Below are 144,179 nucleotides of genomic sequence, written 5' to 3'. Positions count from 1 at the left end.
CAGTTGGGAATGAGACAGCTCGTTCTCACTCCCAGCCTGGCAAATACTGAGGCTTTGTCACGATCCTCGGCATGTGATACTGACAGAAAGCCCCCTGTAGCTTATGTAGATGCACAGGGCTTTCCATAAATGGTAATGTAAACCCATCAGTATAAATATTAACCCATAAGAACCCAGACCCGGTTATCCTTAAAGGAAAAGTATGCGGAGTATCCCACAGACCAAGTTGACCACATATAACACATTTATGATGTTTTTTCATAAATACTACCCCTAAATGTCAAAGATAAGAGATGTGACATATACGCTATAATTGGCATTTATGGTATTTCTTATTTTAAAATTAAAAAAACTAGACACCTTTTCTGCTTACAGAAACACCAATTTGCCTTTTTCTTTGCATCTCCAAAACATTTCTCAAAATTATTTTTCAGATGTCTTTAAGTAACAAAAAATAAATCAATAATAAATAAAAACAACATTTGCCTTTGTGTTTGCATCTCCATAACACATATCAAAATTGTGACTTTAATTTGTTCAGGAAATATGGTCAGAACAAGTTAAATGCAATACAGGACACCATATTAACAGATTATCACATTTTGGATGCTAAATTTAGACCCGTTTAAAAATTCTAGAGGTAATTACAGATCCTTCTCTGTTCACTAATACTATCTCTACATATCCTGTACATTTGGTGGAAAGACTCCTGTAAGTTTATTAGAGCCCCACATGTTTGTTTATTTCCCTGTACTGAAGCATGTATGTGAGCAGATCTGAGCAGAGTTTTGCGTCTTGGAATTGTAGACGGACACACTAGGATTTCAGATTTTTGCGTTTTTTAAACCCCCAAAACGTCGTCACCGTCTACAGAAACGCAACGGTGGAGCATTTTTAAGATTTCAACTCTGGATGGTGTTTCTTTTTTTTCTTTTTCTTTTTTTTATTTTTAAGCCCCAAAACCGCTGTTGCCGTCTAAATGAAAGACATGTGATAAAATATTTAGTTGTTTTCACCCTAGTGCGTTGTTGTGTAAACAGGCCCTTATTTTTCTTGTTGCTGTTTTGGTTATTGCAGAGTAAAATATTTTAGATATACCCTGTGGTTTTCTTTTTCTTATCATTTTACTAATTTGTAATCTTATTTGGATTATTTATTTCTCTGTGTCACTTTGTTTAGAGCTCTGACATGTATAATGTTGATATTTCTCCCACTAGATATTGGTGCTTGAATGTTTGTTGTAAAAGAAAAAAGTCAATTAAGTTTTGATCATTCACCCGTTCACACATGTTCATTCACTGGTGGCCCAGGTTACCCTACAACATGGGTCTCAAACTCGCGGCCCGCGGGCCAATTGCAGCCCTCGTGATGATATTTTGTGGCCCTCACCTTGATATGAAAGTTTAATGTGACTTTTATATGAATGGCACTTTACCGTGTTGTGTGTGGAAGGTCCCTTTAATTATGTTTTTTGGTAATTTTGTGTCTTTTTTTAATTATTTTGTGTCTTTTTTAATTATTTTGTGTCTTTTTTAATTATCATTTTGTGTATTTTTGGTCATTTTGTGTCTATTTTGGGTCATTTTGTGTCTTTTTTAAATAATTATGTGTCTTTTTTTGGTCATTTTGTGTCTTTTTTAAGTAACTTAGTTACATTTTGTGTCTTTTTTGGGGTAATTTTCTGTGTCTATTTTGGGCCATTTTGTGTCTTTTTAAGTAACTTAATTTTTTTTAGTCATTTTGTGTCTTTTTTTGGTCATCTTGTGTCTATTTTGGGCCATTTTGTGTCTTTTTTAAATAATTATGTGTCTTTTTTTGGTCATTTTGTGTCTTTTTTTTTGGTCATTTTGATACTGCCTCCAGCGGCTCCCAGCTAATTTGAGTTTGAGACCCCTGCCCTACAAGGTGCCACCTGCCACCATCAGTAACTAACATTCACGCAATAGCTTGAATGTTAGTTATAGTTCAGTATCTTTCCCAAGAATACTTCAACATTGCATTCGTCAGGGATCGAACCGATGACCTTGTGATCAGCGGGTGACCGCTCTGCCATCTGAGCCCCGGTCGCTGCAGGAACCAGTGTGGGTCAAATCAAAGGATATTGTGGTAATCTTGTGTCTTGAAACTGTGAAACTGCAATGACAGAGTTCAAGGGGGGTCCTGACAATGTCACAAGAACTGCCACCACATTGGCCCAGGTCCCCACTGAGACAGGCACCTGTTTGTGTTGTTTCTGGAAGGAAGCTGGAAACAGTGAAAGAGTAAAACATGATGCAGAGAAGCAACAGAGGTCACTCTCACAATCTCTGCATCTGCATACTGATACTGTTGTGGATTAATTTATCATTGACGTACAATTGCCTGAATTAACCCTCTGGAGTCCATCTATTTATAGAAAATACACATGTTTTATTTACAGTAATAACTTTATTTATATATGATATGTAGACAAGCTGAGAAAGCCAGTTGAAAGTGCAATCATAGGAGCTTTCACAGTGTGCCGTTTATGTTTATGACCATTTTTACAATGTGAATTTTCTTTCTACAATGAAAACTATTACTTTTTTAAATTCACATGCAAATAGACTATTTTGTAGTTTTATTTTATTTTATTTTTTATTTTTTTGCAGTTTTTGTGGTAAATTAATGGTAAAAAAAAAAAAAGAAGGTACATTTCCATACACTGTAAAAAAAGATAAACAATAGCTACTCAATAAAATTGAGGCAACAGATTGTACACAATATTATTAACTAAATCTAACTACGTTACAAGTTGAGTTAATAACTTAACAGGAAATGCCTGTCAATTAAAAATGGACTAATTCTATTGTGTTGGATTCATTCAAAATTGTCTTGATTAAGAATTACATACACATAAAGATTATATTTAATGTGATCAAAACAAGTAGATTCTATCTCAAACATTTTTATGTTAAAGTTACTTAAACAACTGCCTCAAAATCACGGACGCATTTATATTTAATGCATTTTATCAAATATATTAAGTAAAATGAAATGACTACAGAATAATTTTTTACAGTGTAGACACCTGTGTCTTTTGTTTGTATTTTGGGTTCCTGGCAGCTTTATACTTTGTTAATTAAAATAAAATGAAAAATCTGACTGATAGCCAAGTTTGTGTGGAGAAAAAGGAGCCATGCATGTGATGTAAGGACAGACTGAAAGATGCTGAACAGAGACAGAAAAGAATGCATAGGAAGTTGACAAATTTGAACCAAAGTCTCCTTGACTTTTGAGGTTTAAATCTGAACTGCTTCTGTAGAGAGTAACTGTGGTAATATAGACAGACACTATCTTTGGTTTGTAAAAAGCTGTGTAGTGCTTTTACTACAGTACGTGGCTTTTGAAGAGCAGGTAAGGAGCAAAGTTTATCCTGCTTCCTGCTAGATAGAATAATCAAATATCATGTTGGTTTTTTTTTCCCCACTCTGCAGATTTGGAGAAGGTCATCCATGCTTATATCTCTGCTTCTTTAAACACTCACCGCTCCTGTCTCAGTCAGAAGTACCAAGAGCTAGATTCAATCAACTGCACTGCAAAAACTGAAATCTAAGTACGATTAAATATCTTAGATCAGGGGGATATATGCTTAAAGGAACACTCAACCGTTTTTTCATATTAAAACATGTTATTCGGTCAAGTAAGACGAGTTGATACAGACCTCTTGCGTCTCAATGCGTGCACTCAATCGCCCTGGCGCGCGGCGCCACTTGGCTAGCACTTAGCTTAGCCCAGTTCATTCATTAGGATCAAAACAGATGGACAGTTAGAAGTGACCAAACTCCTCCACGTTTTCCCTATTTAAATACAGCTACACGAGTAGTTAAACGACCAAGTATGGCGACACAAAATAAAACGTGGCGCTTTTCTAAGCGGATAAAAAGGAGAACTATAATGTATGGCGGAATAGCACTTGGGAGCACTTCGACTCGGCGCAGTAATATCATCACTCCTGAGGGGAGAAGATTTTTCAGGAGTGATGATATTACTGCGCCGAGTCGAAGTGCTCCCAAGTGCTATTCCGCCATACATTATAGTTCTCCTTTTTATCCGCTTAGAAAAGCGCCACGTTTTATTTTGTGTCGCCATACTTGGTCGTTTAACTACTCGTGTAGCTGTATTTAAATAGGGAAAACGTGGAGGAGTTTGGTCGCTTCTAACTGTCCATCTGTTTGGATCCTAATGAATGAACTGGGCTAAGCTAAGTGCTAGCCAAGTGGCGCCGCGCGCCAGGGCGATTGAGTGCACGCATTGAGACGCAAGAGGTCTGTATCAACTCGTCTTACTTGACCGAATAACATGTTTTAATATGAAAAAACGGTGGAGTGTTCCTTTAAGCATCTTTTTTGTTTGACTGTTTTACTTTTTTTAAGTGGTTTGGTCCTTAATTATCTAAATAATAAAAATATTACGGCGTGTTACTGAGATTTTGCATGTTTTTTGTGATACATTTTTTATTGGTTTTTCCATTTAGTTTAAAACAAACAAACAGACAAGCAGGTGTGGCAAGCATCAATTGGGCAATAATAGCAACAGCAACAAAGAAGATAAAATGGTAGTGTAGCATAACAAACAAACAAACAAAAAATAACAATGGCAATACTACAAACAAAACAAATCAACAATATTAAATGTTGAAAAATAAGAAAAAGGAAAAAAAGAAGAAAAAAAAAACTAATAATAATGAAAAAAAAATTTCCGTGGTAGTCGTCATCACTTTTGTGGTGTAAATGTCCTTAAACCACTATCTGATTTTTGTTTAATTAAAAAAAAAAAAAAAAAATCTTACAATTGTATACATGTTTTCCTTTTTCCACATCTTTATGCATGTTTCTCGCTGAAGAAAAATGCACTAAATTCCACTTTTTCCAACACTGTATTCCTGCATCATATCAGACGTTTCAGTCGCCTGATCAAACCGTCCAGAAAATGCAAATAAATGCTGGAAAACATTTTTAGTTTAAAACCAATCCGCTGAAGGAGACAGTGCAGCGGGACAGGTTGGAGGCACTTCTTTTGAAAGTGGCATAAAATGTGGTTTCATAACAATATGCTGAGGGAGATGGTAGCTGCAGTACCTGGCAGCTCTCACAGCTTTCTCCATAATCACACAACGCTCCCTGTTCCAGGTGGCGTTTCTGGCAACCCACCGTGCATTCCTGGAGGTGCCAGAACAAACTGACGTTAAACACAAAGTTAATCTTCATATTCTGTGCTAAGAATGCCCTTTTTTACCACACGAAACACATTGCAACTGTGAGCACACAGCATAAACAGAAGCAGAAAGGTTGGCTAACGTTCCAATGGAACAGCCACCGATTGGTTTTTACCATAGACTGGATATAGATAATGGACGTAGTCACCATGATGTCACCCATTGGTTTGTGGCCTGCCTGTTGGAAGCATTGAGTTCAGTGTTACACTCGTCGCCATCTTGTGTCGCCATCTTGTTTCCGATACAGGGAGCAGACCATATTTGGACTGTGGAGGAGCGAGAGGGATCTGACCACACTTAGCCGCTGCTAATTCATGTTAGCATTAACTGGAGCATTAACCCTTTGATGCACAACATATAAACACCTTCTAATGCACTTTTTTATTACAACAGATCATTATATCCATTTATCCTTTCATACTTTATGAAGAAAAATAGTTTTTGTATTATTATATCAAGTTTACACACATGGGTCAAAAATGACCTTGTGCATTAGAAGCGTAGTGACACAAAAAGTGATACACGAAATTAACAATTTGAGTATATGTGTAACTATGTTTGTCTTCTTTTTAAGGTTTAACTTTAAAAGAGTTGTTAGAACCACCAGATTACATTGGAAAATCACATTTTTTAACATTTGAGACTTATTAGAGCCACCAAATAATAATTTCCGTTAGAAAAAACACCAATTTAACAAAATACGATTGATAATATTTGTGTCTTCTTTGTCAGGTTTTAAATTGGTGACAACATATAAACACCTTCTAATGCACAACATGGGTCAAAAATGACCTTGTGCCTTAGAAGTGTATTGATAAAAAAAAAAAGGGTTTTCATTTTAAAAAAATAAGAAATGAAAACATAAAATTAGGATGTATGATGATCAAAAACAAGTTATTTGAGCAAAACCTGCAATACTTAATGATGAAATTATTTTATTGCAGAAATATAGAATATAAAATCTAAGTCGGGTCACTTTAGACCCATGTTGTGCATCAAAAGGTTAACTGGGATGTTAGTTTTGGCTAGCTAAAAACAAAAACAAAATGTACGTTACTTACCTCAGAAAAATGAATAGCGACTCCTTGGAGTGTCTGTTAGTCCAACCAAACGCTGAACAAGACATTTTTAATGAACAAAACGTTCAAATAAACTGTCATTAAGTGAAAATACAGTGAAAGGGTCAAAGTTATGAGACCAAACCGCTAAACGTCCTTTTTTCTATCTATATAACGTTATATATAACTTTATTGACACGTTGCCGTGGATACGCATTGCTCTGCTTCTCTCCCGATGACGGCTCGCCTTGTTAGTGACCTGTCAATCAAAGGTAGCCACGCCCCAAATCAAACGATTCCTTATCTTCTATTTTCTTCTAAATTGGGCCATTATTAGAACTATTAACATCAAATTGTCTTGAAGATGATTTTTTACTAGTGATTGAGACCATAGTGTTGTCCTAAGAAAAATTTCTGAGGTAATAAATCAAGTGAGAAGTTTTCGCATTTTGCATTGAAAGTAATGGACGAAAATGTGTTTGCAGCCAAACTTAGCACCCCCTGCTGGAATTTTCGGTAGAGTGCAGCTTAAGGCACTTCCTGGTTTGCCTCCCTGCTCAGACCCGGAGGTTGCCGCCTGGTTTTTACCTGCACTTAACTGAGCCACAGCTCGACATCATCCTGCCTTGCATCACTGAAGGAAGCTTTCATCAGGCTTCTTCAGGAAGTCATTTGTAGCCTTAAAAATGCACATTCTCAAACAGATAGCGGTAATCAGGATACATTATAAATGCTGAATGATGGGAGATTGTGTGAAATGGTAACAACCAGTCGGGTTCTAAAAAGCAGCACAGATGATATTAATGGTAAGAGAAATTCTGCTTGAATCTGTAATTCTAGTAAGATGTGATGAAGTGCATCGAAAGAAGCACCGGAGCTACAAAATAGCTTTTTTTCTCTTCTAAAATTTAATGTAGCATTAAGCTTTTCAACAGAAAAAGGCAAAGCCTGCATGTAAAAGCTTAACAGTCCCCCTCCTCCCCTCTCCATCGTTGATGCATATCTTTATGGAAACACAGGAAATATCTCTCAAATCTCCTGCTATAAGATGTGTGAATAGAATAACTCGGGTGAAAACATTACAGGGATGTGAACATAAATAGCCCATTTCCAGAACCATTTAGGTTCAGCTTGATGTGCCGTAGTAAAAGTTGCATCCAGCTCCGTAAACCGTGATCATCAAGAGCCTTATAGGCTTATATATTCAATGGCTCGAACACAAATAACATTTTTCCATGTGGCACAGGAAAAAAAAATGTTTTAGCTAGCCAGGGTGGTTAGAATCAGTGTTGGGAGGGTTACTTTTTAAAACATATTACACTCAAATTGTACATTATAATGTGATGTATTCCATGAGATTACTCAAACAAAATAAAATATTCTAAAACTGTAACAGTAGGGGATACAGTTACTCATACTTTGGTTTATCTCTGTTTACATCCGACCACATTAGGCACACACAGAGTATGCATGCTATTCTTCACTGGCTTAAAGTCGAAGACAGGCTAGCTGCTGCACTTTATCTCACTACATGGAGCCTTTTACAATCCAAAATTTCCTTAACCCATTAAAGCCTGGAAAGCGGATATGTCGTTTTGTAGTATTTGTAGTTTTTTTTCCACCTATTTTCAGTCTCTTGGCCAATGAAATGCATCAGAATACATGTGGGAGTGTTGCAATGCAAGATGAGACATTTCCAGAACTTTGAAATCATCACCAAAAAAAGACAGAAAATGACCAAAAAGGACACAAAATTACCAAAAAAAGACACAAATTATTTTAAAAAGACACAAATTATTTTAAAAAGACACAAAATTACCCCAAAAAGACACAATATTAGAAAAAGACACAGAATTACCAAAAAAAAGACACAGAATTACCAAAAAAAAAGACACAAAATTATCAAAAAAGACAGAGAATTACCAAAAAAAGACATACAATTACAAAAAAACTTCAGGTTTTAGGGGGTTATTTTAAAATCGCCCAAAGGTTTTGCAGGCATTTTTTCCAGGCGTTTTAGGCCTAAATGGGTTAAACGCACTGTGAAATACAGAGCCATGAAGTTATGGAACCATCTAAATACAGAAATTAAAAACATCACAAGGAAAGACGTGTTCAAAAAGGAAATAAAGAAGTACTTGGGTGAAGCTTACTTGAAACATTAGAGGGAAGCATGTATTATTGGAATGTGACACTTTTGTAGGGATGTTTGCAATTAAATAATTACTGTATGATGTACGTATGACACTGTATGACATTGTATGATGTAAATACTCCTGACTTGATAACTTTTTTTTTACTTTTTGGTAATCAGTCAAACTATGATGCAGTATGCCATGATTGGAATGAATATACTTGTCATTTTATGTAAATGTATATTTAAAATTTTATTTATGTATGTTTTAAATTTGGACCCCACTAAAAGTAGCTCTACCTTAGGGTCGCGCTAATGGGGATCCTTCTAAATAAACAAATTAGGCCTAAATTAGGCCCTCTGCATTTTTTTTACACCACTTTTATATTTAAATTATTTATTCATTGATGTTCATACTACTACATCCAACAACTTATTTAACCTATTTAACATGGTAAAATGTATTCTCTCCATTGTGCAATATCTGTAAAAATGCAAAGTATTTTCAGGAAAACAAACACAAAAATATATATATTTATAATAAATGCCAAATAGCAGAAATGTATGTATGTAATGTGTATACAATGTATGTATATGTCTTATTTTTTACATGATTTATTCTGTCTTCTATGTCCATGTGCCTGTATCTTGAGCCGCTGGGAAAAATAAAGTCTTATCTTTTCTTATATTCTGTATTTTTTAAATATGTAATCCAGTTACTTGTATTCCATTACTTGGTTATAATTAAATTCCATGATCTCAGGGGAAAAAAACACTGAAAAAGCCAAGCCTAATGATAGAGAAAATATATTACATTAAAATCACTTCCACATTTTTCTGAAAGCTGTGAAATATGTTGTAAAAACCCTTATATGGTGTCCATATGTCCAGGCGGTAATTAACACTCATGAATATCACCAATTATTCCATCAGGCTAAGCAGACTGTGAAAAATGTGTCGTTGCAGGAATAGAAACAGCCGAGTATAATCACTACAGACATGTTCAGCTACCATTAATCAGATTTAAAATTATACAAATACATATAAATACATTTATATAAAGGATGAACAATGGAATAAATTAAGTGTGATATGAAAGATGTTGCTCATAATACATCCACAGAAGAATATGACTTTATTTTGTTTATGTGTCATTAAGCACAGGTGCGTTAAGCGTCGGGTGATGTGTCAGACAGCTGCTTTCTGTTTACCCAGAGCATGAAAAGTAATTAATGCAGCTTTAAACTAACAAAGAGCTTTAATGATTTCTGACGGCATGACATAAGAGCGTTAAATGCATCTCTAGTAGATATCACATAGAATTTGTTTATCATTAATTTGCTCAAGCAAACCTACTTCTAAACAATTACAACAATCTGGATGTTGTCACACTATTTAATGGGCAAGTAGAGGCCTCTTCTAGGTTGTTATCAGCCATTTCATGTATTTATGTATAGTGTATGTTCAATGTATGTTTGAATGCTGCTACTGGATTTTTTTTATTTCCCTCAGGATAAATAAAGCGTCTGTCTATTTGTCTATCCGTCTGTAGTAAGTGCTGGTGTAAATGTCCTTCTGACCACGATCTCATGATTGTTTCATAGACATGTACAATATTCTGTGTTTGATTATTGCACATGTTCCTGGTGAGGGGGGGCAGGGGTGGAGAGTATGTGCCTCTGAAGCTTTAATTAACATCTCCTGCTCTGCTGACTGCAGCTAGGAGAGACTGCTGTGGGAGGACTTGGCCGCTTGTGAGTGCTTTAGGATGGCGCCTGCTACTTGTAAAGAAGAGTAGGAACGAGTCTCCAAAAGTCTCCAATAACACCAGAAAAAGTCCCTAGATTTGTTGCTAGTCGCTTTTTTGAAAAAGACTCAATAGAGAGGTCTGAATAGTTGCTTAACCCTTTTAAGCCGGGAAAGCATTACCGCATTTCTACCATTAAAACCGGGGGCGCTGTTGCGTTGTTCTACCATTAAAGCCGGGAAATCGGATACGTCGTTTTGTAGTTTTTGTAGTTTTTTCCACCTATTTTCGGTCTCTTGGCCAATGAAATGCATCAGAATACATGTGGGAGTGTCGCAATGCAACATGGGACTTTTCCAGAACTGAAATCATGGCATAAGACGACTATAGCGGAGGGAGCTCAGATATAACAGCTATAAAAAAACTCTCAAATACTTTTTAAATTTCATTTCTATCTGCTACAGAGGCTGGAAATCTATTATTTAGTAGGAAGCATTGACACTTCTTTTGAATTTCCAGAAAAACTTCAGGTTTTAGGGGATTATTTTAAAATCGCCCAGAGGTTTTACAGGCATTTTTTCCAGCCGTTTTAGGCCTAAAATGGGTTAATATAATGACAAAGTCGCTAAATTGGCAACACTGCTTGCCGTGTTGGTCTGGTGGAACTCTGTTGGTTAGCCGATACAAAAAGTAGCTGTATGGGAACAGAGGCCGAGGGGAACTAACTAGTGGGCGGAGCCAAAACACTCAGGTGCTCTTCAAAAAGTACTCAAGAAGTACTCAGTGGAAACACGGCTATAGTTACGTTGGTTATATAAAGATGTGACCCACTGAAGTTAATTAACAGTTTGACAGAGTTAAGTTAGTTTGAGTCATCCATCCATTCCATCCACCAATTTAGATTAAAAATGTTTTCCTGAAGAACAAATGTAATATGGGAAAAAGTATGACTCCTTCAAAATGCAATTAACAATGGAGATTAGTCTACCATTATCATGTTAATGTCATTTTTAGAAGATCAAGCTGGTTTAAGTTGCTTCACCCAGAGATAATTTCCTGGAAATTAAAAAATAAAAGAAATGTGTTAATTAGTCGTAACTGTATGCTGTTTTTAGGTTCCAAAACGCAGCCGTGGGGGGCATCTCACTTAATTACAGTCTAGCACTTACTTTAAAGTGTTGATTGACTCACAGAAAGTGGCTTAAAGACAATGCTCTACTCGTTACAGATTCAGATTTCATTTGTCATATCTGAATATATCTGTAACCCATCACAGTGGTGCTGACACACAGTGATATTTCACCCTACTGTATGGAAACAGCAAGTCTCTTCCCTGAGTGGAGGCTCATCCCTCTTTAATGTGTTCTATTCCAAGAAGGGTTCGTTTTTGTCAGTCATTTTGTGTCTTCTTTTCGTAATTTTGTGTCTTTTTTAAGTCATGTTGTCTTTTTGCATCTTTTTTTAGTCATTTTGTGTCTTTTTTTAGTCATTTTGTGTCTTTTTTTGGTCATTTTGTGTCTTCTTTTAAGTCATTTTGTGTCTTTTTTTGGTCATTTTGTGTCTCTAAGCCACTTTCTGTGAGTCAATCAACACTTGAAAGTAAGTGCTAAAGACAATACTCTACTCTTTACAGATTCAGATTTCATTTGTCATATCTGAATATAACTGTAACCCATCCCAGTTGTGCTGACATACAGTGATATTTCACCCTACCGTATGGAAACAGCAAATCTCTTCCCTGAGTGGAGGCTCATCCCTCTTTAATGTGTTCTATTCCAAGAAGGGCTCGTGGGGTGAATGCCTCTCGGATGACCTTCCCTAGCTGATGAATTCCTCCACCAAAACACCCCATGTTATTGCGACAGCATTCGGAGCAGTCATATTGAAAAGTCATGTTCTGTCAGGTGCAAGTTAAGCTATCATCCATTTGGTTTTTTACAAAAACGACCTCTCTGTCTTCAGTTTAATGGGAATCTGGACCAATAATATGATGCTTTCTCTGTCTGAAGTATAGTGGATTGTTGATTCCTTCCTGTTCAGTACGAGCGGTATTTAAGGGGCAACAATCCTTTACACTGTGCATCATATGCAGCAGGGCAAACCGAAAGAATAACTTCCACCCAAGCTTTACATAAAGCATATGGGATGTAGCAAACACATAATAGACTTCTTACAGTGGATCAAGGATGCAGGCTTACTCAGATGCCTATGAAATGGAATTTTCCAGAGCCTGGCACCCTGATAGACACACTGTTGGAAGCTTTTACAGGTAAATATATATATGTGCTGCAGTAAGGCATTCATGAGGAAAGCTCAGCCAATCTGATATAGCATGCATGCACTGATGTGGCACATGCATCAACATGGTGGGGTTTTATCAGTGTATCGAGGCGGTAGATAGAGCTTGGCGGAGTGTAATGGAACTCCCACTGTACCCCTCATCCCAGGGGTTGAGATGTGTCTGATACTATTGATAATGACATTCTGCTCTCGAGCCAATTAATCAGCAGCTGGAACAGAAAATAGATGTACTTCGCTGAAACACGGGAGGAGGAGAGGAGTTGCTTATGTTGCACAATGCACTCATAGGTTCAATATAGAACTGGCAGCGCAGATGAGGAGGAGACGAGTGGAGGCTGTATAGTTCATCTGTGATATTGTTGGAAAGTTGCAACCGAGACTGGAGAAAGTAAAAGAGAAGCAAAGTGCTCATGCAGTCAGGAGGTGTTATCTGTCTGGATTTAATGGTTTATATTTTCATTGATTAGAGATGCAGTGATTATGAAATTCAGGGCTGATACCAAATTTTGTTGTGATTTGAATGTTTAACTCTATGGATTATTGGGCTATTTTGTCCATTTTTTAATCGTGTCTTTTTGTGTCTCTTTTAGCCATTTTGTGTCTTTTTTTGGTCATTTTGTGTCTGTTGTTGTGTCTTTTTTAGATATTTTGTGTCTTCTGTGTTGTTTTTGGTAATTCTGTCTTCTCATTTTTTTGTCTCTTTTTAGTCATTTTGTGTCTTTTTTTGGTAATTTTGTGTCTTCTTTTAGTCTTTGTGTCTTTTTGTGTCTTCTTTTAGTCATGTTGTGTCTTTTCTTAGTCATGTTCTGTCTTTTTTTGGTCATTTTGTGTCTTTTTTAATCCTTTAGTCCAACATAAAATGTGATTTTGAATCTTTTTTTTTAACTTTCAAAACACTATCATGCTCAATAAAACATTTTAAATGTAGCAAATATAACATATAAGAGGGTTACATACAGTTCTATCATTTTATACTAAATATATTTGAGCTTGTCTCCAGTTTTACTTGGTATATCATCATCAAACTGAAACTGGCCTCATGGAGTTTACAGCCAGAACTTTAGAGGTATTGCTGGCTACAGTTGAGCTTTTTTTTTGCTCAAAATAAGTATATTTGGATTTATTTCAAGCTATCACTGTTTTTTCCAGTGCCAAGCTATTTTTTTTTCTTATTTAAAGAATTCTTACAAAGAAAAGTTTACTTACTGCACTGGCAGATAATTTTGCTTGTTTCAAGCATGTCTTTGCTTAATTCTAGTTATTTATTTCTTAATTTTTGTCAGGTTTTTTTTTTTTGCAGTGTACCACAATATACAATTACATTAACCCTTTGATGCACAACATGGGTCAAAAATTACCCTCATTCATCCCCATGTTATTTAATGCTTTCTGTGTGTTTCTGTGCTCATTTTGCCTCTCATACTTTATGGAGGAATATTTTTTTTGTATTGTTACATAACTACTTGGCTAAGTAGTTAGCTTAGCAAGCTACTTAGCCAAGAAGTTACCTAAATAGTTAGCTTAACAAGCTACTTAGCTTAAAAAAAATGGATATGGGTCATTTTTGACTCATGTTGTGCATTAAAAGAGTAGTGACACAAAAAGGGATTTTATTAAAAAATGAATAAAGGAAAACATAAAATGAGGATGTATGATGATCAAAAACAAACTAATTGAGGAAAACCTGGAATACCTAATGATGAAAATAATTTATTGCAAAGATATAGAACATAAAAACTCTGTCGGGTCACTTTAGACCCACGTTGTGCATCAAAGGGTTAAACAAACAAAAACAGTGAATCATCACATTTAAGAACCTTGGAACAGCTTTTTTTTTGTGTTTGGCACTTAAAGTATGCATTAATTATCATTGACCAATTATTCCAGCACTAATACAGCATATGTGCTGTAAATATTCATGGGCCGACCCTAAAGATTTAATCAAAAATAACTTTGAAGTTGCTAAATCACCATTTCAAACACTAAAACAAAGGTGGGTGGTAAAGGCTGTATGCTAACTGGCAGAATCCATGAATCCCTTTAAACAGTAGACGAACATCAATCAATCCTTATTGATGGAGTCTGAACTGTAAAGCTACGGCAGGGCGAACGTCTCGCTAGAACGCCGTCTAAGGCATCATGAAACATAAAGGAAGTAAATTTAAAATAAAAACAAAATTGGCTTCTTTCACAGCAGCATGCCTGTAGCAGCTGTGGCTGCAGCTGTTTCTTTAGTTGCCACATGTGGAGATCCTTGTTGTCTTGTAAACCAGTATTTAGACAGCACCGCTGATACAAAGTTTCCTGTAACCAGTTAGTCATTTCTTTAACCCCCTGGAGTCCATCTATTTATTGACAATACACATGTTTTATTTACAGTAATAACTTTATTTATATATGATATGTAGACAAGCTGAGAAAGCCAGTTGGAAGTTCAATCATAGGAGTTTCAAAGTGTGCTATTTATGTTTCTAGACCATTTTTAAATTGTGCATTTTCCTTCTACAATGAAAACTATTACTATTTTTAATTTACATGCAAATAGACTGTTTTGCATTTTTATTGTTTATTATTTTTCTGCTGTTTTTGTGTGTATAAATGGCAACAAAAAAAAAGTACATTTCCATAGACACCTTTGTCTTTTGTTTGTATTTTGGGTTCCTGGCAGCTTTATACTTTGTTAATTAAACCTCTGGAGTCAACGAAAGCGCCAACACATTTCTCCTTCATGACGTCACAACATTAAAAACAAGGCAACATCGAGTCCTGTCGTCACCTTCCCTCTAAAGTTCTGGCTTGAAACTTGAAAAAAGTTGCAAATTTACTAGATTAAAGTGGCAAATCTACAAGAAAAAAAGTCACAGATTTGCCACTTTAAATCTCTTAAATCTGTGACTTTTTTTCTTGTAGATTTGCCACTTTAATCTAGTAAATTTTTTTCATTCTAGTGGAAAAGTTGCAGATTTACAAGAAAAAAGTGGGAAAAAAAACAACTTTTTTCTCCCAGATTCACCACTTTAACCCTTAATAGGACACTCACTGAAATACTTGCAAATTCCAAATTTCAACCCTAGAGAATATTGGAGGATATTACATACAGCCAGAATGTGTAAAAAAAAAAACATACGGAAATAATATTTTGAGAAAAAAAGTTTACGAGATTAAAATGGCAAATCTACACTGTAAAACCCAATGCTGCTTGTTTGTCATTATAACTCATTTTTCCTTTTCAATACAACAAAGATTTGTGCAAAAAGTCATTTTAACTTGAAATACTGAGTCAAATAGCAAGATTAATTTGAGTTAACTCCATTGTCTTCGTTGTCTTGACATCAAATTCTTTCGCAGAATGGACACTCAAATATTTTAGTTGAAACAACAAGTTGGTTTTACGGTGTACGAGAAAAAAATGTGTAGATTTATGAGATTTATGAGGAGAAAAATGTTGCTTTTTTCCCACTTATTTCTCGTAAATCTGCAACTTTTTTCGTGCAGATTTGCCACTTTAAATCTCTTAAATCTGCAACTTTTTTTCTTGTAGATTTGCCACTTTAATTTAGCAAATTTGCAACTTTTTTCTCGAAATATTACCTGAAGTTACCAAATATAGTTCTTTGCCTGATAAAGGGTAAACAAAGACAGAAATAAATGCATAGACAGTTTACAAATTTGAACCAAAACCTCCTGGACTTCAGAGGTTTAATGTCATCTAATTTCTTTAAACGTCTTTCATGTGCAGGATCTTTATTTATATCCTAACTTGTAACTTTATAAGTATAATACCTCTTATTGTAGCCTGAAGCACAACTCTAATGGGCATTAAGTGCTATGTGACCTCCTTTATTGACCTCTTTGATAAACAGCAGGATTTACCGTATCAATACAGCTTATCTCCTCCTACACAATTCTCTGACACGGCATCTCCTGACCCACCACATCCTTCCCAGTCAGCCTCTAATCGACTTCCACGACAAACACTTTTTTTTTCACACTAGAACAAGTAGAAATAAAGGCAGTACTACGTTATATTAAAAGGCTTAAGAACAAGGCTTTAAAATCCTTGTAAATGAAATGAGCAGTTAAAATGTGTCCGTGTGTGTGGGAGTGCGGTGACAAGTGGCGGAGTTGAAAGTGCCTTGAAATCCCACCGGGCTCCAGACTTTGTTCCTGTTTTTGAAAGCCAGAAATCTCAGCACCTGGTAATCGTTGAGTCATTGCTATTGATCAACAACCCCATTTACGGCGTCCCCTTCAACATATATTAGGAACATTTGGTGCAATGGGGCAGTAAAAACCCTACTTATTGCCACTTAAAGGAGTTTCCACTTGTCTGAAAAGGGACTTTTACTGGTGACAAAGCTTGCAAATTAAATAACCTCACTAGGATTATGTTCTCTAGAAAATGAACATCTAAAATGCAGGCTCAGTCTTAGTGGACTCCTCCGCTGTTCCTTATGTGAACTGCATGAATATTAAGTTTCTTGTCCTCAGAAGTGTGCGGCAAAATGTTGTGATTTTTTTACAAGAAAAAAAGTCACAGATTTAAGAGATTTAAAGTGGCAAATCTGTGCGAAAAAAGTCGCAGATTTACGAGAAAAAAGTAGGAAAAAGAAACTTTTTTCTCCCAGATTCACCACTTTAACCCCTAATAGGGCACTCATTGAAATACTTGCAAATTCCAAATTCAACCCTAGAGAATATTGGAGGATATTACATACTGCCAGAATGTGTAAAAAAAACATACGAAAATAATATTTTGAGAAAAAAGTTTACGAGATTAAAGCGGCAAATCTACGAGAAAAAAATGCGTATTATGAGATTTAAAGTGCTGAATCTGGGAGAAAAAAGTTGCTTTTTCTCACTTATTTCTCGTAAATCTGCGACTTTTTTCGTGCAGATTTGCCACTTTAAATCTCTTAAATCTGCAACTTTTTTTCTTGTAGATTTGCCACTTCTAGGATTCACTAGGATTATGTTCTCTAGAAAATGAACATCTAAAATGCAGGCTCAGTCTTAGTGGACTCCTCCGCTGTTCCTTATGTGAACTGCATGAATATTAAGTTTCTTGTCCCCAGAAGTGTGCAGCAAAATGTTGTGATTTCGGCCTGTCAACACCCTCTGCACGGTATTATTAGAGACGCCTTTTTTTTCCCTCTGAACTCTGAGGTCAAGTTAAAGGAATGGGGGATGATGATGGCTGTGATATTTTCAGTCTATTCTTAATATTTTCACTATTTAGCTGTCAGCCATTGTCAGTAACGTTTATGATGAAAAGGGAACATGACAGCTGTTCTTTTTGTTTTGGCCCCTGATGAACTACCCTGTCATGCATATTGTTTGAGCAGGACTCAAGACTTTTAACATCATGTCTGTCATGTATCAAGGCTTGAGCATTTTGTAAGACATGTCTCTCAATGCCTGCTTCACTTGCATAAAGAAAATCCACTGATCTAGCCATGTTTTTCAGCAAAATCCCTTCAATATGAGTCAGGCTTATATTCCCTTAGCTGTCTGTGTGTAATAGCTCAGGCTCAAATAGGGGTAATATATGCATGTCTCTGAAACAATCAGTCTTGTTTATCCAGAGCCCTTGAACCTCCAGGATCAGAAAGTTTCCGCAATGAATTCTGATTTGCTAAATCCCTGTCCAATTTATTGCCTCAACTCTGCACAAACATCAAAACAAACTCTCTCCCTTTTTGTGCCACCAGCTGTTAGATCTGGGCGAGAATAACAGAAAGAAAGGGTGGGATGATAGAGAAATGGAGGATTCACGATTTGTTTATTAATGTCTCTTTTCCTCCTCACCCCGTCTCCGCCTCCCTCTCTTTCTCATTTCGTCTTTTTCCTAAAAAATCTTTGCATCTGCACTGGAGTGTCTGCTAACTGAGAGGGAACAGTAAAATTTTGATAGAGACCTTGCAGGGTGCCTTAGCAGGTGGATTCATTTGAAAGTTTCCTTGGCGGTGTCTCCTGCCACACTCGGGAGTTATATTTGGTGTTCGAGAAATTCTGTTTTTACCGGATGTGTATGAAGTTGTTATAAGGAGACGGAGCAGCGCGGGTTGAGAGCACGGATGCATAATTTGCATCTCAGGTGCTTGAAGTACACTCGCTTGGCTGGAGTCGCAGCTTTGCCCAGAGTGTAAAATCTCAGTTTATGGTGCATCTGTCCTCTTTCAGCTTCAATGAAAGTAGATGGAAAATGGAATGAAAAGAGTCAGATTTAGTGCTCTGGAAGTGATGAATTGCTCAAAGCCACAGTTGCTGTTTGGACATCTGCTTACTTGTTGTTTTGTCTCATTAAAATTATACACAATTAGTAATGCAAATCCGTATCCTTTTGGATTTGGGGGGCAATGCAGGAATATTTTGCTGGACATGTAACATGGTTGTGGTTTGCAAACCTTGCAGAATAAGATGAATTGTTCTTTATGCTGGAAATGTTCATTCCTATTATTCTAGTTGTTTGGTATAGTTGGCTAAAGCTGCACTGGCAGCAAAAAATTCCCATAAATGTTAGATTTTTCTTCCTTAACTCTATGGAGTATTGGGCTATTTTGTTGGTTTTTGACTCTTTTTCATTCTGCCTGTATATATCACATAAATAATCTTTACCATGCCATGTTGGTATCATTTTCTTCAGCACAACCTGATCATTATTTAGTTCATTTTGACTTACTGAATCAACATTTTGAACACAAAAAAACACACAAAATTTTTTTTTTTTCCCAAAAACACAAAAAATACAAAAGTTTTAAAAAAAATCCCACATTATAACCCACACAAACAACACACAAAAACATGCATAAAAAACACAAAACCCCCACAAAAAACACATTTAAAAAACACAAAAACACACAAAAAACACATTTTGTTTTACAAAAAACACAGAAAAATAAACAACAAAGAAATCACAAAAACATTAAAGACAAAATATTGCATTAAAAATGCTGAATACACACTGCAAAATTTGAAAAACGTCAGTAAAATCATGTTGCACTTGGTCATGGTGGTTTTCACTTTTGCTGAAAAAGAGTTGATGTGTTAAATGGGACATGGAAACATTTGGAAAAGCCAGAACTGTAGAGTTCAGCTGACAGCAGTGCTCCATGCTGCTTCGTTTTTACGTTGTGACGTCATGAAGAAGTCGTGCTCTGGTGCTTTCTTGGACTCCAGAGGGTAATAAAGATTTTATAATTACAACCATCGTGTTATGTCTATAATGTATTGTAGATGTTTTAAGAGATGTGAGAGCTGCAGGCTGGGTCAGACAGGTGATGGTCAGGTTTGGAGCCTGACTAAAATATTTTTATCTGTCACTTTATTAGATTTCTAATATTTGTTCAGGCTACAAAGTACCATTTAGATTCCCAGTATATGGCCAGTTTCTGCATCCTCTTTGCAACAACTTCTAGTGGTCATTAAAATGATGAAATTAGCAAAGAAGGAAGTCAGGCGAAGTAGTATAAAGAGCAACAAAGTCCGTGTTGGAGAAGGTCGGGGTTAATGGATATTTTGGTAATTTTGTGTCTGTTGTTGTGTCTTTTTTAGTCATTTTGTGTCGTTTTGTGTCTTTTTTTAGTCATTTTGTGTCTCTTTTTAGTCATTTTGTGTCTTTTTTTGGTCATTTTGTGTCATATTGTGTCTTTTTTTAGGCATTTTGTGTCTCTTTTTAGTCATGTTGTGTCTTTTTTTGGTCATTTTGTGTCTTTTTTAGTCCTTTAGTTCAACATAAAATGTGATTTTGAATCTTTTCTTTACTTTCAAAACGCTATCATGCTCAATAAAGAATTTTAAATGTTGCAAATGTGAACAAAGGTTGCAAATCTAACATATAAGAGGGTTACATCCAGTTCTATCATTTTATACTAAATATATTTCAGCTTGTCTCCAGTTTTACTTGGTATATCATCATCAAACTGAAACTGGCCTCATGGACTTTACAGCCAGAACTTTAGAGGTAAATTTACAGTAGGGCTCCACGCTGCTTTGTTTTCTAGTCTGGATGTGATGAAGAAGTCGTGCTTTGGCGCCTTTGGAGACTCCAGAGGGTTAAGGCAATCAATTGAGTAGTTCTGATATTTTCCTGTAACACACTTTGACCTGGTGGTGGCACTAAAGGGAAAGCTCTGATGTCACAAAAGCCATTAGGATTCATCCACTGGGGAACATGAATGCCTTTACAAAGCTTCTGGAAATCTGTAATGGTGGGATATTTAATTCTGGACCAAAGTAGCGGACAGACTGTCCAACCATCAGCATGGTTAAAAAAGACCTTGTGTACTTCCAGTCATAGGGTCTAGGATTAAGATTAAATGTTTATATTTAGCACACGAGCGGAAATGCGATCTCTACTAATACTCTTTAACTTTCAATAAGAGTTCAGCTCTGCAAGAACTTTCAGACAAGCTTCAATTCTCCATTTGGTGCTTGGTTTGATCTTTTGCCAGATCATGCATGTTGGATGTTTTGGATGGGATTCAACAGTCTTTTTGATCTGGTGAAGATTTTGATGGCTGAATACAGACTACAACATTCAGGAGGAGATTTTAGATTCTTCCTCTCATCACATTATCAGTGTTTTCTTTTAACACATAAGGCCAATTTTGCATATTTCTCATTTTCAGTTCTTTTTTTGGTAACACTTTACAATAACCAACTAAGTGATGATTATAGATGGTTTATAGGCCAATCATTAACCATTTACAAAGTGTTTAATCTTTAAATGTTTTCAACCAATTTCTTAAAGGTATATGAATCATTTCAAAATCATTAACATACTAAATACATTAATATACCATCTATTTGTTATTTACAATAACCAACTACATAATTTATAAAGTGTTACCACATACTTTATTAATGTTTAATCATCATTTATAAACTGTTTATAGACCATTTAGAGCGGTAAACACATAATTTATTAATGTTTAACTAACCAAATCATTTAAAAGTGGCTAATAGATGGTATATTAATGTAAGTTTATAGTTACTTTACCATTAACAAACCAATAAATTACAATTAATAGTTTATTAATAGTTTTAGTTGCACTCATTTTAACATTTTTAACACCATATTAAGTATGTTAATGATAGCACTTTGTAAATGGTTAATAATTGGTTTATAAACCATCTATAAACATCACTTAGTTGGTTATTGTAAAGTGTTACCAAGTATGTATTTACCATTCTAAATGGCCTACATACGGTTTATAAATGATGATGACCATTAATAAACTGTTTATAAATTATTTTATAAATTATGGTTATTGTAAAGTGTTACCCTTTTTTTTTTTAATCTCCGTCTTCCAATACCGTCTAGAATCAACATTTGACACCTTAGCAGTAGATAAAACTGAAGAAAAAATGCAGCTAAGAGGAGAAAGTCTGGCTTTGAAGTGATATACTGCATATCAGTCTATACAAACCACTCAGATTACGCTTTTTAATCACATATCCACACCAGCAGGGCATTAGGAGGTGGATCTCATTGCAATGACGAAGCATTACATTAGGACTTTGGTTACGCGGGATATTCCATCACTAAATTTTCCCGTGGCTGTCCAGAGGCTCTCTTCTGCTGCCGATTATCATAACAGCTTGGGAGTAGATGACCCGCCAGATGTTTGTAATCTCACACCGAGAAGCTTGTGACTGGGGGTTGCAATCAGATAAGGGAACATAGGAAGGGATTATAAATGGTGACAGTGGGGAAAAGGCTATAGATTCCACCGTAATCGCTGATAGATGGCAAATGTCCTCCTTCACCCCTGTCACAGGCCATTCAGTCTAAGCTACACCAACCGAATATCTGATATACAGTATATACACTCTAAAAAAATCCCTCTACACTCTAGCGATGATGTCACGAACATTCCATGCAATACACACCCATTATAATCTCAGAATTTCTCCAAAAATGATCATGGTCATTGAACAGGGATTGATAAAAAACTATATGACCTATCGAAATGTGGATTAATACACCGATACACAAGACTTGTGTCTACTGTTTAAAGTTTAAATGGAGTCTCTAGGTGAAATTATGCCGGAGAAGTAGATGTTTAAAAATCTCCAATTATTCTTCTTTTTCGCTCATTTTTTTTCGGCCGTCCCATTCACTTCAATGCAAATTTTTGGGCAGTTTTTTGTTGTAACAATTTGCATTTGTCTTTTTAAGTAATTCCAACTAAGACATTATTGAATATTTCCCATGAGACTTTTATAGCTGAACTAACTCAATTAGTCAAGTACAACCAACATGATTTGTTTTGTCCTCTACAAGCTTAATTATGTTGAACAAACTCAATTTTTATATCAACGTTTTAGTGTTAATAAGTGGTCAAATTACTCAATTTAAGTTACTATAACTCCTTTATTTTACTTTCGTTCTACTCAGAAAAATCCATGCAAATTGTTACCTCAATGTTATTGAGTATAAGTAACTAATTTCACTTAAGTCAGACATATTGTAATACAATATTAATTGTATTAGTTTCATTACCTTAATACTTTTCCTTGCTAAGTGAAGGCAGAAATGCTTATCCAAAATCAATATACTTCTGAGTTAAGACATCCTTCTTCATTTTTAATTTTGATCAACTTCTTGAAATAAGTTATCAACTTAATAAAACAATGGACATGTTACAAATAGTATTTTTATGCTGAAAAAGCTCATGTTTTTAAGTCATACTAACTAACCTCCTGAATCTTTTCTTGGAGTGGAACCTGGTCTCACAGGAATCCGTGAAATAGCCACGGATTCGCTTAACTCAAAATCCGTGGAATAGCCACAGAATAACTCAAATTTCCGTGAAACTGACACGGATTTCGCTACAATGCAAGTTAATGACAGTCATATCCCGTGGCTATTCCATGGATATTTTTTCCTATTGGTTTGTTCCAATTCACGTGACTTTCAAGGTCCGGCGGTCAGAACAAAAAACATGGTGGACAGTTCTCTCATTTTTAGTGAAAAAATCAATATTTTGACTTAGTTTCTGCATAAAAATGGATTTTGATCACATTTCTACACTGTAATAAAAGATTAACAATAGCTACTCAATAAAATTGAGGCAACAGATTGCACGCAATATTATTAATTAAATCTAACTATCTTGCAAGTTGAGTTAATAACAACTTAACAGGAAGTGCCTGTCAATTAAAAACAGACTAATTCTATTGTGTTAGATTCATTCAAAATTCTCTTGATTTAGAATTACATACACATAAAGATTATATTAAATGTGATCAAAAAAAGAAGATTCTATCTCAAACATTTTTATATTAAAGTTACTTAAACAACTGCCTCAAAATCAAGGATGCATTTATATTTAATGCATTTTATCAAATATATTAAGTAAAATGAAATGACTACAGAATAATTTATTACAGTGTAGCGAGAAATATATGTTTTATTTTCTAAATATTCACTCAGTGAATGTACATAATCACTTTGTATGTTGGAATAGCCACGGGATATGACTGTCATTAACTTGCATTGTAGTGAAATCCGTGTCAGTTTCACGGAAATTTGAGTGGTTCCATGGCTATTCCACGGATTTTGAGTTAAGCGAATCCGTGGATATTTCACGGATTCCTGTGAGACCATGTTGTAGAGTGTACCTGTTTCCTTTCCAGTGTGCCTATAAAAAAAAAACAATCCTCCTGATTATGTTGGTGCAGCTGTGAATAAAGTGAGTGAATTTAGAGCCTGCACACAAGGCGCAAGCTCATTTCTTCTTGCTAGTTTGTAAGGCCCCATTGAGAGTGTATGGTTGTGTGGGCAGGTTAATGATATCAGCTTGAGAGTAGTTTTTAATCACGAACAGACTAATGAGATAGGTTGGGCTGGAGTTACTCCAGCAATAAACAGCATCACAAGTCACTCCCTCCCTGCCTCCATTTTTTTCTCTTTCTCTCTTTTCCTTTCTGCTTTCTTCACTGTCTAAACCCAAGAATGAAGAGATTTAGGAGAACCTGAGAGACGAATGAGTCCACAATGGTGCGGATTAAAAGGAATCAGTCATATTTACAGGAGTGAACAGCAGGACATATTCGCCCTGTGGCGAGGCACCAGCAGGTTATTGGCAGTGCAGGAGTGAAATTGTGAGCCAATCTTGGTGGAAAAGTACAAAAAAACATTAGAAACATGTCCTGACTGCTTTTGACAGAAAGAGGTCTTTGTTTGTTTACAGATCCTAGACATGCATAAATGAATATTAATGATGGCATTAACAGGATTTAAGAGCGAAAGAGAAATAAAGTAAAGCACCGGTCAAATGGCTTTAAAGGAACATTGTCATTTATTCATAGAATTATTCATATTAAATCAACAGAATGAAAAAAAAGATCCATTTGTGTTTTTTACTGTTTCGCGACTCTGCAGCCCTGCAGTGCTGTAGGGAACTGGAGCTCCTTTTTTTTGAACTCCTTAGTACTGAAACATGTTTCACTCCATTAGAGAGTGAAAATTGGAGCCATGGAAGTGTAAAGAATTGGACATCAGTCCCCCTAGGCCCCTGAGGTACATCAAGAAATGTTGGCTTGCCGAGCTTTCCCAGTTAAGAGCATGTTCTGTCGGTGAAGATGGCTTCGCAGTGGAGAGTACATTAATGCAACATGTTACTGCGAGTCCTGTGGTTACATTTCATCTTGTAACTTATGGCTTTTAATGGTGGCTGCTCCTGATGAAAAGGCTCACACCTGCCAATCCTGTAGTCCTATTTAAAGAGGAAATCCTCGACATTATCATATAAATAAATTAATCTCTTTGCCACCAACAGCTGAGATAACGCAAACTGATTCAACCCATGTGCAGTTTATGAATGCTGTAGCAACTGCTTTTCTTGATGAGGCTGATTTATTCGTTCACAGTGTAGACGTGGAACTTTTCCCTGACAACCACATGCATCAACATGGAGCAGAGGGGAGGACTGTATCAGGAAGCAAGATTAGTGGTTTACCGAGGTTTGTTGAGCCGAAAGCCATTTTTCTTTTCTTTTAATGGTCTTTTTTATTGATGACAAAGTATGTATAAGACAGTCACTGTACAGGAAGAAAATTTTTGATTTTTTTGCACAACATCCACCAATGATACAACACAAACAACTGGCCAAATATTATCCGAACGTAGACATACAGCCACTGACATAAAATTGTAAATGGACAGAGTAAAAAAAAAATGTAAAAAAATCATATATATATATATATATATAAAAACTTTTAAAAAAAGGATTAACAGCCAAAAGGATGAAATACATGGAAGAATGAAAAAAATGGAAGAAAATAATAATAAAAAAAAAATAGTAATAAAAATAAAATAATAAAATAAATTAAATTAAATTAAAACGGGGGGGGGGGTACTCAGAAATTATTGTTGAGGGTCTCTCATAAAATACCAAGAATGGGCGCCATATTTTGTAGAATTTGTTATCTAATCTTCTCTCGATTCATGCAGGATATCATGTCTCTGAGCCAATGTGAATAGGAGGGAGGAGCTGGTTCCTTCCATTTCACTGAAATAGCTCGTTGGACTAGTAAAGAGGTAAAGGCCAGAAAGTTGAGCATAACTTTAGGTAAGTTTAGATCTGGAGCAATGCCAAAAACACCAGACAAGGGATTGGGCTCAATTCGATGATGAAGGATTTCTGATAACGCATGAAAAACCGATGTCCAGAAGTTACCTAAAGAGGGACATGTCCGAAAGCCAGAGTTTTAAAGGTGGCTTTCTTTTAACCTGGCTAAATCGCCAGAGGAAATTGTTGTGCAGACATGGAATGAATCAATCTTATATTGTATTGTGATGAAACCCATGATTTACACCCCTAATGACTGTACACATTAGCATTATGGCTGGCATGAAGCACCTGTCATTTCTATAAAATCACATGTAGCATACATTAATAGTCTACTATATTACTAATAAGTATGCTGTTTACTTGCATATGAAATGTCATAATACAACTTATAATATTGGTTATAACATAGTATAGTTGGTTAGTATAGTTGGCTAAAACAACTTCTTTGATTTGGTCAGAAAGCTAATTAGTAATTTCCACATGTCCTTTGTTATGGGACAGTACAATAAATAAATGCTTTTCTTAAGTATAATGTTAAAACCTGCTACATCAAATTCTATTACACCCGGGAACCCTTTTTGACATATTTCAATAACATAAATACAACATAGTACGACGTGCATTCTGATTAACCTTGACACGGAAAATAATACCTAACCTAATAAAAGATATGATATAATACAATGTGCCTTATATCTGTTCTAAAACATCAAGGGGTGGAGCAAGATGGGAACAGGGAGGTAACGCTACCTTACATAATTACTGTCACGGTCATGATTGTATCTTTTTGTTTTGATTTTTTCTTTGTGTTTGTATGAATAAATGATACTACATTTGTACATTTTATAACAATGTGGTTAACCACTGGGAATTCCTGTTGAAAATCTCAGAAAGATTTTGAAAAGATAAGCAAATCTCAGTAAAAAAACTCTCTAAACTTGATGCAGCATATTTTCTTGCGACCTGTAGACTGTGCAGCTGTCACATTTAAAATAAATGATCGGCATTAAGAGTGCATTGGGTGGTAAAACAAATATATTGACTTATAAATGTACACAATTAGTCATTTTCCGACTGTGTTCATCTCTTGCTAGAAACTTTGTAGCTTCTTGCTGTAATATATATATAAGCAGCATGCAATTACTTTTCATGGCACCTGACATCTCTGACTGGTGGAGGTCAGATGTAAAATTTGAGAAAATCAACATATCAATCACGTCTATAAGACACTACATCACTCTGTAAGTCTGGCACTGCCAATCACTTCCTCCCCATCTGAAAGATTGACTTCTTGTCTCTGTCATTTCATAAAGGCCTGTAGAATATTTATCAAGAGTGGTTTTGTATCTTCATCAGCAAATTGTTCTTCCAGCTGCTCCATTCATTTGTGCTTTGATCCATCCTCCTGTGTTTGGTTTTCATCTGCTTTGATTTGCTGTGAAAAAAGAAGCTCTCCTTTAGAAATCGGAAAAAAAACAAAAAACCCACCATGGTCAACAGGAAGTGGAGATTGCAGGGATGTAAACTTGGGCTGCTGTGCTAGATATAATTACCCTCACTGCTGCAGAGACATGCACTATCATAGATTTATATATTGAGCTTAGCCTTTAATTCTTGAGCAGGCAAGGAAAGGAGCACCACTTCCAGGAACTAAATCTGCATGAAAAGACAATCCAAGGAAAAACACATCACCGGTGAGCATTATTTCTATTTTTAGTGCATCCTCCCAACAATGACCATTTGACACCAAAGATATTGCGTAAGTAAATAAAAAAATGTATTCACAAATAAGAACATGAATTTGCAGATTATCACTTTACATTCATCCCGGCTGGTTTGTGCTTGTGTGTTATGTCCCAGTGGATTAGCTGCTCAGAGTGCTGGTGGGTGTTTTTCAGTGGGCGTGGTGTGAGTCCTGCTCCCGGATTGTGGACATTTGGTTTGGAGCAGATTATGGTTCCCTGCTTGTGCTGTTGGGCTTGTGAGGATAACCACACATCGGCACAGATCACTGCACAAACTAGCGTGGAACTGGGTAATGTGCAGGGCCCTGGGTAATGCAGAGAGAGAGAGATAGAGAATAAAACAGCATGTGTGTATGGCTAGCTTTATTCATTTTAATCATATTAAGTTGGATCATTAGATGGACCCATTTACACAGTGCTTTCACGAGGTGTATGGGACAAAATCCTATTGGATATTGTCCTAATCTACTGCAAAAGCTCTGCAGCATCCGGTTGCAGCTTTGGTGGACTCTGTGTCCCTCGGTGCAGGCCTGGGTATGAACATACGTGCAGCATTAATTTGGCTGAATTAGGATTGAGAACAAATTGCCACTCTACATTCCCAAATCCAGGCGTGATTGAGAAATAATGAGCAGCTCAGCCCACATAAATGGTTCACGAGATTATCCCCCTCTGAATTATACAGCTCACCCCTTTCCTGGCCAGGAAGTCAGATGGTTTCATAACGTACAGACGTATCAGGGACATAACAAGGCTAGATAAAGCCTTGGTGTGAGTCACTGTCCTCATCAGTCTGAGCTCCTCAGTGTTGGTGTCAATCTAACCCTAATTGTTCTCTTCTATAATGACTCTTTTGGATCCAACGTGTGAGATTCTGCAACATTTCCGATGTGGTACATTTTCAACATGGTCTCACAGGAATCCGTGAAATAGCCACGGATTTGCTTAACTCAAAATCCGTGGAATAGCCACGGAATCACTCAAATTTCCGTGAAACTGACACGGATTTCACTATAATGCAAGTTAATGACAGTCATATCCCGTGGCTATTCCAACGTACAAAGTGATTATGTACATTCACTGAGTGAATATTTAGAAAATTAAACATATATTTCTCACTAGAAATGTGATCAAAATCCATTTTTATGCAGAAACTATGTCAAAATATTTATTTTTTTCACTAAAAATGAGAGAACTGTCCGCCATGTTTTTTGTTCTGACCGCCGGAACCTTGAAAGTCATGTGACCTGGAACAAACCAACAGGGATAAATATCCATGGAATAGCCACAGGATATGACTGTCATTAACTTACATTGTAGCGAAATCCGTGTCAGTTTCACAGAAATTTGAGTGATTAGGTGGCTATTCCACGGATTTTGAGTTAAGCGAATCCGTGGCTATTTCACGGATTCCTGTGAGACCAGGTTCCTTCTATAATGAAAGTTTTGGATCCAACGTTTTCCAGTGTGGTACATAAATTGGGACAGCCACGTACACTTTCACCTTCCTGGATGGTTAAAGACTCTTTCAGTCCACTCGCATTGAAAATGCTCAAAGATTATCCTTTTTTGCAGCATTTCATGCTATGATAGCACTAATGGCAAAAATAGAGTCATGATCCTTATCGTTTAAAAGAGGATCAGGATGAAGGTCCTGCTGGTATGACCTTTAGAGTGGGCACAGGGGGGCTAAAGCCAATACACTCACAACTCTGGAGTAGGCTCAAGAGACCACTGAATTTGGTTTTGTTAAGAGGAATCAAGATTTAACACTCTAGATTCATATTATGAGAGAACCACTCCCATGGTGTATAAAATGCTCCATTGCACTGGAAAGATTTAACGATGGGCGAAATTCCTGGACCATATGAATGCACATTTTCATAAAATTACATAAAGTTCAAGTTCTGTAGTTTGATAGAGGTTTGTGAAGTCATCTGCTGTGTAATCAGCAGTTTTTATAGTAACATACACAGTTCAAACGGTACTTTGGATTGGACCACTTTGGAAAGTTTGGGTTATTTTAGTAGTTATATAGTTTGAATGACTCATTTTGTTTGCTTAAAAAACTTGATTTTAACTTTTCCAACCTCTTGGTTCATTTTCATGCTATGTTTACCAAAGCTTATAATGTTTAACTGCCTTAAAACAAATCCAAGTCTTGTTTGAGTGGCTGATCCTTATGGATATTATTCAAAGGGATTTTCAAAGCTTGAATATTAGAATGTGTGGAGAAAGGTGAGCAAGAGGACGAGAGGTGGAGAGTGATGGTGACAGAAATAAATAGACAGAGATGGAGAGTGAATTAGAGTGAGATTTGATAGAAAGAGAGCGTGATAGCTTTGCAGCGTTTAGTATGCAGAACGGAAGGCAAACACTTTTAGCCCTTCTGTCGAAGTCTGGGACTCCACTGCAGTGAGCGGTCTAAACTTTCTCATATAAGCCTTCGCCTCGAGCCATGAACTCAAATATTTCAGTCACATTCACTGAAGCTGAGGAGAGAGAAAAAAATGCCTTATTACTTATGATCAAAGGTTGGTGTTTTCTGGAGGAGACATGGAGCGTCTGCTAGAATTTGCATTAGGAGTTGAAGGCGGGTCATTTTCAGTGAATAGAGAGACATCTAGAAACAGGCGGGGATTCGTTGTTTTCCCTGCTTTTAAACTCACTTCCTTTGAAAACTGTTTACATGAGTAAACATGAAAGTATTAGAAGTGAAGTGTTAAATCTCTTTCTCCTGTTGAAGTCCCGTGACCTTATAACCCACAAGGAAAAAAAGTCTGCTTGACCTTTTTAGTTCTTTAAAACTTTTTCCGTAAATTCCTAAAGATACAGGTTTTTTGTCACATCTTTAACTGCTGCAATGTGCTCTGTTTTTACCTGTCCAGCCTTTCTCAACATACATAAAACAATATGAAGCTGATCGAACATTTAACCTGCAAATTATTTAGTGATTCTATGGTATACAGATAAACAAACCTCAAATACAGGATGGTTATGAGGGAAAAATCCTCTTGCAATGTAAATGGGGTTGTGTTGTTGTATGCATGGAGTTGGGGTGTAAATCAGGTTGTGTGTGTGTGTGTGTGTGTGTGTGTGTGTGTGTGTGTGTGTTTGTACTTCCCACATAGTGAGGACCACAACACGTTTTGGCCGGTCCTCACTTCTTTAAAGGCTTTTTTGAGATTTCAGACTTTGTTTTAAGGGTTAAAGGTTACATGATGATGATAATTAACTGAAACTGTATTGTGTGGTTACAAAAGTAACTAAAATTATAATGAAAATGTCCTTCATTTTCGTCTTTGTCAACTTTTTTCATACATAATGAAGATGGATAAGACAAAGGAAATAAAGGCAAAATTTACTGTGACCTCTTTTAATCTCCCACCAACAAATAACCCATTACAAAAAACTAAAAATAATAAATACTAAACTAAAACTAGCAAACTCACTCTAAAAACGAATTAAAACTAACTGAATTTGAAAACAAAAAAATCACAATTATACTAAAACGAATGAAAAATCCAAAACTATTATAACCTTGCAAGGGAATTCACTGTTCCAATGAGGGGCCTCACAAAGATGGAAGAACAAGAATTTGTGTGTGTGTGTGTGTGTGTGTGTATGTAAACTTACCAACCTATCCAACAGTGGACCTCGTCATTGGCACACATTTGCCAACAGAGGACATTTGATAGACCCTGTTAGTCATGCTTTAAGTCATGCTTAAATCTGCTAAAAATGTCTAAAACCCTTTGAACTTTTCTTTATTTTAGCCAAGAGGAGACTTGGAGGTGGAGTGTTTAAGTTCATGCTCAGCACTGCCTCTGGTGGCTGGAGTAGGATCTTTAATATATGTCAGCAAGTAGTTAAAGTAGCATGATAACGTGAAACATTGTAACATTTATGCATACAAAACAAATATATTATTTTATTGAAAACAAACCCCAAAACAAACAAAAAGTATTTGCAGTAAACAAACATTCATTCATGGAGGTCCCCTCTTCAGGTGACTGCTTAAAGATACAAGTCCCCTTTTGGCAATTTCTTTAAAAAAATGTTAAAACCACATTTATATCAAGGACATTACTGCAAAAGTTCTCTTGTGTTTTGTTTTTTTTGTTTTTTTCAAAATGACCAGAGACAGATGTCCTCATTCGGTTAGGGTAGCACAATTGTCACCTGTTATATTGTAATATGTGTGTGTGTGTGTGTGTGTGTGTGTGTGTGGTCATACTCACCAACCTATCCAACAGTGGACCTCAGCATTAAAAAGTGTTTAAATCCATACTCGGCACTGCCTCCACTGTGTCCAAACATTTTCACATTTAACGTATATTAAAATAACATGCACACATAAACATTTGATAACATAAAAGTGAAATTAATAATTCAATTTTATTGAAAGAAACAAAAAGTAATTGCAGTGAACAGAAAGAGGAATAACAAGGACGAATGTGGGCATAGGGCAGGGAAAAGGCATCAAAATATAATAAAATATTAATAATAGTAATAATGATGAAATAAGCCAAGCCAAGGCAGCAGAGCAGGACTGGAGCATTACTGAGCACTTTAACTGGTCAGCTGCATAAGAAAAGGTTGGAACACAATATTTTTATTGATAGTTAGTTTAGTTAATCATAATTAGAATGGGCCCTCTTTTCTAGAACCATTTTTGCAATACACTATATATTTTTCATCCTTTTTAGATCACTAAAAACTGTTATTTTGAATGGTCAGAATGTTTTGGCTTTTTTTCCACTGATTGGCTTCTGTGGATGTGACGTATCTACATACGGTTACAGTTTTAACTGAAATAACCTGGAGTTTTACTTTCAAATGTGTGGGACTGGGGTTTGTTACATCCATCCACCACTCCTCCTGCTGCATATCTGGCCTTTATGGACTTTTTCTCTGTCTTTCTGCATTACCTAATTACAATCTTGCACCTCCTGGCTCTTTTCACAGGTATAACTAAGAAATTTAATGAGAGCAGCATACCCAGTGATATGGTTGTCAGATCAGAAATCGTTGTTTAAGGTCATAAATGATGCATTTTGTGGTTAAATTTGGAGCACTTGTAGGAGGGAGCCCTCCCATCAGGCACATAGGTTGGAATACATTTAATTACATGTCACTTTATGATTTTTTTATGATCAATCCCCACCCCCTCACCCCTCATCCAATCACATGCCCCTTAGCCTGTCAGCTCGCTCATGTTAACGTGAACAACTATAGAGAAGACACTTATCTTCCCTGTTAAAAGAAGGGCAGGGAAATAAAGAAATAACATCTGAGCTGAGCGTTAATAATTTATTGAATTATTTCACAATGTATCGGTTAATTTTTAAAGATATTTCTGTATTAATATGATTATCTCACTATGTTTTATTTATGCATTTAATATTTGCTATTTTGGAGCTTTAGCAGCCGGGCTGTGCACTCTGGTATTTGCTCAGAAACCGTGTAGTAATACTTCCAGTGAAAAGCTTACAACTGCTCCGGCTGGTTCACATCTCCTTGACTTTTCAGTCAGTCAGTGTTACTCAGCCTGCTTTGGAAGTGGCAGTTAGTAACACCTGCCTCACCCCTGCTTAAAAAGCTTAGGTTTTTTAAAGCTTTTTTGAGTTTGATGGGGAGCTTTAGTGTGTCACGAGGTCCACTATTCTAACACATTTTTACACTCTGCAGCAATTTAAAAGCATGGGTAGAAAACAGTTTTTCTTCAATTACCTTGCATTTAAATGGTTAGTTGGATGAAATTGAATAGAGAGTTCTTCCATTCAAAAATAACACAACCAAACCCATAACCGTTGAACTACAGATTTAACAACGATTTTTGAGATAAACCTATCCCTGATATTATTATTATAGCACAACAGAAGACTCTTGTTGAATGTTGAAAGCATGATTCACATGGATGTCAGCAAGCGAGTGCATAATAAAAAGTAAATGCAACATTTTGCTATGCTGATTATTTTCCTTTACTAGAATTTCTTCCATAGCCTGTAGTTATTTTGAGTCCCTGCCAAGATGCTAATCCATGCTGCATCCGGACCCTCGCTGCAGATGGAGTGCCCATAATTAGCTTAATTTCCCTCTATCAGTGCAGAAGGAGAGTAAAACTGTTACTGAGACCAAGAAATACACTCTGACTGAGGGGTGGGTTTCAATTGTTGCACTGTGTGATGAGAAAGTTCTTGACATCCAGCAGACGCCTGCAGGCTCAGGTCATCCTGTACCCAGGCACTGTTAAATGGAGCTGTGGCCCCAGCATGGCACTGCTGTCAGACCTCACAGCCTCCGCAGACAACTTTGGGGGCTTGTAAAGAGGCCAGGGCTGATGGGTTTTTGGTCTCCTTGGGCGTTCAGCTGGAAGAAAATTGGAATGATCCCCTGGTGTTGGTGTGTGTGTGTGGCAGCAAGACACACTTATCGACTTTGAAGGTCCAGAAATAAGGACATATTTATATATACATCATATATTTCCATGCTTTAGGTTTGCCCACCAACACAATTGGTAGTGTTTACTGGCAGCAGGCCAGTGTGGATTCTTGTCAATGTCGCTGAAGCAGCAACTCCAAATGGTTGGTCAGAGCACCTGAGGAGAAAGAGTTCTGTGGGAGAATGGTGTGAACCTGCAGGTGCTTTGAACCTTTTTTCAGTCCGAAAATAGCACTGCATTAAAAAGGAGTTGTGTAAGTGTGAGTGGTTGCTAGTGGGGAGAGCAACTGGACCAGAAGTAAGATGGAAAGATACTGTATATCCCCTCCTTGAGTTTAAAGGTTTGCAATATGTAATAACACAGTGCCGTTTTTATAACACTGAGAAAATTGTACAACCTTGAAAAGTCAGTATTTTGCAAGATTGTATTGTAGCAGATTTGGGGCATTGTTCATCGTTTTTATTGAACAGCCCTGCATTTTCTTGCCAGTGCTTTCTGCCTGTCAGAGTGCCGTCATGACAACCGATTGGCCTCAGCTTTTGGAAACTGTGCAAATGTTGGTCTTAGGATGGTAAGACCCACTTACTATCGGGTGAGAAGAAGTGGCTGTTGGCATCATATCATTATAAATGGGCTAAATCATATAAAATCCCCTTATGCATATACTCAAAAATAGACATTGCAGTATTTGGTCATATTGGATCAATTCCATCCCTGTTTGTTGACCCCAATCAGCAGAAATATTCATATGGCATAAGGGAACACATTGGTACTGCATGAGGAAAGAAAAGTCATAGTTTATGGCCCAAACTGCATGTGGTTAGCATAAAAAGGCTGTCTGTAACGGGGAGACTCATGAGTACCAATAAGATCCATTTCTATTTGGATATCTTGAGTTCAAAGGTCAAGGGACCCCTTTGAAAAGTCAGGCCTTTGGAGCCAACTTCCTGACAAGATATAATGACACAGAGTGCTTGATTCAAACCTCCTGCTAACAAAGACACATTTCTGTTTTGGAAATATGTCCAAAATAATAAAAGACTATAAAAGAAATCACAGTGGGAAATCCTCAGCATGAAAACCATCAATCTGCAAAAAGAATAAAGAGATGCCGTAGAGGGAAGTTGAGAGAGTCCATAAAATCTAATTATGTATATGTGAATGTAGAGGGGAGAATATATACGCCAATGTGTGAATGAGAAGTGATGCACTCATGAGGGCGGATCCTGGTATCCTGCCAAAAGTTTCAAATGTTATTAATGCCAGGAAGAACTCTAGCTTCCTCTCAGCATGAGTCTCTTTTTCAAAGTCTCAAATCTGCATGCCTTGTGTTTGGCAGCATGGAAATGCTTCTGATGATCAAGCTAATTTAAAAGTGTGCCCTTGAAGTCAAGACACTTCATAATATTTTTATCAGAGAAGTGCCTTTAAAATAATAATTCAGGACAAGGACTTCTATCACAGAACACAGTGGTGAATCCTTGCAGTGCTCTAGATAAGGTTTGCAACAGCATCGACAGTCAAAACTGCAGTAGGGATTTGAAATGAACAGAAGGAGCATGAGCAATGATAGCCACCAAAGCTGAATCACCGAAAAACATGGAAACAGCATCAGCGATTTTAACTCTTGACTTCCTTAAGGGACATTTTTAGAGCAGAATTTGATTCAGCACTTAACATCTCTGGAGACGGAAAACTAAAATCTAGGAAATTGGAAGGATGCTGAGATGAGACAAGAAGGTAATAACTGTGTCAAGCACAAAACACATTTTTTGTAAGACTTACTGGCACAATAGAAATATGAGATTTTCTATTGACAAAAAATGAGGCTGTGCAAGTAACTGTTATTGTTATGCTAGGAAATGTTTTTAAATATTCATTAGATTTATTACAAAAAAAAGTGAAAATGTTCTTGGATCTGGAGCCCCGGCAGAAAATAATCACTTGTTAGTTGTCCATAACCTAACTTTCTACCAAATTTGATTTTTTGATGGCTATTCTGCCTAAAAGAGCAAAAGGCAATAATATTGCATCAACCATTTCCCTTATATTTACACTGTTTCATCATTCATTAAAACTTATATGGACTGTGGCAGAGTTTGTAATATACATAACTAGGTCTAATCATATGCAGAATTTTGTTAAGGTGCCTGGGGCAACATCATCATAATGCACACGCAGCAGTCACTTAAGACTTGTAAATATACTTCGGAAGTGGATGTTGATGTTGGCCTTGTTTTAAATTGCATATTATAACATAAATTATGCCTGTATTAGGCCTTCTGTATTTTTCTATATTGTGTCATATGCCACCTATATATTTAAATGTATTTTTTCATTGATGTTCATACTACTACATGCAACAACTTATTTAACCCTTTATTGGGCGAAGAACCGTATTTAGTAACTTAATATTTCGAGAAAAAAGTTGCAAATTTACTAGATTAAAGCGGCAAATCTACAAAAAAAGAAGGCGCAGATTAAAGAGATTTAAAGTGGCAAATCTGCACGGAAAAAGTTGCAGATTTACGAGAAAAAAAGTGGAAAAAAACATATTTTTTTCGCAGATTCACCACTTTAAATCTCATTAATCTGTGCATTTTTTTCTCCTATGTAATGTACTATGCTCCAATATTCTCTAGGGTTGAAATTTGAAATTTGCAAGTATTTCAAGGAGTGCCCTACTTCTGGGTTAATCTATTAAACATGCTAGAATATATGTTCTCATATATATAAGTACTCTCAGGAAAACAAACACAAAAATGTATCTTAATAATAAATGCCAAATAGCAGAAATGTATGTATATAATGTGTATAGAATGTATGTATATCTTATTTTTTATATTCTTTATTCTGTCTTCTATATCTATGTGCCTGTTGCTTGAGCTGCTGTGATGACCAAATCCCCCCACTGCAGGATAAATAAAGTCATATCTTATCTTATCTTTCTTAAATACCAAGGGATGCTTCTTGAAAACAATTGGGTAACACTTTACAATAACCAACTAAATTATGTTTATAGATGGTTTATAGACCAATTATTAACCATTTACAAAGTGCTATACATATTTAATCGTTAAATATCTTTAACCAATTTCTTAAAGGTATATGAATCATTTCAAAACCATTAACATACTTAATATGGTGTTAAAATGTGCAACTAAAACTATTTATACACTATTAATTATAATTTAATTGTTTGTCAATGGTAAAGTAACTATAAACTTACATTAATAAACCATCTATTTGCCATTTATAAATTATGTAGTTAGTTAAACATTAATAAATTATGTATTTACCATTCTAAATGGCCTATATACGGTTTATAAATGATGAAGAAACATTAATAAACTATCTGTTTAGCATTTATAAATGATGGTTATTGTAAAGCGTTACCAAGAATTGTTTTTTTTTGGGCATGTGAAAAAGCACATTTACCACAACTTTATCAAAAGACTTGTTGAACACTAGAATAGAGTAGCAGGTCCTTATGCACAACAGTCATTTGGAACAGTTTTACATATGAATGGGACACAGATTTTTCTGTTGATTGCCTGAGCAGACATCAGGAGAGGTTTGACTGAGTCAGATACAATTACTTGCATCGTGTCCTTCAGCCCTGCAGCTGCTTGTTTATCAGCAGAGGATAGTGGGAATCTGTTGGAGGGGCCTTGTTGATTTTCCCTGTTGATTTCTACTCAATATCAATATCTTCTCAGGTCCCCTTCAGTCCTCTTACTTTCCAGGGTTAATCGACGACAACAGAAAGCTCCGGGGATTTGTGGGGACGCTGCCTCCTAATCCTTCCACTTGTGTGCAAGATACGTAGAGGGCAGATAACAAGATCTTTACTTAATTTGGTGCAGAATATAAGTCTTTGCATCAGTGGCAGTTCTACACAGGGGCCTACAGGGTGTCAAATTAATAATAAAATGATCAATTTATAACGATGAACGACGGAACAATTCTTACCTATTTTTTGTTCAAACAATATCTCATTGTGCACAAAAGGAACCCATAATGTGTACATTGTATAATAGTTTAATTGTGCAATAAAAGCTAAATATAAAGATCATTCTTACTGTACTGCACTTTCAAAATAAAATAAAAAGTAATTGTGCACAAAAATGAGAAATGTCATTGTCATACAAAAATAATTGTTGATGTTGGTACTTACTTTACTTTGGTCTCATGGCTTCAATCAATGTAGCTCTTCCAAATATGAGACTTTTAGCTAAAATAAAGGTTTTGAATGCTTAAATATCATTTTTGACGATTTTTAATGTGCCCCTCTGATTAAACACTGGCCCCTCCTTGGCCCCCACAGTAAAACTGGTCTAGAACCGCCACTGCTTTGCATTACCCAGGTCTGTGGGCGACCCACCACAGGCAAGAAATATAATGACAACGTGACTTTTCAAAGCTTGAATCATATTGTATTTAAATGTTTCGTACTGTATTTTCGATGTCAAAAGAGCAAAGCAGTACTTAATATGACGCCTCGAGGGTTATTCTGCATTCACCGTCAAAGTTTCTGATGTGAGCAGTCACTTTTTGAATATGCCCACAGTATTTTCAAACACTGTTTAATAATTCATGCAAAATTATATGAAATGTGGCAGTGTTTGTAATATACATAACTAGGTCTAATCATATGCAGAATTTTGTTAAGCTGCCTGGAGCATTTTATTCAACATCATCGTACTGCACATGCAGCAGTCACTTAAGACTTGTAAATATACTTCATGGGAGGATGTTGACCTTGTTTTAATGTGCATATTATAACATAATCATTGATTTGTTTGATGTTTCAAAAAAAGCCTTAGAGGAGATTGTAGCACGAACTGAGGTTGCAACTAATAAAGATCAAACAGAGGCCTGATAATTTTATTTCAGTGGGAGTTATATTGGTCAAGGAATCATTGGCCTGAGAATAACATCAAAGTTAAAAATGGCGGTTACATCATTGGGAAAGTGCAGGTGAAAAGTTCACCAAAAGGGAATTCATATTTTCCTTTCATTTTGGCTCTTTATTTCCCTGCAAGTGAGCTCACACAGGTCTTATCCGCAGAGTGTGGATTTCCGCGGTGCCAGCGTCCCGAAGAGGCCGAGGAGAAAACAAACAAAATCTGGACGCCTGAGGTTTGGGACAAGGCCAGATTTGACAAAGCAGTCGGCCATCACGCTCCTAACAATCCCAAAAAACAATGAACACGCCACAGTAGGCCCACCATCTGTTTGGGAGGAGGAATGTTGTTTGGCTCTCAATGTGGTTAGTGAGACATAATATGAGCTGCTGTTATTTGCTAAATTCAAATGCATTTTGTACATTCAAATGCATTTTGCTCCTCATTTAGAGCAAATTTTGCTGACACGATCTTAGAATAGAGTCCTTTCCAATGCAGCTTTTCCTCACCTAATTAACAGTACACATACAATGGAGTGCAAGTATTAAATACAAGAAGTCCAGTTAAAGTCTTTACTTTTTTTCTTGAGGTTTTAAGCCTGCACACATGATTATTCGGTAACACTTTACTTGAAGGTATCGTCATAATAGTGACATGATACTGTCATAACTGTGACATGACACAGTCATGAACATGTCATAAACATTAAGTCAATGTCATAAACGTTTATGACTGCTGTCATTAAGTGTCATTCGTTTTTTGTCATGACAACATGACATTCTCTTGATTATGACAACTTCACATTAATCAAAGTGACATTACCAGAAAATGTCTTTGTCATGGCAACTTGACATAAACACAAAAATAGATGCATATTTTGTTAATGTCAAGTTGCCATGACAAAGACATTTTCTGGTAATGTCATTTTGAGTAATTTCAAGTTGTCATAATAAGGACATCCCAAACAAATTTAATGTCAAGTTGTCATGACAAAAACCGAATGACACTTAATGACAGCAGTCATAAATGTTTATGGCACTGACATAATGTTTATGGCACGTTCATGACTGTGTCATGTCACAGTTATGACAGTATCATGTCACTATTATGACGATACCTTCAAGTAAAGTGTTACCGATTATTCTATATTTTTGTTATTCTTTTGTCAATAAAATAATTTTAAAAGAGCCTATCAAGGTTTTGCAATGACCCACTTCCTTGAATTATCTTGATCTTGCCCTAACAAAATAGTAGAAAAATAAATAAATCCTCGCATTTAAGAAGCTGATGTCTATGTGCTCTGTCATGCAGGAAAATACCACACGATATCAAAAGATCTACGAAATAAGAACTTTTATTCATAATATATTCATACTTGTACACAAGTAAAATAAAATGCATATCTATGGTTCCATTGCAATCTCCATTAACAAACTGACAGCATTCTTTTGGTAAATGCTACCCATAAACCCTTTCTGTCATGAAAATAGAACGTAAATCAGGGGAGGTAAAACATTTGATTTTTATAAACATAAAAAAACATAACATTACCCAACAAATGCATCACTTTGAATAAATAATGGGGGGGAGATCGTTTATCTTCAACGGACCCAACATTCTTTGTGTGCGCTCTGCCTCGGATTTTTCCTGTATTTGTTTTTTGTTTTTGTCTTTTTTTTTTTTTGTCTTCCGGTGGTCTGTCTAAGCAGTAAAAGCTTTTGAGAGGGAAAAAGGGAGGAGTCTCCGAAGTGTAGCTTAGACACGGTACAGTTAAGTACATAGAGAACAAACAATTTTGGGCACCAATTCATTATATACATTAGATCTGTAGTGTTCTGTAAAGGCATCCATTTTTGTTAAATGTACTCTAATGTCTTCATCATCGTTTGTCCTCGCCCACGTTGGGACAACGTGACTCCTCGCTTTTCAGTCACTGTCTGTTTTGTAGATGTCACTGCATCTTCTGTTATCATTGTCATGAGCATCAACAATCTTGAGTCCTGTGTTCAGAGTGAGATCAGGAGTCCTAAGACATGGCTAGAGATATCCAGATCATGGGAATGAAGAGAAAGCGCAGCACTTGCAAGGTAGAAGCCCGTCCTTTGATGCAGTGGGCGTCTGATTTGGGCTTTTTGGAACACTTCTTTTTCTTTTTGTTTGACGCTGTAGATGATTCCAGATTGTCTGTAAGGTCAGGGCTTAGATTTTCCAAACCTTTATCCAGGGTGTTGGACAAGGTTCCAAGTGGTCCATCGTTCTGCTTGTTCTGGGTCTCGTTTTTCGTTCGTTCCGGCTCCTTATATTTAGTCTTAGACATGTTCTCCTTTTCCTTTTGCGGGTTGTTAGTGATTTGGCTTCGCTTGCCAGACAGAATGGAGGACTTGTCGTTATCTCCGAGGCAACACCTGGGAATGGTTTCTCCAAGAGGATTTTCGGTGGACGAGAATTTCCCGGACTGCCCCTTGGAGCTGAAGAGATTGGTCTGGATTTGAGGTGTTTCCACACACCCCTCCAAGTCTTCACTCTTCAGTCGTTTCAGGTCCTTTCCCGCCAGGAACTCAGGAACATTGCACTCCAACTCAGAGCTGGATCCTTTGAAGCGTTTGAACCACTCCCACAAGGTCCTCGCCCGGCAGTCACAGATCCACTGGTTCCCGTTCAAACGCAAGTACTGGAGAGACACCAGCGCGTCCATCGTCTCCCCCGTCAAGACTGTGAGATTGTTGAAGAACAAGAACAAGGACTTCAGCTTACCGAGATCACTAAAAGCCCTTGGTTGGACGTAGATAACCCGGTTCTGGTGTAGCAGCAGCCGGTCCAGATTGATTAAGCCTCGAAACATGTTGTCTGTTACTATCTTGATCTTGTTATTGTGCAGATAGAGATAGGTGAGGTTGGCAAGGTCTAGAAAGGTGTCGTCATGCAGGGTTAGAATGTTATTGTCCTGCAGGTAAAGGTACTGTAGGGAGAACATTCCTCGGAAAACCCCAACTGGGAGCTCTGACAGGCCACACCTGTGCAGGTGGAGGGTGTGCAGCTTAGTTAAGCCCCTGAAGGCTGTAGGGTTGATGGTGCGGAGGTTGCTGTTGTCTCCAATGTCCAGTTCCTCGAGTCTTTCCAAGCCGTAGAAGGCCCCAGCCTCGATGTAGCTGATGTTGTTGGAGTAGAGCCAGAGGACGGTGAGATTGTGGCAAGAGCTGAAGCTGGTGGACCTCACCACCGTTAGCTTGTTGCTCTGGAGGAATATCCGCTGGCTCCGCACGGGGATCTCAGTAGGAATGGAAAACAGTCCTTGTTGTTGGCAGGCCACAGTGGGCCTGGGCTCACTGTAGCATACACACTTGGCAGGGCAGCTGTCAGTTTGAGGCACAAGGTTCAGCCACATCACCAGAAACAGGAGTCGCCCCCCTACAGAGACAAAAAACAACAACAACGGTGGTAAGTAAATAATCTACTAAGTCAAGATTCCAAGATAGTCGCAGAAATAACTAGAAATACACAAATTCAGCTCAAGAAGTAATGTACAAAAACCCTTGACAACATCATTTGAGAAATCTGAAATGGATGACTGAAAACACCATACAGAAAGAAAATAGTCCCTGCATGAAACTGCTCACAACAAGGTCTGTGAATTATCTTGAATAACAGGGTCATGATTCCTGGGAAGAGACATCATGGTTGAATTTTTTCAAATGTATTTTTTTTTGGCACTTTGAGCACAACAAACCTAGTGCCTGCTAGTTCAATTATACTGAAGAGAAGGCAGACATCTATCCTGCCATTATGTCCAATACTCAACAACTCACACAAACACAATATGCAAACTGCTTCCATGAAGGTTGTGACACAGTGTAAAACATGAATAAAAAACATAACGTATTAACTTCAGAATACAGAGTGGATATATCCACACATCAACAAGTGATAAATACCAATGCAGCCAATGTAAAGAGGGTTGAATTGTCCCTTTAAGAATGTACTGTATAAGCAATATTCAATATGCACAATGCAAGCCAATGACACTGCACAGATCATGAAATCACATAACCGACCAAAACCAAAAACATTGTGTACAACGTTCAGCACATTACTACATAATAGGGAATCCTCTGCACAACAGTGATTCAGCATGAATTTGATGTTATTTGGATCTGGGGACACATCTCCTCCCTGCTGCCTGTGCTGACGTGAGGACCTAAACAGCTGAAGAGAGTCCTGTGACGGCAGACTCATTTAAAATTGGGTGGGTGGCTTTTATGTGGAATTAGCTTGCTCTAATAGGGCGGACATAACTAATGGTGTTTCAGCGTTCCTGAGGTTGACATTTAGCCTGACGCTGGGAGATAAGCGTACATGCCAGGGTAAGAGATTGATGCCCGGGGCCAAGGTGGAGAGAGGTCTACAGAGGCACCGCTACAGTTTCCTCTGCGCTGCCATGACTGAAGCATTTTTTTCGAAGTGCAGCATGAAGATGAGATATACAAGAGGTGTGGCAGCACTCAGGGCGAGTCTTGTAAGGATCTTTGTATGTGTTTGCCCTGAAGGCATCCATGTATAAAATAAGGCGTATTCCGCATTTGCTCGCATTAATTATTTCTGCTTGTCCTCTGCGATGGATCAACTTGTTACATAGTGCCACGGTAAGTGAAAAGGACAGGATTACTGAACATGAGTGATCACTTCTGACATTACACTGCTGTAGGTAAAAAAAAAAAAAAAGAAAGGTGCATCTATTGGGGCTCACACATTCCTTCATGTAGAGATGATGGTGTCAAAGTGTCACAGGCATGTCTAGTAGCAGCATATAATGGCAGCTACTCTTCCAAATCTCTGAACCCTCTTCAGGATTTCCAATCTCTGCTCCCATGCACATGTGAGGAATCCCAGGCTTGCAGGCATGACAGGTAGCGAGGCTCTGGAAAATGCATGAGCCTTACTCAGCCCTCCCTCCATCCCCACTCTCCCTCTTCTCATTCCCCTGCAATGTGTTGTGGTGCAGCTCATCTCTGGACCTTGTTAAACGGAGCTCTGGTGTGGCCTGACAGCAGCCCTCTGCTGCACTTTCCTTCCAATCTCCCTGCTCAGCCGTCAGACTGCCACCGGAAAGCTGTCAAGACTTTCCACTCTTTCTGCATCGCAGCACTTTTCCCTCAGCACTGCCTAACAATAGCCATATTTTATCGCATAGCACGCTTCGTGTATCTCCTCTACCGTCTTCATTTTTCCCCCCTCTGCTGTCTATTCATTAACAGGCTATTTCCGCCCACGCGTTGCATGTCAAAGCTTGGTTTTCTCAGCTCTCGGCATAATATGTCTCGTCTTTGTTAGCATCTGTTGAATGACAGCGTAAGCCCCACAATGCCATCAACTCCATCCCAATTATTTTTTTCTCACTAACAGCATCTTCTCATCTGCATGACGCTGATTGCATGACCAGATGTTGCAAAATATATCTGTGACTCATGGCTTTCAGATATTTTCTTTTGCAATATGTCACTCTTTCATCAGGTCTATTAAATGAGGGCTGAGACACGGTCTGTGACCACATGGGAGCTACAGCGTGTGACGCATGAGAAATGTAACTGGAGCTGCGTATTGGAGGGTCACAGCAGACGGTGCTGGTGTCCACACAGACGCTGTTCGATGTGTAGCCACCATTTGATGGATTTCTGTACCTTAAGGCTAATCCACACATCCAGAACTACAATTAGGCTACTGTGCCTGTGAAAATAATTCTGTGCCTGTGAGAATAATCCCCATGTCCCCATGATTGTGTGCCAGTTATTGAGCCTTTCAGCGAGTGCAGAACAGATTTCACTGCGCCTTTCTGTGCAACTCTGCCACATCTCTAACTTGGCAAAATATGGTCGATCATTTGGGTTTTTTAATTGACGAACACAAAGGTGTGATAGTATTAGCCTAATAAGAAGAGGTTTCCCTGATTACTGGACAGAACACAAGATTACAAGAATTTCAAGACTAATATCCTGCATTTTTGTGAATGTGGGGACATTTTAAGGGGTGAGAGAAGAAAACACCAACACAGATGTCAGTACATTTCAGTAAAATAAAGACTTTTTCCCACACCAAAGACCAACAAGTTCCCTTGGCAGTACAACCCTGATTCCTTAACCCATAAGAACCCAGACCCAGTTATTCTTGAAGGATGTGTTCTATAAGTGGACCACATAGAACACATTTCTGATGTTTTAAAAAAGAAATACTACCCCTAAATGTCAAAGATCTGTGATGTGGCATATACGTTACATTGGGCGTTTATGGTATTTATGTTTATGCTATTTTTTTGTTTTAAAATAGAAAAAAACTAGACACATTTTCTGCTCACAGAGACACAAATTTGCCCTTTTATTTAGCATCTCCATAACATATATCAAAATTGTGACTTTAATTTGTTCAAGAAATATGGTCAGAACAAGTTAAATGCAACACAGGACGGCCTATTATTGGATTAGAATTGTTAAATCGGTTTAAACTTAGCCTCGTAACATAAAATATGCTTTTTAAAATTAGCTACTTTTTCACCTTTCTGTTTCCAGTCACACACATATTTTGGAGAAGTCACTTCCTGTCAGAGTCACATGACCACCACACCAGGGTGTCAAGTATGTGTTGCTGAGGGATTTAATGAGTTAAGGTGAAGCATAAAGCTAAATATGGGAGATTATAGAAGACTTAAAGTGTTTGTTACACGGGTGCCACTGTGGGTTCTTATGGGGTTAAAGGTTGGGACGCAGTGGAAAGCCTAAATAAAATCAGAATACATACAATTCAGAGTGTGTATTTACTCGTGTGGCACACCAGTGATCTGCCGACAATCTTAGTCGAAATCTGTACTGTTGCAAAGATGACACAAAAAGGAACTAATGTTTAACTGTTGTCGACACAAACTTAAATATCTTAAAATACAGCAACAAGGTTCTGGGTAGAAAAAAAAAATCCATTCCTTATCGTCTTCTGCCAGCTTTGGTTTCAACACTTAATCTTCTCCTATCTGCTGTGTCAAAACATGGCTCCGAGCACTGCCTTCCTGTTTCAGACCCTGCCGCTGGCCTCTCTTCTGAGAGCTATATTACTGTACAGTAGCAATCATCACTCTGTTTAAGAGCAGACAAGCCTCTTTGTTTCCACCCGACTGACACTGTAGCCTCTTCAGCTTTGACTAAAGTACATCAAACACGCCCTCTCCTCCAAGACAAGCCCTCCTATTTACAAAAGGAGCTTGACATTATATGGCAGGTTAAGGAATCAGGGGCAACCAGTATTCTGTGGTGATACAGCTAATTGAATTGTCTGTCAAAACCAATTCTCCGAAATCGTGTGATGCTGCTGAGGACACTCCGGTTAGGACACTAAATTGGGCCGATGTTGGTCTTCTCCCAAAAATTGGATATTGGCCTCTCGGTGTCCCTCGCTTGGATCCTGAAGGTGAAGATTTTACTTTTCAGCTTCGGGCGTGACAATCTGAAAGACCTGCGATAACACCTGCTCTGTCCTTCCTTCACAACTCACCTAAAAGGATTGCATTAGCATGGATTTCTGAAGAGTTTTGTCCTTTGGTCTAAAAAAGAAAGATTACCTACTTAGGGGTAAAAAAATGTGCATGAAAGTAAAATAAACGTCAGCCAAGTGCAAAACTCCAGACGAAGACTACACTGTTTATGTTAAATTATTCTGTAGTCATTTCATTTTACTTATATATACTATATATACTTATACTTACAAATATATTTGATAAAATGTATTAAATATAAATACGTCCTTGATTTTGAGGCAGTTGTTTAAGTAACTTTAATATAAAAATGTTTGAGATAGAATCTGCTTATTTTGATCCCATTAAATATAATCTTTGTGTGTATGTAATTCTAAATCAGGAGAATTTTGAATTAATCCAACAAAATAGAAAACACAAGAAGAAACAAAATCACACAAAAAGACTGAAAAAAGACACAAAAAGACAAAAAAAAGAAACACAAAATGACCAAAAAAGACACAAAAAGACTGAAAAAAGACACAAAATAACAAAAAATAATAATTTTTTAGGCACTTCCTGTTAAGTTATTAACTCAACTTGTAACGTAGTGAGATTTAATAAATAATATTGCGTGCAAACTGTTGCCTCAATTTTATTGAGTAGCTATTGTTTGTTTTGTTTACAGTGTACTGGTATCAGTTCTCTAAAAGCAGCTAGAGGACACTATTCGGTCACAAAACAGAAAACAAAAAATGCCCACAGGAGTGTATGAGTGGGCACAGGCAGCTTTGTTTACTTATTGTATGAGTGCATCACTTAGCCAGACTCCTCGCTCATTTGCATGTGTCCCTGGCATGTTTGTTTCTCTGAACAAAGTCTCAGCACTCCTTTTGTTTTAGTCAAAATACAACACACGTTTAAACCCTTCCCCATGCCTAAAAACCCACGATGAACACAACAGAGGGCATGCCGGGACAGCACATTCAGAGGTCCTCCGATTCATCACGGTGGCTTTACTTTGAAGGGCTGGGGATTGGGCAGGGACGGCTAACATGACAGTCTTATCCCCTTGGCCCAGAGTGGAAGTGATGTCTCTGTCAGAGATGAATCACAGTAGTTCTCCAGAGGGACCTCCTGGCCTCTTTCTGAAATCATACATTATTGTGTTGCTCAGAGGCGGGCCTGCATTTATTATAGCCATGATCCGCTCGCTAAGGTCATGTATCTTGTGTGAATTCATCCATGCATACATAAATTGTTTTTATATCATGTTCAAAGGAATAAATTGGAGTAACTGTATAGGATGTGACAGTGGTATGAAGCCCAATTCTGGCACAGCCAAAGCAGTTATAAATGACTTTGTTGTGCACGGATTTATGCAACCTTTATTACTCTCAGAAGAAGAACTTTGTGAACTGAGCGAAAACACAAATGTGAGGATTATATATTTCTAAGATTTTTTTTAATGTAGAAAGACCTTTTTTATGTTCTTTTTGGAACTGTGCTCTTGTCAGATGTTTTTTCATGTATTTTCCATTACTATAATCATTTAATATTAACTTTGACAGACTTATTTTATACACTGTACTACCTCCTCCCCCTCGGATAGTAACAGGCTTTTTGTGTGTGTGTGTGTGTGTGTGTGTGTTTGTATGCTGATAACAATTTTTCCAACAGTGCACTTCATCATTTTTTTGTTATTTCAAAATGACCAAAAACAGAAGTCCTCACTTCTCAGTCCAGCATAACGGTCCACTGTTGGTAATATAGGAAAGTATGTGTGTGTGAGTGTGCACAAGTGCTTTAAGGAAGCTTTAAGGAAGTCAGAGCCCAAAACACCTGGCAGTCTCCATAATGAGGTTGTGTTTGTCGTTGTTGTTGTTGTTGTTGTGCTCTCAGAGTATGGGGGAGTCTCAAGTCACAGGCCAGTATACACACACACACACACACACACACACACACACACACACACACACACACACACACACACACACACACGCACACACACACGCACGCACACCCAGACACCACATGTGGACTTACACACTCAGCGGTATGCAGTTGGAAACCCTTTTGCCTGCATTTTAATGTGCATAAACATCTGTGCAAAATTTCTGTTTTATATTATTGTTAAGGGGGTTAATACTTTTTGTATATATCTTCTTGTCTAAATTGTCAATGCTTGTATATTTCTTTCTATTCATTGTTATTTTATTGATACTTCTTTCTATTCTTGCTGTAGACTTTTTGCTGCTGTTACACTGAAAATGTCCCCATTGTGGGACTAATAAAGGAAATTCTAATCGAATCAATCTGTGATTCTGTCCACACATGTTTGAATAAACCCTGGCTAAATAATCACTTGGCTGCCTGATTCATTTCAACTCCCTTGGACTTGTGAATCCTGAAAATAATTACAAAGTAAAGAGTTGAAAGGACATTTTGTTGACTCAGAATTCTTATTCTTACTTTGCCAAGTTAAGCATTTACACCTCACTTCGACAGGCAGATGACTGGGACTCCACCGCTTTTTTTTGTATTAATTATCATAATACAGTTTTGTCTGAGAGAGAAAACACAAATCAACAAATCCAGCACAAACACCCGCCATCAATGGCTGACTGTTCTGCTTCCTTCTGCTCTCCCTTCTGGTGCTCACTGCCATTTTTCATGAAACAACAAATATGACATGCGGTCAACCTGGCTCTCTCGCCATGATGAATCCTTTGAAATTGTGCATAAAACAGGTAATTATTCATGCAAATGCTATCCTTAATCACACTCAGCCAAAATGTCAGCAAATTTATCAAAAGTTCAGGTCCACCCTTGATGACTATGAATGGCCCATGACAAATTATGCTGAATATTTCTTCACCAGGGTTTTACCCAGATAAGTGGGATCAGTGAGACACTTCTCCTGGGTCTTCATCCATTGTACAAACTGACACAAAGACAGTGAACAATGGAGGAAACTGAACATAAATTCATGTTTTCAACTCCTTCACTTGGCTCTAATGTGGTTTGACAAAACACTAAATACTTGAATTCTTCTTTCTGTAAATGAATCCTTGGTAACACTTTACAATAACCAACTAATTAATGTTTATAGATGGTTTATAAACCAATTATTAACCATTTACAAAGTGCTATACATATTTAATCTTTAGATGTTTTCAACCAATTTCTTAAAGGTATATGAATCATTTAAAAATCATTAACATACTTGATATGGTGTTAAAAATGTTAAAATGAGTGCAACTAAAACCATTGATAAACTATTGATTATAAGTTATTGGTTTGTTAATGGTAAAGTAACTATAAACTTACATTAAAAAAAACATCTATTTGTCATTTATAGATGATGTAGTTAGTTAAACATTAATAAATGGTGTATTTACCATTCTAAATGGCCTATATATGGTTTATAAATATGGTTTGCCATTTATAAATGGTGGTTATTAAGTGTTACCGAATCCTTTTGTCTACTTAAACTTTTTTGAGCACATTCAGAATCAGTTCTTCTACTTTTAACTCAAGTAAAGTTTTTGATAAAGTACTTTTGAAGGGCGAGAATTACAGAGTAGCCTACAGTTACACTGTCATGGCAGACCAGGAGAATATTCCATTTATGTTTGCTTTGAACCCTCTTTTCCCCTCATAAGCCTGTGAAAAAGTTTTATTAAAGAGAAGAAATGGTCTTCACTTTCAAGAGCATCATTGAAATTGCAGAGTGATTGGCTGGTAGGGGAAATTCACATGGGAAAGGTTGCGATCAGAAGGCACCATTGTCCCTTTTATGGCCACCACATTTACCCTGTCACAGTCTTCAAGAGAGCCACATTTCTTCTTTTACAACACACTTATTCTTACTCCAAGGTCAAGTCATATTTCTTAACATTTTCCGGTTTTACTACTTTTTCCGACCTTGATTTCTGTCTATCTTCACTTCCTTTTGGCGTATGAATCCATACTTTGGTGAATGACCAGAATCACAAGAAAACTATAGAAAAAGTGGTAACACTTTACAATAACCAACTAAATAATGTTCTTAGATGGTTTATAAACCAGTTATTAACCATTTACAAAGTGCTATACATATTGAATCGTTAAATGTTTTCAACCAATTTCTTAAAGGTATATGAATCATTTCAAAATCATTAACATACTTAATATGGTGTTAAAATGTTAACATGAGTGCAACTAAAACTATTTATAAACTATTAATTATAATTTAATTGTTTGTTAATGGTAAAGTAACTATAAACTTACATTAATATACCATCTATTTGCCATTTATAAATTATTTAGTTAGTTAAACATTAATAAATTGTGTATTTACCATTCTAAATGGCCTATATACGGTTTATAAATGATGATTAAACATTAATAAATCTGTTTACCATTTATACATGATGGTTATTGTAAAGTGTTACCGAAAAAGTTGCCTGTATTAGTGTACCAGTATTTTTTTTTAGGTTGTCCCTAGATGTTTTTAGTTTTGTCTCTGCACCTTAATCTCTTAATAATGTACTTTATTACCTGTGTCTTTTTTTATCTACTGCTGATTTTAATGTGTCTGTTTTCTGAGTCTTTTGTTTTTTTTTGATTGTTTGAGATTTATGTATGAAAAGTGCTTTACAAATAAAATGTATTATTATTATTATTATTATTATTATTGTATCTCAATGGAAACACGAGTCCTCTTCAACCCTTCTTCCCAAAAAGAATACACACACACAAAGACAACACACAGACCTACACACAAAGACAGATTTGTGGTTGCCCTTACAAGATTCATGAACCAGATGCTATGATCTTAAATAAAGATGCACACATCAGATCAAACAGGTTATTTAGGACATGATGGACCAGAGAGTGGAGCCGGAGTCCCTTGGCGAACCACGGAGTGCTTCAGTGGCGGCTTCAGCATGCAGACGAGGACACAATTAGAAGACGAACAGGGGGGACAGATAAGGTCCTGTTTGACACACATCTGACACAGCACTCGCCCAAGCAGATGGCTCATGAATAAGTCAGGGAACCGGAGGTCGGCAGACAGAAGGAAAACTAGAACCAGGCGACTGTGTGTTTGGAAAAAGAGGGTTGTAGAACCTGATAATGTAATAAATTCCCGATAATGTAATAAAAATCTGCACTTGAGTCCATTGAAAATGTAATAAAACCTGATAATGTAATAACTTCCCGATAATGTAATAAAGTGCATTTCCCAATAATGTCCCAATAATGTTGGGAAATACTTTATTACATTATTGATAAAAAGTGTAACATTAATGGGAGGTATCAGGTTAGCCTTCATTCCACAAGTCCTGATAATGTAATAATTCCCCCATATTGTAATAATTTAACAGCAGACCACCCTGTAGAACCTGATAATGTAATACATTCCTGATAATGTAATAAAGTGAATTTCCAAATAATGTAATATACTTTATTACATTATTGGTAAAAAAAAAAAAAGTGTAACATTAATGGGAGGTTATTACATTATCAGGTTAGCCTTCATTTTGCAAGTCCTGATAATGTAATAATTCCCCAATATTGTAATAATTGAACAGCAGACCACCCATTACTTGGGTTCAAGTGGTGATACTGTGTAGGCAACTCTAGCTCAAGAGCTTCAAGGTCAAAGTTGAATGTTTGTTAACTTTTGACCCGTTCATCCGTTTTTCACAAAGGATGTATCACTGGAACCCTTGGGCTAATCCGAGCTAATTGGGGTTTTTCCGCCATCTTTGGTTTGTTCAAAAACGTTCCATTAACGTTATACTTTATTACATTATTGGTAAAAAGTGTATTACATTATTGGGAAATGCACTTTATTACATTATCGGGAAGTTATTACATTATCAGGTTTTATTAAATTTTCAATGGACTCAAGTGCAGATTTTTATTACATTATCAGGACTTGCGAAATGAAGGCTAACCTGATAATGTAATAACATCCCATTAATGTTACACTTTTTAGCATTAATGCAATAAGTATATTACATTATTGGGAAATTCACTTTATTACATTATCGGGAAGTTATTACATTATCAGCTTTTATTACTTTTTCAATGGACTCAGGTGCAGATTTTTATTACATTATCGGGGTTATTACATTATCGGGAATTTATTACATTATCAAGTTCTACAAGGGTCCGTATAGATCTGTATGTGCACATTCATGGGAGAGTGTTATTGTCCATTGGAGAAGACAGAGGGGCTGGTGATGTCCTGACAGCGAGAGAATGAGCTTGCCATCAGAGGGCTGTCAGATCGAATCCCCGCTCGACTGGCGAACAATTGGAAGCGAAAGTGGAAGTAAAGAGTTCTCTCTTTCAACAACTGACATCAAATTACCATCGAGCCTTGAGTGATGCACTGACCTCCAGCTGCTCCAACCCTCACTCAGTGGGAAATCAGCCAAGAATATCTTGTGCCCAACATTTACAAACTGTTATGGCTTTCTACATTGGCAGAAGATTGACTGGATGAAGCAAATTTGCTCAAATAGTAGATACAAGTATAAGCATAACATGAAAGTACAATTGCAGTACAAATATCTCAATTGTATGTATTTTATAGCCAAATATTGTTATTTTTGCTCAACTTCAACAGCTAGTTCGTTTTATTTCACATGCAAACTGTATCATCAGCTCATAGAATATGACGCACTGTTAAAGATCACCTTATAATACATATATATCCTCTTGAGTCCATCTATTTATTGAAAATACAAATGTTATATTTACAGTAATAACTTTATTTATATATGATATGTAGACAAGCTGAGAAAGCCAGTTGAAAGTGCAATCATAGGAGTTTTCACAGTGTGCCATTTATGTTTCTAGACCATTTTTAAAATGTGAATTTTCTTTCTACAATGGAAAAATATTACTATTATTAATTTATATGCAAATAGACTGTTTTGTAGTTTTATTATTTTATTTTTTTTCTGTTGTTTTTGTGTGTATAAATGGTAAAAAAAAAATAAAAATAAAAAAAAGGTACATTTCCATAGACACCTGTGTCTTTTGTTTGTATTTTGGGTTCCTAGCAGCTTTATACTTTGTTAATTAAAATAAAATGAAAAATCTGACTGATAGCCAAGTTTGTGTGGAGAAAAAGGAGCCATGCATGTGATGTAAGGACAGACTGAAAGATGCAAAACAGAGACAGAAACAACTGCAGAGGAAGTTGACAATTTGAACCAAAATCTCCTGGACTTTAGAGGTTTAAAGTGAAGCTAAAAGTTCACATTAGCTCCTTGTTAACATTAAATGCTGCTTTCTCTTCAGTAAGAAATATTTAACACTGGCATTTTGCCTGCATACTGTAAGTGGCATTTTTACTTTTTTCTTTTAAGTGCTTTTAATATTTTTGAGGCATGATTTGGTTTGCTTATTCTTACTTGTGATGGAATATTTGAAATTGTGGCATTGCTTAAGATTACACTTGAGGTTTAGTATTGCATTACTATTAAATTTGCAAAAGCTACAACAACTGCAAAGAGATCACCAGGCGGGGAGGAAGGATTATTAATGCCCCTGTCCTTCAAAACCAATAAGTTTGTATTACAGGCTTTCTCCGTTATAAATTTGTAAGTGTTGAAATACTCCGCCGTCCTGTTATTACCTTTAAAAAAAAATGTCTCCCACTTGACAAAGCACCTGCAGAGCCACATAAAATGATATTAAAGTGTTTTTCACAGTCTGTGTAGTACTCCTCATGACTATTAAATACTCTATGGCATGTACAATTGGTGAAGTGTCCCTTTAGGTAAAGGATGGATACTTCCTTCATGACTAACTGTACATGTAGGCAGCACTCCTACGTCCAACCAATCAACTTAGTTGCCAAAATGACAATGCTTTTTCTTCTTAGTTGCACTTAAAGATTGCAGAAATGGAGTTAGGTATGCTTAAATGCCACTACAGAGGATTAATTGTCGTGTGGTGGCAAAGCGCCACGGGATTAGGGGGCAAAAATGGCACATTCCTCACAACTCTATTGTATAGTTGGCAGCAAACCAAGTTGCCCTCAGTGCTGCAACAACTCACTATGAAATGTTCCACGGAAGGCATTGGGAGTCAAGTCTACCCGTGAGGTTTTGCAGAATGGCTCAAATCCAGCTTTTTGCCCGCCTCCACATGTCACAGACATGGGCAATTTTCACATGTGAAACCATGTAAAATGCATAATTCAAGTATCATAAGCTGAAAATAATGCAGGCATCCGCCAAGCATGAGTGTGTGGGGGTGTCCAGATGCACTCTTCAGGCCACAGAGGAGCAGAAATTCGGAATGCCCTACTTTGGGGTTTTGTACCGTGCGGGCTGCCAGTAGTGCAGCCAAGCATTTTTGCTTAACAGAGTGAATAAGGCTTTATCTTATCTACACATGACTGGAGAGAAAATAAATGAGGGTAGCTGCTACAGTACATGCCCCATGTGTCTTGGTGTTGCTTAGCTCACAGGCAGACTTTAGCACAGGTGTTAACAACATCTTAGGAGGCATCCTTTTTTTGTTTAAAACGCTGAATGTGTCATCCTCCTCAGGTACTTAAGAGGATTTGTGTGAAAATCTATCCGGCAAAAAGAAATGCACAAACACGAGGAAGCAGCATTGTATCAGTTGGGACAAATATGAAGTATCGAGTACCCCGGTCATGTGCATTGAGCTGGAATATAAGCGGTGTTTGCTCAGTCATATATGTCATTCTTTGTGTATGTTGTGCTATATGTGGGTATTTACAGGATAGCTTTGAAATGCCACTGTTAGGTTTGTGAGTGGTACAATGCATGCTGAAGGAATGTTCTTTATGTCCAAAGGCTTTTAACAGCCTGTAGGATGCAGAGTGGAGAATGTCAGGCTTCTATTGATATCACAATATAAAGACATTTAATGCTTTGTCAAGCAGAAATGTGACAGTTATAGATAGTTATAGAAGCTCATTTTGATGATTTCACTTCCCTTTGATTTTGCCGCTGATGTTTGCATTTTAACTTCTTCTTTGTTTTGTCACTTCTGTTCACAAAACACTTACTGTTAGGATGCATTTCTTTGTATTTCTGCACAGCATGTATTTATAAGCTCAGCATAAACTTATACTTAAGTGGTCAGTGGCGAACACAAGTCTTGTTTGGGCGGCTGTGGCTGAGTTGGTAGAGCGGGTTGCCCACCGAACGGAGGGTTGGTGGTTCGATCCCTGAACCACCAACAGCAGCCTACATGTCGAAGTATCCTTGAGCAAGATACTGAACCCCAAATTGCTCCCGATGCTGCGTTCATCAGTGTGTGAATGAATTCCCAATGGTGGCAGGTGGCACCATTTAGGGTAACCTCTGCCACCAGTATGAATTTGTGTGTGAACGGGTGAAAGCGCTATATAAGTGCAGGTCCATTTGTTCCTAATACATGCATACTTGAGTGAGATATTGACAGGCTGACCATATAAGTTGACCACACATGTCCCCATGTATTACATGTTGACAACTTTACCATGTAAGCACAAAGTTAATGTCCCAGAATAACTGGCACCGTGTCACGACAAGTATATAAGAAGTTTCAGTCTCTGTAACCTTTTCATTCTGAAGCATGCCAGAACTGAATCTGACGTTGTGAGGACTAAATGTGTATTGAATGGCCACCTGTCTGATTGTTCTCCTCGTTCATCAAACCACAACAAAAATACATACTATCACTTACGTTACTTCTGTGGCTCGCATCACCCTCGTAACTAGTTCATTTTCCGACATTTATGCACATTTTTTTACTGTTTAAACTAACCCTAACCCTTACCAGGAAGTGTTTTTGCCCCAAACTTAGGTCAGTGGTTTTGTAGTATAAAGTCACATTTTTGCTATTTTAAGAACAAGCCGCAATACTGTGAGTTTTAATGCTCATATGTGTTGTTATGGATGGTATTAACAGTTTATTCTGTCATTTAGGTTGGAGATCTTGTTGGTGTCCTTGGAGTCAGTGAGAGATTTGGGCCTGTTTTTTTGTTTACATAACACATTATCAGCATTTCTCTGTGTGTTATAAATTATGAATTGATTCATTGTCTGCTGACTATAAACAATGACTTAGCTGGATTTAACAAGTATTTTAGTGCTGATTCCAGCTATATGTATTTCAGGCAGTGCTAGAAGAAGTATTTAGATTATTTATGTTTAAGTATAAATACTAATACCACCCTGTGTAGTATTGATTGTTCAGTAAAATGTTCCCTGTCAGTGTTTTACTAATATATATATTGTTGTTGGCTTGATATTACTGCTGCATTACTGTGTATGTTGCATTTTACTGCTGTAGATGTTTATTGTGGAGCTAATTTAACTACTTTATAGACTGTGGGGCTGTTTAATCTCCAGCAATGAATCATATTCTGTAAGATCATCATTTGTTTGTAGCATCACTATACTGTAAGAACCACATCATAGCTCTAGAAAAGTAAACGCTTCATAAGCTGAGAAAAACAGCTCTCTTTTCGGCTTTGTGATGATGCATTTTGCAGCTGATCAAACAGGGTTTCTAAAGACTTTATTTCCTCGGCGCATACAGGAACACTCCATATTCATAGTGCAATTTTATTACAACATAATAAAATTGGAGATTTGTGTTTTTTACCGGAGAAGAAAAAGCTATGGAACAATGCAATCTGAAAAGTAACTAAATCTGTCAGAAAAAGAGTAAAAAGTACAATAAAATATAAATAAATCAAGTATAATATTGAATTAAAAGCACTTAAAATCTCTACTAGAGTCATATTTGATGGAGTGTATCACATTTTAAAGTAGGCCCTTACATTTCAGCTTTAAAATAAAACAAAAACATGATTCACCGCTCCCAAACCTGCTCTCTCCTGCAGCTCTGGGTCTCTTGAGTCAACAATCTAAAATCAGTGAGGACTCACAGTTAATGCACTGTACTGGCACAAAAGCAAATGAGGCCTAATGAATCACTGCTGCATTATCTAAAAAGGATAACGGGCCCCGGTAAATATTGGATGATAGCTCCAGATAATGCTAACACCTCCTCGTGTGAAGTGTCAGCTGGAGAGGGAGACAGCAGTGACAGCACCCACAGGCGGCCTCGTATATTTGGGCATGTGAAGATGAGAAAACACATCGAGGTGGTCTGAGCGGAGAACACGCTGTAATGAGTGGGTTACACAGTTTGATGTCATTGTAGCTTGTCTTTGCTGTAGGCATATAGTTGAGCTCTCAAAGAATGGTCTATTCTGCTTTCCCGGGCCTGTGGAAGTGGAGCGGCTGTGAACATTATCCACTCCACATCTTTCTGACAGCTTCATTACTACAAAATTCCTGTGTTTGGCAGCAGCCCTCTTAGACTGGCACTTGTTGTGCTTGTCGAAGAGAAACCAGCTCCTGATGAAGTGTTTGTGTGAGTTACAATTGGGGGAAGAATACATCAAACAAGCACTTAATCTTTGACCAGTCTAGACTAAACCGAAGACATTCTGTGTGAGTAATCAATTTAGTTGGATTGGAGAATTGCTGTGTAGCTGCAGGGGAAACCAAAAAGGATTTTGGTAACACTTTACAATAACCAGCTAAGTGATGTTTATAGATGGTTTATAAACCAATTATTAACCATTTACAAAGTGTTATACATATTTAATCATTAAATGTTTTCAATCAATTTCTTAAAGGTATATGAATATTTTAAAATCATTAACATACCTAATATGGTGTTAAAAATGTTATAATGAGTGCAACTAAAACTATTAATAAACTATTCATGATAAAGTAATTGTTTGTTAATGGTAAAGTAACTATAAACTTACATTAATATACCATCTATCATCTGTCATTGATAAGTGATTTAGTTAGTTAAACATTAATAAATTATATTTTGTGCATGGCACAAAATGTTTGGTGGTGGCTCAGTTGGTCCTTTCACCTGCTGCTGGAAACAACGGAAGACCACAACTCCTAATCAGATCGGAGATGCAACTGGTAGGAGAAACCCACTCTAAATTGGGAATGATATATGTTGAGGTCATGCTTTTTTATGACTGTTTTGATTTGATTAGTTACAAAAAATGTAACGTTTGTTTAAGTAAACCTTATGGTTAAGTATGTAAATCATTACTTTAATTGTTTACTTGGTTAATTTTGAATGACTTTGTTTTAAAGTAATGGTAACATTTATTTTCTAGAAAAACTGTTTAGTTAAATGTTTGGTGTTTTGCTTTCAAGACTAATGCCTGTTTTTCTGTTTCTTAAAGGTTATCAACATATTTCACACCACTCTGCATAATTCTCTATAAACCATAAATCACCAACCATCTTCAAGAAAATAAAAAACCAAAGAAAAAGTTGAAAACGAGTTGTTCCTTTGCATCCTTCGCATACTGATCAGGCAGTTTTTCAAGTCTGGGCAGAGTTGTGGTCAAAAAGAAGACAGAACTTGACACCATTCTAAATGGCCTATATACGGTTTATAAATGATGATTGAAAATTAATAAATCTGTTTACCATTTATAAATGATGATTATTGTAAAGTGTTACCAGGATTTTGAAATTGCCCGCACCTTTGCTGTTTTCTCCTTGACATGGATGCTCCACTTAACCTTCCAAAGCCCTTGCACCCAGGATAGCAACAATTGCAAGCACACACATTAGTCATTCCAAGGTTATGCATAGGTGAATGCATAGAATGGTATTTTGAGTGGGCAGATTTCTCATTAAAAGGCAACGAATGATACAGGTAGATGCACCGCCTGAGGCAAGAGGCGGTGAAAATGTGCCAGAGAATCCTTCATGAGACAAACCATTATTGACACTCTTTTTACTGCCATAATGTGTCATCTAACCTTCCTCGGTCTTCTCCAGTTTCGCAGCATTGCACTCTGCTGGATTGGCCAGCTGACTATGCAGACTGGCTGCAAATGTGTCATCTGCAATCACCTCTGAATGGGTGAGGCGGGGGCAAACCCAGGAAGACAGGGTTTAAGCAGCAAATGTGGCTTAGAGCAGTTAGTTCTCAACCTTTTTGAGTCACGACCCCCAATTTAACATGCATGTTGTCCGCTCACTGAACGGAATCTCACACGCACAGTTCAGATCATACAAACTTAGTTGATACGAAGAATTTTGAACAAATAATGAAGCAGACAACAACTAAAACATCTCTCTGTCTGTGCATTTATATATATTTTTTAATTTTATTGTTACTTTTAATCTAAGTCCTTTGCTATAAGTTTAATGGTCCATTCTGACCTCCTGAGTGTGTAACAGTCAGCTTCAAGCCAGAGACTCCTTGGAAAGTAATAACTTGCTACTTTGGGATTTGTCAGAAAAGACACAAAATTACCCCAAAAAGAATCAAATTGACCACAAAATGATCAAAAAAAGACCACAAAAAGTCACAAATTTACCAAAAAAGACACAAAATTACCAAAAAAAGACACAAAATGGCCTAAAAAAAGAAACAAAATGACAAAAAAGACACAAAATGACTAAAAAAAGGCACAAAATGACCATAAAAAGACAAAATGGCCCAAAAAAGAAACACAATGACAAAAACTACACAAAATGACCAAAAAAAGACAAAATGACAAGAAAAAGACACAAAATGACCAAAAAAAAAGACACAAAATGACTAAAAAACCCCACAAAATCACCAAAACAAAGACATTAAATGACCAAAAAGACTAAAACACATTAACACATGAACACTTTAACACAGTGGAGACAGAGCTGACTTCCAAAATGATTTGGCAACCCCCAGAAATCATCTCGCGACCCCAATTGGAAGAATAGCTGGCTTAGAGGAACTGCAAACATCACTGAATTCATCTTCAGTGGAGTGGATACAATACTGTGCCCATATGCCACGGCACGCAAAAACACACAAACACATACACGTGTATACAGACCCATATGTCTTAAAAGATCTGAGCACACTATTGCATCTGCTACCCCAGTTTATACAGCAATTATACTTTATATAAACATATCAGATCTAAAGAAAAGCCTGTCCTAAAATGGAGAAAGAGGAAAGGCTGTGCTGCAAAAAAAAAAAAAAATCTATGTTCTTGCATTAACCCTCCGGAGTCCATGAAACTGCTTCACCATGTCCTGACATGAATTGGCTTGACACTCTATATATTTGATATAGAGTTATAGAACTAGATGTTATCCTCACTTTACCTCTTATATGTTCTATTTGCAACATGTGTTCAGATTTGCAACATTTAAAAATCCTTCATTGAGCATGATTGTGTTTATAAAGTTCAGATTTTAGTTTTTTTTTTCCCCCTTTGGGTTCAAAATGTTAGTAAAGTGAAAGAAATAATTATCAGGTCCTATAGGTGAGGTTGTGCTGAAAAACGGAATGACACCAACATGGCATGGTAAACATGTTTAAATGGCAGAATGAAAGTATTAAAAATGGACAAAATAGCCGGAGACTCCAAAGGGTTAACAATGGATCCAATCACTACCTGACTAAGTGAAAGACGTTACTGGTTGTTGTGACGAACCCACAAACTGCAGTTTATCGCCCCATGCAGCACTTCTAGCAGTTACTGTTTGACTAGAAAACCTCTAAAACTAAAGTTAGCGACTAGCTGGTGGCACAGCATTGTCCCCCAGGAGTTGGTGGAGAGCAAAAAAGGGCTAAAAGAAGAATGGATATTGGATTTGTATTTATAGCCAGAGACATTGCTGGACACAGTACAGAAAAATGGAAATGTTTGCCAATCTTGGCACCCAATCTTGGAATTGGGTTCAGGAATTGGAACCAGTCTGATGGTGATTCAGCCTCTGGGGGCAAAAACGGATATTTCCAGGCTTCTAGCAGATCTCTGGATAACCGATATCCACGCCAGGAATTCTTCTTCCGTGTGCTGGTCATTGTTTAGTTGGTCATTGTTTAGAATGGTGTTGGACTTGAGAAATCACGCCTGGATTGTCTCTCTGCACATGAATGCAGATACAAAGCCAACTCAAACATGATTCCTCAGCACTACTTTGGGTAACTATTTACAACAACCATCATTTATAATGGTAAACAGATATTATCAATGTTTAATCATCATTTATAAACTGTTTATAGGCCATTTGGAATGGTAAATACATAATTTATTAATGTGTAACTAACTACATCATTTATAAATGACAAATAGATGGTATATTAATGTAAGTTTATAGTTACTTTACCATTAACAAACAATTGAATTATAATTAATACTTTATTAATGGTTTTAGTTGCACTCATTATAACATTTTTAACACCATATTAAGTAGGTTAGTGATTTTGAAATGATTTAGGAAATTGGTTTAAAACATTTAAGGGTTATGTATAGCACTTTGTAAATGGTTAATAATTGGTCTATAAACCATCTATAAACATCACTTAGTTGGTTATTGTAAAGTGTTACCCTACTTTGTTCTTTTGCAATCTTCCTGTTGATTTATTTCCCTAAATCATGGAGTTTTATTTGGTGTCTCGAGAATATCACTCAAACTGCTGTTGGCTTGTTTTGATCAAATATCTCAAGCTTTTTAAATTTTTCTTAATCATGTTTTTTTTATTGTGCACATAAGGGAAAATCAATCAAAAATCTTCTTGGTTTATTCATTTTAGAATTTCACTTTTTGCAAATGAACTCCTCAAATTGGAAACCTTGTCTCGTTGACAGATTCTCCATTCATATGCAGATATCTGATTACAAGATCAAATGCTTTCCAAAAAAGTTCCCCAAACTAAGTTTTTAATTTGTGCAAGGTTTGTTTACAGCTTCTTCCTGCGCCCCCGAGGGAGCAAAAAAAATTGGTTCGTGCAGGTTAAGTAACAAATGTAGCCTGCAATTTATTCAGCCAATATATTTTGCCAAGTGGTTCATGAGGATCAATAATGATTTAAGCCAAATATCTTTTTTTTAATTAAGTTTATAGTCTACAAGAGTTTTGTGGTTTTTGTACTCAGTAGATTTTAAATATTTATTAAGGTCTTAAATCACCCTCTCTCTCTCTCTCTCTGAGTCTGTGGTAGCCTTAATAATTATATAACGTTTTGTTTTGGACTTTTACTTTGAAATTTCGGCTGAAAGTCGAGCATCCTTGAAGCTGGCCATCTGTGTGTCCTCCTCATTGGAAAACAGATATAGAAAAGAAGAAATAAGTATTCATTAAAGCACTTTGACATCTGTGCTGTATTCTACCGACGTGTTTTGGTATAGTTAGTGTTGCAGTTATTATTCACACTGAAGTGTGCAGCGTGTACAGAATGAAATGAAAGATGAGTAAGACAGATAACCAGCGCCCACTTTACAGTTTGAGGTGACTGGCCGACTTGTTGTTGTTGTGCTGCTGGTATTTAAACGGTTTATTTCATCACATCAGAATTTCAGCTTGTTTAATCTCTCAGCTCATATCCGTGGTATATTTGATTGCTTCATCTCACGCAACACATGCTCGCAAGCGACGTCTCATATGGTAGCCATTAGTTATCCATTATCGTGAACAATGACTGTTTATTCCTTCCACTGCGTGTCTGATGAGTCATGCACTGGGACCGACGAGGAATTAAACACACACAATGTGCCCACAAGCATCTGTAAGAAAGACGTCCTGAGACTAGCAGAAAATGAAAAGAATCAAATAAATAAATAAATTAGGTGGATCATTGTGCAAGCGTTAACTAATTCTGGCCGGCTTGCTTGTAGATCCATCTATTTTGGATGTGTAGGCAGCCCTGGAGGCATGTTGACCTGAAAAAGACAAACCTCTCCCTTCCTTTCATCTTTTGAGTCAGTTCCTGCAAGCAAATGTATTAGGGCCAATAACACGAGGCCTACTTCTGCTGTTCTGCCCTGTAACAAGAGCACTGTTCTCAGCACTGTTTTGCTCCCGTCACATAGGGTTTTTTTTGTACTTTCTTTCCAAAATAGTGCTGTCAAAGGGATATGTTGGGATCCGTTGCGCAATGGAAACTATTGGAAAATAAGATAAATATTTGTGGAGGCTACAATAGTCTCTGTGAGCGTATGTAGGTGGGTTTTTGACATGAGTGAGGTATAGGATCTCATATCTTCCGCTGCCTCCGCATGCATCTGATTCATTCTCTACCCGAGACCTTCCACTTAAACCCAATGCATGTGGAAGGTGCAGCCTTGAAACTGAATTTGACCAGCTTCTGTTGACTCATGCATATATATCTATATACAGTATTTACTGTATATATTAATGCACTGCAGAGAATAGAGACCTTAAAGCCAGAGAAGGTCTCTATTCTCCGCTATGCTTTAAAAAGAAACGACAACCATTACGGCATCTTGACTGCAAATGAAAGACTACTGGAGCGGAGATACAGAATTGGATGAAAACAGGAGGTGTGTGAAAACAACACTCATCTTTATTTGTAGAGCAAAAAATAGAATAAGGTAAAATAAAATCGGGACACGGGCAGAGTGAGCCGTCACTTTAATGTCAAGGTTGCAGTGTCGAGAAAGGTGAGCAGGCTTTCTAAACTTGTATTTTATCGACCACTGCTTTGAATCTTGTCCAGAAGATGATGGCCATCTGCTCCTTTTTTTTCATAACCGAAACCTACGAGGCAAAACAACATCAGAGAATGCACGAGCAAGTCGCTTTCTTTCGGCGAGGGATCAGGCACAAACTGCAGGATCTCTGCAGTGCACCACAGCAAAGGCACTCTGAGTGACTTTGGGAGCTCTATGCATCTCCCATTTGGTTTCCTCTTTTAGTTTCACTGGGTAAGAGTTAAGGGAATGGGATAATGGGCCCTTGCAGCAAATATTTTCTTTAGGGACATTTTCGCTTCTTCCTCACCTTGCCCCCAAAAAAGGAACAGCAACAGCTGCGCCCTGGTTGGTTTAATAAGCCCACTTCTGAGAGGGTCTTAGTAAGCGCTCCCTCCTTTGGAAGAATGAAAGGAGAAAGACTTGTGCATTATTTACCACCCGCCTCAGTACCGCCGCACCCTGCGCAGACAAAGCGGCCGACTGCAGGAAAATGGATTTTTCTGCAGAGGAGCTCAGATAAGAAGGATAGAGGGGGGAAAAGGATAGAAAGCTGAAAAAGAGGGGATGAAGACTGAAAAACATTTAGAACATCCCCACCCAGACAAGCCCAGAATCAGTTAAATTTCACCTATCGCCTCCTCTTTCCTCCCTGTCGGCCTGATAAGGGCAGTTCTTTGCATCAGAGGCCTCCACGGATCAGTCACCTTTTTCACGGGAAAGGTTGAACTCTGGCCCACAGCTCGGTTCAAGCTGGGAAGTCATCACTCCTGTCCTTTATCTCCCCAGTGAGGGATGATCCAAGGCTGAGTGTCACACTAGTCTGCCCCCAATATGCCCCCTAACCCCTTCAACATCTCCCTCACACCTCCTTGGGGCCGTGTCCAGGGAGATAGGAGGAGAGCTGGTGACATGTGAGCGCCAGTTTACCCAGCACCATATGAGTCAATGCCATCATCCTCATTTAAAATCAGCAAAATTACTGGATGTGAATTTGTAATAACTTTTGGGAGTGTTTTAACTGATACCTCACAATGTAACTGTTTTATGGAACCTGGTCTCACAGGAATCCGTGAAATAGCCACGGATTTGCTTAACTCAAAATCCGTGGAATAGCAATTGAATCACTCAAATTTCCGTGAAACTGACACGGATTTCGCTACAATGCAAGTTAATGGATATTTTTTCCTATTGGTTTGTTCCAAGTCACGTGACTTTCAAGGTCCCGGCGGTCAGAACAAAAAACATGGCGGACAGTTCTCTCATTTTTAGTGAAAAAAATCAATATTTTGACTTAGTTTCTGCATAAAAATGGATTTTGATCACATTTCTAGTGAGAAATATATGTTTTATTTTCTAAATATTCACTCAGTAAATGTACATAATCACTTTGTATGTTGGAATAGCCACGGGATATGACTGTCATTAACTTGCATTGTAGTGAAATCTGTGTCAGTTTTATGGACATTTGAGTGATTCTGTTGCTATTCCACGGATTTTAAGTTAAGCAAATCCGTGGCTATTTCACGGATTCCTGTGAGACCATGTTGGTTTTATGATGCAGCTGCTTTAGGTTGGGCCATTTTACTTATTGGTTGGAAGATCAATCTCTAACAACTTAACATTAACATCATCATTCAAAGTTGATTATGTTTTGTCCATGAAATCTTGACCTGAGCTGTCAGATAATTGTTGCAGAATCAGAAGTTTGATTTCAACAAACTGTCTTTATCCAAAAAATGGCAGGATGGTGGTGGATGGGTAAAAGAAGAAAAGGGGAACTGTCCCATTTGAGAAATTCCATGTTGAATTATTTGATTATTTGATTACTCAACGTTAAGTTACGTGATGTCTCGCAATGTATCATTAGCCGTGTTTCCATTAAAGTCAAACATAATTTTGAAGCAAAATTCTGAAATGTTAAGTTAAAAAAAATTAGAGACGTTTCCATCAACTGGTTTAGAGTGAATCAACAAAGCTGCAGTAATGTGCTTTGGTCAGAAGATGGCAGTGTGATGTATTACTGTTGGCTAATCTGTCAGTAAACAGTATAAGAAGTAGAGATTGAGCAAGACTAGAAAATCCAACAAAAAAGAGCTTGCTAATCGGACAACTTTGGCCATCCAAGAGAGAAAATGGAGAGAAGTCTTCAAGAGTTGGATTCAGGGAGACAGGAGGAGAGCTGGTGACGTGTGAGCGCCAGTTTCCCCAACACCTCACGGGCATCAGATAAAACCAGAGTAAAGATCCAACAGTGGCAAGTCATCACGGTGGCGTGACAGTATCTGAGCGATGGGTTGGTCAGGCTATCTCCCAACACCCCTCACTCCTGAACAAGTGAGCCACCAGATGAGAAGAAGGGATAAAAACGTCAGCATACTGCAACCACCTGAGACTTTATCTCCCACAGAATCTCCTGCATCTCTTCCCCGGCCTCCAACCCAGGTGTTTGTGTGTTTATGTGTGCATCGGTGTGGTTGTCACAGTCCCAAAACGACTGTAGCACTGGAAGTGATGCGCTGGCGCAATTTGCGCGTCACTGTTCTGTGGGACGACCCAACTGACAAGACTCCCTGCTTTGCTGCCTGGGTAATGAGTCATTCCAGCCCTGGAGAAAAACAATCTGGTATTTTTAAACTGCATCCTTCAGCTGTTCCTTTCTCCCTGGAGCTCCAGCTTGTAAGCTCTTGGTGGCTTGTAAAACGAATGCCGTTTCTAGTGCTTGTGCTAATGGGCCCGATATGTCTGAATAATACAAATGCATTACAGTGCTTTTAATGGTACTTTTGGTCCGTCCATGCCCTACTGATTAAGACTTAATGCCCTGCACAATGCAACAAAATACCATATGCATGTGAGTTCAAAACCTACCCAGTAGATTAGTGCATGGTCAGGACAAAGTGTTTTTGAATGCTGGAAAAGAGGGGGACTCTATAAGTACACCTAAAGCGTGAGATTTCCCCATCAACTCGAGTGTCTCAATTTCAGGAGTGAAGCAGCACAGAACAAGCTTGTGAGTATTGATTCACTGAACGAATGTGGGCCAAAAAAAGAGTTAAAGTTAAAGATAAAGAGAATCTGTTCCCAAAATTACACAGCACATCAAGAATTAATGAAGTGAATTCTACACTTACAAGATTATAACAAACCCTAGCCCCAGCTGATATCAGGAATTGAGAATAATCATGGCCCAATTTTATTAATTCAAACCTTTGTTCAATGGTAGTGTTCCGATTTGTAATACTTTGCTTTTTGTGAATAGGAAAAAATTATCTGCTAATATAACTGCCACTCTGATAAAGTGTTCAAAGAGCTTTTGTGTATAAATGTGCACCTGCCAGAATATGAGTCAATGCCATCACCCTCATTTATAATCAGCAAAATTACTGGATATGAATTTGTAATAACTATGGGAGTGTTTTAATTGATCCCTCACATTGTAGGTGGCTGTTTTATGATGCAGCTGCTTTAGGTTGGGCCATTTTAATATTGGTTGGAAGATTCATCTCTAAGAACTAAACATTAACATCATCATTCAAAGTTGATTATGTTTTGTCCATAAAATCTTGACCTGAGCTGTCAGATAATTGTTGCAGAATCAGAAGTTTGATTTAAACAAACCGTCTTTATCCAAAAAATGGCAGGAGGATGGTGGATGGGTAAAAGAAGAAAATGGGAATTGTCCCATTTGAGAAATTCAATGATTCAATTGAATTATTTGATTACTCAACGTTAAGTTACGTGATGTCTAAAATAATTTTGAAGCAAAATTCTGAAATGTTGAATTAAAGAAAATTAAAGAAGTTTTCATCAACTGGTTTAGAGTGAATAAACAAAGCTGCAGTAACGTGCTTTGGTCAGAAGATGGCAGTGTAATGTGTTGCTGTAGGCTAATCTGTCAGTTAACAGTATAAGAAGTAGAGATTGAGCAAGACTAGAAAATCCAACAAAAAAGACATTGCTAATCGGACAACTTTGGCCATCCAAGAGAAAAAATGTAGAGAAGTCTTCAAGAATTGGATTCAGTTGGAGAACTTATAATTGTTCTTTCATGTCAGAGTGGAAACAGCTGATCCGTCATGGGAGTTAAATGTTCACTACATCAGAAGTTATTCAGAAGAAGCGTTTCCATCCATCTCCCATTTAGCACATTAAATATTTTTTCAAAAAAGACAAAAAACACCTCAAGTGGGCATAAAAACTTTTATGCAGATTTGCAAATTTTCTCCGTCAAGCTTTTCTCATGCGAATCTTCAAAATTTGTTGAGAAATTTGTTGATGGAAACTAATGTCACAATGTTTTTTCCGAAACCTGACCAGGAAGTTTTTTGTTGCTCCTAAATACCCCAGTACCTCTATTGCAAAATTCTCACATGATTTTGGCCGCTAAATGATTAAAACTGGGACTGCACCTTAAATAATTTTAAAAAATACCTATTTTGTTGTTAAAATGCAAGATTGTTTTGAATTGCAAATGGTACAGGTACAGTACTTGAGAAAGTTACTTTTTTTCATTGCTACAATGAATTTTGATCTTTAAATGAATGAAAAATTTGGTTTATGCTAATTCCTTGAACATATTGTTCACTGGCAGTGAAAAGCCATCAAGTCTTTCAAGTTAGTCCATTTTTCTGCTTAACATCCTTTGACTGATTGCTTGTGTTCTCTTATATGGCAGGACGTGTACTCTTCTGTCTACAGTGTGAAGCATTTGTTGTAGCGGGTGGTTTGTACATGTGCCTCTCCAAATTATTGTTTGTTTGCTGGTTGCATGTGACACACAGCCATGGCAAGAAAGAAGAAGACAGCACGGGACGAAATCCCTCCTGATCCCCCTCTCATATGAAAACCCTCTAAAGTCTTCTCTCCCTGTCTGGATTCTGCTTCGAGAGCGTTTGCATCACCTGAGCAGCCATCACCTGACAGCAGGGATTTCAATCATTCTGCTGAGCTCGTAACCACGTCTCCACCACTGCCACCGCTGCCACCGCCTCTCTTTTGCTCCCAATGTAGCCACCCGCCGCTGTCAAGCTAATTTACTAGCCTACGATGATGTGAGCACTCACGTTTTTAGAGCTTTCTCATAGACCCCATCATGGGCTGGCAATTAAAGTTATGCATGCTTTCAAACGGAAGCACAAACAGTGATCATTTTGCTCTCTCCTGGGGAAAATCTGCACAATCAAAGGTCAACAGTACATGGTTATACACACATCTTTCCCAAAGAGGAAAATAGCTTCCAGGCAGAGAGCAGTGAGAGTTAGCTACAGCACAGGTAGCTTCACACGTAGACCAGTGCATTTCTACAGGGCATCTAGAAATAGCTGTGGAGCAACTGAAGTGGTTAACAATACATTATGTTTGCTCTTCCACTTTACTTGGCTATATCTATGGTAAACTGCCTCCAGTAAAGTAGGGTAAACAAGAAAATAGAAGCTCTGTGTCTGCTCGGAGCAACAAATCATGCTCCCACAGATTATCATTAGTCTCACCAGCCAGCAGAAAGCAAGACAAGAGGTTTGTGCAGCAATGAATCGGACACAAATTCAGTCATAAAGAAGAGCAACAAATCACAGCGTGTTTGTACGAGTTAACCAACAGAACAGACTGATAGATTAATCTCTTCGAAACATCCACCAGGCTCTGCACGGGCTTCTGAAAACAAAACACTCTTGAAAGCACTTTTCAGGAGCTTATAGAGCTTGCACACTTTTTCCCGAACATGACATGCCATTTATGATTAATGGCATTACCGCCTGGGCCAAGATAAGAGCTCAATTAGCTGTGTGGGCAAGGACCTTGACTCTATCTCCAATGACTAATCCCATGGCTTTTGTTATGATTAGCAAGAGCAGAGTTTTAATCTTGGCTTCTCAGTGCCTGGCATCGGTCCGAACACAACTGATTCATTAGCAGTTAAAAATGCACTCCTTGCCGTGAGTGGCACGAGTCAGCGCCGCATGATGGCCGCCGCATGGACGTTCACTTCACCCGATCCACCGATCTCTGCCATTTATGAGCTTTTGGCGAGTATCACTGGCAGGAAATTGAATTCAGCCTTTTAAGTGGAATTAATTCAACCACCTTGTTAATATTTTAGCAGGAGGGGTCTCTAGAGAGTTATCATCTGCACTAACCCGCTCCCTCTCCTGGGGGGGTGTCCCGCCTACATGCTTGAACCGATGCTAGCTTCTTACAAACATATTTCTATCTGCAGCAGCATTGCCCAGGGAGTTCTGATGAAGCCCATAATCTCTACAGAACTGGGGAACTGTCAAACGACTGTGGATCTACTGTCAAACGACTGTGGATCTACCAGAACACAAAGAGATCCCCCACGAAGCGCTTAATAATTTACCGGTTTTCCGTTGAAAACAGTCAAGGACAATCCTTTTAAAGTTGCAGCTTTAAATTTGGTGTGAAAAATTTAAAACAGACATCAGGAGACGTCTTTTTAAGAGCAAGAGAGAATGCTACAGTATTCAGGGAGGTATAGAGATGAGATGGGTAGTGTGCATTCTGTCAGTGCAGATAAACACCACTATATCATGTCCTATGCACTAAGTATGAGAGATCTACTGTGGTAGCCGTGTCTGCAGTAAAAACCCATCTTGCATGATGCTGCACTTTGTAGCACTCTCACTCTGCAGGGGGAAACGTAGCGCACCATCTGTTCTCCGATCCCCAGCAACAAACAACAGACAGACCAACGCAGCAGACAGACCAGCAGACACAGGCGGGCACCACTCCCGCACCAGCAAAGAATTGTGGGAAACAGAGAGAGACAGATACACGGATGCAAAGCGGCTAAATGTGGGATGAAAGCAGTCATCAGCTGCTCGCATTTGATCAGGAGGCCCGAGCTGACACCGCACACCGAGGAATGATGCAAATTGAGGCAGACACTGCAAAGGAGCCGGCGTGCAATGAGAGAGAGTCTCGATAGCGGGAGGAAAGGAGACGATGGGTTGGGGCAAGAGAGGAGGAAGAGAGAGAGAGAGAGGGAGATAGAAAACGAGCGTATCCGCCGTACAATAAGAGAGACTCAACATGGAGTATAAAAGCTTGAGAGAATAGAGAAAGGCTAGTGTATCTTAAGAGACAGCCTGCAACAACAGACTTTGACAGCGGGTGTTGGGGGGTTGCAGGAAGAGAGAGAAAAGGGAAGAAAGAGAAGAAAGATTTGGGAATGCAATCCATTTTTAATCCCAGATGCCAGAAGTCCACAAGACTTGCCTCAATCAGAATGGTAAATATCCCAATGAATGTTATTTTTGGATTTAGATTAATGCGGGTGGCTCGCCACACATGCAAGCCCACACCCAAACAAATACTTCACAGTCTGTCACATAGCACCGTGAAGCACAATCTAAAGTGGTAAAGGATAGGAGAGGAGAGGAGAGAGGAGATATAATTGCCTAAATATGCTCTGGACATGTGAAAAGGCTTAAGCTTGCCACCTAGTGTTCACTCCGCTCCCTGTTGGCAGCAGAGCAGCACAGTGCAAAGCAATCTCCATCTAAACAAGGTATTATGTCTGTTATTACATCCCGAAAGAACGAGCACTGAAAAGTCTGCCAATAAGGTGGTTTTAGTGTTTGACCTGCTTTCAGCACGTGCTGTTTTTTTGATTTTTTCTTTAATCACGTGTCATTTCTTTCTAATTAAAGTGAAGCTATTTGCATTTTTCCAGGCTGGTTTTGAAGATAGTGATGCCCATTTCAATACATTTTCTTAAACGAGGACATCTGGCCTCATTGGGGTTTATGTTTGTGTTGGCTCGCTGTGAAGGGTCTTTTTTAAAACCATCTGTATTGATGTTTTCATAGAATCATGTGCACATTCAGCAGCATTTGTCCTATTTTAATAAGTACCCTATTTGGCACGAGAATGCATTATGCAGTATCCTCAAAAATAGCAGCCTGGCAGACGTTTGACCACTTTCCCCACCTTTTAAGACAGCTACCGTAGAAAGATGGATTGAGAGAGATAGAGAGGGAGAAAGATGTTCTAAATGGGAATCTAGCATATGAATATTTTTCTGTTACTGGGTTTACAAGTATGTTGATGAATAATAAAGCGGTCTGGCATCAAAGACAATGAAAAAAAGTGTGTCCTACGGTGCAAAAAAATACAAAACACAGTGAGAAGTAGACAGCTTCATAACTAATGGTGTATAAGCCTGTGAATTGACATCAAAGTCAGCACTACATTAATAGAAAGATTCATTATTTGAGAGATAAAAAAGAATGTGATCCATTAACTAGACCTTCTTCCGCTCAGCTCTGGAAATTCTCCATTTTGTATTGCCAGCAGCAGATTTGATTTAATAATGTGAAATGATTCAACAGTGAAATGCCAGCACCACGCAAGCCAAACGAAGAAACACAAGACTATTTACATTCAACATGCTTACACTAAGGAAATGACATGTTAATCTTACAGTGTATCATTTTCATTAAATATCATAAGAAGGTTAAGGCGTCTAATTGAATAAAAACTAGTCATATGTAATACCTCAGCTGAAACTATGATCATCTCCAGTGTAACAACACGCCTGCAGTGCTCTTCTTCTTCTCGCATGCAGTTCATTTACATTCTTGTTAACCTTTTCCACATGCCCAGACGACATCTGTCCGTGCATGTGAAAAAGGCATATTCATGAGACATGCTGCCCCCGTGTCCATGTCGTACACCAGAGAGATGTTATGAAATGTTTTTGTCTCTCACATCTCTTTTGTTTTGAGCCCAGCTTTGCCGTTTGACAGCTCAAATCCCAGTAGCCAGAGGTATAAAAGGCAAATCACAGCAAAGTGACTGTAGCAGCTTAGCTGTCATCAGCCCAACGTGGTTATCAATGAGGGTTTTAAAAATATCAGTGCACAGTGTCCATAGCACTCATCAAGGTAAATTCCTGTAATCAGCACCTTGTCAAGGAAGGATTTATCCTCCGGTTAGGTGATTATATTAGCAGACAAGAGGACAAAACACACATCAATAATCAATTTCTAAACAAAACAGTCGTTGGTAATGGTAAGCCGAGCAATGAGGTGTTATGGATGCCCCACGGAAATACTGTATTTAATATTATAGTTCAGTCAGTGCAACAATAAATGCAAAAGAATAATATATTAACTACTACATAATAAATATAGCTATAGTGTATTAAACTATGCAGGAAATATATCTTTAAGCAATGCATATTAAACATAATGTAGAAGAAATTCTAAAATAGAACGTAGAATATATAAAAGATCCTGATTTTGAAGCTTTGCTATCTTTTATATTCTTGGGTTTATTTATTTATTTATTGTTTATTTTCTCTATTCCCATTGTTAACTCTTTAAGTTTGTTTTAATTTAAGTTGTATGTACTGTATATTATATGTCGGACCCCAGGAAGAATAGCTGCAGTTGTGCTGCAGCTAATGGGGATCCAAATAAAAACAATAAACAATAAACAAGCCACGTTTATAGTGTTGAAAGGCTCATTGATCATTAAAACACCTGAGCATTATGTTAGCACAGCTGAAAACTGTTTTGTGCTGATTTGAGAAGCAATAATGATCCTTCCTCAGGCTGGTTGAGTATCTAGAGGTAAAGTTGGAGATTTGTACAGGTTAAAATGATTATTTCTACCCTTGTCAATGTCTTGACTATATTGTTGATTCATTTTCTAACTCATTCCATGAATAAAACAATTTGTTTTCATGGAAAACAACAGACATTTTTGGGTAAACCCAACACGGTGGAGGGATTATATCTCTCTCCTGGCCTGGGAACGCCTCGGGGTCCCCCAGGAGGAGCTGCACGTTGTGGCTGGGGAGAGGGACGCCTAGAATGCCCTGCTTAGCCTGCTGCCCCCGCAACCCGGCCCCAGATAAGCGGAGGATAATGGATGGATGGATGGATGTTTAGGTTAAAACCCAGGTCCAATTTATCCTGATTTTCATGTCAAAAGTAGCTTAAGCTGGCAGCTAAATGTAGTGGAGTAAAAAGTAAAATATTCACCTTAAAATGTAGTGGAGTAGAAGCATAAAGTTACATAAAATGGAAATACTCAAGTAAAGTACAATCCATCCATCCATCCATCCATTTTCCTCCCCTTATCCACAATTATTAAAGTACAAGTAAAAAAAATGGTTGTATTTGTATACAGCACTTTTGCCTCACACTCACACACTGATATCAGCCTGCTACCATGCAGCAGTGTAGACGTGGCCATCAGGAGCAATTAGTCCACATGTCTAAGTGTCCTTGGGCCAAATGCTGAATCACAGACATAGCTGGGGATCGAACTGCCGACCCTGTGATTAGTGGGCGACCCGCTCCTCAGCCAAAGGCGAACCAATCCTCACATTTGAGTCGGCGGCGGTTTGCATCTCTGCTCGCTTAATGACTCAAGCGATTCATTTTCTGTCGATAAACGAATCAATTACTCGACTAATTGTTTCGGCGCTAGCCCGTTGCACGCCACAGGAGTCATCTGTTCATTCAGAACTTCATTTCTCAATCATGCAACGCTCGGTATTAACACGTAGCGGTGTTATTGCTGTGTTACTCTGTGGTGTTTATACTCCCAGGCTCTGCAGTCTGGGAATCCTAACACTGGAAACCCTGAGTGTCTACGATGCTGGCTCCCAGTCAAAACTCTTGCTTGTTGAGGGCCAACTCTTGGTTGGGGCAGGAAACGCCTACATGCAACAACAGTCTGTGTTAAAACAAGCTGCTTATTTTGCTTGAACAGTGGAATTTTTTAATTCTGAAATAAAACAAAGTCATCTCGGGCTGAATACCAGAATTAAAGGCATTTGTTAACAAGTCTAGTGGAGAATCAGAGGCATAAAGACATGAAGGAATGTGAGACATGGCTATGATAGCAACTTTTGATTAGGGTTTACTAAGTCATGGTCATCCATCACATTATGCTGTTTTATGCTGCTAACTGATTTCTACCTCTCTCTTTTAACTTTTAGTCTCTCGTCTTTTCTTCTCATTATGATTTAACAGGGCATAGAAAAACAATGCTGACAACCCCCTGATACTTAGACCTATTATCTAAGCATTTCTGCTTCCCTTAGTGGAACAAATTGGTTGTCTTAACCACGACTCCCTTACACAGTGCAAGATACAAAAGGGGAAAGGGGCACGGGGAGAAAAAAAAGCATGTTTCCCACCAAAGAATGCATCTCATTCAGAGGATTTTTCAACATTTTCTTGTTTTTTTTTCCGACTTGAGAGCTTGTACTCCTGCTAGACACGCTCGGTCGACACAGAACTGAACACGGAGGTTATGAACCGATGTCTCCAAACCAGATCAGTCCGACCAAAGGATCCTATATAGACAAGATAAGCACATGCCCTTTATAACTGGAGTAGCTTATTACACGGGGGTTGTGCAATCTCCTCTGTGAAGGCTGCCCTCTGATACAGCCAGCAGAGCTTAGCGGGGAAAATGCAAAGCCATCACCTTATTGCAAGAAAAGAGAGACTTTGCGAATTACAGTTTTTTAATATATTTTTTCCCCCCCTAAACTGAATATCACAGCACAAAGCAGGGATAAGCAAACAACAGCAGGAAATCCGCTTGTACTTTTAAATGTACTATCGGGTCTGTTTGAAACACTTTCTTGTTTGGCATTTCCACATGTGTGCAAAGGGTTTCATCTCTCTGCAGGGCTCGCAGGATTGATGTTCACTGTAAGCTTGACCGGTTAGACATCATTGGCAGCAGAATGGAGCCAATAGTCTGGGTGAAAAAAGACTCCAGATCAAATATCAATGGAGTGTTGTCACCTTCGTTAAATGCCGTTATTCAAACTCCACTATTTCCTGTTCTGTCAATAGGATCTGGCACCAACAGTCCGCTCCCATCTCAAGACTGATATCCTACGAGGAGAACTTATCTGATGGGACCTCACACTTAAATCGACATTTTGAAGATCAGGGCTGAGGTCACTATTTGGAGTGTATTCCTTAAAAGAGCTTATACTTCCTTGTGAGTGGCGAGACTAGACACACTCCCCAAAACGGAGTCGATAAAGTATCTGCTCATCGGGAGAGCGTGACAGCCTGAGAGATGAGACCACATCAATCATGTGGACTCCAATAGCCGCTTCGTGGCTCTGATAAAGTAGGGAGCGCAGACGGGCAGCTCCTTAAATAGGCACCAGAGGAGCCAAGTGGAGACCTTCTCCTTTTCTCTTACTCGGAGGCAGGTCAAGAGGTCATTATACCCTCAAGAACTTTTGGGTCTTTCACCGTCACGTTGATTGAGAAGCAAACACTTTCCGAATCTCAAAAAAAAAACGAGCTCTCCTTCTTTTTCCACTTCATTTCATCGCTTACACTATAAGGTCAGGCTGATTTCTCTGAAGTGATTGCTCAATGTGAGATTTGCTCATACCTTCAGGAAGGAAATCAAATGCCATTGACATCCCGGAATGAAAAGAAAAGATAAGACCAGTGTAGAACCTGATAATGTAATAAATTCCCGATAATGTAATAAAAATCTGCACTTGAGTCCATTGAAAATGTAATAAAACCTGATAATGTAATAATTCCCCAATATTGTAATAATTTAACAGCAGACCACCCATTACTTGGGTTCAAGTGGTGATACTGTGTAGGCAACTCTAGCTCAAGAGCTCTAGCGCCACCAACAGGTCAAAGTTGAATGTTTATTAACTTTTCACCCGTTCATCCGTTTTTCACAAAGGAGGTATCACTGGAACCCTTGGGCCAATCCAAGCTAATTGGGGTTTTTCGACCATATTGGATTTTCTGCCATCTTTGATTTGTTCAAAAACCTTCCATTAATGTTATACTGTATTACATTATTGGTAAAAAGTGTATTACATTATTGGGAAATGCACTTTATTACATTATCGGGAAGTTATAACATTATCAGGTTTTATCACATTTTCAATGGACTCAAGTGCAGGTTCTACAGACCAGCTCTACCTCCTAACTTCTTCTTCTTCCCCTCAGCCATTTCATTGTCACGTCTCATTTCTGCCATAACTAACTTTGCAGAGATGCAAAACGGGGGATGTGCGATGAACCTAAACCAGCTCTGGCATCAGGCTCCCCAGGGCGACGTCAGAGCAGGCGAGTCACAGCAGCAGCAGCTGTTGTGTTCTGGCACCTGTTGACTACGGATGTCACCCGAAATCTGAACACGTGCCTGTGAGCCACTTAGAGGCAAGCTGCCTTTATATATTGCGAGGGAATCCTGTTTGGAGGCGTCTTGTTGGTGGTGTGAACGTATGTAGACAGAGGTCCCAGGCCGACTTCTGACCTACTTTCTCTTTTAAAACTGTATTTTGACATTTTCTGTCTCCCTGCAGTTAGACATTGCCATTTGGTATTTCACACAAGTCAAGTCAAATCTTTTCACAAAGCACATTTACTTTTAAAATACCACCCCACTGTTGTGTGCCCCATTCTGTCCGTCTTTAAAAAAACAAACTCAAAAGGATTTTGAGGTGAACAAAATGTTACTAAATGCAGGGACTCAAATCTGGTGTTTAATCAATGTGACCTCTTCTTGTGAGTCCAGCAGCACCCAGAGCATGTGTCAGGGGAAAGTAGGCCTTAATGCACTAATGTCTTCTGTGGCTCTGAGGGGAGCACTCCTATGTCCAGACTAATATGACCCTAATGATCATATTCAGTGCTGTCAGTCTTACTCAATCACCTCAGACTCAATTTCTTGTCGTATAAAGCTTTAAGGGACAAAATATGAATCGATTAATCCAGAAAATATGAACTGATTATGAAAATAACCACTGGATGCATTCCTTATTTGGTACAAAATTAGTCTCTGGTCTTATTTTTTTTGTTTTAGCTGTAATTTCCATCACTCATAATGATATATTAAATATTAAACAAGTATTCTCAGCTAAACAAATTTAATTCAGACTTAACTGCTGAAAATGACAAAGCTTGACAGGGCAGGAAACTTGAGTGTTGAGCTGATCTGACAGGCTGTAAACAAATCATCTGTTCATTTGGGTGTAAAAAAAAAAATCAAAAGTGTGCACGCCTGAGATGGTTATAATAATGATCCACGGGAAAATATGTTAATGCATACAATAACAGAACAGGAGGTCAAAGTTGAAGCAGGAAGCTGTAATGCCTTAATCTATATCTATATATTAGTACTTTGTTTTGCTTGTTCTTATGCACCAATACACCACCGCTAATTCCTTGTATGTGAAAACCTACTTGGCATTAAAAACCATTCGGATTCTAAACTGAAGGTCCAATCCAGGATTTTTTTAATGAGGTGGTTCAGGGGAGGACGAAGAACCACTCAGGAGGGACCCATGGGGATTAAGAAAAAGTTAGCAGAAATAGATACAGCATTGAGAAATGGCTTAGAAAGCATTGGGCACTGGGTGTCCTGGTGGCTCACAGACCGCTAAGGCCTTGTCTTGGCGGGCCCAGGTTAGGATTCAGCCTGAGGCCCCTTTACCGCACGTCTTCCCCTCTATCTTTCCCTTCCATTCTCTTGGTCACTGTCTAATAAAGCTGAAAAATGTCCAAAAAATAAATAAAGTTGTGATTAAAGTTGTGGAAAAGTTGTGGAAAAAGTCATGTTAAAGTCGTTGTTAAAATCCTTGTTAAAGTTGTGTTAAAGTCGTGTTAAAGTTGTGTAAAATTTGTGGTTGAAGTCATGTTAAAGTCGTTGTTAAAGTCGTGTTAAAGCCGTTGTTAAAGTCATGTTAAAGTCGTTGTTAAAGTCGTTGTTAAAGTCGTGGTTAAAGTTGTGTTAAAGTCGTGGTAAAAGTTGTGGTTAAAGTCGTGTTAAAGTCGTGTTAAAGTCGTGGTTAAAGTCGTGTTAAAGTCGTGGTTAAAGTCGTGTTAAAGTCGTGGTTAAAGTCGTGTTAAAGTCATTGTTAAAGTCGTGTTAAAGTCGTGGTTAAAGTCGTTGTTAAAGTCGTGTTAAAGTCGTTGTTAAAGTTGTGTTAAAGTCGTGGTTAAAGTCGTGTTAAAGTCGTGTTAAAATCGTGGTTAAAGTCGTGTTAAAATCGTCGTTAAAGTCGTGGTTAAAGTCATTGTTAAAGTTGTGGTTAAAGTCGTGTTAAAGTTGCGTTGAAGTCGTGTTACAGTCGCGTTAAAGTCGTGGTTAAAGTCGGGTAAAAGTCATGGGTAAGTTGTGTTAAAGTTGTGTTAAGGTCGTGGTTAAAGTCATGTTAAAGTCGTGGGTAAGTTGTGGTACTAAAACATGACAAGTGGCACTGCACAACACCTAAAATCATCCCTGGAGCTTTCACCTAAAGATGTTGGGTTGGCATCAGGGGGAGGGATTGATGCCCAATCTTCATTTGGGCCTTTGTTGCACTGCCCACACCTCACAGTAGTTGTGTCCTTTGACTTTTTTTTGTTAAATGAGTGAAACGGTTGAGACATTAATGTGTAATATTAAAGTAGATGGCAATTGCATTTGCCAAAAAGCATATCTGTGTAATAGACCTTACGCTACTGAGAAAATCCCAAATAAAATTATCTTGGCACGTTGTGGTCAGATACAATTGTATGTCAGTAAGGATTCAATCAGCCGAGAGCTCTGGGTGAGGACTTCTCACTTGTTTTACATCAGAAGTCATTTAGTGACTTAAGGATGCATTTTTGTAACCCGGGGGGCTGCAATTATATATCAGTAGCAGTGCCACCCCTTCCCCCCTCTAGTCACACTCCTAAACTGACAATTTGTGTAATAATATACACAGTGGCTCATAAAGTTTGGGGTCACTTAGAAATGTCCTTATATTTGAAAGAAAAGCAAAAAATGTAATATTAGAATACCAGACATACAGTCTAGACATTGTTAATGTGGTAAATGACTATTAAAGCTGGAAAAGGCTGATTTTCTTATGAAATATCTATTATATAACCATCACTCCTGTGTTCCAGTGGCACATTGTGTAAATCTACGTTTATATATTTTCGATTCATTTCGTAACTCGTTCCATGAATAAAACAGTTTGTTTTCACGGAAAACAACACAGACATTTTCTAGGTGACCCCAAACTTTTGAGCGCTAGTGTTTATTGTTCCTCTTTCCTCCAAAAAGGTTTTATCTATCTTGCAGGTTTTTTAAAACGTTTGTCTTGCCCATTCTTTTTCCTAGATCTCAGAAAATATTTTTCTAAGCACAATGTGGTTCTTAAAGACAAGATTGATGCTGCAAACTGCATGAAATCAAAACATCCCTGTAGAACCTGATAATGTAATAAATTCCCGATAATGTAATAACCCCGATAATGTAATAAAGTGCATTTCAAAAGTTAATAAACATCCAACTTTGACCTGTTGGTGGCGCTAGAGCTCTTGAGCTAGAGTTGCCTACACAGTATCACCACTTGAACCCAAGTAATGGGTGGTCTGCTGTTAAATTATTACAATATTGGGGAATTATTACATTATCAGGACTTGCGAAATGAAGGCTAACCTGATAATGCAATAACCTCCCATTAATCTTATACTTTATTACATTATTGGTAAAAAAAAAGTGGATTACATTATTGGGAAATGCACTTTATTACATTATCAGGAAGTTATTACATTATCAGGTTTTATTACATTTTCAATGGACTCAAGTGCAGATTTTTATCACATTATCGGGAATTTATTACATTATCAGGTTCTACAATCCCTTTGCATTGTATCCCAACATATGGCCAAGGCCGTGCATGGGCAATATGGCCGTTTGGAAATCACCTCTCATATCTCTTCCTCTGCCGCGCGAACGTCAGCATCAGTCACTTTCATCAGTTTTCATCACCTCTGCTCAGACAGATAACCCATTTGAGCACCTCCTCAGGTCCTCACTGTGGTACAGTATGCAGCTAATGACACAAATATACTACAGACACCCCGTCATTTATCTTCTCACCACCATCATTTCCGAGTCAATTAGCCCAGTCAATATGCTGTGTCAGTTATTACCCTGCAATATACCATAGGTAAATGACTTCTATGCAGTGCAGGCACCTCTATCAGGTCGCCGCCAAGGTAAAGGAAGTCGGAGGAGAATCAGGGTGACAGATTGACGGCGCGGAGTGGAAACAAACCTCAGCTTAGTGATTCATGGAGTTATACGGAGACAGGGAGATTGTGTAGGAGGCATCATTAGATGAAAATAGTGAATTAAGAAAAAGTTGAAGTAGAGACCCCTATGCAAAGTAGTGAAAGAGACAAGAATCCAGAGGGCGGCATTAGTATGCATGCTTCCCCCTCTCCGTCTCTGTCTTCCTCAGCTCCCAGAGTTCTCTACTGCAGTCTGATCTTCTGTGCCATCACCAGCCTTGCTACACCAGCCTCCAAGATCCTTTATTCCCCCGTTTTATCTTAAACATGCTATGTCGGTGACAGTGACGCCGCATGGGGAAAGAGCAGCTGAGATCTTCTTTAGAGAAGCTCGGGAAGCAGTTGTGACACTCGATCTCTAACATTATGCTGCCAGCTGGCTCCGCAGAGGAGGAAGAAGGATGTATGCTCCTGCCGAGGGGACAAGCTTAAAATTTACTACAAGTTTTGAGATACAAACAAGAAACTTTCAAAGAAATGCGAGGCCGATGAAATATATATATATATATGCAGCCGGGGTGACAGAGAGAGAGATGGTTTTGTCTTGCAGTCACACTGCTAGATGTATGTTTTGTTGTGTGGTGGCAGTCGATCCAGGATTTCCATTTCCCCCGCTGATCCGAGCGCCATATAGGAAGCCTCTGCTTACTTATAAGGACTTTATTTAAAACACCTATTTGCTATTCAGGACAAGTTGCACTTGGCTTAACTCTTTTTAATTTCCACACCACATTTGGGAGGCAGCGTTGCCTCATCAGAAGCTCATTTTTTAACAAACCGAGAGGGGAACAGCTGCAAGTCTGGAGATTTTGTTGCATGGAAAACAGTCATTAAAGCAGTTACTTGGAGTGTTTGTGGTTCCCACTTTGCGTACCAATGAAACAGCAGCGTCACCTGGGAATCAGGCGACTTCACAAGGCAGCTCGCCTTGGTAAATATTGAAATTCAGTGTTATTAGAGTGGTATTAGGTTTACTTGCTGGTGCCATTGCCAAACATCCAAATAATAATTTCTCTGAAGAAGTATAAAAATAACAATTCAGCTCCGATTGTGCCATTCAGCATGGCTCAAATGTCTAGCAGATCTAATCTTATTCCATCTGAATGTTAATGAAGCTGACAGTTCTGTGATTGAATGATTTCAGAATATCTTTCAGCCAGGATTTACAAGAGTCCTTTATTTAATGTTTCAATTATTGGAACATCAGCACACATCATTTGGTTTGTTGCAATAAAATGTGGACAGAACCACAAAGGATTAGTCGGAGATGGCTCCGTTAATTAGAGATGTTATTTTTCTCTCAGATCAAATCTTTCCAACCTGTCTTCTTCTTTTTTTAAATTATTATTATTATTATTCCTTCCTTCTCTCCTTCCTTTGTGTGTCTGATATTTTAGGTTCATTTCAGTCGCACTGCATTTTAATTTAGGCTGGCATCCTTGAAATTAAAGGAAGATAAAAGGGAAACTGGCGCTATGTTAATATCTCTTTGAAGATGGAGTCAATCTGGCAACAGAATGCCTAGCCCTTATTTTCCCTTCCCTTTCCCCCCTTCCTGTATTCAGCACAGTGGATAAGAGATAACTGCAGACTCAGCTTAGCAACAGCTTACCTTAGGTGGAGGAACTCTTAAAGCCCTCTGCTTTCATCTTGCTCCTTGTGGCAGAAACCAGGCTTTGTTTTGTCTTTTTAATCTACATCTGGACACTGAATATTTATCTATGTAATTTCTGCTTATTCCTACATCCTTCCCTGCAGAGAGACACAGACGGCATCTGGCTGGCCTGATTTTCCGACGCAAAGACGGTAGAACGGAAGAAATATGCAGATCTTTAGTCAAAGCACAGAGGGATGTGAGGCAATAATGTGCTATTCAACCTGCTTTTTGCCAATGGGTGGGGACAGGCCATGTTCAGGGGGAGATATCAGGTCAACAGCAGATGCCACATAGAAGTGGTGTACATCATCTGAAAGCTGGGAACCTGGAGATTCTTTTCTAATACATTTATTTTTGCAGTAATTTTTGGTTGAATTTTGTGCACAGATATGGTGCAAAATCTTATCATTTTTTTTACCACTTGAGAGATGATAAAAATGTCAAAAATATCACATTAGGTCCCATGACCTTGAGGAACACCATTTTAAAAAGTCATTCTTTGATCTGGTATCAAAGCCTTTTGACATTTTTGGAGATTTCTGCAAGAATTGCTTTTTTTGTTAGGATGAAAAACACTCCTTGCACTCAGAAACCCCTTCATTGTAAAAAAAGGGTTTGTGGTTGTAAATGTTCATGAGGGTGTGAGGTTACTAGAAGTCAGTGCAGACAGTGAAGTTGTACTAAGCTTATTGAATCCACAAGAATCTCAGCTTTCCAGTCATGCCCAATTTATGCAAGTACATCACTGTTAACATCACTATGCAGAAATATCCAAATACACCATCTTAGAATAGGAAGAAAAGAGGTAAACTGCATGGTAAGGGCGTAAAGTGGGCATGTTTGTAAAGGGGAGACTTCTGGGTACTCATAGAACTCAATATCATTCAGATATAGGGTTGCTATAAGTTAGTAAGTTCAAAGTTTTATGGGAATTTATGGGAATAAACTGGGAATTTACATAATTGAAGGTTGGCCATTAACAGGGAACTTAAATATAGTAGGGAAAATATATTTATTGAGCTTAATCTTAACCCGATTTCATGCAAGTACACTTGAATATCTGCTATTCCTCAATCACACGCACACAGCTTACTGCAGGGCTACGGAGGCCACGCCCCCTACTGAGGCCACGCCCCCTAATGAGGCCACGCCCCCTACATGCACTGTGCATTCCTCCATCACATGATCAATTCATTTACATGTTGAATGGGACTTTTTTGGAGGGAAAGGGGCTTGTTTCATTAGTAATATTTAATTCAACTTTCACGTTTTTGTTCTCCAGTGAAAGAACTGTTTTTTTCAATAAAATAATTACAACTTGATAAAGTTCTACTTACAAACACATCTGTTGAAATTAAATGTTTTTTTAATTGTATTATTTTGCATGGATGTCTGCTTATGACAAAACAAAATGTTTATATTTATGTTTGAATATGATACAGTTTGTTTAAATTACCCCCAATTTCAAGTTAATTCCCATGGAAGGTTTCAGATTTTGAATGTTTCTGGAAATTTTCCACCCCTTTGCAACCCTATTCAGATACGTTGAGGTCAGAGGTCAAGGGAACCCTGTAAAAATGGCCATGTCAGTTTTTCCGGAGAGTTATTTCGCCTGCTCCCCAACAAGATATCACCAATGGATTCTGCATTCTACAGGTCTGCTCAATGCATGAAAGCATGAAGCATCATATTTTATAAACTGATCATATAGTTTGTAAGTAATGCATAACTGTATATAAATGTATTTAAAGTAGAAATTTTAAGTGGTACGGAATTAAAATACTTAAAAAAGACCTGAAAATTGGATATAAGTACAGTATTAAGGTAGAATAAAGATAGGTAATGTTACTTTTCACCACTGGGTATAGATCAGCGTCCTTCACTGTTTGTATGATGGGATGTGTACATCACATAGAGGAAGTAAAAGCCTTCCTGCTCACAGGCTGCAGGCTGTTGTCAGCTGCTGTTTCTGGAATAATGGCCGTCTACACAGCAATAACAACTTTGTGTGTGCATTCGTAGCCATTATGCAAGTCCTTCATGCATTTAACCTGCATAATCCTCCATTAGAATTGCAGATAATGAAAATGCTGTAAAGTAGCAACAACTTGGTACATGGCGGTTCAAAACTCAGTTAATCGGCAGACAATTTTATGTAAATTCGGATGATGTAACCCTGTAATTTTGCTCAAGAGTTGCTCTTGAGAATTGCTCCAAAGTGAGGTGGAATTTCAGCAAATACTGCAACATGAACGTAGTCTAACAAAAGCAGAATCTGGAGCTGTAATCAGCTTTTCATCACGTCCTCAAACTCTTCTGTCTCCACCACCTTTAACTGCTGCAGGCTTTTTATCTTAATATATCCTTATCATCATTGTCTTGCAGATAAAGTACAAATACAGTATGAATGCAGGCGTTTTTGATGCTGATCCACAATTTCAATTAAAAAAATCTGAGCTCTTCTCATGTAATACTCTCATTAGCGAAGCATTTTAAGCTCATCTTTGTGTCATTACAGATTTTTATTTTTTCTCCACAAGTGTCCTCGAGGAGAGCTTTTGAACTTAAAAGCGTGAAGCGTGAGCAGCGATCTGCCAGAATTTCGATGATGACACCCGTATCAGGACTCTGCACCCGAGCCTCCATCTTTGTCTCGTCTGAGAGCCGGCGTCCACGTCACGCTGCCACTTTAATACCCAGTTAATTACTCTCATCTTGACCTGCCGGTAAAATGAGCTTGGCTGCCACCGCCGCCCATGTTTCTGTTATCAGTGCAAAAATGCATTAGCGTGTGCCCCCTTTAATGGCTTTAATTAGTCGTAAACGGAGCTGATTCTCCAGTTAAGTGGACGAGGAGTCGATACTGTAATACAGTCCCAATATGCACCGCTCCGACTCTATCCTCCTGTGCACCACCTTCTCAATGAGATATGGCAGAGGGCGGGCTGGATAAACCCATTCAGTAATAAAGAAGGCATCACGTACTCCAGAACCATATCAGGCAGCATTCACTCTCTGCTCTGATATGAAAAGGACATAATTAGAGAGCTGCTGTATTGACAGAGGAATCCTTATAGAGGAGCAGTTTCAATGTCAGTTACATAATGTCGAATAAGTTTCCACTGGAGGAGATGAAACATCAGCAGTGCCTATTGTCAGGGGAGAGAAAGGGACTTTATTATGACATCTTCCTGTCAAAATAAAGTAAACATATCCTTGGGATGATGAAAAACAAAGAATATGAGTACAGCAAAACTGGAAAAATAACAAAAGCTACAATAAGAGCCCAGTCTTTCAAGAGCGAAAGCGGCCTGAAATAACACAAACACATAGTTATTTCAGCTTTAGTCAACAATGTTTGCCCAATAAATGCATCCCCCCATATAAAAAGCCTGCAGCTTCAGTAAATGATGCCGCTTTGAGGAAGAGAGGGCCATAAAGTCCATGTCAGTAAACCATATCTCCTTTCATCCGCTCATCTGCAATAAAGTTTCCAGGCTCCAGACCCTCCATTTGCTGAGTAATGCCAGGTGAGGTGCAGTGCTCTCACGCTGGAGGAAGCTAATGGCTGGTTATGGTTTCTAATGCATTGTGTGCTATGGCTTTTGAAATAGCAGGTCTCTATTACGACTTTGTGTGCAGATAGAATCCCTTGACGGGAAATACTGTGATACCGCAAGTGACCTCCGAGGATTTCTGAATGTAGAAGCCCTGATTCCAAAAATGTTGGGACATTGTCTAAAACGTAGATAAAAAGACACACATATTTGTTTAGAAACTGTACAAAGGCAGTTTTTGTACTAACTGATTAACTTTTTTCAGTTTTTTTGTTTTTTTTCAACATTTTACACAATGCCTATTTTGGAATCAGGGTTGTATTTTTACTTTACTTTGGCGGGATCTTTGGTGATAAGCACTGTGTTTTTGCCTTTACTTTGACTGATCTTTGGTGCAAAGCAGTGTTTTTGCCTTTACTTTGGCGGGATCTTTGGTGCAAAGCAGTGTTTTTGCCTTTACTTTGGCGAGATCTTTAGTGAAAAGCTCTGTGTTTTGCCTTTACTTTGGCGGGATCTTTGGTGATAAGCACTGTGTTTTTGCCTTTACTTTGGCGGGATCTTTGGTGAAAAGCTCTGTGTTTTTGCCTTTACTTTGGCGGGATCTTGGTGTTAAGCACTGTGTTTTTGCCTTTACTTTGGCGGGATCTTTGTGATAGGCATTATGGTTTTGCCTTTACTTTGGTGAGATCTTTGGTGATAATCTCTGTGTTACTTCCTTTACTTTGGCGGGATCTTTGGTGATAAGAACTGTGTTTTTGCCTTTACTTTGGCGGGATCTTTGTCGATGAGCACTGTGTTTTTGCCTTTACTTTGGTGGGATCTTTGGTGATAAGCACTGTGTTTTTTCATCGTCAATAGTCATTGTTCATTTTTTATCTGTTCAGCAATATTAACTGTTTACTCGCAACTGTGAAAAAACTGTATGGTGCTATAACTGATTTGAAGAGCAAGTCTGTTGCATTAGGTCTGGCTATTCAACACTTGAGAGGACTTAATTTTAGCACTGTGCTGGCACTGGAGAAAAGTCTGAGAAATACAAACCCTACATGTGAAATTATAATGGGTTAGGCCAATCATCTTAGGCAAAGCTAAGCCCAGAGCGCAGCAATGGTGCCCATGTAACAGCATTAGCAAAAAGCAGAAGGGGAGGAGAATTCTGTCTAAAATAAGCAGTCACTGGTAAGGTTCACACACAGTCTACTTTCTTTAAGACAAACGAGGTCCTCTCTGGAGGACCAGTCACTGCTGGGTGTGTGCTGCTTTTGTTTTTCCTGGGAATGTCACCACAGACACCCAATAAATGTACAGGCTTTCGCCATTGAGCCTTAAAGTCAATCACCATTGGGTTCTCTCATTCTGTGATACTCAATGACTTAACAAACATGTATTGCATTGCATGCATTTTTCCCAGCTTTTTTAGACAGCTACAGAGAGAATGGAAGGGGGAGGTGGAAGGGAAGACAATGGGGCAAAGGGACCTCGGGCTGGAAACAATATCGGATCCACCGCAGCAGGGACTCAGCCTTAGTGGTATATGCTCTCCCAGTGAGTCACCAGGACGCCCAAACCACAAGGTTTTTTAATGTTTAATGTGAAATATGACAATAGTTTACCAGCCACAGCAAAACTAATACTTTATGCTGGTACAAAGACCTCTCTATGGGGCTGACAGATAGGACTTTACTTTGGCGGGATCTTTGGTGATCAGCACTGTGTTTTTGCCTTTACTTTGACGGGATCTTTGGGGGTAATCTCTGTGTTTTTGCCTTTACTTTGGCGAGATCTTTGGTGATAATCTCTGTTTTTTTTCCTTTACTTTGGCGAGATCTTTGGTGTAAAGCTCTGTGTCTTTCCCTTTACTTTGGCGGGATCTTTGGTGTTAAGCACTGTGTTATTTTCTTTACTTTGGCGGGATCTTTGGTGATCTGCACTGTGTTTTGCCTTTACTTTGGCGGGATCTTTGGTGGTAATCTCTGTGTTTTTGCCTTTACTTTGGCGGGATCTTTGGTGATAAGCACTGTATTTTTGCCTTTACTTTGGCGAGATCTTTGGTGCAAAGCTCTGTGTTTTTGCCTTTACTTTGGCAGGATTTTGGTGCAAGGCAGTGTTTTTGCCTTTACTTTGGCGGGATCTTTGGCGTTAAGCACTGTGTTATTTTCTTTACTTTGGCGGGATCTTTGGTGCAAATCAGTGTTTTTGCCTTTACTTTGGCGGGATCTTTGGTGGTAATCTCTGTGTTTTTGCCTTTACTTTGGCGGGATCTTTGGTGATAAGCACTGTATTTTTGCCTTTACTTTGGCGAGATCTTTGGTGAAAAGCTCTGTGTTTTTGCCTTTACTTTGGCGGGATCTTTGGTGTTAAGCACTGTGTTTTTGCCTTTACTTTGACAGGATCTTTGGTGATAAGAGCTGTGTTTTTGCCTTTACTTTGGCGGGATCTTTGTAATAGGACTATTCTGCTAGATTCTGAAGTTTTTCCATCACTCATTCAACAAATCGTCAAAATGTGGAAAATCGAGTAGTTAAATAAATAGACACATCTTCAAATCTGATTTTCTTTACAAAGAAGCATACAAAAACACCATTTCAGATTGAATCTTTAGCAGAGACATGCTCATACGTTTCTTAGAAATAAGTCATTCAGCATGAAAAAGTATAAAAAATAACAAAAGCAGTCCCAATTGACTAAGACTAGAACGACAGACAATCTATAAGAAAGTGCAGATAGTAATGTAAAGCAAAACTTAGGAATCTTGAACTTTTAAGTCACGATCTGAACTGAGAAATACAGAAATAGAACCAAGCTAAGAAAAACTTCAAATTAACTGGTGGTGCACAACAATGCAGAACATCCAAACCATGTTTTAGTTGTCAGTATTATCTACCTTCTGAAGAATGAAATATGTTGGTAGTAAGGTCCTTGAACCATCCTGAAAATACCAGAATACACAAGGATAGTAAGGACAATGTTTCTGCAAGGACAAGTTGTATTCATTAGATTCTTTGTGTGCACCATTCATCCAGTCTTCAGAATGAGATAACTACTGCGACAATGGAATTCCCTGTTTGATGCACAAAGTGGAAATAAATTATTATACCCTGATTTTCCAACTAATTAATTCATACGTTTATTTAAAAGACAATTAAAGCAAGCCGTGTTTCCATTTAATCACCTTAATATTAAATTGTATCCGTTAGATTTGTCTTTGTGATGCGTCTTCATATTCCCTTGTTACTTATTAATCTATTTAAAATCTTTGCATCTACATTTCTTATACTTTGCCAACTTTTATCTGCTGATTCCTACAATTAATTAATGTAGACATATGGACGTTTGCGGTTTTTCTGATACAGACGGTACGCTCAAGTTGATTGTTCTGCAGTGCAATTGATTTTAAAAGCCCCTCCTAATTATCTAGGCTATATACAGTAGCCTATGTAATTCTAATAAGGTATTAAGTTCAGTTTGATGTTGAAGATGAAGATACTTGCAGGGAATGACAATTGATGAAAGACAGATTGAATTGGAGGTGAAACTAAGGCTCCTATCCTTCAGTTTCATCATCATTATTAGTCTGACAATAAATCTAGACTTTTCAGAGGAAAGGTACTTAGCGTTTCTATTTCTGTGATCCAGTATCTAGTATTTCTAGGTGTGATTTTACATTGATAGGCCCTGATTTCAGACTAACTAGAGCAGTAATAACCAAGGAAAATTCTTCATTTTCATCATCATTAATTAGTCCGACAATAAATCTAGACATTTGGAGTAAAGGTGCCTCATTTCCATTTCTGTGATCCAGTATCCAGTTTGTAGGTGTGATTTTACATTGCTAAGCCCTGATTTCAGTCTAACTAGAGCAGTAATAAACAAGGAAAATTCTTCAATTTCATCATCATTAATTAGTCTGACAATAAATCTAGACTTTTTTTGATTAAAGGTGCCTCATTTCCATTTCTGGGACCCAGTATCCAGTATTTCTAGGTGTGATTTTACATGGCTAAGCCCTGATTTCCGTGTAACTAGATGAGTAATAACCAAGGAAAATCCTTCATTTTCATCATCATTAATTAGTCCGACAATAAATCTAGACTTTGGTTTAAGGTGCCTCAGCATTTCCATTTCTGCGACCCAGTACCTAGTGTTTGTAGGTGTGATTTTACATTGCTAAGCCCTGATTTCAGTCTAACTAGAACAGTAATAACCAAGGAAAATCCTTTAGTTTCATCATCATTAATTAGTCTGACAATAAATCTAGACTTCTTCGGAGGAAAGGTACTTAGCATTGTAAAATCACACCTAGAAACTGGATACTGGATCACAGAAATGGAAATGCTAAGCCCTGATTTCAGTGTAACTAAAGCAGTAATAAACAAGGAAAATCCTTCAGTTTCATCATCATTAATTAGTCCGACTATAAATCTAGACGTTTGGTTTAAGGTGCCTCAGCATTTCCATTTCTGTGATCCAGTATCCAGTATTTCTAGGTGTGATTTTACATCGCTAAGCCCTGATTTCAGACTAACTAGAGCAGTAATAAACAAGGAGGATCCTTCAGTTTCATCATCATTAATTAGTCCGACAATAAATCTAGACTTCTTCGGAGGAAAGGTACTTAGCAATGTAAAATCACACCTAGAAACTGGATACTGGATCACAGAAATGGAAATGCTAAGCCCTGATTTCAGTGTAACTAGAGCAGTAATAAACAAGGAAAATCCTTCAGTTTTATCATCATTAATTAGTCCGACTATAAATCTAGACATTTGGTTTAAGGTGCCTCAGCATTTCAATTTCTGTGACCCAGTACCCAGTATTTCTAGGTGTGATTTCATATTGCTAAGCCCTGATTTCCGTGTAACTAGAGCAGTAATAAACAAGGAAAATTCTTCAATTTCATCATCATTAATTAGTCTGACAATAAATCTAGACTTTTCGGAGGAAAAGTACTTTTGTGATCCAGTATGCAGTATTTCTAGGTGTGATTTTACATTGCTAAGCCCTGATTTCAGTCTAACTAGAGCAGTAATAAACAAGGAATATCCTTCAATTTCATCATCATTAATTAGTCTGACAATAAATCTAGACTTTTCGGAGGAAAGGTACTTAGCATTTCCATTTCTGTGATCCAGTATCCAGTATTTCTAGGTGTGATTTTACATCGCTAAGCCCTGATTTCAGTGTAACTAAAGCAGTAATAAACAAGGAAAATCCTTCAGTTTCATCATCATTAATTAGTCCGACTATAAATCTAGACGTTTGGTTTAAGGTGCCTCAGCATTTCCATTTCTGTGATCCAGTATCCAGTATTTCTAGGTGTGATTTTACATCGCTAAGCCCTGATTTCAGACTAACTAGAGCAGTAATAAACAAGGAGGATCCTTCAGTTTCATCATCATTAATCAGTCCGACAATAAATCTAGACGTTTGGTTTAAGGTGCCTCAGCATTTCAATTTCTGTGACCCAGTACCCAGTATTTCTAGGTGTGATTTCATATTGCTAAGCCCTGATTTCCGTGTAACTAGAGCAGTAATAAACAAGGAAAATTCTCCAAATTCCTCATCATTAATTAGTCTGACAATAAATCTAGACTTTTGGATGAAAGGTGCCTCATTTCCATTTCTGTGACCCAGTCTCCAGTATTTCTAGGTGTGATTTTACATCGCTAAGCCCTGATTTCCGTGTAACTAGAGCAGCAATAAACAAGTAAGAAACCAGGTGAGGCTGAGGTGTCTTAAACTTGGAGGGGAAGCTGTACCTATTTCATGGCTGTTTCTCCAGAGTTAACAGTGGGAGATGGGAATGTAACATGTACTACTCACCTCACCTGAAATACGGTCCGCCTCCTAAACCTTGTGTGAGTCAGCAAGCAGCAGGGGGTTCAAGCAGCCGGTGCATATGTGTGTGTGTGTGTCGAGCTCGTCCCGCTGAAGTGTGTACGACTGAGAGGAAAAAGTGGAGGAAGAGTGGCGCTCTCTCTGCTGTCTCGTATTTCTCTGCGGTGTAATGTGCAGCCTATTCATGCGTCGCCTTTTAAAAGGCATGGTGGGAATCGCTTCACAGTCAGGCACGAAACTCAATATGCTAATGCCTTCCAAGGGAGCGATGGAGGGGGAGAAAACATAACCTGTCAATTACCCACGGCAAAACCACTGAAAGATTTATTGAAAACCACCAGAAATTTCCACAAGACAAAGGAGCTTAAACATGCGATAGATCAAAACACAAGCCAGCAGTTGTTTGACTAATTACGAAATCATGTCAGTGAAATTAACCTCCTCTGACTTAATGGCATCAAGTTGAATTATATTTCGTTTAAGGGTGCATATGGCAGTTGTATCTTCATCAATTACTTCTTGAAAGTGCCAGGTGGAAATTTCAAGCTTTGATTTATGCTAACAGAGAAAAAGCTGGATCTGTCAAAACTCATTATCCAAACAAGTAGAGCGGGGTGTGAGTTTTTGATGAGAGTAAAAACAATGCGTTACAGATTCACCATGCATCTGCTGCAGCAGCCAGCTTCCTCCCAGTAGCGCCGGAGTTTTTCACCCCGGAGAGTTTTCGCTGGCTGAGGACCCGAGAAGGCACAGTGGGACCATCAGCACCGGTCTCCGATTATTTCGTTCCTCACACAGACATCATCAAGACCCCTCAGCATAATTTGTTTACAGCTCGGAGATGGAGTGTTGGCAGTGCTCATCTCCCTCACTGGAATAATTGCTGTGATGATAGGCTTTGCTGGGAACACGGACAGGCATGTGAAAACAAGCACCATTTCTGATTAGAGCTTTTGGAAACGGAGCCAAGCTGACGCACCGCGACAGCGACATATCCCCACAACAATCTTTTCGCTTATCAGATCAATTTTTCCTTTGTGCTCTCCGATCCCGAATGTCAAAGGGATTCCACGGGAAAATTTTATGCAGGTCTCCCGCCTGCTCTAATGCGTTGAGAGTCGTGTCAAAATGCTGCACTGCAGGATCTAAACACTGACTGATAACGTACGAGGGAGAGGGAAGCATCTACGTTTGCGGTTTCTAACACACAGCGTGGAGCTTTCTTGGGGAAAATCAATACATTTTGCAATTCTAGCGGCAGCGCTGGTTTGAATTAGGACAATAGAAGGTAGGCATGGAGATTGTTGTTGCTACCGCACGACTGTGAAGATAACGTTCATCACACACGAGTGGAAAGGAACTAGAACTCAAGGATAAAGATGTCAAATCAACACTGGTGCAGAAACAAAGCAACAAGCAGTATTTGGCACAAATGGTGTTATTATTTAAATCAGGGGCCACATACGGCCCGCACCCTCACTTGAAGTGGCCCTCAGTACAACTACATGCATTTGGGCATGAAATCTTAAAAGTGCAGTGTAAAAATGCACAAAATTACTTCTTAGAATTAAAGTTGGTCTGCTGTTGTTGCACTGAAAAAAAAAAGAAATCACAGTAAGTGGTTATTTTTTATTTGCTTCAAACTTTTTGTATTCCTATTTATACTGTTATACACTGCAAATTATTTGGTTCTTAAGATAAAACATACTTAGATTTAAAAGTGTTAGATAATTGATCTTGTTTTAAGAGTTAATTCCTTATTTTAAGTGTTCAACATGCTTATTTCTAGATTTAATAATCTTAATTTAAGTAATCTTGTCAAGTTTTTTGGGTAATTCTGTGTATTTTTTGGTCATTTTGTGTCTTTTTTTAATAATTTTGTGTAATTTTTTGGTCATTTTGTGTCTTTTTAAAGTAATTTAGTTTTTTTTCTGTCATTTTCTGTCTTTTTTTAGTAATTTTGAGACCTCCGCTGTAGAGCCTACAAACCATTATATTTCTAATTGTTGTCATCATTCTGATACCGGAAAATAACAAGTGAGGAGGATTCATTTTCACTCCTGCAGCCTGAAACGAGGCGTTAATTTCTTATTTTAAGTGTTCAACATGCTTATTTCTAGATTTAACAATCTTAATTTAAGTAATCTTGTCAAGGTAAATTATCTGTCCATGCAGCAAGATCATTTCCCTCAGATTTAGTGTTTTTATCTTGTTTTTAGACACACCTTGTTTGCAGTGTACATGCATTTGAGCATGAAATATGTTAAGTTACTGCACTGTAAACATATTTAAAATTGCAGTTTCATCATATCTGGTTATGTGCACGGTCCTATATGTGGCCCTGTGGTAGTGAACATGAAAAATTGTGGCCCCCGCCAGCATTTAAGTTGCCCATACCTGATTTAAATGATAAATCGGAGATGTTGATCAAACTGAGCTCTCAATCAATCATTAAAATCATAAGCAGCATCTGCAAAATCTGATATTTGACCATATGACCTTTAGTGTGAAATAATTCAGACAACTGTGGTGGTTTTATCACACTTAACACTTAATGTAGCATCTTGTTGAGAAGATGAAAATGTGAGTGACAGTTGTCAGGGTGTAAAACTAATGATGATCTTTACAAGACTTGATAATCTCAAAGTGGTATGGCCTGAAGTCCTGAAAAAAAAATGGAATCAAAAGTCAAACTGAATCATGGTTTTGGTGAATTGTGATTCCCCTACTAGCAAAAATATTGTAGTCAAAAATAAAATAAAGGGTTAAAATTGAAGGTTTTTCACCTGTGCAAAATGTGGATAAAAAACAAAACTAAAATGCACTGACTGAAATCCAATGTCTGGTTTTTAAAGAGAGAGACACTCACTAATGTATGTATATGTATGATGCAATCCTTGTATATTTGTTTAATGTTTACAGGTTTGATGTGTGTGCCGAGTTTAGTGAGTTTTCTAGTATTACAAAGGCATAAAATTGTGCTCAAAATCTAAAAGTTAATTAGGGAAGCATCACAGCCAGCTTGATGCTGATATCAAATCAAAAATAATTAGTTTCAGTATGTGTGTGTAAGTTTTGTGAGTTTCCCACAAGGTCCTTCAATACAATAAGTCTTTGGAATAAAAATTAACACAAAAATCCAAGATGGTTGACTTTCTGTCAGGTGGAAATTAAAAAAGGAACCTGCTGTCCACACCCAAGCCTCATCACTGCACAATTTGTCATTTTTGCAATCATTTCCACACGATTTAATACAATACAATAATACAATACATCTTTATTATCCACCATGGTGGAAATTTGCCTTCGGCTCACCTTAAAGATTAAAGAATTTCATTAAAAACATACAGCAGTTGAGAATGCAGTTAAAACATAGAATAAGAAAAAAGAAGTATAGATTTTGAGCAAACTAAGCCCCTCAAAAAGGTCTTGCAGCATAAAAATAACAATAATCTCTATGAAATACAATAGGTTCCTCACACTTTCAGTGCTAGAGAACATTGGGAACCTGGCACTTGCATGCTTGGGCCTTATAGAACCTGGTCTCACAGGAATCCGTGGAATAGCCACGGATTTGCTGAACTCAAAATCCGTGGAATAGCGACGGAATCACTCAAATTTCCGTGAAACTGACGCGGATTTCGCTACAATGTAAGTTAATGACAGTCATATCCCGTGGCTATTCCATGGATATTTTTTCCTATTGGTTTGTTCCAAGTCACGTGACTTTCAAGGTCCCGGCGGTCAGAACAAAAAACATGGCGGACAGTTCTCTCATTTTTAGTGAAAAAAAATCAATATTTTGACTTAGTTTCTGCATAAAAATGGATTTTGATCACATTTCTAGCGAGAAATATATGTTTTATTTTGTAAATATTCACTCAGTGAATGTACATAATCACTTTGTATGTTGGAATAGCCACGGGATATGGCTGTCATTAACTTGAATTGTAGCGAAATCCGTGTCAGTTACACAGAAATTTGAGTGATTCCGTGGCTATTCCACGGATTTTGAGTTAAGCAAATCTGTGGCTATTTCACGGATTCCTGTGAGACCAGGTTGCCTTATAAGGGGGGAAAAAATCCTCTTTCCACTAACACAGCATACTGTATAGAATGGTTCATGACCTCAGCTTTGGATGTGCTTCAGCCTTTGATGGTACTTTGGTTCATGGGACTTAAACCCATGGATGACATATGGTCCTTCCATCCACACGAACCTCATCAGTGGAGGAAAATCCATGTCCACTATCCCCTGCCAGCCACCAGATACATACTGAATCCCCCTCCATCATCATCCCTCTATCTTCCCACCCCTCCCTCCCCACTGCTTCCCCTGAGCGCAGCAGATTACAGATATCATTATAATGGACGTCCTGGCAGGCTAGCTGCGGTCACATTTAATTTGCCGTGGCCTGATATCTACACAAGATAATCAGCATTTACACCTGAGAGTGAAGACAGACAGAAAGATGAGCGACAGTGTGCATGTGGGTGAGACAGTAATGGAATTAAAGAGGAACGAATGACCAACCAACACGGTGTAAAGGAGAAGGATTGCATCGGAAGAATCGGAAGGACTATGTATGCAGCACACAATCCACTGGGACAAAGGAAGAGCAACGTTGAAGCGCACTTGTCAGATTTGCATTCTAATAAGAATGACCTACTTTGGGCCCCTGAGATGACTGAGAGTGAAACCTGATTCAAATGAACATCCCCGAACAGAGATGTTACAACTTAGCTTGGAGGGAGCTACCTTCCCTTCATACTGTATTTTGCACCGCGAGGGCAGCCCTGTCCAATTACACCCAGATAAACAATAGTGTTGTTCCTACAAAGCGAAGGTTATAGGCCACTCTGATTGTAGCAGACGAGTGGGATCTTCATTGATTCCACTTTTATACTTATACGAGTATGTTTGGAAAGTCTTACTTCACTCCTGCAGCAGTTGCAAGATTATGCATTTCCTGCTCGACAAATCCTTTTACTCCCACCCGCCATTGAGGACATTGATTTGTGTATGAAAGAAAGTTATATCTGCCACCTGAAATTTGTGGAATTCTTGTATGAAAGCCACCACAACAGGTATATATTATATATGTTTAGCACCTACGGAATGAGCTTTCACATCTATAACAGATCAATTTCCCCCGAGCCCGAGGAGTGACGACCTATTTCCTTTGAAGGGCTCCCCATACATATTTCAGCTGTGAACTGCCTCCCAAGCTCACAGGAAACATTACTGTCGTGAATGTATTGCAATGTGACTGTATGAAAGCACAATATGTCACCGAGTTTCTGAAAGGCTTTGTTCTAGCTCAAGTTTAAAGGAAAGTATGGCACAATGTCATATTCTATCTATCTATCTATCTATCTATCTATCTATCTATCTATCTATCTATCTATCTATCTATCTATCTATCTATCTATCTATCTATCTATCTATCTATCTATCTATCTATCTATCTATCTATCTATCTATCTACACTCTAATAAATAAAACATTGGGTCAACAAAAAAAAGTATGTTAATGTTTTCCACTAGAGTTTTTTAGTTAAGCCAACTGCTGCTATTACATTAATTCAAATCAATGTTTTGAGTCTGGTGTTTAGAAATTACCTTTTCTAAGTTACATTAACTTAATAATTGCATTAATGCAAGTATTTAAGTTGATCCAACATCATGTTTTAAATAAGTTGAAGAAGCTGGCGCATGCAGGAGACAGAAAGTGGGCAGTTTACACCTCATCAAATTGTTTTTTACATTAACAGAACTTAAAATTAACTAAAAAAAATGAAACTGACACAAGTCATTATAGTATATTGAATCAATAGGCATAATTTGTGTTTCATCCAAACTCAATAAAATAAAAATTACCAGTAAAAAGTCTAACAGTATCTCAGAACTTGATTTTTTATTTCACAACAATATATATATATATTTAAGTAATGACTAAAGGTCCTCTGAATTAGTTTTTAGAGTCTATCTATCTATCTATCTATCTATCTATCTATCTATCTATCTATCTATCTATCTATCTATCTATCTATCTATCTATCTATCACTGAATATTTATGATGCACTGCGGAAAACATTCATCGTAACAACATTTTGACTAAAATTATATCCCAAAATGGGCTTCATGCCAAAGAAATAATAAACAATAATAGCAATGCCACTTTCCAAATGACATTCAGTAATATACCAGTAATATCTCTCTGCATAGTATTCTATTGGTAGTGACAGAGCCCACTACTATGCCATGATGTGAATCCCTCGTGTCTACCTAAGCATGAGGGATTGGTAGGAGCCCATGGTATGATTCATGCATGTAATCCAGCACAAATGATTGATTAAAAAGGCTCACTGCTCACTCTCTTTACACTAGAGTCAGAGCTTTACTAAGTTGCGGGTAATGCAAACAGAACATTGAAGATTAGTTAAATGCTTCTATTGTGAAGAAAATGCAGATAATAAAATGGTTAGGACTGTGGTTAGGACTGACTGCAATCATTCACCAAAAATTTGGGCTGAAAAAACAAGAAAACTGTCATTTTTTTGCAATTTAGAGAATCGGTAAAGAGCTGCACACCTCAAACTTCTCAGTAAGTTTACCAGTTTTACCTTTTTATTTTATTTTATTCAAACAACATGAGGTTGTTTGGTTGCACCAGTTCCCCCTCTGTTGTTTATATTTTTGTATTCTCTTGGGTTGTTCTGTGTTAAACTGAACTGAACTGTGTGCCACCAAATCACAACATCGTCTTCCCCCAAAAACTGACCCCATGTGTCGTTGTGAAGTAGCTTAAAACAGCCAAAAATATTTCTGTGTAGTGAACGGTGCCCTCTAGTGGCAGCAGTAATTATGAAGGATGCAAAGAAAGGAGTGGCGTTACAGAGTGTAAAAGCAAATGAGGAAGTGAAGATATGAGTATAAAGAGCGACAAAGTCCACTTCGGGTGGTCTGGAGGGCAAATGGATGGATCAAACAAAGGACTTCCAGGAGTTACATAACTTCCTTGCATCAGGCTTCATACTTATATATATACCTTTTACCTATATCACTTCTTCACTTCTGGTAGTTTCGCAACTTTTTAACGCTAACCATGTACTTACTTTTCCTAACCTTGAGGAAGAACAAACAAAACTGCATCGTATCACAACCTTAACAATATGTTTAAATTAGTAAAAGTTACCTTAAGTATAAGGATGGGTTGATCTCTTGCCACTGGCAGACGGGCTAATTTATCAGGCCCCCCAGAATTGCACGGTAAAAAAATCTCAAATTCCACAGTGGACTTTTTTAAATTTCATGGTGGACTACTTTATTTGAATTGAACTTTTCTCAAAGCAAAGCTGCAGAAAAAATGATACACATAATAACTTGATCTAGTTGTTCATGTATTTTTTGTATTGTTCATATTTATTGAACCATTCCCATTTACTATTTAGGAAATATATACATATATCAGATATAACCAGGCATGGAGCATGAATGGAGCTTGCCATCTAACATTTAGTAATACTGTACTGTAAGAAACTAGGCCGGGTCAAATTCCTGTGGAAAAATATGCGATTGCAGGATCCTGAAATCCTGGAGGGCCTGATTTATAAAGCGTTCATTTTGCAGACCTTTTTGCACCAAATCAAGTTCCCTCCTTACACTATTTTGCAAATGCACAATCACTGCATCCTTGGCTAAGTGTCGCTCCGAATGATTGTGATTGGTTTGACACAGCATTAAAGCAAAGTGTGGAAATTATTTGATTGGGAAAAGACACATAGCTGCAGTAGAATCAAACATGACATGGATTAAAGATTTTGTAATGTGTAGCTTGTAATGATGTGCACAATATTAGAGGTCGACCGATATCAGGCCGATATTTGTGTTTTTTACTTGTATCGGCATCGGCCGATACGTGCGTGTGTTTGCCAATCAATTAGTCCATTTCACTGAGCCAACAGCAGGCAAGGCTCGGTGCAACATCTGCCATTCTCTGGTGAGCTGCTGCTGATACCGGAAAAAAGAAAAAAACATCAAATATGTGGATCATCTGAGGCGCCACCACCTCCAGGCCTAGAACAACATACACATTGTTTGCTATCCAAGAATGTTTTGTTAATAAATGTTTCTTTTTTTGTTTAAATTGAGACTTGTGTAACATTTGTTATCATTGTGTCATTTGTTATCATGAAAATTGGAGGGAAAAAAGGCAATATCGGCTTCAAGAATCTGCCCCAAAAAATCGGCAGCAAACAACGGGGATCGGATAAGACTGATGTCAAAAAAATCGGTATCGGCATCGGCATTAAAAAACCCGTATCGGTCGACCACTACTCCAGATGATTGTAACTGGTTTGACACAGCATTAAAGCAAAGTGTGGAGATTGTTTGCTTGGGAAAAGACACATAGCTGCAGTAGAATCAAACATGGCATGGAGTGCATGGAGACTTTTTTTCCAGTGTGCTGTTGTGATGCAGTAGATAGAAAAGAATCTATCTATCCCATCCGGTCTTATCTATCTATCAATTGTATGGTAAGTCTAGCCTGTCTGTCTGAGTATGCCGCCCTCTCTGTCATTAAAAGGGCTCCGTGATCTCAAGGTGCTTTTTTCTTTCACCACATGCTGTAGAACTACCCTTTGAAAGCTTGCTAACATATTCAGCCAGTAAATTCAGCATACAGTTTTTGTCCTTCACATAAAAACAGCCATATATACAGCTATTTATGCAGGCCGCAAAGTCCTTTCTGAAGTGGTCTTTTAGAACTTTGCCTTGAATGAAGATAAATAAGGAGGAGAATAGGATCCAACAATGCTTACAGTAGAGAACGGTGACCCCCCCCTCCTGGCTTTTAAGCGCCTCAATAGCACGGTGCCAGGGCTTGAGTAACACAGCATCAAAACACCAACTCCCATCTGTCGAGTGTGCATACTAATCACACACTCACAAAGGATGATCACAAGGATTGGTGGGGAGTCCATTTCACGTCACAAACGCTAATGAGATCAACACGGCTAAAAATACCAGAGAATATTTATCTATCCATGGGGGTAGAAAATCTGCACTTCTTCCTCAGGATATCCTCTTTCTTAAAATACTCAGTTGAACACTTCACAGGCCTGCTGTTTAAAGCACAGCCGCCAACACTGAACCGGAGTGCAGACTTCAGATCAGATCGTATGTCAGCAAAATGCAGCTAATTATATCAAAATGTCCTCCGTGTTTGCTGAAGCCAAGTATTGATGGTCCTGCCTCTCCGCTATCATCAAACTCTCTGCTGTAGATCTATGACAACTGAATTTTTCTAATATACACATCACATACTGTATATCCTATTATACATAATTTTTGACATATAAGTAGAAAATGTGCAGATATAAAGCAAAGTGGATATATCTGCCTGTGAGGGTTTGACAGCTTTGACAGGAGTTTCTGATATTTTTGTGTTCATTATGTTGTTTGAGATTTAATCTTGACTACTTTTATGTCCTTTTTATATGACAAGTAGTCCGTTTTTTATACTCTGAGTCAGCAAAGACACTCAAAAGCTTCATTCAAACTAAATGAAAAAGAAACTATTTCAAGGGCGGGTATAAAAAGGACATCATTCGTCTTTAATAAAACTCCAACACCTGAGTTATACACAGTATCTATCTATCTATCTATCTATCTATCTATCTATCTATCTATCTGTCTGTCTGTCTGTCTGTCTGTCTGTCTGTCTGTCTGTCTGTCTGTCTGTCTGTCTGTCTGTCTATCTATCTATCTATCAGATAGATAGGAACATACTGGAGATACCGGTATCATATGAAACTGGAAGATCTCAGGAATCTATATGTGCAGTTGTCGAAATAATGCTGCAAGGTTGTTTTTTTTATATGATTGAAGGTGATTTTCAAAGTGGTCATGTGATCTCTGATGTCATGTGACCTTAATGAAAAAAAGCTCTCTGGGTTCCCACAAGTTGACTTTCAATGTGGAGAAATAAAAAGACTGAAGTGAGATGAAAAGACTGAGAATTTTCTCTTCATTGACAAAACAATTCTTGATTGAATTTCTCTGCAGTCCAGGAGATTTTGGTTCAAATTTGTCAACTTCCTATGCATTTATTTCTGTCTCTGTTTAGCATCTTTCAGTCTGTCCTTACATCACATGCATGGCTCCTTTTTCTCCACACAACTTGGCAATCAGTCTGTTTAATTAACAAAGTATAAAGCTGCCAAAGACAAAGGTGTCTATGGAAAAGTACCTTTTTAAAAAATAATAATAATAATAATTTTACCTTTTATACACACAAAAACAGCAGAAAAAATAATAAATAATAAAACCACAACAGTCTAACAGTCTATTTGCATGTAAATTAAAAAATAGTAATAGTTTTCATTGTAGAAAGAAAATTCACATTTTAAAAATGGTCTAGAAACATAAATGTCACACTGTGAAAGCTCCTATGATTGCACTTTTAACTGGCTTTCTCAGCTTGTCTACATATCATACATAAATAAAGTTATAAGTGTAAATAAAACGTGTATTTTCAATTAATAGATGGACTCCAGAGGGTTAAACCGCTAAATCCATCCATCCATCCATCCATCCATCCATCCATCCATCCATCCAAAAATCCATCCATCCATCCATCCATCCATCCATCCATCCATCCATCCATCCAAACATCCATCCATCCATCCATCCATCCATCCATCCATCCATCCAAACATCCATCCATCCATCCATCCAAACATCCATCCATCCAAACATCCAAACATCCATCCATCCAAACATCCATCCAAACATCCAAACATCCATCCATCCATCCATCCAAACTTCCATCCAAACAAACATCCATCCATCCATCCATCCATCCATCCAAACTTCCATCCAAACAAACATCCATCCACCCACCCATCTATTGGTTTATCAGTTATGCTAACCCTCCTCCTAACTCTGTGATCAATGACACTGTACTTGTGCTCACATCTCGGATCAGCCAGCCACTTTATCTACCTGAGTGGCACGGCAGCCTGCGAGAAGAGGAGCGGAGCAGGGTTGACTTATAAGGCTGACAGCGGCTCCATTCATGCGTCTAATTTAAGAGCGGCTTCTGCTCTGTCTAATTAACAATTTACTAGGCCATCAGTCAGCCTCCCCCATTGTGGTATAATCAGCGTCGGCAACACTCAGGCAGCTCGCTGCACACTTTCAATCTACAACGGGATCAGAACAACCCATGCAACTTTCACGGACACACAGACAGAAAAAAGTGGGAACGTCGAGTCCCGAGTACATAATGTGACCAACCCCAGATTGAAAGATGACACCGTGCAGAGGAATGTACGGTGGCCCTGAAGTGCAAATCACAAAGGCAAATGAGAAAACAACAAATCAAAAAACAAAATAGCAAATCAAGGAACACAACAACAAAAAAGATCTGTTTTGTTGTTGTGTTTCTTGATTTGTTGTGTTAAGTAATTTGTTGTTGTATTTTTTGATTTGCTGTTGTGTTTTTTGATTTGCTGTTGTGTTTTTTGATTTGCTGTTGTGTTTTGATTTGCTGTTGTGTTTTTTGATTTGTCGTTGTATTTTTTTGATTTGTCGTTGTTTTGTTTTGTTGTTGTATTTTTTGATTTTCTGTTGTGTTTTCTGCTTTGTTGTGTTTTTCGATTTGCTTATTTGTCGTTGTGTTTTTTGATTTGTTGTTGTGTTTTTTGATTCGCTTATTTGCTGTTGTGTCTTTTGATTTGTCTTTGTTTTCTGTTTTGTCGTTGTATTTTTTGATTTGTTGTTGTGTTTTTTGATTTGCTGTTTTGTTTTCTGATTTGCTGTTGTGTTTTGTGATTTATTGTTGTGATTTTTGATTTGTCATTATGTTTTTTGATTTGTTGTTGTGTTTTGTGATTTGCTGTTGTGTTTTCTGATTTGTCGTTGTGTTTTGCACTTCAGGGCCACCGTAGGAATGAGATGGGCAACCTGTTCAACAAATTAGCCAGCTCTGTTTGTGCATGCTAGGAGCTGCAGCACTATAACGTCACTGCCGTGTTAGAGGGATCAACAGATGCATGTTTGCTCCCCCCGGGGAGGGAGAGGGGGGGGGGGGCTTTCGTGTTGCCTGCTGGCTCAGCCGGTCGGCGTTTATCACGACTTCTGGTGTGAATGCAGCTCTGATGCAACCGCATATTGTGTGCAAATTTTCTTTTACCGCATATTGTGTGCAAATTTTCTCTTATTTAAGGGCTGGGCTTAGGGCACATGGGAGGTTTTGATCTGCTCTGTCATGCATAGGCACCTTTAAAGGATTATGATATAGTGTCAGTGGATTTTTGTAAAAGACATAAATAAATCCCCCCATAAAGGCTCCACCCGCCTCGCCACCTTAAAGTTGCATAACACTAATTCTTCTGGTCCTCCCTCTTCTCCCACACCCTCCTCAAGACTTGATCCATCACTTATTGTTGTTTATTTGTTTTTAGGAGAGGAGTTTAGTGAGTAGGGGGCTAGCGTCTACAGTTTTCTGCTCATTGTCCCTCCAAATATTCTGACAGAAGAATAATAACCCACAGAGAGGATTAAGGGCTGGTAATCTGAGGGAATAGTGTATTCCATTTCTGCTGCTTTCTGTATATTTTCGCCCCTTAGCTTCCTCTGTATAAACAAATAGAATTTTTCTCGTTTATCCACTTAGTTCCTCTGTCTTGCTGATTAGCAGTGAAGGGCTGGGAGGCTGGGATAACCTAGAGCGGATGGTTCCAAGGATATCTGAGGCCAGCATGCCTGCGTGTGTGTATCAGTGGGAATCTGTGTGCGTGTGTGTGTGTCTGTGTGCATGTGCGTGTACTGTATAAACAAATGCAGTGCTACTTGAAGGGCGCGGCCAATTAAAAGAAGCCCCTGAAGGAGTGTGCTCATCAGAATGCAGTGAACATAGCAGATCCACTCTCAGATAGCCTGCTGCAGTCTGTCACTGTAACTAAGGCATTAATACCACCAGGGCTATGGAGCACAAAATATTGACATCTTCATCTTTTAGACACCGAGCAATCAATAAGAAATATGAATACAATGGCTCACAGTATCACAAACGTAAAAGGAATCCAGAGCATTTTTCATGCATGAATCACAATTTTTTGTTTGCATCTTGTTGTGACTGATGATGCAAATATAGTCCAAATTTAATTAAAAATAACACAATATAACACTCATAATGATCATAATCTAGCCGGGTTTACAAAATATTATAAAAATGATCATAAAAAGGGTCATCAGACTGTAATAAAATGTGATAATCTGTCATTTGTATTGATGGCATACAGCATCATCACATAAACTCATATCATGTATCACATAAAACGTCCAAAAAATGAGATCCTCTTTATTTTATTTCAACAACCCCCTCTCCAGAGATGTAATTATATCATCCAGCAGTGCATTACACGAGGAGAACAATTATATTTTGGACATATTTAGAGGGATTAAAACTCTTTTGGGCAAGTTTTAGATATCATTATTAAACGATTATTACACTGCCTGTTGCTAAGAAACTTTAATTATGAATGTGGGGGAACAATAGGTAAATAATTGGATGAATTTTTCTATTGAATTGTGAGAGAAACAAAGAGGTGAGGCTGTGATGGAGCAAAAATGTTGTGCACAACAGACAAAAACAAGTGCAACAAAGGCTGGGTGTGTGCACTGAACTGCACTAGAGCCAGTTACCCTTAAATTACCTGCTGTATTTACTGTCATTGCCTGTTGGATCCAGTGGCAGCCCACAGGGCAATGCTGATGTGTTCTGTGGCAGCTGAATTACCAAGCCAAACCCTCTGTTCACCCTCCTTAGTGTGACTTCAAGTTGCAGCCGAATTTCTCACTCATCATGACCGTTTTGACTCCTTTTGACCCCTAAAACTTCCTCACAAAAGGCCAATTCTACCAATCTGTGACCTTTATCGGCCTCTATTGGTGACAGGAGGAACTGCAACAACATGAACTTATTATCTCTCCTTCTTTGAGCTGCTCAGGTCTCCGGATCAGGTAATGAGGCTTATTAGTCTTCATAGCTGAAAGGTCTTGCTCATATAGCACCAACCTCAGTTGTTAAATACCTGGACAAAGTGAATAAATGAGACCGGGGAGACTGGGAGGGTCTGGAAGTTCATGCGGCAACAGCTATAAATGAAAGTCAGAAATCTCAGCACCTGGCAGGGTAATCAATGACTCAGGTGTATTGATCAACAACCGTGTCAGCTGCAGATAAATTATCATCATTTTCTGCAGCTAGAAGTCAAAATTCCTGCATAATTATTCAGCCTTGTATGCCTCAAGAGAAGAGTTGTGCTTTTATTGGTGTTGTTGCTGGCCTTGGCCCATTGAGAGAAGAAAACAGCATTTCACATTGATGGAGTCAATGTTGAGAAGGAAAACACAGCACTGCCAGTTCTTTTTTTCTCTCACTTTGCTGCAGCTTGCATGCAGATGACATACCGATGTGATGACGACAATTTAACTGAAAAAACACACAGTGCACGCAGCACAAGTGGCAGGCAAATTGCACAACCTTCCCACTTCTCAGTTAAACATCCTCTTTCTTTCTTGTTGTCTTTCATTCTCACATTGCCTCTCCCTTCCTCACCTCCCCTCAGACTCATGCAACGCTACACCCACACACACATTATCCCCCCCTCAGCCCTCCCCCTGTGCTCATATACACACCAATACAAACACAAAGATGGATCAATTTCACATTCCCTTTTAGGATGCAGAATGTGGCGTGTCTCATTGTCAGTTTATGGCACGACGTTAGATCCCCACCTAATGCCGCTATGCAAATCAGCCATTGTTATTCTTTTTTTGTTTGTTTATTGTGTGCCATCTCTTTCTTTACGGCTTGATACGTTGGAAACAATTATCTCGCCACCGCAGATGCTGCATCTTGTGGCCTATTTTTTTTTTTTTTTTTTTAAATAGGGCAGAGTTTTTGGCAAGGCACCACAAAAACAACAACAAAAGTTAACTAATTGAAAAAAAAATAAAACGCCCTCATTGTGTAGTGGTTTAAAAGTCGTGAAGAGAAAGCTTTCAGTTCCACCATAATGGTTTTATCCATTCATTTGGGCTTTATTGGCTTTGCTTGGCAGTAGACAGGGAGCAATGGCACCCCCGAGCAACTGCTTTCCCACAGAGTCATTTGATCATATGCTGACTGGGTGAAAAAGAGTGTAAATTAAAGTCCCTCCTCACTCCGACACTTTAAACACAAGACACGACAGGCGATATTTTCTCAGCCAAATCAGAAGCCTTGAGAGATGGATACCAATTATAATTGCAGCAGGAAAAAAAAAAGAAATCAGACATAGGTGTGTGTGCGTGTCAGAAGCCTGGTGCTAAATCACCCCAGCAGTTGGATGATGAAAACCTGCCTGAAGGGTCTGAGGGACCCAGAGCCATTCTGTGCCAATGAAGGGGTGTGCACTTGAATTTGCATCACCCTGTGACATATCAAAGAGAATGCACAAGTAGACGTGCCTCTTTGATTTTGCTAGTTGTGAAATGCAAAGTTACTCTGCAGGCCCACAATAATCTGCGGCTTTCTTACCATAATCCTGCAGTTTTAGCCAAGTAATGAACAACGTGAGATGAGGAAGAGGGAGAGTGTGTGTATACAGCGTGTTGCATAAGCACTCTGTGTGTGTGCAGAGGGAGTGTGTGTGTGTCTGTGTGTGTGCAGGGGTGGGGCAGGGTGGAGATGAGGGTTTTTCCACAAGCTCTTCATGGAAGAAATTGGATGTTGCATACATGCATTGATCTCACCGTGGTGCTGCTTATCGCATATTACAAGCCAATGCCAGTGTCTCTGCACTGCATTAAACATATTTACACAACACAGGCACGGGGACAATCAGGCGTGCAGGAACACACACGCACTGACATGCCAGGTGCTTCCTCCTCCTCCTCCTCCCTCCACCTATCCCTGCACATAAACACACAGCCCACAGCACGGCTCCTGCCAAGAAAATGAAATTCTTAGCCATTTCCGGCGGGAACAGAGGAGCATTTCTTGTCCTCATTAGAATAGCTCCACGTCCAGTCGGTGCAAGCTACAAGGCCCAATTTCCTTGTCTTTTTTGGCGGCACCCTGAGTGGGACGATGCCTCAAAAACACCAATTATAAGCCAAGGAGCTGGAGAGTAAAGCGGTATTATTGGGCCGCCAAGCGGACCATCTGCAGACTTCATCAAAAAGCTCAGCCCACAGCGTCCAGACGGGCTGATCGGATGCCCGGGTTAAGTTGCGATATCATGCAGAGCATATTGACCACCACAAACACTACATGGCCTCTCACTCTCTCTCTCTCTCCATCTCTTCCACGCGCGCACGCATGCATGCACACTCGCGCACCGCTCCACGCACGCACGCACGCACGCACACAAAGCGAGAAAGAAAGGGGACATGCACAAAATCTGCTCTGAATTATGACTCAATTAAGAGCCACTGAGTCAAGGTCGTTTACAGCCGCAATATCCATAACTGATATTGACGCTGCTTTTTAGTCCGCACCGAACATGAGAGAGTAATGTGTTACTGTGCAGATTAGAGGTGTTTTTGCGCAGATTATCAGTCATGTACCAGTTTAACCAAACCCCCAGAGGAGCCAGCAGAGTAAACTCCAATTAGGACATCTGATTTATCTGTGCTTGCATCTCCACAGAACCAATGACACTGCCCGATTCTATCATTGCGCAGTAACCAAGCAGGATCTGCTTTATTTGAAAACTTTACAAAAGCTGTCCTATTGTCTAATGCGTACTCACCATCAATATTAACGGTCTTCATGATTTAGAATGGGGTGATATCCAGAAGCTGTATAAATCCAAGCCGATTGAATCCCAGCGTGTGCGGAGACAGATAGGATATCCGCTGTTTTATTGCAATTTATGGCTAAATTGCAAATCCAGTGCACGGTGGGAGACGGACAGCCTAAAGCACCCCTGCACCCTTCAAACTTTAGCCGTAGGTCTTCCCGAGTGGGGAGCCACGTTTCCGGCTGAACCCGAGCTCAGTCATTTGGGCGAAGGAGTAAAAAATAGTCAGCAATAAACATCCAAATTGGGATCACTCGACAACACCAGTCGACACCTCCCCAAAATATAGGACGCGCAAAAATCGCTCCGGAGAAGAGCTCAAAGTGTTAAAGTGGAGAATCAACGGCACAGGCGAAAAAGCAGTATTGGATCCATGTTTGGAAAATCGCAGCACATATCCAGTCCGATCACTTGTCCCGCTGTATATTTCCCAAGTAGGCTACATGGAGAAAAGTGTGGTGGATGCGCACGGATGTCGGCCGCACTGGTGAGCGTCAGTGTGCGTTTACCACGGGGAGGTGGAGAGGGAGGGCGGGGCGGCGAGGTGCGTTTGGCGGAAAGAGGGAGAAAGAGGGAGAGAGAGAGAGAGGGAGAGAGAGAATTCAGAGATGAATGTTTTATGGGGATGTATCACGCTGCAAGAAATATTCCTCTTATATCTCAAAGTGGAAATTTTCATATCAATCAAGGTGAATCAGAAAGAGATCCTGCTTCCGTTTTTGCCTGGTTTCACTCCAGTTATTTATAGATCTCGCACGCAAACAAAAAATAAATAAACTGGAAGTTATTTTACATAACTGATGGAGTAACTTTAAAGATTTTAAGAGTGAATGTGACTTAATGACTTATTCAGACAGACATTTCTTGCAGCGCAGGGCTGCGCTCTAATGAATGTTTTATGTGCAGGGTGGTGGTGGTGGTGGTGCTGGTGGTGGTGGTGGGTGGGTAGGAAGGTGACGTGAGGCGAATCTATTTGGATCGGACTCGGGCAGGCACGCACATGCATACGAAAACACCCCCCCCAAAAGACAGCTGAAGAGCCAGGCCTGCTGCTGGGACCTGCGCTTCCTCCTGGGGACTTGGGCGATTTTTGGCTGCTCTGATGTCGTAGGTGGAGTTGTTAGAAACTGGCGGAAAAATACAGACAAAGATTTCAGTTGTGGTCCGGACAGGGAGGACAACATTATAATCCTCTAACCTGAGACATGGGACTGTTAAAAAATAATAGAAAAAATCTAAAAAAATAAATAAATAATTTCTAAAACTGGACTTTTCCCTCATTTCTCCCATAATAAATTATTACTCACATTAAAATAAATTATTCTAATAACAAATAGTCATATTATCATTTTAAATATTGTTATTATTATTATTTTTATTGTCATTTTTCCCTTTGCATTTTCTCCATATGGAAAGCCAGAGTGCCTGGAAGCATAGCATGTCCTTGCAGAAAAATCCCACATTATACATTCCATTTCCACGCATTTGATATGATAATGGTTGCTTTTACAAAGTGATTAGACTATTACTACATAGACACGCTCTGCCAATGCTGATTGCACCGAAGAGCACAGTGCAGTCGCTCCACTCTGCAGCTATGCTTGGCTTTGCTGAAGCCCAGGAGGATTGGAGTCACAGCAGCAGCAGCAGCACTGCTACTATCTTTTGGTACCACACGCCCCCTACTGGCGAACATAAAAATAGATTTTCAGCACCATGGACAGAGACAGAAAAGCTTCATCCGTGGCTGATGATTTCCCTGCTCGCCCTGAGAGACAGTAAGGAATCATACTGTGTGTGTACGCTTCGGGGGAGAAATTATTGAATCCACAGTGGAGACAATGTTGTTTATATTTATTGTGCTTCCTATAAGGGAATTGGAATGTTTCCATTTGCTGGCATCATGTCATAATGAAATATAGGAAACTTTCCAAATTGCATGCAGACTGTGAAACATATGAAATGATAGTTTGGGTGTAATGAGGCACGCTGGCTCACGATCAAATGCATGTGTTAATTAGAACCTGGTCTCACAGGAATCCGTGAAATAGCCACAGATTCGCTTAACTCAAAATCCGTGGAATAGCCACGGAATCACTCAAATTTCCGTGAAACTGACACGGATTTCGCTACAATGCAAGTTAATGACAGTCATATCCTGTGGCTATTCCTATTGGTTTGTGCCCAAGTCACGTGACTTTCAAGGTCCCGGCGGTCAGAACAAAAAACATGGCGGACAGTTCTCTCATTTTTAGTGAAAAAAATCAATATTTTGACTTAGTTTCTGCATGAAAATGGATTTTGATCACATTTCTAGCGAGAAATGTATGTTTTATTTCCTAAATATTCACTCAGTGAATGTACATAATCACTTTGTATGTTGGAATAGCCATGGGATATGACTGTCATTAACTTGCATTGTAGTGAAATCCGTGTCAGTTTCACGGAAATTTGAGTGATTCCGTGGCTATTCCACGGATTTTGAGTTAAGCGAATCCGTGGCTATTTCACGGATTCCTGTGAGACCATGTTGCATCATGAAATATAGGAAACTTTCCAAATTGCATGCAGACTGTGAAACATCCAATGATAGTTTGTGTGTAATGAGGCACGCTGGCTCACGATCAAATGCATGTGTTAATTATATCATAGTATGTAGACTGGGATGGATTACCAATGGGAGCAGGTGAATGGAAACCACAGCCAGGTGGGTGATGTAGTCAATGTGAAATGGGGGTATGTGCAGCAGGCTAATCCCGAGCTTACAACTACCACCAATATTGAATCACACCATCAGAATATGTCAGTGAGCCACTCGCCTGGTATTTGCTCACAGTGGAGAGCGGCAGGGCCAGATGGCCGGTGGAGAAACAGTCCAAAGCCACCGCAAACGACCTGCTGAGAACGAGGTCACCCCGCGAGAATAGGAAATGCTGTCACCTTTCACGGCTGTCTCTGTCTCTCCGGCTTTATCTGAATGCATCCGCGTGGGCAAACACATGTGTGTGCATAATCCTGTCATGCATTTGTATGCTGTGTGCCCGCGAGTGTACTGTAACAGGAAAAGTGCCATTTCTTGTGCTGGATTTCTATAAGGCTTTTCTCAAGAGAGGGAAAGAGAGAGAGAAAAAAATAATAGCAATGTAGTTATCACCAATACTAACAAAGCTAGGGGGCAACAGACGGAATAAACATTCAAATTTCATGCATTTCATAAACCAACATCCATGTGTTTGCTGTATATGTGCAGAATTATAGCATGTAGAAACTATATTAACCCACTTCTTGAGACGAGACAGTCTTTTTTTATAAATAGAAACATCATTAAAAAGACAAACTCTAGTTCCTTAACCCTCTGGAGTCCATCTATTTATTGACAATATACACGTTTTATTTACAGTAATAACTTTATTTATATATGATATGTAGACAAGCTGAGAAAGCCAGTTGAAAGTGCAATCAGTGCGCCATTTATGTTTCTAGACCATTTTTAAAACTTTCTGTCTACAATGAAAACTATTACTATTTTTAATTTACATGCAAACACACTGTTTTTGTAGTTTTATTCTTTATTGTTTTTTCTGCTGTTCCATAGACACTTGTTTGTATTTTCGGTTCCTTGCAGCTTTATACTTTGTTCATTAAAATAAAATGAAGTTCTCAGTTTCCAGTTCTCAAATTTTTAGTGAAAAAAATCAATATTTTGACTTAGTTTCTGCATAAAAATGGATTTTGATCACATTTCTAGCGAGAAATATATGTTTTATTTTCTAAATATTCACTCAGTGAATGTACATAATCACTTTGTATGTTGGAATAGCCACGGGATATGACTGTCATTAACTTGCATTGAAGCGAAATCCGTGTCAGTTTCACAGAAATTTGAGTGAATCCGTGGCTATTTCACGGATTCCTGTGAGACCAGGTTGGTTAAATTCCCAGAGTATAACTCTATGGAAAAATACCTCCCCAGCTAGAAAAATACTCTGGTTAAGACGTCTCATTGTGTAAGCAAGTGAAAGGTAACTGTAACTGATTAATACTGTACACCACCAGCCCCCACTAGTTCATTATACAACATGCCCACTCACTCCAGAGTCCTCAGCTCATTCCATTATAGTATATCACAATGATATGCAGCAGCCAGTGAAAAGGACACAGGTAAATTGTCATGGGAGCTTTGAGGCTGGAGGCCCTGCACAACGAGCGACTGTAAATTAACTAAGGGTGGATCATTGCCATGCGAATGAAAAAAAAAAAAAAAAAAAGGAGATTGGGGATCTTTAATTCATGACAGTAATGAAATGAGTCAAGCTGTTGAGTCTCAAAGGCAGCCGATCCCGAGAATGAAGCGCCACTATTCTTTTCATCACAAGTCTGACGGATCAAAAGGAGAATGGGGGCATAAATGACTTCCTTTGGTAATGGGAAAGTTAGTTGTATTCCACTGCCCTGGGAGCTACAGTAGGACCAGTGTTAATTACATTATGTGAATGAAAACAGAAGGTTTAGCTCCAGATGAAACGTAGAGGTGGGGGGAATCGATAGCTATTGCACATTGTGCATTGTATCGCAATATTTTGCGTGGCGATATTATATCGATTCATGGCTGCCAAGTATCGATATTTAGTGTTCCAGTGAATGTGATTTTTTTTTTTCGGAGGCCGTAGCGGGCTCACTTTTAGGAATATATGAAACTACAAGATGTTGTGTTGTTTTGATGTTATGATAAAATGTTATGTTGTGATGTTGTATGTGAAGTTGTATTTTTTCTTAATTGCATCGTAAGTGTTTGTATATGTATTTTTGTATATTGTACGTGTTTTGTTTTGTTTTGTTTGTTTGTTTGTTTGTTTTGTAATTCTCTGCTTTTTTTACATCATGGCCAGGGGACTACAGGTGAAAACTAGCCTTTGGCTAACTCTGGCTTTTTTAACCATGTGTAATCATGTGCTTTATGAAATTGCACTGTCCCCTTTTAAATAAACTAATAATAATAATAATAATAATGATAAGGAATCTATAGGTGCCTCTAAAAGTGCGTCTGGATAATGTGTCGGGAAGTTGTCGAAATATTGCATCAAAGTCAGACTATTTTTTTGATGTTTTATTCAGGAAAATTCAGAGCAATGAAGCTTAACGTTGAGGAAAGTTTGATAAAATGCTGCAGTTGTTGTCGTCCATACATGTTTGATATCAGTTCAGTTCAATTTGACTGAATACTTTGTTGGTCAGTTTGTGGGTTTGACTCTCATTGTGGAGAAATAAAAAGACTGAAGTTGTAATGGAAATCCGTTAAAAATGTATAGGTAGTATAAGAAGTTAATGCATGACCTGGCAGGTAGGATTTCAGTTTTTATGGAAAAAAACTCATTAGACAAGTCAGATTAGCATATCTGAAGAGAATGCTCTGGTTGATACGATAACATTAGAATAGGATCTGACCTCCCAAGTGTGCTCTTATATCAAAAGCGGAACATAACAGAAAATTACAAGACATTGAACTTTAGTTACACAGAAATAATGACGCACAAACCTTCAAACTAAAAAGACAACACAAGGCGTTGTCTCCTCAGAGTTGTTCTGATCATTGGAGTTGTCTGTCACCTTTTGCATCTGTATCTGTTTTTGATACCTACAATAAATCCCCCACAAGGCTGTAATTCAAATCTACCTGGTTGTCAGGTGTTTTTCTTTAAAGATTTTCTACGACAAAGTGAGATGAATAGACTGAGAATGTTCTCTTATTTGAGAAAACAATTCAATCAAATCAAATCAAAATTACTTTATTTATCCCCGAGGGGAAATTCAGTTAGTCTGGTAACTCTGTTAGAAAGAGACAGCCTGATGGCTGTAGGAGCGAAGGAGCTTTTGAATCTCTCCGTCCTACAATGGAGAGAAAGAGGAGCAGTCCACTGCTGTTTTTTTGGTCCATAAAGGTTTTGTGTAGCGGATGATCCGGATATTTCAAGATGGCCTCAAACATCTTGACAGGTCATCTCTCCACCACCTCCTCCAGTGTGTCCAACCTGGCTCCAACAACAGAACCAGCTCTTGATAGAATTTATTTTGTGGACACATAATGAAGTTAAGCAGTTAAATCACAATATATTGTATCATGACACCACTAGACAACACTATAGCACTAGAGGGTCCAGCAACAGTCAGCTTTATCGCAATCTTTTATTCATTCATATGTATAAATACTTAGGAGTCTTAATTGATGACTCACTCACCTTCAAGCCACACATAGAAAATCTTGTGAAGAAGCTGAGGTTAATATTGGGTTTTTATTTTCGAAAATAAGTTGTGTTTTTCTTTTAATGTAAAAAAATGTCTTGTCACTGCAACATTTTTATCTGTGTTGGATTATGGAGACCTTTTGTACATGAATGCTGCTGCTCAGTGTCTTAGAATGATTGATAGTGTTTATCATGCTTCTTTGAGGTTCATTACTAACTGTAAGATGTCCACTCACCATTGTGAATTATACTCTCGGGTAGGATGGCCTGCTCTGGCCACTCGAAGGGCTAGTCATTGGTATACTTTCATTTATAAGGCAATATTGGGACTGTTGCCTTCATACATTTGCACCTTAATTACTGTGAGAAATGCTGGATCTTATTCTCTTCGTTCAAAAGATCAATTGTTGCTTTCTGTCCCTTCTGCTCGTACGAAGTTGGGTAAAAGGGCATTTGTTTACTCTGCACCTTATGCTGGAATTTGCTCCAGAAAGACTGGAAACTAACTGACTTTGTTTCTTTGAGCACTTTTAAATCCAAACTAAGAGTTATTGAGGCTAATTCCACAATATGCACTTGTTTCTCATGACGTGTTTAAGGTCTGTATGTCTTCTTAATCTCAATGGGATATTCCCTGGTTAAATAAAGGTTAAATAAAAAAAATTAAAAAATTATCTATAGAGCAATTACTCTGTGGAATAATCTGCCTCACTACCTCCGTTGCACTGAAAGTAAACAGGTATTTAAAAAGAAACTGAAATCTTATTTTATACAAGCTGTACATTTTATAATGTTGTTCTTACCTTTTCTTTCCTTTTCTTACCCTTTTTAGGTATATTGTGATTGACTTTACCTGTAAATGTATGATATGTTGAGAATATGTTTTTCTTCTGTATATTCTGTGTTGTTCCTGTGAAACCCCAGGAAGATTAGCTGGTTACTAAGGTACCAGCTAATGGGGGATCCTTAATAAATAAACAAATAAATACCAGTATCAGGATAAAATCGTATCGTAGGTGGTTCATATTTTGTACTATGTGTCAAAGTTCATCAATCCATCATATAGTTCAATGAAGCATATCTGCAGAATGGTCATTTATCTTTTCCATAATCCTGTAAAAGCAGTAAATATTCAAGAAGAGTACAACAGTTGCATGCAACACATTCTCTGCTGTATTTGACCATAACTGAGCTGGAAAAGTACATTTGTCACTTTATGAAATATCCCTCTTTTTACAACTTCTCCCCCGAAACACACAGCATGGGGTGAGTAGGATAAAAAAATGGATGAATTTAATAAAAGGAACAGCGAAAAAAATATGAAAAATGTGTTTAAAAAAAAAAAGGGGACAGAATGTAAATCCTCCTCGGGGAGGGGATCCCTGCTGGCTGAGTTTCACAGTATGTGTTTGTAAGATATGATAGGTAAAAACAGTTCACAGCAATGCTATTATTATTTTTTTTTTTTTTACATAAATCGTTGGAATAAGAGTTATTGTTACTGGTCTTGTAATTGTGCACATAATAAAGACATTGTTTAATGTGGCCTAGAGGATCAATCCACCAAACACACTAAAGTGGGATATTAAATGCTTCAGAAGATACAAAACAACAAAAAGCATTTAAAGAATACCTCTGTGCAGAGTGATTGCACTGATGGGAAGTTATGTAAATGTAAAACAAACAGAAATATAGGCATGGGGAGGTATAGATATAGATAAAATATGTGTCTCATCATCAAGTATCCCTTTGTTTGGTTGACATTTGACAAAAATAATTGCAAAATCAACCTTTATTTTCTTTGAAATATTCTTTGTTGAAGTAGAAACCCTTGCCACAAACTTTTCTATTTGAAGGTGAAAAAAAATACAATAATAATATATAGGTTGGTTATTAGACCAGATAAAGACATATTTAGTGTTTTGTTTGCATATGGCTTATGCATGAACAAATATACACATTCCTTTTATTTGCCAAGACACGATTTACAGGCAAAACAATGTGCAGAATACTATGGTATATTACACAGCATAGTACTGATTTCTGGGTTAGAAATCCCCAATAACAGAAAACCTAATAGACGTATCTGGAATTTGGCAATCTGCATAAACACTACTGTTATATCTTTACATTTAATCACTTTAAGATCATGTTTATTAGGATAGTTATTAAGATAATAACAATGTGAAGTATGTTTTTGAGTGGATCTGATACAGAATAAAAGGGTTAAGACACATGGAATAATTTTACCCTTCTGCTTAAAGTAGCATTTAAGGACACAAATAATATACATATAATATGCAGCTTACAGTTCCCAGCTGCTCCATGTGCAACAGCTGTCTGCAATGCACAATGTGCAATAGCTACCTAATCATGCAAACAAAGCATATCTACTTGAATTAGTATGGTGCAGATGAGCCCTATAGCAAACATTTAGAAACAATGCGGTGTGGGGTTATTGCATATATAGTCAGCAGTTCTAACATGAAGGAATGCTGTTTCAGAGTCCTCTCCACAGGAAGACAGGGATACAAGAGGAGAGGAGAAACTAAGAAATCTATATTTTAAACTTAAAAAGTAGTCAAAATTCAATACTGAGTCTAGAAATGCTGGAATCAGCATGTAAAATATGCTCCTTGTTATGGAAGTTTTGGATTGTAGAATGTGAACACGCCCCATTTCCAAGTTTTCCCTGGAATAAAAAATCAAGGACATCTTATTAGGGATGGGAATGATTAATCGATAGAATTTGGTCGATCACGTGAAATTTTTAATTGATCTGTGTATTTTTTTAATTTTATTTTCATCTAATAAGCCAATGAGCTGAGAATAAAGTTGGATAAAGCTACAGTTTACAAACTGAAAGTTGCAATAACAATTATAAAACACACAGAAATACAAACCTTGAAAAAGAGGTTCTTAATCTCAATGGGTTATTTCCTGGTTAAATAAAGGTTAAATGGTGTTTTTATACCTACTGGAGTATATATAAAAACATAGCGATTAATTTATTAATTGATCGTTAACGTTATAGATGCTGAGTTGGCAGGTTTCTTCCAAACGGCCATCCCAGTGTATGAATAAGAATATAACTGCTCTCATATAGGATATTGGGTGCAGGTGCTAGACACCAACAATGAAAACAGCTGTAATCAACTTTAATCATACTCCTGCCTAAATATGTCTTTGTATATAGTTTTGCAGCGTATATTGAAGCACTTTGAGAACATTGTTAATTTTCCGATCGTCACACTGACAAGGCATCTTTGAATTGAAATTGCCCTTGAGGAGCAGAATCCAATCACAACAATGTATTCCCTCACAAGTGCCATTACTCTCTGCGCCGTCTCCACTTCTTATTTTTATTTTCCTGCTTTTCCTCTCCTTTCTTCCGTTTTTTTTTTCTTCCACCAAACTTGCAGGACAAAGAGTTCACTCTGCTCTCCAGCTCTTGCTCATTAGGGCCTGGGAGTCAGATATTAATTCTGGCCTGGGTGAAAACCCTGTCGCCATTAAGATCGGGTGACAGCTCATTTTCCTTGGTGGCCTGCAGAAGACAATAGCAGTGATGGAATTGTTTTTTCCAGTCTGTAACCTCATTAACTCATTGGAATAAAGACAATGTGGAGTTGTTTGCATTAAGCTGTAATTATGCTGATTTACTCACTTTCTCCCTCCCTCACTCACTCTCTCTTCTCTTTCCATTTGCCATTTTAATTAGATTCTCCTCTACTCAAACATTGACAATGTGGACTTGTGGCTTTTGACTCATGAATCAAGGACCCACCCACCCATCACTTCCAATATGAATTTGAGTGCCACGTGTGTGCAGAGAGAGAGAGGAGATAGGAAAGGGAAGGTGGACGGTAACAAAGGGTCCCATGCAAACATGCCATATGTCTTCACTAGTCATATATTACCCAGCCTGACAAGGCTACATTCCTTGAGACTGTCAGTGGGTCGGAAAGGACAAGTATGTGGAAATTTATTCTCCTGCAACTTCACGTGATCGGTGGCCTGACCTTGATTTTCTCTTCCTTTTCAAGTGAGAGCCGGAGAGAGAGAGGGGGGGAAAGGAAGAGAGACAGAGAAAGAGTGATGGTTGGATGAACACAGGCTTTGTGCATCTGTCTCATGTGGATTTGATTTGGTCTTGTCTGCTGGGTGATAGGGGCACAGATAGCAGATGTCAGCCATGACTACTTCATGCTGCTTTCCACAGCAGCGTACACTCACAGTCTTCACATGGAACAAATGGGAATCTCCCTAAATTATTTGACCAAAATTCCCCAACTCATTTAAGAAGTGATTCATAAACATATGACCACATGATTTTAGGGAAATATCTTTCAGCTGATTGAGGATAGTTGTTTGTATTTCATAACAGAAAGAAGATTATATATATAGATATATTACAAGCCAAGTCCTTTTGGTTCGTCCGAAATTAGGGCTGGGCAATAAGGACCAAAAGTCATATCCCGATATATTTAGGCTGAATATCAATATACGATATATATCCCGATATTTTTATCGCAAAGTGAGAGCAAAAGTTCAGTCAAAGTCAAAGCTAAATATGACATGTCACAAGTACTTTTATTGAAACAGTTCATTTAAGTGAACATAAATGCTGTATAACAACAGGAGTATATTTTCAAAAAAATCAAAACTCCATAAAGTGCACATTTAAATAAAAAAAATCTTAAATAAAAATAGCCTATGAAATATAATAGGCCAATCTTTTTCTGAAATAAATATATTTATATTATATATAAAGATTATAAAATACCTAAATATGACAAACCCTAGTAAGGGCAGCATTTATATATGTAGAAAGAAGGAAAATTTGAACTATATCGATAAATACGATATGGTCTAATTTAATATCACATTTAAAAATATATCAATATATTTTTTATATCGATATATCACCCAGCCCTAGTCCGAATCAGAGAGAAATTGATACTTTTGAATCTTTTTGTATTTAGTCTGGTTTGCTTTCAGTGTACGAAGGTGGAGGGCTGAAAATCTGCTTGCAGTATTATTTTGTATTGGTTGCAAAGTTGGTGGTGGAAACTTTAAATACGTAAATAAACAAAGCAACATGAAGCTGAATGCACCACGAAGTACTGCTGTCAAAGTTTTTTTTTACCCAGACTCTGCACTGATCTATCGTGTGCACAAATCCTTTCTTCTCTAGTTGATGTCGAGTTATTTTATAAACGTCATTGTTTTTGTGACTTTATTCAGCATCTCTTGCATCTCTTGTCTTCCAAGATGTCAAGCAAACATCAGCAGAAGTCTGAGTCAGTCCTCTTCCATGTGAATCTCACAAAATACTCCTGCAGGTAGCCCACAATCCACTGTGTTTGGATAATTTCCGGTAATTGGTTCAGATTACATTAAACCTCTGAAGTCCAGGAGATTTTGGTTCAAATTTGTCAACTTCATATGCATTTATTTCTGCATGGCTCCTTTTTCCCCCACACAAACTTGGCTATCAGTCAGATTTTTCATTTTATTTTAATTAACAAAGTATAAAGCTGCAAGGAACCGAAACTACAAACAAGTCTCTATGGAACAGCAGAAAAATAATAAATAATAAAACTACAAAACAGTCTTTTTGCATGTAAATTAAAAACGGTAATAGTATTGTAGAAAGAAAATTCACAATTTAAAAATGGTCTAGAAACATAAATGGCACACTGTGAAAGCTCCTATGATTGCACTTTCAACTGGCTTTCTCAGCTTGTCTACATATGATATATAAATAAAGTTATTTCTGTAAATAAATATGTGTATTTTCAATAAATAGATGGACTCCAGAGGGTTAACAGTGCAATTGAACCGCATTAGGGTATGTTAATACCGGACCAAGACCCCCTCTGGCAAGTGGTCTTGGGCCAGTTATTTTGGTCCAGACCAGAGTATGATTGGAGCGTTCAGAAGCGACCAAACAAACCGTAACAATGATTTAACTTCACCAGAGTTCGTTGAAACAGACTAAACTTTGGGTTGTTTAAGCGCCCTAAAGTTTGTTTCCCTGTCTGCCTGTAAGAAATCTAAAAAAACCTGTGGTGCACAAAGCAAACGTTTGGGCCCAGAAATGTTAAATCAGATCTCTTTTTCCACAGATCTACCCTTGGGTCCAGACATTTCAATCCATTAACTCAAACAGAAAACCTTAATCAATTTAAATTTGAAAATCAAACCTCCAGTAGCAGGTTTGAGAATAGTTCACTGTTGCCAGACATTTGCAGTCTCTGGGTGCCTTACAGTGGGTGAGTCATTACTTAATGAGAAATAATGCCTGAAATTAATTTCCAACAAGTTCGAAAAGTTCTCAGGAACTTGTGAAAACCTGTTGACAAGTACACACTTTTACATCTTTATTGGATCAAAGAAGGGGTTAGCAGCTCCCAGAGGCTGCAGACATTTACACCTCGCAAGAAAGTGTATCAAGGTTGAAACCACATAGTGATAATTTTGCTATTCTTGCCTTGCCTGAGGGCTGGAAATTGTTCGTTTTTTATGCTACAGACTGTGGAAGGCCATGGGGTCATGGAGCATGTATGTGCTAAGAGAATTGTACAACATTGATGTACAAAATATGTTATGTGCAACTGAACAAGACAGAACAAGCAGATTTTGAGCTGCAGTGAAAAGTGATAAAGTGAAGTATGCTCAAATTATGCAGTATGTACACGTACTAATTCATGTAAAGTTGATTTTTGAGTGCTGTCAATGGTTCTAGACTCCCACAATGCAGTGCAGAAAAGAAAAGAAATCAAGGAGCTGCTCTCAGCTGGAAAAGGAATAAAAAAGTAGCCAGCTTCAGAAATGATTGAAGTCTGATGTTGTGCATTTTGCATGATTGACTATGAGAATAAAATGGTATAAAAGTAGGTTATGCCAATGTATTGTATACTACTGATAAAACAGTATACTATGAGGATGAGTATAGAGGAAATAATTAGTATGAACTTGGAACACGTTCGCAGCTCTGTGAGGTTTTACTTTGACCTAAGTACTAACATTAGCATGCTAACAAGCTCATAATGAAAATGCCAAAGTGCTTATGTTAAGCAGGTGTGTTATTTACCATGTTCATCACCATCTTAGTTTAGCCAATAACCATGTTTTACCGTAGCTAATTAACACTGAATGCACAATGTATGATGGGAATGTCGTTAGAATTGCAGATATGGTCATGAAGCAAAAGTGTCAGAACATCCATCTGTTGGTGGCCCAAGGTGAAAGCAAAACCGTATAACCACCTATGTCATTGACTCATTCACTCAAATACCACCCACAGGAGAGTTTCCAAAATTAGCTCCCTTACTGGTGGCAGGAGATCAACATGTCCTCATAGCTTACCTTGATGGTTCCCATATAAACAACAAACAGTCACAGGTTAATTCCCAATGAAAAAGGCCAAAAAGTACAAGGTTAGGCCCTATAAAACATTGTTAAAGATAAATGCACGTAACTGCTGGAAGTGAGGTATTTCCATTGATGATGTAATGCGTGATGCACTGATGTTAACCAGATAACATTATTGACTTTTGGTTTCACACGTAACATGAACAATGGCCTCCTCAAAGTCGTGTGTTGGTTTGACCCCTTCACCACTCCTCCTGCTTCCCCTGAGCGGACTTTGTCCTTCTTTATACTCAGTAACCCTTTTGCCTTTATACTTCGTCCCTTCCTTCATAATAACTACATCCATTAGAGGGCGCTGCTGAGTACAAACAAAAATATGAGTCATTACAAGCCAGCCTATTCTCCCATCAATAAACATCAATATAGGTTGCGTGTATAGGCAGCAAAAAACGAGCTATGTCTCCGTATTTCACTGTACGCTGTAATGCGTCCGTTGTCATAATAGTGGTTGACAGACAAGCAAAGTTTAAAAGGGCGTATTCACGGATTTGATTGGAGGCTGGGGTGGCTAATGGGTCGAACAAGCGGCGGACTTTCACCCAGGAGATTTTTTTACTTAAGTGACGTGAATCACGCTTTTGAACGTAACTTACGGCAGTCTTTTTTGTGGGCTATTTTTAGAACGCGCTGTTGCGACCTCTTTTGCCGTTTGTGTTGGAGAACTTGTTGAATAAGCTACTGTCCAAACGACACATGGGGTCTTAGGCCACGTTTCTACATAGCAGGGTATTTAGAGGAACGAATATTTCCCCCCCCTCCGTTTTCAAAAATAACATCGTGCACACATCGTTTTCAAAAAAGTTATTTACATCAACCCGCATAAATACGCCGTCGAGCTCCATTATAAGTATGCCAAACCTATTATATGGGCGGCAGGGTAGGGAGACGGATAAAGCCATGCAAGCCAATCAGAATCCTCAGAATCAACAACAACGAATAACACAAGCGACTTCCTGTTCCTTTCAAAACAACTATATAACAACTAGACTCCGTTTCTCCCAGTTGACACGACAACACATAACCAGAGTTTTCCAAATTCTCCACTTTGCCCGGAGTTTTTAGAAATAATCGTTTTATAATAAAAACGGAGTTTTCGTGTAAATGAGAGGCCAAACCGCATGGAAATATCTGCGTTTTCCCTTAGTGTAAACGGGCCTTATTTTGGGGGAGGACAGTCTTGTGAAAAGTTAACGGATCCCCAAACTTAATTGGACCCATCCTGCAAGAACTTGATCCACTAGTTGCCATCCCTTGCTACAAAACATTGTCTAACAGTTGAAATGTTGACCCCAGGGTGCCACTTAAACGATCAAATGTCCAAAACTCTGTACATTTCTGTACATCTTCTGTAGCAGGGCATTGATTAGACTCCCACAGCTCCGCTATACTCTTTTTTTGACTCATATATGCGTCTGCTTTTCTCTGAGTATTTGTCACTTGAAAGGCTCTCTTAACTTAAACATAATTTATTCATAAAGGACAAGGATTTATTGGTTCCTACTTGGGACTGTGTGGCCATTGCATTTTAAAAAACAAAGCTACTCAACCACCCTTGAGATCAAACACTTGGGTTTTAATGCAGTCTGCTTTGTGTTAACAGCCATACACCAGAACAATTTGTCCTGACTTGCCCCGAACAAAGAAACAACTCAGAATAATGGAGTCCCACATAAAGGAGCCATATTGTGCTCCCTTGGATTCCGAGTCGATGCGGGTCAGATTAAAAGTCTACAAGGTGAAGCGACAAGCACCGGCTGAGGCACTACTCTCCGAGTTCCTTATTTCTTCAATCCTTCTCATTCCAGATTATTTAGGGGTCTAATACCGTCTCCACGGCAGATAAAGCCGATTACACACCTCTCTAAATGGAATTAGGTAATTTGCCTCACTTCATTCAGTGTAATCTCCACTGCCAACCTCATTTCAACAGCTCCCTCTCTTGACTTGATCTTTTTTCCGTGCTATCAAATTCAAAAAACTCATTGGGACATGCCCAAAGAACAGTTATGAAGACACAATAGCTAGTTCTCTTTTAAATGTCACACTCACACTCACTACAGCTTGTCCAGAACACAGACAAGCGGTTGCCTCAGTTTCACCTATCAATTTATTAAGAGTCTCGGATTTGCCACCAAATTCCAGGCTATTTTGGGGCTTCCGTTGTTCACAAGCTGACTGAAGGCAGATCTCATTGTAGTTCAGAATCAGATTGGATTATGAGCTTAGTCTATTTTTTTTCCTGTTCTCTCATTGTATTTGTTTCGGGGGAGAAAGCTTCACAAGCAGTGCAATGATGCAGTGCTTTTCCCAGCACAATCAGATTTGTCGTATTCCTCAAGACAGTTACCATCTGAAGTCATCCCTTTTTTTAGTAAATGTAACATGATACGCCACTGAGTTATTTCAGAGAGCTTTATCAATTGATCTTTCGATCCACTGGAGTCCAATATTAAAATTCATATGCAATCCCTGAACACAGTTACTGAGTTTATAATGTGAAATCATATAATGAGATCTTCTTACTCCCCTGATATAAAGATTTTATCATACTACGACATCAATAATGTGTTGCATACATGTATCGCTCAGCGATAAACCCTGATTGATACGGTCTGATGGCATGTCCGTGTTTGAATTTAAAGGTGGTCTGCTATCAAATCTGACACAATAATATGGTTTCCTGTGCGATGTTAAGATTCTGTGACAATGTACAATCAATCTGGGATTGAATGTAAATCTTTTTTTTCCTCTAAGCTTGCCAAAGGCGATAAGACACAAGCGTCAAGATTGCATGCCCCTGGTCACAAATCGAATGACCCCCACACATGATTAACCACCAAAAAAAGCATGCTATATTTCTCAGATTCTCAGTAATCTGCCAGTCTGGCGTCACAACTATTCATTTTCTTTAGAAATCTCTTCCGTCTGCCAAAAACAACCCTAAAAGCCTCTGAGCGGAACATATAAATATACATAGTTTCCTGGAAATACTGAGTAAATCTTCCTCATCCATTTCACAGGTACTCTGTCCAAATGAATTACAGATGAGGCAGTCCATTTGATTTAGGGGAACTTTCCTATGTGCAAGGGGCTTCAGAAGAGCCGTGGGCAGGCAGTGAAAGAGGAAGCTGGGTAACCCTGAGCCTGGCGGGATGCATCTGCTTACTTTGCCAGCTTTGCCTATGAAATTGATGGAAAATCACAAGAGGTTTAGCCCGAGGAGTCTTAGATATCCAAGAAACAGGCCAAAAAAAGGCCTTTTTCAAATACAATTTTGGTTTAAAGTGGAATCTCACTAATGTCACTGACTTCATTTTGTATTTCACAAAGCTAATGTTTTCCCACTGGGCATAAAAGCATTTATCCAACAACACATATGGCTGCCACTATTTACATTAAAACCAATACATGATCCACTCTACGTGAAATAATCACTCCTACCCATGCTGACATGATCTCTCAAGAAGAACATGGTGCTCTATCATTCGAGCACAAGGCACTTATGAGCTTAGTGCTCAGCGCAGAAATTAATGAACAATGGATTGAAATCCATTACACTGCAACAGGCACCAGGGGAGCATGTATGGACAGAACCGTGGATTGTACCACTTTATCAGAGAAAACAATGACAAATAGTCGAAATATTCAAGGGTCAGCTAGAAGTCTACTGCCAACCCTGTGTGTCCATAACATTTCTGAGTGATTGATGGCTCACATCAGCTGGTGACACCCTTCACGTGTCCTGCAGTCACAGATTTGACTCATGGACCTGCCATCTGCAGAGCCAGGCACCACACTGGGATACACCATTTGTTTGCATTTTTAGAGGCTCTGTTGGGCATTTCTAGTATTGTTCAGAAGTAAGATTGAATTTTTGACAAAACAGAACATAAGTATTTAAAACTTTTTTCTTATGTTACGTTAAAACTGCATCACAGTGTTGAAAATAGGGCTGCACGACTATGGCCAAAATGATAATCATGATTATTTTGATCAATATTGTAATTACGATTATTAATCATGATTATTCATCATGTTAGGGAAAACATCTGTATTTTTATTGCACTACTTTTAAACAAACAATAGGGACAGTTTTTAGTGTGTCACAGAGTGTCCGGTGCTTGTTGTAAACAAACAGAGATCGCTGAGTGAACACCTCCTGCAGCAGCAGCACATACACACTGTACTGCTACAGTGCTAACTGTTAGCCTATTAGCAATTTGCAGATTGGAAGCTAGCTAGCTAAAGCTGATAACATCTATTTTTTATATGGGCGATATAAAACAAATGGAAGTAGCTATGGTGATGTCAGCTGCTGGTTTGTGGACTATTGTTTTGAAGCCATGAGTTTGGCATTTTGTCGGCCAGAAGTGACCATATTTGAACAAGCTAATTTATAACCTAACGAAAGTGTTAGCTAGCTAGCTTGTTTATGCAACCATAATTCAAAACGAACAGCTCACTCTGCATGGTTTCTTTTAGTATAACGCTGAACAAGACATTTTAAGGTGACCAAAATATAATAATGAACTTCTAAGAATTGAAAGCACACTTTTAAAAGGTCGAAGTTCTTGGATGAAAACACACAACTGTGGTAGCATCCTGTCAATCACAAGGTAGCCATGACTTTGTATTTTTGTCTAAATGGAACCATAATTTACAAAATGCACATCATGCTGTGTTGAGGAAAACTTAAAACTAGCTATTGAGACCATAAATAAATTGGGGAAAATGTTCCCTAAGGTAATAAATCTAGTGAAAATATGGTCATTTTCTGTCATTTTGCAACCAGTGGAGTTAAGGTATTCTGCATTGGCTTTATTTTCTGGACAGAGTGGTTGCCACTTGGTTTGACAGTAGTAATTTCAAGTTTTAAGTCACAACCCCCCAGAATAATCAAGTTGAGGTTCACAAAACCGCCCCTTTCTCTAGAGAGAGAGAACTGATATTGTTTCTGCATAGAAACAGCTATTGTAAGTGATTACTCTGATTAATAAATGGAAATAATGCTTTGTTTGTGCTGACAGTGTTGTTCAGTTTTAACAGCTGTCCAATGTGCTCCAGGCACTGTGGACTTTTGATGCGATCCTTTTTCTAAGCCCCCTCTCTGTGCTGTGGCTACTAAACTCACACAATAATGCTAAGACCATTCCCCAGTCTAAAATATGTTATTTTATTTGTAACATGTTTATTTTCCCTACAACCGACTGGTACACCCCAGGCATCATCTCCCGACCCGTAGGGGGAGAACCACCCGTACTGTGTTTGAAAATTGAAGCTAAATTAATGCAGCACGGCACTAAATGATACCACTTTCTGCATTCAGAACACATAACTGCTTAAAAATGAAAGTACCGACCATTGCATGCATGAATCAAAAACACGTGATTGATTATACGTGAGCTTCAATTCTATAAGGAGCACTGCACATTAATTAGTACGTGGTGGTAGCTTAATGGTTTGCAAAGCTTGTGGCTGAGGGATTTCCTGGTTTATAGGGGAAACAGTGGGTGGGAACAGTTTATAATAAAACCCTCTCTTCATTTAGCATGTGGAAGCCCCCCTGTAGTTAATGTATACAATATATATATGGGAGAAACTGGTTGCTTGGCCACCAATGATGCTTGGTGTGTTGGTGGATATCATGGGATGTTCACAGGTATGGTGGTATTCGATCTGGTGATGATGAGCTCAAAGGTCAGACTTTAGCCCCGCTAAAGCAGATCTGGGCAGTTACCACCCCACAATCCCCCGGCTAACAACTCTCACTTTGTCTCTCTGCAGGCGCCTGGCCCCGAGGCTACTGGCTAGCTCCGCAAAAAGGTCAGCAGGAACCCTCTGGGCTCATAAAGACAGGCCAATTAACACTACCGTACTTGGAAACCTGCATTATTTATTCAGGATCCCTCCTTAGGACGAGAACGGGAATGAGGGAGGAGGCAGGGAGGATGTAGGAAGAGATGAAGGAGATCAATGGAAATGTGGAGTTTAATTACCGTCAGCTCGGCAGGCCATCTTCACAGGACTAAATCCTTGGCAGGGGCGGGTGGAAACAGACCGGCTGCACCCGGAGCCAGTATCTGTGTTTCTGACACGTTTCGCTATTCACAGTGGTGTTGTGTTTAACAGCAGTTAGATCAGGGTGAGCGCAGCCCTACTTGACAAGGCCGACACGCTTTATGATGAATAATGAAAGAAGTGTTTTCGTCAAAAGCCCCTAATTGGCTTAAAGGAGAAAAGCATTTGCGTAGAGTTTGAAAAACCTCCCTTCTTGTCAGGATGTAATTGAACGTCCTCTGTAGATAACTTTCCAGTCATGATGCACTTACAGCATCACTAAACACAAACGTGGTAGCCCGGCTCAAGGATAAACACTTAGTTTCACACCAAGCGGAGGAAATGTGATTAAGTCCCTACATCTACACATCAAGCGATAAACATCATTAGATGGAAACCGCCCCGTCTAATTTGTTGTGATGTGCCTGTGATGTCATGATTGGATGTGCTCCTCTAAATGAGGGAGAGGCAATTCCAGCCGGTTCGGGAAAACACTTTGATTAATCATGCTATGTTGTTGACTGCAATTATGCTGTGATAACTTAACTGGTTATTTCGGGCATGATTCAAACAAAGAAATGTACAGATTGAACGTGCCCATGCATAAATGTGTGATATTTTAATGGCGATCCATTGCAGAAAAACATATAGAGGTGACAACTCATGTCCCGTCACGGTGGCTCTTTTCCTTTGAGACATGTTTTTGTACATAATAGTTGTCAACTGCAGATCCCATAATTGCATATATTTCTTATGTAAAATGATGTGTTTACTTTATATTCATGTAAGCAGTATTTCCTTCTCTGTGATACTATGCAAAATGGCTATTCACATCTCCTTTGAACACACAGAGGAGGCACATTTCCATCTAGCTCAGGCTGGAAGTAAGCAGTCTTTGTGATCTATTTCCATGACATCAAAGAAAGGAAGTATGTTAAAACACGCCGAGACCGTTCACAGGTATGGCTGCACCGTCCCCGATGTTTGTCAGAAAATTAAATTCACTGTGAATCACACTCCTTTGATTGTATTTAATTTGTACAGCATAATGCAACAACTTGTTTCGCAGGAATCTGTGCTTTTTAGCTGGAGCTTAAAAGGATAACCTTGTAATTTATTAATTATCTTGTGATTAATTAATTACTTAATGCATCTGGGAGCTGCATTGGAAACTTTTTCAGGTTGACAACATTAAAAAAACACTTACTTTCTTTCCTTATTGATATTCTTTTAAAAAATACTGTAAAAATAATCAAAAACTAATGACATAAACTGCAGACAATAGACATGTTTGTTACAATATATTGGACTCAGCTATCATTATGACATAAGTCAATATAATAACAAGTATGCGGAAGAGGATTAGGGGAAGAGGGGAAAAAATGTTTGAGAACTTTGAGAAAAAAGTCAAAATGGTGAGAAAAAATGAAATATCGACCAAAAAAATAAAATATATAAATAATAATACATTTAACCACATTTCAAGCACTTTCAAGGTCCATTTTCAAGCTTAAAGTTGTGTTTAATTACATATTTCTTCAACTATATACATACTGAAAATGATTATTTCACGTTTTCAGTTCAGACTCTCCAACTAATTGTTATTTCTATTCTATAGGCTTTTATTGTGAAAGAAATGCGGATACATTTTGAAGCACTTTATCCAAAATTCAAGCACTTTTCAAACCTTGAAAACACAACATTAAAATTCAAGCATTTTCAAGCACCCGGACGAAACCTGCTGATGACTTATTGGCACAACAAACCTGTGAACATCTTTAAGATTTTTGACTTTATTAGATTCTAAAACTGCATGAGGAAAAAAAAATCCTTCTCTCATATATTACCGGGCCCCAATCCTTTTCCTTTATGTTACATCCCCTTGAAAAATGGCTCAGGCTTAATCAAATTAAACTTATAGTGCAGAGAGCCAGCTCAGATTGCTGCTTAATTCAACCCGCTCCCCTGCAGCCCTCACTGGACTCCTCTCTCAGCGTTTGCCCGTGATAGACACACACTGATGACCTGAGGGCAGAGACATAAAGCTGAGGATGTAGGCAGGAGGGCAGGTTCTCTCGCCTTTGACCGCTGCCCGGGTGTATCGACCGCCTAGAACGCAGCCAGTGGTCAATAGGCCTCCACTCAGACCCAATTAAAGGCTCCTTCCTGAACCCAGTCTGTGTAATTTCATTGCCTTCTGAGAAGCATTTCATATAACCGACATACATGCTGCATGTACTGCAAGTGCACATGTGTGATGTGTTTGCTCACATATGATTTTATTTTATTTAACCACGTTGGGAACCTGAGAATGCGTTTGTTTTACTGTTACTGTCGGTGCTTTCAAATCATTACCAGACAGTGTTTCATTCCAGGATCAATGTTGAGTATGTCACTATGGATTTTTTAGTCCAATGAGGAAAATATTTAATGGATAATGGAATATTCCAATGCATTTTTCATTCATTTATGTTAATTTGAATACAGTAACATGAACACAGCCTGCTTTTCTTGTGCATCATATGCTATTTAAGGCTCTGATATGCAAGAAATAATAGACAGATGTTCAGCCTTTCAATTAATAAGCTGCACAGAAAACATTATTAGTTACTGAGACGTTTAAAGGCACATTATGCAGGAATTGTCACCTACTGTTTGTAAACACAACATTCAAACTTGGCCCCTCCTCCCCAGCAAAATAAAAATGAAAGCAAACCCCATATTTAGTCTCGTTTTTGAGCTTTGTTTCCCTTCAATCTATATTCTGTCTACTGTTTTTGTAGCTTTGTGCCCAAAGGGTAACGCCCAGAAACGTACCGAACAAAGCAAAATGAAAAGTAAAAAGAAGATAAAAGCTGCAAGCAGAAATGGAAGGGCCCTCACATATATGTCATGGGTGTAGCAGGATGCTGGTGTATGCAACTTTACATTTCTTTGACCGCCGACTGCGCATACAAGTTATAAATAATTTCCTGTGTGCAGTGCATGAATGACTCCCAAACACAAAAACTATCAGACAGCAAAGAACAGCCCATCATGAGTTTTCAAGCATGTCTAGCCCCTTTAAGAACAGCTGTTTCACGGCAAAAATACGTCGCCACACCCACCCTGTTGGTCGGAAACGCTAAAGCTTCACAATTTAGCATCTGCAAAATCTTGAGATTATACAGACCAAATCTGAAGTTGATCGGCTTAAAACTGTGGGAGGAGTTCAATAAAGTACGGAATCCACTGAAGCCCATTTTGTTGGAAATGTTGAAAATTTGACTGCAAAATTGGATTAGTGGATTTAATATAACTAACTTCACATTTGATTTAGAAAATTAAATTTTCTAACTATTGTCGAAACACAGGGCTGCTTCATTGCTTCATTTTCTAGGGGGCGCTACAGAAACCCACTTGCAAGGATGAGAACCACAGCAAAGTATCACAAGTTTGATGTGTGAAGTTTTTTCGCCACGCATTTTCATCAGCTACTCCTTCCACAAAGTTCTCCACCATCCACTAGATCTCCCAGGTCTCGTCCAAAGCCGCCTGGCTCGCCTCCGATGAATTGGTGCATCCAAAATGTGATAGAGGTAATCACAGATCCTTCTCTATTCAGTAATACTATCTGTACATATCCTGTACATTTGGTGGAAAGACTCCTGTGAGTTTATTAGAGCTGCCAGAGCAGCTTGAAGGTCCGACGCATGGAAATAATCCGACATGTTTGTTTATTTCCCTGTACTGGCACATATTTGTGACGTAAACGCGTACGTGACGTGAGCAGATCTGAGCAGAGTTTTGAATCTTGGCAGTGTAGACTGACACAGATTCAGATTCAGATTTTTGCGTTTTTAAGCCCCAAAAAACTCTAAACGAAATGCACTTCTGATCAAATATTTTGTCGTTTTTACCCGCGTCCTTGTGTAAATGGGGCCTGAGTTGAGCCATGGAATTTTGTCTCAATGCAGCTTCTTCAAAGCATCTACTTTTTGAGTGTTCCTCCCCAGAAAAGTGGTTATTACAATGTTTTCATATGAACATTTCCAACCTGTTTTTACTCAGGGCAGTCTGACCCTTCTGCAGGTACATCCTGCTCACATTTAGTTACACATGTTCACACCTGGCAGCTGCTCTCTATAAACAGTATAATCTGCTGGCCACTGTGCAGCTCCACTGGAGAAGTCAGGGGTTATAAGAACCTTTACCAATAGTGCACCTTGGTGGTGACAAAATAATAAAAACCTGTATTTTCAACCCTTAGTTTGTTCTCGTGATCGAGCGTGGGGAAATTGTACGTTTCTCGAGAACAAAAACATCTGCCAAACGAAATCAATGTCACAGTAAGAACATGAATGGCTAGCTGGATCCGAGCTAACTGCCAGCTGCTGTGCCTGTTTGACCATAAACATAATTTCCCACGCTGGTTACGACACTGTTAAGTCTTTGCTTTTTCAATTGATTTGTGTGTTATATAACCTTAGACATCCTGGCCTAAGTACCCTCTCAGATATTTTCCAGTGCCCATGCCTGTCATATATTTCCAGTACACAACATAGCAATGTGCATTAGTGCACCATATCCATTGAACTGAAGTGGCTACTGTGTAATTTAGACCAAGCAAGTGGGTGTTAGTCATTAGTCACTGCTGGGGTTGCTGTTGATTTTCTCTCTGTGTGGGTAGGGGATGTATATTATGAGATTACCGCGCTGATCCTCACATCCTCACAGTTATAATTAATGCAGGACTGCAGGTTGGCTGAAAGCTTGCTGGTTTTTAGTCCATGCAAACTCTCTAATGTACCCTTGAACACGGCACTTTATTATGCCTGTTCTTTGTCTGATGAGCTTCCTGAAGTTGTGACTTGATGTCTTAAAAGCAAAGTAGTACTCCTGCACACTGTCAGTGCTGAGGAGGTTACAGAAGAAGATGTTGTTTTGGTCATAAGCCTCCTTCATGATTTAGAGGTGATTTGATGTCTTCAAACTTAAATTAAAAAATGAGCAATGTACATCAGTGAAGTGTGAGATTCTCGCTTCCATCTTGCGTTTAAGCGAGTCATGTATCAAAACTCTGAGTACCACCATCATGAATCAGCAGATAAGTGTTTCATCAGGCAATAGGCTCTATAAATTATGGCTTTCAGGTCTGAATAGTGATGCCAATGTGGGACAACCTTAAACCTGCATTTTTTCTAATGGGCAGCAGGGGGCGACTACCCTGGTTGCAAAAAGAAGACCGATAGTATAGAAATCTATGAAAAAATGACTTGATCTGTTTCCCAGCTAAATATTTTCCTAATTAATTTATGGTCTTGATAGTTTTAAAGTCTTCTTCAATACAGCATGATGCTATTTATCTGATTTAGAGTAATATAGACTATAAAGCAGGGCATTCTTTGGGGCAGGGGCTCACATGAGATACTGTGAAGGACCGGACGAATACTCTGAACTTAATTCTGCTGAATATTAATTTCATTGCTTTATAAAATGCAGTAAATTATTAGATTTTGAGCAGCTACTGGTGAGAATACATGTTATGATATGACTATGTTAATGTGGAAGAAGTCAAATATAGCAGTAAAAAATAGTAAAAACTCACTTTTCCATCTTTTTTATTTATTTTTATCATTTTAACTTTTGTGGAACACATTTCTGTGCAGGTGCATAAGCACACAAGCACATACATAAATCGCATTCAAAATAAAAGCATGGCCAGGTAACACCATGTCTTCCAGCTAGGGCGTAGCTTGAAAGTGACAAGGCACTACCACAGTGACCTGTCAATCAGTATAGAGCTTTAAAAATGCGTATATGGCAATGTGTACAATTATAGCAGTGAACTGGTTTTGGGGTGTTTTCTGTAATTTTATCTAGTTTTTACCCTTTCAGTGTGTTTTCAGATCATGAAAGTTAATTATTCAATTTTGATTGCCTAAAAATGTTTCGATCAGTGTTCGGCTGAACTAAAAGACACTCAAACATTTCGTTTTAAGCCTGTTTTTTTGCTCACCAAAACTAGCATCCTAGTAGGGCTGCACGATAAACCGTAAAAAAAAAAAACACGATCTCACCCTTGCCAAAGCACTGTTTTTTTGTTTTGTCAAAGTTCATCAGTGCAATAAACATTTTGTGAAAAAAATCGTGCCAGAGAATCGTGATCTCAATTCTAAGCAAAAAAATTGTGATTCACATTTGAGTCGTGCAGCCCTACATCCTAATTACAAATACACCATGCTGACTAAGCTAACAATCTAGCGCTAGCATTAGCTGCTGACTAAGCGCTTGCTATGCAGCTATACAACCCAGAATGTATAGAACTGGATTTTCTTTTTACTTTGCAAGCACAGAACCTTATATAAAGAAGTGAGTGAAGAGTTCAGGATATATCCAGGTGAAATCAGGCTTCAGTGGCTTTGAGACCAGACACCAGAGCTAGCACACTCACTGGCTGGTTATAACTTTCACAATGGCTCCTTGCCTCTTACCTTTATTACTTTTCTCAGCTTCAGCCCTGCCAGGTGAGTGTAGTCTCAAAGCAAACAATACACATACATTTCACAGGAGAGCTCCGCATGAGAAAACTCAAAGAATCTTGCAACAGACTCGTATCCTGTTTAGGGTGACCCTGTCCATCACAATGACACATGCTACACTCATAAAACTGCCTCATGGTGCAGGTGCAGGAGACAGTTATGGGTTTGGATTTCAGTTATATGGTTCTGCCTTACTTGTATTATTTTTCTAACCATTCTTTATTTATTTTTCAAGCCATATAGGACGCAATCAGACTCAGTTGTATCTTTATTTATCATGCTCTTTTTTTTTTCTTTGTACTTGTGTGCCTTTGTTTATTTTGAGGTGAGAAGTTTTTATAACCCCCTTGGGTTATTTTGCATTTCTTCTGCATAATCTCTGTACTTTTTTCTTTCTGTTTTATCTTTTTTTTTGCACATTTTCTCATAAATAAAAGCTCCATTCTCAACATACCGGGGGAGCTGGGTAAGAAGCCAGAGTTGGAACTAAGTTGACCAGGACTGTAAGAAAACAATCCTGATTTCTTGGGGAGCTCGAGACAGTCAACTCAGCCAGAAACTCTGGGAGTTGGAAAATAAATTCCCTTCCTCGGAGAAGCTTAATTCCTATATCTGCATTTAAAATGCAATTACAGTTTCCCTAATGCTGATATATTAAGTCAGACCTGGTCTGACAACTTCGACTCAACTGCATCTGCATCATGCTGACTGACAAGCCATCAGCATCGCTGGATACATATTTTAAGCGAGTTTTCAAAAACCTTGCTCTCAGCATTAGAAGAAAATAGTGCACAATAAAAAAAAATGCAAGCACACACACATTCTGCAGCTATTTTAAATTGCACCGTTCAAAGTTGTAAAGCAGCCTGTGCACCCTCGGTGGCTCAGTGATTGACATATGATATGTGCTAGATGGTAAACAACAACAGAAATTGCGTTGGATTGTTATTTGATTTTTGTTGAGAGATACTGTACAAAGATTTCTTTGTACTCAATCAGATGCTTTTGAGTGAAATACTAGCACCAAAGGCAATTTGCCCGCTAGCTAATATTATACCATCTTTCTACGTTGGCCAAAACACAGCATGGGTAAATATGATGCAATCAAAAATCAACACATTTGAAACATTATTTTTAGAATGTACAAAATGACCAAAAAATATAAAAAATGACAAAAAAACACACTAAATGACTAAAAAATACACAAAATGACCAAAAGAAGACACAAAATGACTAGAAAATACACAGAATGACCAAAAAAAGACACAAAATGACCAAAAAAAGACACAAAATGACAAGACAAAATGACCAAAAATATTACTAACTAATATCATACCATCATTGGTCAAAACGCAGCATGGGTAAGTCTGATGCAATCAAAAAATCAACACATTTAAAACATTATTTTTAGAATGTACAAAATGACCAAAAAATACAAAAAATGACAAAAAAAAGACACAAAATGACTAAAAAATACACAAAATGACCAAAAAAAGACACAAAATGACTAAAAAATACACAAAATTACCATAAAAAAGACACAAAATGACTAAAAAAGACACAAAATGACCAATAAAAAAAAAAAAAAATTACTTCAAAATGACAAAAAAAAGACACAAAATGAATATTACTAACTAATATTATACCATCTTTCTACATTGGCCAAAACACAGCATGGGTAAATCTGATGCAATCAAAAAAAATCAACACATTTAAAACATTATTTTTAGAATATACAATACTTGCTGCATATTCTGGGTCAAACATCATGCTAACACTCTCCGCGAGTGGTTAAAGTGATTACATATATATCTACCCACAGCTGTCTGTATTCCCCTCCATCCTCTCTTGCTGCTGTATTCTAATATCTCATTTGTCCACTGCGCCTGTCTCTTCCGCTCCAGTCTTGTCAGCGAAAGGTCACACTGGCCCTCCAAGCAGAGTGCACACTTTCTCCAGGGAAATTAATGGTTTGAGCCTTCAATTGCTGCCTCTCTCTTTCTTCGTAATTTGCCAGCATTGACTTGGAGGATGCCTTCAAAAGGTAAACGTACACTGGAAACAGATGGAAGCTCCTCTTGTGCTGATGAATTCCAAAATTGGAGGGTCCTTCTTGGTTTGTCTCCTTTTTTTTTTTTTTACAATACCGGACAGGAGCAGATGGAGGTTTTCCAGACTCTTTTTTGTGTTTGTGTTTAAAAGCATGACTTCTTCATCACATCCAGACTAGAAAACAAAGCAGCGTGGAGCCCTACTGTAAATTTACCTCTAAAGTTCTGGCTGTAAACTCCATGAGGCCAGTTTCAGTTTGATGATGATATACCAAGTAAAACTGGAGACAAGCTCAAATATATTTAGTATAAAATGATAGAAGTGGATGTAACCCTCTTATATGTTAGATTTGCAACCTCTGTTCACATTTGCAACAATTCTTTATTGAGCATGATAGTGTTTTGAAAGTTAAAAAAAAGATTCAAAATCAAATTTTATGTTGGACTTAAGGACCAAAAAAATACACAAAATGACCAAAAAAATACAAAAAATGACGAAAAAATACACAAAATTACCAAAAAGACACAAAATGACTAAAAAAGACACAAAATGACAAAAAAGACACAAAATGACAAAAAAATACACAAAATGACCAAAAAACAAAATGACTAAAATGACTAAAAATACACAAAATTACCCAAAAAAAGACACAAAATGACTAAAAAATACACAAAATGACCAAAAAACAAAATGACAAAAATAACCCACAAAATTACCAAAAAAATACACAAAATTACCAAAAAAAGACACAAAATGAGAAGACAAAATGACAAAAAAAAGACACAAACTTACTAAAAAAATACACAAAATGACTAAAAAAATACACAAAATGACCGAAATTGTTACGATAATCAAGACACAAATAAAATAGAGTCCCACTAGAACAAAAACCAGAGTTGGATGACAGGATCACACACAATCACAAGATCACATTTATGTTGGTTTTCTTTGATTTTTTATTCAGACTTACTCTATCAACACTTTGAACCCAAAAGGAACAATTATTATCAGGTCATATAGGTGAGGTTGTGCTGAAAGAAAACATACCAACATGGCATTTAAACATGTTTTAAGTGGTGTATACAGGCAGGATGAAAATAATTTAAAAAAGGACAAAATAGCCCAAAAAGACTCCATAGAGTTAAATATTATAATATTACAAAGGCTGTGCGTCCAAAGTGATTCCTTTTGATTCGATTTAATTTCGCTGCGTCCCGTGCAGGTGTCAGTGGGAGGTTTGTGTAGCCGTTGCGACAGCCACCCACCCGCTTTCTAACGTTACGTTATTGATGATGTTCTCATCCTCCCAGACAATCACCAGGGATACACGGACAGACGAGGGAAATATGTCTTCATTGTGCTGTCAGGAAGGTTTACAGGCGGTTGATGTTCAAACGCCCAGCACTGCCTCCAGAATGGATGAACAGAAGAGTGGTGCAGAGTTGTGGGAGTTTGTGATGAGGACAGGCCAACCTTTACACAGGCATAAATTTGGTGCATTGAGTTAATTAACATGCGATAGATTGGGACACAAAATGTCAAGGTGACACTTTTACCACTTATACCTAAAAACTAGAGGTGGGACACAGCAGAGGCTCCACGATACAATTTTATCCCGATACTTGAGTCACGATACGATGTTATTGCATTTTTAAGCATTTTGCGATATGGTGAGTATTGCGATACAATATATTCCGATTCAACTGTTTGAATGCATTTTGTGTCCACAGAATTAAATTTAATCAAGAATTGTTTTGTCAAAAAAAAGACCAAAAAAAAAGACAGAAAATGACTAAAAAATACACAAAATGACCAAAAAAAAGACACAAAATTACCAAAAAATACACATAATTACCAAAAAAGACACAAAATGACTAAAAAAGACACAAAATGAGAAGACAAAATGACCAGAAAAGAAGACACAAGACACAAACTTACTAAAGAAAAGACACAAAATGACTTACAAAGACACAAAATATGCGATATGGTGAGTATTGCGATACAATATATTGCGATTTAACTGTTTAATGCATTTTGTGTCCACACAATTAAATTTAATCAAGAATTGTTTTGTCAAAAAAAGACAAAAAATGATTTAAAAAAATACACAAAATGACCAAAAAAATACACATAATTACCAAAAAAGACGATATTATTGCGATTTTAAGCATTTTGTGATATGGTGAGTATTGCGATACAATATATTCCGATTCAACTGTTTTTTTTTTCAACTGAATTTTGTGTCCGCACAATTAAATTTAATCAAGAATTGTTTTGTCAAATAAAAGAAAATTCTCAGTTTATTAATTTCACTTCAGTCTTTTTATTTCCGCACAATGAGAGTCAAACCCACAGACAAACCAACAAAGTATTCAGTCAAACTGAACTGAACTGATAGCAAACATGTATGGATGACAACAACTGCAGCATTTGCTCAAACTTTCCTCAACTATAAGCTTCAGTGCTCTGTATAGCTTCGAAAATCACCACGAAACTTAAAAAAATAACCAACTATGCAGCGTTATTTTGAAGTTAGCCTGGTTGCTGATTGGATAGAACTTTTTTTGCTATATTTAGCGACTTTTCAGACCCCCTTAGCGACTATTTTTCAAAAAAGCGACCGGCGACAAATCCAGTGACTTTTTCTGGTGTTTTTGGAGACTTACTCTTCTTAACGAGTAAGAACGAGTCAAAGCGGCACTGTCCTCCTGCAGCAGTCTTTCCCAGCTGCAGAGCCGGAGGGGATGTTCACCCCTTAGCATCCAGTCTGCAAATTGCTAACAGGCTAACAGTTAGCTCTGTAGCAGTACAGTGTGTATGTGCTAACAGGCTCACAGTTAGCGCTGTAGCAGTACAGTGTGTATGTGCTAACAGGCTAACAGTTAGCTCTGTAGCAGTACAGTGTGTATGTGCTAACAGGCTAACAGTTAGCTCTGTAGCAGTACAGTCTGTATGTGCTAACAGGCTAACAGTTAGCTCTGCAGCAGTACAGTGTGTATGTGCTGCTGCTGCAGGAGGTGTTCACTTCGCGATCGTTTGTTTACAACAAGCACCAGACACTAAAAACTGTTCCTATTGTTTGTTTAAAAGTAATGCAATAAAAAAAAAAGATATTTTCCCAAACATTATGTATAATCGTGATTACAATATTGATCAAAATAATCGTGATTATCATTTCGGCCATAATCGTGCAGCCCTACTTGGTGGCCATGAATTGATTTAGTATTGCCACGCAAAGTATCACGATATTGTGCTGTATCCATTTTCCCCCCACCTTTACTAAAAACATTGTTCGCATGACTAAACTTTAATATAACAATGTCAATTATTGGCTGGGATTTTTTAAAAAGCTTGGAGAACAGAGTATACAGAGAATGCAACTTGACATGAAAGAGCTGTTCCTCCTGCAGAACATCGTCTTCTTCCTTTGCATTTTAATCTCTGGCTTTTCAGCAGCTTCTTGTCTGCCTCTCAGTAGTTATCCATTATATCAGGGCTAAATACGGCCTTGACTGTCCAGTTGTTACATTACACCTCAGCGGAAGTCTCCCCGGGCCCAATAAATCACACATGCAGATACTAATGGAGGTTTTCAGACCATTTATAAGCCATCCACTGGCAGGGTGAAAAAGGAAAGAATTGTATCTGTTCAGGAAGACTTGTTTTCAGACCCCAAAAAAAGAGATTTTAATACAATTGAAAGCAAAGTGGTCAATTAGGCATCGCTCAGGGAGAGCTGGGTTTCTGCCAACAGCAAAGTTTTGTAAAAAGGAATGATTCAATCCCACAAAAAAAGGCTCTTTCTTTTCAGGCAGTGCTGAAAGGGAGCAGTGTCATTGGAGTGTGTTAATATGCGGAGGGAATTTGCTTTTTTACAACCGATTGATTTTGAACGTTTAAGTGCAGGGTCCTTATCCGAAACGATACTAAATACTCTTCCCATCTTCACCACAGAGTTCTGGATCAGGTTGGGTATCCACACCGGTTGACAAGCAAAAAAAGGTGATTCTCAGGTGTTATTTCAACTTCTTGGTAACACTTTACAATAAGGGTCCCTTATTAATGTTAGTTAGTGCATTATTAAGCATCAATTAACTGTTTAATAATACATGAAAAATCATTATTATGTATTAGTTAGCATTAGGTAACACATTAGTTAATGTATTAATACGCGGTTAGTTAATGCTTACTACTCAAAGTTAGTTAATAAATTATTAAGCATTAATAAAGGTTGAATAATGTAATTAGCTATCATTAAGTATGCACTAATCAGCATTAAGTAACACATTAGTTAATATATTAGTAAGTTGTTAATAATGTCCCTAGTAATCATTTACTAATGGTGTTTATTTGGAGGGAATAAACATTAAGTAACAGCTAATTAATGCATTAATCATCAGCTATATGGCGTACATGTTACCTTGATGGGCATTAAAGCAACACTATGTAGGATTATTGGTACTGGTACTCTGGCAACTTTACTGTGTGGTTCCTACCCTAAGTTGTTATTAGTAACCTGACACTAATCCTTAGTATGCGTGCCTCATAAGCATTACTTAACCATAGATAACCATTAGTGAATGCTTTTTGGACCCTTATTGTAAAGTGTTACCAACTTCTTTTTTCATTTTATTTCCTGGTTTGGTTCCAGGTAAAAAAAGAAAAGACAACAAAGAAGGGATTGCAGGTGTTGGAGAATTAATATGTGATTATAAATCATTTGATAGCATCAATCCTTTCTGCACCTTTCCAAATCTCTAACGGGTCAGATGCCGCTGGCGACGGTCAAAGTCGAAATACATGATACCTGCATCAAACGGACGGCTTCTCTTTTACCGGATTTAATTGGTATCATTGGCTGTTTGTAGTCTATAAACTTGTGGTGTAACAGACAAACTTTAACTTGTATGAAAGAACCCATAATGATCACTTTAAATGTGCTGGATTTGCGGTTTCGGATCCGGTCCTGGAACTTGTGTTGACGAAACAGGTTGTGTTATACAAGTTACTGGTCATGGTGCCAGAGTGGGAATGCTTGAATATTGTTATAAATGAGCTTAACCCATTTAGGCCTAAAACGCCTGAAAAAAAATGCCTGTTAAAGCTCAGGGTGATTTTAAAATAACCCCCTAAAACCTGAAGTTTTTCTGGAAATTCAACAGAAGTGTCAACGCTTCATGCTAAATAATTGATTTTTCAGCCTCTGTAGCAGATAGAAATGAAATTCAAAAAGTATTTGAGAGCTTGTAGCTGTTATATCTGAGCTCGTCTTCCGCCATGATTTCAAAGTTCTAAAAAAAAGTCCCATGTTGCATTGCAACACTCCCACATGAATTCTCATTTTGTGTCGTTTTTGGTTATTTTGTGTCCTTTTTTGGTCATTTGGTGTCTTTTTTTTGTCATTTTGTGTCTTCTTTTAGTCATTTTGTGTCTTTTTTGGTCTTTTTGTGTCATTTTTTGGTCATTTTGTGTCTTTTTTAGTCATTTTGTGTCTTTTTTTTAGTCATTTTGTGTCTTTTTTGGTCATTGTGTGTCTTTTTTTAGTCATTTTGTGTCTTTTTTTGGTGATGATTTCAAAGTTCTGGAAAAGTCCCATGTTGCATTGCTACACTCCCACATGTATTCTGATGCATTTCATTGGCCAAGAGACCGAAAATAGGTGGGAAAAGCTACAAATACTACAAAACGACGTGTCCGCTTTCCAGGCTTTAATGGTAGAATAACGCAACAGCGCCCCCAGTTTTAATGGTAGAAATGCCGTAATGCTTAAATGGGTTAATGGTCACTTACAAGTTTGTATGTAATTGATTTGGTCCTTTGAATAAAAAGAGAAAATACTGAAAAACTTATAGTGATAGCCTGTTTTAGCTCCAAACCAAATTTGCATTTCGGCAAGAACCATCCAACCCCGAGCCAAAGATTATAATGCTGAGAAAACAGATAAACTGAAAATGAAATTTAAATTTTTTAACTTTCTAAACTTTGATCCTTTTGGATGATGACTTCTGCAACTCTGGTGCAGTGTTTTATTTTAAACAGCAATGCCAAATAATTTAGAATTCAATATTGCTCTGACTGGCACGTCTAATTGGCTTCTTGTCTATAGCAACAGCGACCAAGGCTCATGATCATCCTGCATGCCAAAATGAGACAAAACAATATTTCTCTGAAGCAAAAAAAAAACCCAGACTGGTGGCTGCAACATAAACTTAATTATCTACAATAAAAAAAATGCATATTTACTTCGATGTGCTACTTCTGATTCAAACTCAAAGACCTGCATTTGACATTTTCAAGCACTATCTCGTGTTCCAGCATTGATAAATGTCCCCTCAGATTTACCATGTGGCTAAAGCCCACGTTTTTGAAGTAGTGTCATATTATCTTTTTTTCCGCACATAAACCCAATCTGACTGCAATCTGAGAAGCACTGGGCTTCAATAGCCTGTTGATGGGGTCAATACTTGAGATGTGTGCAGCGAATCTAACATTGCGCTGGATGGAGGGAGTCTGTCTTTTTGTGGCTGCAGGCGAGATATGATAGATTGGAGACCAAACCACAGGCCCTCTCAGGTCTCTGCTGGGTGCCTGGGGCATCCACAGTTCAAAGTCCACAGCGCAAAGACATTTGAAGAAGACACAACACTGGATGACTGAGAGGCTATCTAATGTGTGTGAAAGAATCCA

General features: G+C 38.2%; 1 protein-coding gene across 1 annotated transcript; it reads right to left on the bottom strand.

Annotated features, from left to right (window-relative positions):
• Positions 1–40,494: 40,494 nt before the first annotated feature.
• rtn4r (reticulon 4 receptor) lies at positions 40,495–109,660 on the bottom strand. Its single transcript, XM_059337540.1, has 2 exons — positions 109,130–109,660; positions 40,495–42,564 (listed from the first exon to the last, which is right to left on the bottom strand). Exons 1-2 carry the CDS (start codon positions 109,149–109,151, stop codon positions 41,183–41,185), a joined length of 1,404 nt encoding a protein of 467 aa, XP_059193523.1. The 5' UTR covers positions 109,152–109,660; the 3' UTR covers positions 40,495–41,182.
• Positions 109,661–144,179: the final 34,519 nt, after the last annotated feature.

Source organism: Centropristis striata, chromosome 7 (genome assembly GCF_030273125.1).
Source record: "Centropristis striata isolate RG_2023a ecotype Rhode Island chromosome 7, C.striata_1.0, whole genome shotgun sequence".
In the NCBI taxonomy this organism is placed as follows: domain Eukaryota; kingdom Metazoa; phylum Chordata; class Actinopteri; order Perciformes; family Serranidae; genus Centropristis; species Centropristis striata.
This window is presented reverse-complemented; position numbering and strand designations above follow the sequence as displayed.

What these genes read in the sequence shown, in the direction of transcription:
- rtn4r (XM_059337540.1), bottom strand. Translation starts at nt 109,151, where the DNA reads ATGAAGACCGTTAATATTGATG. An exon ending in GAAGACCGTTAATATTGATG is followed by an intron (nt 42,565 to 109,129) that starts GTGAGTACGCAT and finishes TTGTCTCTGTAG; the next exon opens with GGGGGCGACTCCTGTTTCTG.